Below are 141,219 nucleotides of genomic sequence, written 5' to 3' on the forward strand. Positions count from 1 at the left end.
GGCGCATCCCAAGCAGATAGATATGTCGGTGACTTTATCCTTTTTATTTAAAGGTGCTATCACCTGAAAATTCTTTCTAAAGTTACTTCCTCTGTTTCAATTGCAGAAAAACTATGGTTGCCATGTTTTTTCACATTAGATGTCCACTCCGAAAATATTGTTGCCAACGATGCGTTTAGTATTCATCAATGATTTCTTCTATTCAACTCTCTCTGATATATGTGCAGCCGGGTTAAAACGACATGAAGCTCGGTGCAATTGCGTAGACGACTGTGCTCAGTGGAGGTAGATGGGACCCTCGCATGCTGCAGTCCATTGGTGGAGATCAGTAAGAGTCACAGCTGGATTGCAACTGAGAGGTGTGTGCCCTACTGTGCGCTTAGGCTACTGCACCAGAATTCAGGTCTTTTTAATCTGACTGTAACAACATAAAACTCTAACGAGAACAAAGAAATGTGGTAATGTAAGTAACGGTTCGTATATAGTGAATAGTGATGCCCTCACCTCGTCTCCCAAGAAATCTTGTATGTGCGATATTCATTGGAACAATTGCTGTCTTCGTTCGAGGCCAGGAAGAAGAAGGATGGGTTCCTTTCAATGGATATCTATATGGGGTGAGAATAAGTTTTGAATTCTGTTTACTATTTTAAGGCAGCATTCCACGAATCTGGGATGGTACGGATTTCAGGTGGAGTATCCGTATAGGGGGTCGTAGATTATGGAGACCTGGGTGGTTCCGCTCTGCTCTCCCTGAATCACTGCAAGCAGCTGGTCTATGAATGCTGTTTTGTACGATGCCTTCTATGGTAGCGTCCCCTACTGCCTATCGGGGCAGTCCGAATTGATTTTCGACGAGTCGCAGGGTAGAGGCGGCGCAAGGGGTGGAGCGTTGCAATAGATGGCGTCATACAAAACAGTATTCTGAAGGCGGCTGTTTTCAATGATGCAGGAAGAGATGAGCGGAACCACCCCCGTCTCCATAATCTACAACCCTGTATACGGATACTCCACCTGAAATCCGCACCACCTCGGATTCGTGGTTACAGTCGGATCAAAACGACATGAAGCACGGACAGTTGCGTTAGCGGCTGCGCTTGAAACGGTACGGTGGAGACAGCGGTTGGAATCGAGGAGGCACCATGGCGAAGTGCAGATATGGATGAGTCCTTACAGGATCTCAACTGCTGTGCTCCACAGTGCCGTTTCGTGCCCAGCCGCCCACGCAACTGTCTGTTCTTCATGTCGTTTTGACGCAACTATATTCTCATCACAGCATCGACACAAAAAAGTAGATGTGAGGTTGTGCATTACGCGGACATTAAAAGCCATTCAAAGCTGCTTTTGAAAAGTAAGAAGAGATATGTAGGATCTGTAACATTGGCTGTTTAGGCGCAACATGTAATCCACAATTCGTGGATTTCGAAGAAAGGATCTTAACTTATTGTCTTTCTTTTTCCAACTCGCTAAAGATGTAGGCATTAGTTGGTTGGTCATCAAGTTCGAAAATTGGTCGCAATGTAGAGAAAATTGAGGCATTTTATTCAGATCTTCCGCAATAAAAGCGTAGAGGAGAAAATCAAGAATGTGTAAGAGGATAAAAGTATGTCCACAATGCAAATTATGCTCATCACATTTCAAACAGATTGTTATTATTTCCAATTCTAACGGTTTTTGAAATTATACACATTGGTGAAACTAAAGAAAAAGCATGTTGTTTAAACTAACATTCAACTATTTCAGTTCTTCGACTATCAAGCTACATTCTCTGAAGCTGAAGACATTTGTGTTCATTACGGAGGTCATTTGGTTTCGATACACAGCGACGAGGAAAATGAATTCGTACACTGTATGTGTTGTTCTCTTTCATACAAAATGCAATAGCCTTTGATACTTTGCAAATCCGCACAAATGACAACAATTTGCTCCAATATTTTCAAATCGGGGGACACGTTTGATTGTTATTTCTAGTAGTGGCCCTGCTTACGCTAAACACAATCAGGCATCCGACTGTACGCTCTGAAACGTACGGGTTATGCATATAAGTAGTAGTCACGGCTGCATCATTGCAAACAGCCACCTTCAGAATGCTGTTTTGTATGACGCCATCTATTGCAACACTCCACTCCTTGCGCCACCTCCGCCCTGAGATTCGTCGAAAATCAATTCGGACTGCCCCGGTAGGCAGTAAGGGACGCTACGTGTGCAAGGGTGGCACGCTACAACAGAAGGCATACGTACAAAACAGCATTCAGGGGCCGACTGCAGTGTTTCAAGGAGAGATGAGCGGAACCACCCTGGTCTTCATAATCTACGACCCCTTATACGGATACTCCACCTGGAATCCATACCACTCCAGATTCGTGGTATGCTGTCTTTAAAGGCGCGTGCTATAGAGTGTGGTTCGCTATTACGGTTTTTTGGTGGCGTAACCGCTAGTATCGTCCACGAGTGCGGCAGACAACGCTCTCATTTCACGTTCTTTGCACCTATCTCTGTCTTCATTGACATAATAAATATTACCCTGAACCGTCTCGGTCTGTCCTATTGCTTGCTTGCTTACTTGCTTGCTTGACTCCCGTTGATCTTCGAACTGATCGAGCGGGCGCCAGTAATTCTTCCATTTGTCCCGATCGCGTGCCAGAGTCGCTCAGTGGTTCCTCCTTTCGCGTGGGACACGAAGAACATCATAATTTTTTTTTGAAGGACTTCGTGAAGAAATCTGACCAACGGTCTTCGTGTATTGCGCTTAATTTCGCGGGGAACCCAGTCGCTCACGGCTCTGGTCCAACGGTTGTCGTTAAAGCGCATCACGTGTCCCGCCCACCCTATTTTACTTTCCTTGGCAAACGCGGCATTGTCTCTAATCTTGGATCGCTGACGTAGGAGAGAACTTCAAATCCCGTCCCTCACTTGCGTGAAACGAGATACTCCTAGCATCACTCTCTCAACTGCGCGTTCAGTGACGCTCACCACGTTTTCTTCCTGCTTGCAAAATGCCCAGGTTTCCAAAGTATAGATCAAAGCAGGAAGTACGGTGGTGTTGAAGAGGTGAGCACGGAGCCGGGTGTTCCTGGTCTTCTTTACCACATCCTCGATGCTCTTATACGCTCTCCAAGCCGCTCGTCTCCTCCTGCCCAGCTCGAAGGTCAGGTCGTTCATCGTGTTAAACTCCCGATCCAGATAAACGTAGCTGGTGCACTAGGATATGTTAGTTCCGTCGAACGTGAATGGGGGATCCGAGACCCAGCCGTTGCGCATGAACATCGTCTTTGGTAGATCCAGCTGAAGATCGATGCATCCATATGATTCGTCGAATTCGTTCCGCTTGGCTGAGACTAGGTGTTATCAGTACGATGTCATCAGCAAAGCGCAAATGGTATAGCTGCCGAACATCAATCTTCAATCCCATGTCATCCCATTCCAACTTTCGCGTTGCGTTCTCGAGGGTGGCTGTGAATAATTTAGGTGGGGTTGCATCACCCTGTCGGAGCCCCCTCTTCACGTGAATGATGATATTCTTGTAGAATGGCGAAATTCCGGTCGTGAAGTTACTGTACAACTCTCGAAGTACCTTTATGTACTGAGTAGGGACGCTTTGGTTGTCCAAGGCTTCCACGACTGCTTCCGTCACAACTGAGTCGAAGGCCTTGTTCAAGTCGATGAAGGTGAGACAGAGCGGCTTACTTTTTTTTTACTTTTATTATTACTTTTATTTTACTTTTATTTTTATTTCACTTTCATTATACTTTTATTTTTACTTCTTTTACTTCACTTTTATTTTTTTAATTACTTTTTTTTTGTACTCTCGTGATACCTCGATGAGTTTCGAAGCAGTGTGAATGTGGTCAATCGTGCTGAATCCTTTTCGAAACCCTGCTTGCTCGCATGGCTGTTCTACCTTTTCAGTCCATTAAGAATCACTCTTGTAAAGAGGTTGTAGATGACGGACAGTAAGCAGAGTGGGCGATAGTTGCCGATGTCATGTGGATCTCCCTTTTTATAAAACAACACGGTCTTGCTGGTCCCCCACTGTTTAGGAACCTTGCATTCCGACAGAACCTGTAAAGAGCCTCGCCAGGTTGTTGACGAGTACTGGTGGAAGGTTCTTAAGGTGTTCTGGTTTTATTCTGTCGGGACTGGGTGCCGTACGATTTCTTATCGACATGATAGCATGTCGCATTTTGGACTGAAGAACCTCTGGAACGACATGTCCATCTTCCCTCAGATGGTGAGGAGGCAAGTGGACATGGCTGTCGAAGAAATCAGAGTAGAAGTCGTAGATAATTTTCTCCATCCCCCTTCTCGATGCAATTGTTGTTACGGGCACCGGAGAGCAGTCGTCCTCGTCTTGCGATTGGTGAAGTCTCAACAGGCATAGCGGATGCTTTTCCCGCCTCTGCAGCTTCAGCCAGCACTTCTTCTCTCTTTAAGGCCTCTCCTTGTGAAGGAAAATCTTCCTTGGAGGAGGCGATGATCCGACCCCGTATAGAACTTTGGTACAACAGCGACGTCCGCCAGGCAGAACCTTTTATTGACGACGACGTGGTCTGTTTCATTACGGTACCCTCCACCGAGTGACTCCCACGTCCAGCGTAGAGAGGAGGGCTTCTGGAATTGCGAGTTCCCTTGGATGATCTTAGTCGTCATGATGAATCCGGAGAACCTCTCCCCCTGTTCATTCCATTTTAGGCCGTGGGTCCCGATGTGAAGTTCCTCAAGCGTTTTTCTTAGGCCAACTTTGGCGTTGAAATCGCCATTATGACCTTGTAGAAGGCATGATCTTCTTGATAGAACGTCTCCAGGTCTATATAGAAAGCTTTGACTTCTTCTTCGCAGCTTGATGTTGGAGCGTAAGCGACGAAGATAGTCAAAACTGGCGTTTGACCACATCTTCTCACCCGCAGACGTCCGAAGTTCGGGTCGTAAGTTGTTCGAAAGAGAGTCGATATTCTTTGCCATACTCGTGCTGACGGGGGAGCCACCTCCACCAACACCTTTACTGTCCTATGTTCCTGAGAACAGTTCTTCTCCAGTTTCATATACGGCGTTGAGAGGGTGACGTCGTCTTGTCTCGGTCAGTTCTATGATGTCGTACTTAATCTTCTTGGCTTCAGATCTTCGATGGCCGCTTCCGATGCAAGTGTACGTGCGTTATAAGTACAGATCGTCATCCTAGTCCTTTCCCGTTTCGGTAGCTCATATGACTCCTGCAACCTCGTCCTTTCTGGCGCTACCGTACCAGGCTTTCCTTTGAAATCAGGAGACTCTTTTCTATTACTGTGACATGCAAAAAAAATTATAAAACCCATGGGCAGGTTGCAAGCCTCTAATCCCATGAGTTTTTGGGAGAACTTGCGTTCTCGCAGAGTGAACTTGTGGAGCTTTTTTTGTTGGAGGCGACTCCAAACCGCCTCCCTTGCAACTCCAAGTCACTTTATTGTAGGCTTTTGGCCCGACCGACGTGCGGGATACAAGGATACCATGAGTCAGTCCTGACTCTGCAGAGACAGGAAGTCTATCCCCTGAATCCTTCAGCGTCTCTGGGGAAGCACAAAAAACCTCGCTTTTGGTCTGCGATTAGCCAGCTATGCGCCACCCTGGACGAGCAACGACTCGCGAACCGGCGTCATAAGCTCGTGCGGACGAATGAATGAGTGGGCAGAGCGTTGTCCGCCGAACGCAGACAACTAATGGGAGGTGTTAAATGGGATCCTGTTACTGTTTTTCTGTTCTTTAATGTCTATTTAAAAGTAAGATTTGCAAAAAATGAAGACGGAAATTTTTCGGAGATGCTTCCTTCATCGATCCATTACAAGAGAGTCACAGATAAAAACGCAATAGACTGAAGAGACGGAAGAAGGAACGCAAGAAGTATGGTGGAAAGACTGAAAGAAAATAATGTGAGGCAGAAAAGGAACAGTTCCCTAATAAGTGGAGCCGTTTTGGTGGCATAAATATTCCATCGTCCATCGGTCAAAAGAAACAAACGAGCAATGCCTCTAGGATTCCAAAAAATAACGAAACGAGAAACGAAAAAGTAATAAAAAGTAAGCTAATAATAACAGAGTCGTAAATTCGTCTGCTTCCATTCTAGCTGTTTCTAAAACATATAAAGATCACATGCTCCCTCGCAACGAGGTCACTGTGTCGATCTTGCTGATGCCTTTTTCTTAAAATATTTAATCGATACACTTATTGTTGACCAACTCTATGTTTGATGTGATAAAGTAATCGAAGATGACTTATAACACAGCTAAAACTGGTCTATAATTTATCCATCTACATACTAATTTTCGAAGCTTTAAGCTTCACTTTTTATTTATTTTCATTTATTTAATTTTCAAAACAGTCAATTTTATTTATCATTCATCTAGAAGAAAATCAATACGAAATTAGTTAATATTTGAAGCGATGACAAATCCACTAAAAGCATCCAATATTTGCGAGAGGGTCTGGATTGGCGCGAAGAGAAAATCAAGAAATTCCAACAAATGGACATGGACCGACGGCAGCGCATTCGACTATTCGAACTGGCATAAAGGGGAACCGAATAACTCCAGAGGCAACGAGGGTTGCGTAGAGGTTTGTAGAGTTACAGAATCGAAGTAGTTTTGTTTTCGTTGAATGTTTATTCGATCAATTCGTACAAGAAGAGTCCGTTAATTTACGTGTACAAAGCGGAAAAACCGTGATTTCCATGCGGTTCAATTCACTAAAAAATTTGTTGCACTGCAATCTTTTCAGGACATCTATTTTTATGTGTTATTATAGCAGGTCAAAACGACGTGAGGCACGTACGCAATTGCGTACGCGGCTTCTCTCGAGGCACTTCGGTAGAGCTTAGCGGTTAGGAGCATGGTGAAACAATTGCTGGCACCACCCATCGCTGCAGTTTGCGACGCTCCCAACTCGGTCCCAACTGCTGCCTCCACCGCGCCGTTTCGAGCGCGTACGCAAATGCACCGCAACTACACTCGTGACTCGTATCGTTTTGACCGGACTACACGTTGTGATAACTTCGTAAGGGACCATTCCGGCTGCGATCAATTCCTTTTTTGATTTTTTTGACTTTAAAAATTTGATTTCGTAATAAACAGATCCCGACTGGAGATTATATTAGTCATATATTGCGAAGTTTTTTTTCCCCGGTGCAACATTCTTTTTTTTTATTTTACGGTAGAGAATGGAATTTATTGTGAACTAAGTATTACTGATAATGAGTAGCATTCATAGGTAGATTTAGTCGTAGAATGTATGACGTTTTTCGAGAACCAATGTGTGAATAAAAAAGCTCTGTAGTTTAATTTTCAGTTCTTTATCGAGAAAACCAGTGGATTTCCCGAAAAATCTTGGAACGACATTCCATGCGGTAGATATTTGTTCTATTTCATTTGTAAAATACCTGCTTAATCCAATAAAAGACCCATTCTCTTAGAAGTGTTAACAATCATATGTCAAAGAGACTAATACGTCTATTTCTTAGGGATTTGCAAGCAATTTATTCCGTCCCCTCATGGAAAGCAATATCGATTTGTTGCAGGTCACAATTTCTTGAATACAGATCAAACTTACTTTATTCTGTGCACATCGAGATTTGATCGCCTCTCCCCTTAGGCGAAATCACTCACGTCTGAGATGGCACGGCCTAGAGTACTTAAAGGCAGCATACCACGAATCTGGGGTGGTACGGATTTCAGGTGGAGTATCCGTATAGGGCTCGTGGATTATGGAGACCGGCGTGGTTCCGCTGATCTCTCCCTGAATCACTGCAAGCAGCCGGCCCCTGAATGCTGTTTTGTACGATGCCTTCTCTTGCAGTACGCCACCATTGCACTCGTAGCGTCCCCTACTGCCTATCGGGGCAGTCCGAATTGATTTTCGACGAATCACAGGGTGGAGGCGGCGCAAGGGGTGGAGCGTTGCAATAGATGGCGTCGTAGAAAACAGCGTTTTGGAGGCGGCTGTTTGCAGTGATGTAGGGAGAGATGAGCGGAACCATCCCGGTCTCCATAATCTCCGACCCCGTATACGGATACTCCATCTGAAAACCGCACCACCTCAGATTCATGATATGCTGCCTTTAAAGGCATCGCATCACGAAATTGAGGTTGGGATCTCGCCACGAATAGATCGAAGTGGGGCGTTGTTTGCGAATGTGAGTATCATCAAGTTTAATTCCCTTTAGTCTAAGATAAAGGTTTGTAAAGTAGCCTTCTGTGATAACGTCTACAGGATGTAACGTACCACATGACGGAAAGCGGACGACTTCGCCGCCGATCACCTTACACAATCCAGTTTATCCAATTAATGCTTTTGAGTTTGATCCCATGCTTGTTTTGAAAAGGCTTTTTCTTTTTGAAAAGTGTCCTATTCAACCGTTTAAAGGTAGCGTATCACAAAATAGTACGTATAGTATACTGTAGTATATTGACCTAGTACGGAAATCGGTGGGAAGTCGTAGAGTTCGGGTTGTAGATTACGGCATTCAGCGTGGCCTCGCTCAACTCCCCTTAGTCGTCCCATATAACGGCGTGGGAACGGCGTTTCTTCCTCCGAGATACGTTAGAACGCGCATCCTTGTACACGCTCCGATCCTCTGAGCAGCCTATTCATCTGTTTAACTTTAATAAGCTGGTGAGAACGTATAATTGATCTTTGACCGATCGCTCGTAAACGCGGCGCGTCCAACTCCAGGGATAATGCGTTCCAACTTACCTCGTAGGAGAGAAGACGGTCTTTCACGTCATTTTTAACGACGATTAGGGGAAGTTGAGTGTAGACACGTTGGGTTCCGTGATCTACTACCCGGACTCCAGGGGTTCCCTCGGTCATTCGGTACTACGTCAATTTCGTGGCACGCTGTGTATCAAAGTGAAAATAATATAATCGCACCAACAATCCAGACAAGATTTACTGTTCCGCCGATCGCCGAGTAACATCCACTACAACGAAGGGACGTAGCGCGGAGGATCGACGCCGTGGTAACTTACGGTCCAAGAAATATTATCGATCGGAGATCACGAATTTGCAGTCCTCAAGGGAAATTCTCAATCCCTTGTGTTTCTGAGCACTCTATAATTATGTATCATGTTCAGAACGATATGAAACTCGGTGCAGTTGCGTAAGCGGCTGTGGTCGAAGCGGCGGGGAGAAGCGTAGCGGTTAGGATTCGGAGGGGATCCTTGCTAGCACCATTTATCGCTGCAGTTCACAATGGTCCCACCCCGATCCCAATTGCTAGTCTCATCCCGCTTGGAGCGCAACCTCTTACGCAACTGCACCGAGCCAACGCACATGTATTACTCATCATACATTTATTTCAGTACGTTAAAATAAAAATAAATTCTGACATCACTCGTTCTCCGGAATTTTTAATTAGAAAGTGTGGGATTTTGCACTCCTTTACGGGAATACGGGAGAATTAACAAAACTTAAATTGTTTACGCACAATTTACGGCGGAATGTTTTGCCTTCCGCCAGCCTTGACTTTGATGACAGCACAATAGTCGTGAAGGATTGACGACGACGTCGAAAAAGAAAAAAAGACACGGGATCGACTTGTCCGAAGTGATATATCTTTATACCAACACTTTTTGCTTCACTATAAACAAACGTATATAAACATTGACTTTATACAAACAATCTTTATTCATAGCAGAACAAATACGTACAAGTGTACAGCGCGTAAACACATTGCTTTCTAGCGATGAATAACTGGTATAGATCGAATGAATATAAAACGAATGAACGAAAAATGAACGATGCAACAACGGAGGAGGAGGAGGAGAAGAAGGACGAGGAGGGGTACGCACGATGGTTCAGAAACATCATGATCATTTTCACCTAGAAACATGGGAGGTAGGCTAATCGGACTATCGGAAGTGAGGCGGGAATACGGTAGGACACGACTGGTACCCGGACACGGCTGATTTAAAAACATATACGAACGAATATAGAAAATAAGCTACCACATACTCACGCGGTTGATCTCACACGGGGGTGGGCGGGGCCATTTAGCACATTCTAGGAGGGCGAACGTGGAGGTAGTCGATAAAGAAGAAGCAGAGGAGGAGGGACACGCGGTGGTTGACATCAGAAACGGGCGCTGAAGATCTATGAACAACGAGGAGTTCATTCGCCTTCTGTCTGGTTACGACCCACAAGGCTACAGTTCTTAGCATGTGATGATAATAAGTAAGTAGTATTCGATAAAATCATCACCTTTAGCAGCCCAAAAGCAGAAATTATCTGGAGAAATGATCCTTGTAGCCGGATCTATATGAACATTAGAATTCTGTATTTGAACGAAATTTCCTTAAGAAAAGCGTGGCTGGAGTTATTATAGTAGTTCTCGACCATGGAATGTAATCCAAAAAAAAATTGAAAAAAAAACTGGCTGATTAACTGTTACCCAGAATAAGTGGTTCATTACTGTAGCATCGTTTCTAAGAGGAGATGTACTAGAAAAAATCCTTGATGAGTGTTCCACTACGATACCTAGATCTGCCGTTTTATTGAAGTTTCCATTTTCTCTGAAAACGTTCTGAAAAATCTCTCTCTATCTGAAAAACTGAAAACTGAAAACGAAAGAAAAATTTTCTCGGATTTTCCTCTCCCACTCAGATTCAGTAGCGAAATTCGAGTGCAGCGAGAGTGAGTTTAATATCTCCTTACCGCTGAATAATAGCACTACTTAATCTCCCGAGGAGGTTCATCCGAGCACGAAAGTATCATCACATGAATCACCCGAACTCCCTACTGCATCAAAACAGGCCTTAACGAAGAAGCTGAAATTGTTAAGTATAAAACTGCTCCTAGATGGGATGGGATAAATTGTACAAAGTTGATGTAAGAGGCGACACGCTTACTGTTTCTCACCGGAACGTGCGATCCACCAGCGCTCGCTGGCCCGCACCTCCAGCCCTACTTTCTCAACCCCCACTTTGGACGCCGTTCGTATTTTCACAATGTTTTCAACCGGCAGCCAGCCAGCCGGCCACGAGTTGTTTTGCAGTAGACATAGATAGACACGACTGCAAGTGCCACACGTTGGTACGCAGCGGCAGATAGGCAGTCGTGAACGAGTACGCGATGACTGGAGACGCAGACGCGAGTCGGACCGTTTCCGGGACATTCAGGCGCCTAGACACATATACACACTCACACACACGCACACACACACACACACATACACACAACACTACTAGAGGATGAGTAGCCGTACTAGTCGCTAAGCTAACGGCGAACTCATTGCGGAGACGATCGCTACGCTCGATCAACCCGGTGTCCAGGAGAAAAAATTTGATCTACTCAACAAATTCAACAATCAAACAGAATTTTCGCCATCAAAACGCAATGTCTAGGAAGTGTCTAGTTTCATGTATGGGTGGCGTTACAAATGGTACATAGCTGTGGTTTAGATGGGTGATTCCGACCATTTCCTAATGAGATTAGCGTTGTGCTAAGAAAAACAAGCACATTACTATACGGTTACGAATTTGTAGGACGAACTGTGGTTTAAAAAAAAGAAACGGCAGAATCAGACTACGGCCGTTCGAATCGACAGCTCTTTGATTCTTCTGATACCGTGATAATTCTTCGAACCGCACGCTGAACATGTGATCAGCTCGTGAACGATACTGTAGTTTCCCTGAAATGGTAACGATTAATTGATGTACAGCTAGAATCAGATGAATATTTGAGTACTGTTGCTGAACGGACAACGAGCCGATAGCCGTTCCCCATATCGTTCCTTTACAGTACTACAACGCTTGATCGGATTCATGGTAACGACGACGACGAGCTGTTTATACAACAAAGCATGCATAATCATTCGGCGTTATGGAAATAAGATATTGGATATGTATTCTTACGGCGGACGGTTACGCAACGTAAACAAAATATTCATGAATTCTACAGATTACAACTCCTTTAACAGATAGATAGATTTCTCCTCTCCTTACTAAAAAATTACTTTAATAAATAATTCTAAACTACTTTAATAAAATTAAAATTTGAACTACTTCGAGTGATTGATTTGTTGATTTGTTTATCTATTATTGATTTTCACGTGCCGCCTAACATACAGGATGCGGCGCGGGAACCACGTGTTTTTGAAATGGCTATTAGTACAGGAGGAGAGTGAGGCCACGCTACAATCCATTCCCCGTCTCATAGCGACGTTCTCTTCTTCTCATGGAGCTGTGGACATAGAAGAACGCGTTTTCGGGTAGGGTTGTTTAATTGGAAGAGGTGAGTCGGCAACGGCGGTTTAGTGTGAATTCCTCCGGAGATTCAGGATAAACGATAAATGCAAACGATAGAGACTGACGTTAATCACTCTTCTTGGGATACGCCGACGCGTTCACTTCAATTCAGAATCGCTTGCGGTTTGTGAACGCCCAAACAATGACCAAACCAAGGACTAGCCGATGTATCAAGCCAGTACTTTTCTCCTCCCAGACTAGTCTGATACCTCTATCGACCCCGGAGAGATGAAAGCTTTGGTTGGCACGGAGACAGAATCGAACCATTGATCGATCGTGCAGACAAAGCAGCAGAATCTTTTACCTGCTGCGCTACATTTGTGCTCGGAGGTCCAATATTCATCGAAATTACTCTGTCCTCGTGCGTGACACAATCTTAAATTGGGTTTGTATCTCAGAACAGGAGGTTCTATAATTTAGGAAAAAAAATCGTTAATTTTTGCTTTAAACAAAATCTACTGACAAATTGACGTGGGTAAAAACATAGCATTTCAAAATAATCGTGAAAGAAAATGATTAATGATCGAAAAATGAATTATGAACGGAAAATCTCTTGGTCCTTCACTTGAACTTCGCAGTAACGCTTTCAATATACTGTGCGCACTGCGGAGAACATTAAAAAGGCCAGAGAAACGTTACTGCGAAGTTCAAGTGAAGGACCAAGTGATTTTCCGATCATAATCCATTTTTCGATCGTTAATCATTTCCTTTCATGCTTGTTATGAAATGTTGTGTTCTTACCTATGTTAATTTGTCAATAGATTTTGTTTAAAGCAAAAACTAAGGATTTTGTCATTATTTCAAAAATTCCTGGTTCCAGTGCGCTCAACCCTACCTGTGCAAAATCAATACCGCACTAATTATGCTACTATAGGGTGGATGCTATTGAAATCATCCTTAACTCGAATAGCAGTTAATTTAAATGAGAAATGGAGGTTGAATCTTCTCCATTTAGAAGTTTAGAGGCGTAAATGACATTTCAAATTCGGGAAATTATCCTAAACAAAGCTAGAAATTATGATCAATGAACTTTTGAATAAAATTCATTCTTGATTTTCAAAGTAATTAGTTGAACACAAGAAATTATATAGTATGCTTCGGCGAAAAAAAAAAACTAATTGATTACTCGATTAATGGAATGAATAATATTGAATCATATAGGAATTCGAAAATTCGCAAAAAAAAAAAACGCCCATCACAGTAGCCGTTAGAATATTGAATAACTGGGAATTTTTCGCTGATTTGCTGATTTCCACGTATGCATCAAAACGGAATGAGCAAAGTAAAGAATTTGCTAGTTAAAATGCAATAATTCGAAAAAAAAATCTAGAATCCTTATTATTCGAAATCTAAGTTATTTGAAAAGGGAGAAGAAAACAAACAATTTGTTATATGGACTATCTGGAAAAAAATTTGATTCGTTCTGACAAATTTGTTTCATGGAAACTCTTAAGAACCTTTGGGAAGGAAAAACTGACTATTATTTCTCGAAAGGAAAGCAATTTCTAAACTGATGACAAAGATATTCATTTTTCTGGCATGAAGTTCGAGAAAACCGGAGACAAGACAATTCTAATTTGTACTTGTGATTGTATTGCTCAATATTTGATTTCATACAAAATTTTTCTTTCATTTTTCTTTTATTTCATTCATAGAAGCTAAGGCAAGGGCTTTTTTTTAAAGGAAAGGAGGAAAATGCTCCAGAATTCCTTTACATCAATATTTTGCTTCTAGTTCAGCGGACCAACCCCTTCGTATATGAACATTTTCCAGACATCCTAACCCCTCAACCAACTCTAATGTGATGTTTGTCAAAAACTGTTCTCCATTCTGCAGTCATTTACGACCGTTCAATATGTTCCCCGGTTCTTTGTGCATGAATTGGTAAATAAATGCGAAAACGACCTGCGAACCGACGCTCCCCCGTTCCAACAGTAATTCATTCCCCTTCACGAGCAAGAACACATTCTCAAGGACAGATTTGATGTCTGTAGCAGCAACGACTGGCCTGAACCAAATAATGGAAAACTATACCATTATCTCACATTCACAATCTGCATCATGATATTTTCTGGAACGAGCAGTGGACTACGGCATACGGTACATGTCGGAGGACAACATTTCCCAGCGGATACTGAAATATACGTTACGAAAAAGAGAAGAAAGTAGAAAAAATGTAAGGAACTGAAATAGATGTTGACATCGAGAACAGAATTACAAATTTGCCATGTAATACAATCATATAATTATTATTTGTTTGTGAAATGTGCACCACTAGTGAAATTTGGATTATACTATAAAATTGGGACCAATTCTTTGCTTTTTCACAAATCTGTGAAAATTTTAATATTTTACATAGTAATGAAAAAATTAATAACAAATATTGATTAAAAAAAAATTCTACCATCTTTACTGTTACCTTCAGCAACCAACAAGTAACGTGAAAATCAAAAATAGGAGGGAAAGGCACGAAATAGTGGAAAGAAAATTAATAACTATTAAGAAAAATGAAGAAATCTACCATCAACGATCAAGCGATGTGCGAATAGCTTCGCATAGAAACGTGATTGATTGGATTTTTCCAAAGTTTCCTTTTTCTCAATGAAAAATGGATTATCGCTAAATAAATATAATAAATAAGTAGATAAATAAATTATCAAATACATTTTGAATTGAAAATAATTTCAAAAATTTGAAATTTTGGATCCGAAAATTAGAATAACAATTTAATTTGGAAATTTTAACTTAAGGAACTTAAGGAAAACTTAAGGAAAACCACTTAAGGAATCGAGGTAACCAGATTTGTTCAAGATTTAGTCAACTACAAATGTATTACAATGTACTCAATCCTACCGTCGACCCGTAGACCACAAGAATGTTCCACTCATGTATAAATTACCAAAATTACTCGTTTTGGGATGGGGGATGTTCCGTCCAAGATGTTGTTCCGCGTAAACAGCTCGACGATCACCGACTAACTTTTTCCCCTTTATGGATGGATGCGACCAAATCGCAACAGGTCTCGAGGGTCTCGTTTGTTTTTCGCAACAATTCGGGAAATGGCGGCAATCACAGTAAAGGAAAGGCGTTCCGCGCAAAAGAGTTTTTCTTGTATCTAAGTAAAAACCGTCTGTACTATACAGTAAAGTGGGAATGAGTAACATTGGAGGATGCCATTTTCCCACCGCAAATGTTACGCTGACAAACGAATTCACATTTTCTCATCTATTTTCTTCAAATAACTTGAAGTTTAATTTGTGCAGTGATATAATACTTCAATACTTGAAACACTCTAAAATAAGCCAACAACTGCCTTTTAATCTGCGCCCAAAAAAATCGAAAATAATTCTAAAAATCACAATTTTTTGCTGTCTGTTGGTCTTACTTTTTTTTTGACCGATGAAAAAAAAACAGAAAGTACCGGGAATAATCTCTTTTTTTACTGGAAACCGCCACTGCTCCAAGAGTGTCATTTGAGAACTTGCGATACTTTATAAAGATCAGAAAATGCGGTCAGATACAAAATTTAACGCTATAAACTGATTGTTCCAAAATAACCCCAAACATTCGAAAACTCTTGTTGTACGTTTAATTCTTCATTCTAAGAAAAAATATAGTTCAGCGAAATTTCGTCTAAAAATCAGACCTTCGCATTACGCTAGACACTATTGGTAGTTGGTACACAGAAGTTATATTTTTCATATTCATATTTTTCTCCATAACTTCATCTACGAAAATTGAAGCAATGGGGGGTTACGTAAAAAAAAATTTAAATCTTTTAGTAAAATCTTAATGATAACGAAGGATTCTGGACATACTTCAAAGACCAAAGCTTATCTTCTAGGAATAAAAATCCTAATTTGAATAAAAGCAAAGAATAGAAGTATCAGAAGATCAGAACTACAAAAAAAAATTAAGAACGAGAATTGTTGCAAAACATTTGACTTACCAATATCATAGTAGTACAAAGTACCAAGTACAATTGACTTGCCGTTGAACCATCCATCTAAAATCTATAAATAAATTCCGATCACCAATGTATGCGCATAAATCATGAAGAAAAGGAATCTGATGCGAGAAAACATGGCGCTGAGGCAGCGGCAGCTTGTACTTTAGCATAGGGAGCATGTACGAGTCGTCAGAGATGTAATCACACGTAAATGATGAGATCTATTTCTGATACACGTACCTCTGCCGCAGTTATTGCATCGCCAATCCGACCACAAACAACTTGCGCACAATTGTTGCAGGTAGTTTCGTTTTCCGTCGTACATGACCTAAACAATAGTTGCTAACTCTTGGAAATGATCACAAAAGCTCTTTTTCCTGAAGGTCCTCTACCTGACGATGTCCATACTTTTTAAAAAAGAAAAAAAAAACAGAGGTTAGAAAAACAGCAGAGCCGATCCGGTTTTTATTTTCCGATCCTCACAACCTCAAATTTAGAGAAGAGGAGCAAAAGGCTTTAAGTGCGTAAGCTATGACCGTGTGAACCTCATCTGAGCGCTTATGGCACGAAGTCCCAAAGGTGCCAAAACTTTGTGTCAACTTGACAAACCTCCGTGGGTGGTCCAAAATGACATACTGGTGAGAGGAAGAAAACGCCATCAACAAGAGGATATCGATCGTACACCTAAAATACCATTATACTTATCCAGAACTATATGATTATATTCTTCCTTTTTTCTTTTCATCACCTATTTATTATATTTATATATTATTAAATTCATTTTATTGTTTTGCACTCGCCCTGCCCACATCGTTTTCAGCACACCACTGAACGTATAGTAATAAATAGATAGATAAATAAATAAATAAATATGAAACAACGTGCTAAATACGCAAATTCCACAGATTCTTTGATGAAAAATTAACAGTAAACTGTTGATTGTTACAGTAATTACATATTATGTATTTATGCGATTCGGTGCTTCATAATAAAATATTTTTAATCATCAAAATTTCAACTATTTACTATTCACAGACTTTCAAGAGTAATTTTTCTCAAGCTTGAATAAACTGAATGGAAACTTTTTTTCCATGGAAAATGCATTTCCATGAAAAAAAAGTTCTCGATGTGCATCACATGAATAGATGAAAAAAATGTCCTTTAGAGAAAGCGAAAATGTTGACGTCAATCAGCGATTTACGAACGAACGAACTACGACCGGCAGCATAGTGAAATGAAATGTAACAAAGAAAAAGAGGAGATAATGTAGTCATTCCATTGAAATTTAATCTGTTAGAATAAGTATCTTAGATAATTCCAGCCCCTTTTCCCACGTCTAAGTGATAACAGCTATCACATTGTGGAAATCCTTCTAAATCCTTAGTAACATAAACAACCAGGATAGGGAGTCTAATCTATGCAAGTTTCAGACGATGTGGAGCTCTATGGTACCAATCCTACAACTAAACCTCCAATTTTCCAACTGATATTCACTTCACTTCATACATAAATTAATTTCTTTTCTTTTGGAAATTAAATCCTTAATAGGAAAAAAAACTCACCACCATGTCTCGACGACATCCTACACACGGCACGGTACGTTGATTATGTGCTCCAAGCGTCTTCAGAAGGCATAAACGAACATCGTCACCACCTTGGGGACAATCGTCTTCCATCTATAAGTACGTACAGTTACCTTAGGTAGAAGAAGGTTTAATTCACAAATCCACAAATCACAATATTTCTTCTTCCCATTACCAAGTAATCTAAAAATAAATTTCTAACATTCATATTGATTTTGCACGGCAAGAAACCCCGAACAAGGAACAATGAATTCCTCGTAATTTCGCGTACGCTACGCGTTTCCCCACAGAGGCAAATGTACTATGTATGCACTAAAGTTGCACTACAAACATTTACGTAGCACATTCGTAGGCTTCGCTTAAGAAAAAAAAAGAAGAAGAACCCATTGCTAGGAAGGCGAAGATTTTGATCGACACGGCTGTGAACGATGTTTTCGAAAACATCATACGATCAATGAATGAGTGCAGAAATGAACAAACATCACTCAAATCGCTAATAACTATTAAAAAAAGTGTATAGATATTGATGGTTTTTACTTTGAATAAATTCATTTGTTATTAACTTTTAGTTTTTAAGATTTGAGTTGTTACTTCTAAAGTTAGAGGCTTCAAATCTCGATCATTTTCAAACTAACTTAATAATAACTTCATTTACAATCGTTCGAACCGTTCTGTGCAGTGCTTGTCGTTGTGAAATGCCAGTAAATCCTAACAAAATTCGCTTACCACGCTACAACACTCGTTTACGTTAGAGTTAATTCAAAGCTATAGGTAAACACTACTGATCAAAGACGCTGAATCTATTCTGAATCAGTTTGAATCTGAATTCATTCAAATTCAAAGATTCAGGATCACTATGGAAGAGTTCTTCAAAAAAGAACATTTGTAGCCCGTCCAGATTTTTTTGGTTCTCATTCCTGCTACTTAGGTACGTAAAGGAGGTACACGGGAACGTTTCAACGTTGGTTTCTCTTCATTGATAGGGAACCATGAGAAGCGCTAATCGAAGGGATAAAAAACAACAAAAAACCATTCCATTCGACCACTGATGAGATGAGTCACTTTGTCTCATAATGTCTCTCATATCTCATATCATTAATGCTCTCCAAGAGGTTCGATTGGAGCGCGCCAGTCGTGTGCGGCCCCCCATCTTCCCGGCCGTTTTTTCGGAAATAAAAAAAAAAAGAAAAAAAAACCCCCCCCCCCCCCCCCCCCCCCCCCTCTAACAAAAAATAACCCAAAAAAACCCCCCCCCCAAATTTTTTAATTTTTTTTTTTTTTTAATCCACCTTAGCCTCTAATTCATGGATTTGTTCGGAGGTTCTTTTTCGACTTCCAATTCCCAACGGGGTCTTTAAGACCTTGGAACGAGGACTCGGCCGAATTTAGAGGAGAAACTCTTGAACTCGTTGAACTCGTTGAAGTAATATCTTACTCGTTGCGAATGCTTCATCTTATGGATAATTGTTTTTTGGTGATCCCTTTATGACTTAATTAGAATTTTCTTCCTAGTGCACTTGGAAAAGTTAAGCAGCACAACTGATCTGAAATGGAAAAACCACGAACGTAGCATATTATCCCAATGTAGTTTCTTAGTAAAGATAAGGAACGGATAAGGTGCTCATCCACCTCATGCTTCTAATTTTTTAATTTCTCTGCCAGATCTCCTCATGAAATCCTTCGAGGAAAAGCCATGGTGCTCTTCGAGTACATCGCGAGAAGAGAAGCCACAGTGCAATCTTTGGGTGCGATCGGGACGAATGGAAATATTCCTGGTGCCCGCTCGAGCAAATCGATGAACAACGGGAGCACAGATGATACAGGTGTGAAAATGAACTAATCTGCCTGGAATGCACTAATTTTATTTCAGGATCGCTTCATGCTTACGAAGACACAAAAATTGTGTGTGTGGGAATCATATAGTGACTGGCGGGACCCAAACATTGTACATGACCATGTATTCATCATCACAGACAAGTCTGGTAATAATTCATTGACTCAGGTTGGATGAAATATTTTGTTGGTTCAGAGTATTTCGAACAATCGATGGTGTAGTCGACGGCAGCCAATCTCCTACCACTGTGAGACCCTTGGATATATTGATAGAATCTTTTTTGTATGGCCGTGAGTCCATGGGCTAGAGGTATTCCAGGAAAAACTTTGCAGCGAACAGTGTGTGTCTGCAACGCTTCTGATTGTACGCAGCGCAATGTTTACACATTTGATCGCGTAGGCTAAAAAGTTCGGGAAGAAGTGTAGAGTTCGGGTTGCAGATTATGGAAATGAGTGTAGTCCCATTCAATTCAATCTACTCAAAAAAAAATCGTCGCCCCCCAAAAAAAAAGGTGATGGGACCGTTCTAGTTCCTCCTAAGTACATTAGAATGACTCCCCTGCTACACGTTCCAGTCCCCTTAGCGACTTATTTATTGATTTCACTTGAATAGTCTGGTGAGGAGACCTTATCGATTGTCGACCGCTCGCTCGCGAACGCGGTGCGTGCACATGGATGGCACGTTGTAACTGATTTCGAAGGAATTAACGCCTCTTTTAACGATTAGGAGAGGATATGCTGAGTCACGCTCGTTTTCGCAATGTACAACCCGGACTATACATTTTCATTTTCAGTTCCCTTACCACGTGAATTTCATGATACGCTGCCTTTAACAAGGTGTCAAATGGTTAACATAGCTTCTCCCTCATGAAGCATGAACGATTTCTTTTCCCAAATGTTATTCTTCCATATCTAATACGAAGAAAGTTATTTTATCACGCTCCTTGGATACCTCGCCAACTATTATTGTCACCAGATGTGTTCAGTCGGTTGAATCCGATCTGCACCCCCCGATTTTAGCAACACAAAGGAAAGAGATAGCGGGTGTCAAACAGAGGAAGAACATGTGCTGCGGTGAACGGGAACACGCTCATTGAGAGTTTAGCGTTTTAGGGACACCGTCCAGTCCCACGAATTATTTCAATATTTTATCAGAAATAGAGAGCTCCAACTCCAAATGACAGCTATCAACCTTAGATAAACATTTGAACAATTCATCTAATTCTACGTTCATAATAACTATTACACATTTATTAAAACCATATTCTAGAGCTATATTTGTAACCAGATGAAATATTTGAAATTAGAAATCATTTGCTTTCAAATGATTTCTAATTTCAAATAAAAATAAAAATTCAATTTTATTTGAGATTTCATTTCGTCGTATTCCAACGATTCCGACGGTCTCCAGCGGATTAATCCGTCAGAGACGTCAGGATTTTGGGACACAAGTAGTTAGTAGCGGTGTTGTAGGTAAGTCTTTAAGAGAACAAACTGTGGTTTCCTATGATATCTTTCAATAAATAAGCTATTTTACGGACATGGTATAAATGCAACCAACTTCTAAAGTAGGGTGAGACATGTATCTTTAAGAACCACATAACCTTAGCACAAGAGTTACGCACATGGAACTGCGTCATTTATATCAAATGAAACAAATTCTTTCCAGTACTTTCTTCATGTCCACTGCCAAAAATGGATAATGTTTACTGATAATTATGTAAATAAATCTATAATGTTAACTAATAATGTGTTTTCGACTTTTCTTTTTTGAAATTTATTGTAAAAATCGGCTGCAATAGCTTAAAGGCATCACTCCACGAATCTGAGATGGTACGGATTTCAAGTGGAGTATTCTTATAAGGGATAGTCGATTATGGAGAGGGGGGTAAGTCCGTCCATTTCTTCCTATTTGCCGTAAAAAACGGCCCGGGAGATACGGCTTCAGGCGTTCTGGCGCACTATTTTCTACAGGGAGTTCGACTGGAGCGCGCCAGCCTTGTGCGGCGCCGCATCTTCCGGACCGTTTTTTACTGCAATTTGGAAGAAATAGACGGAATCACCCTCCTATCCATAATCTACTATCTCTTATAGGAATATTCCACCGGAAATCTGCACCACCTCAGATTCGTGCGGTGATGCCTTTAAGTGTCCACAGGTAGATCGGCCAGTTAAGAATAAACTAAACCTCCGTTTTTTTCCACCGCTTTTCTACAAAAGACGTAATTGCGCCGCGGTATTACGAATTTCGTATGGTAAAATGACGTCGTTTATATTTATTCTCAGTCAATTGTACTTACACTTAATTATCCTACTTCTCAATAACTTTCTAGCATCTCATAGCGGATCTTCTGATTCTGGATCTGTAAAATGAAGGCAGTTTTGATCGAAAAGAATTTTGTATTGACATACGTAGAGAAGTCATTATTTTTCAGTGTTTCTAATGACAGAATTCCATATAACTGTACGAAAATTGAACATTCATTAAAAATTTACGCCTGTTCGTGTTCGAAAAACAACCCCATCCCCTCTCTCTCTCTCTCTCTCTTCGTACAACTTAATTAATTTTCTTGTTTTTGATTTTAGAACGCTTAAGATGAATAGTGTCAATTAAGAAAAGTACATTTGCGTTGACATTCACGCATTTTCTGATTTCCAGGTATTAGAATAATAATTAGGTAACAGTGCAGAATCCGTTTTTTTTTCTCTCAATATCACATTTAGAATAATCCGTCTAACAACGTTTTTACTTCTTGCAGATTGTTAGGAAGGAATATTAGCATTGACGCAAGTATATGTTTCTTTTTCTCTTATCGTTAGTACAATCAAGAGGAGGTTACAGATTTTGTAAAATTTTGAAAAATTTATAGATTTTGTAAAAATGGCCAAAACATCTATTTGGGGGAGCTGGTGATGCCATTAAAACGTTTCAAAGGTTGTAAAAATCAAGTGATTAGCTATGATAAAAGTAATGACGAAATAGAAATTGAAATATAAAATGGAAACTGTGCAAAAATTGTAGGAAACTTCAAAAACTTGTGGATTTCAGGGACATTTCCCAATGCAAAACCAGCAACGAACACTCCTGTCCTTGTGTTTTAATTAAACGCACTGGAAAAAAACTTCCTACGTTAGATTCTTTCTATTGACAGACGGCGTTCCCGACATAATCTGCGCGTTGAAAGAAATTTTAATTAAGTAGTGAAGAGGTCACCAGAAAACAATCATCCTGAAAACCGAGGGTATTCCGCAAAAGGGTTAAGGTACAACTTATACGGATTTCTCCTCGAAATTCTGCCGAAATCTCATTCCCGGGTCTTAAATACTCCGTTGGGAAGTGGAAATCAGTGAAAAAGGAAGTGGATCATAAAATAGAAATCGATTTTGATCATAAATATTCAAAAGGCCATAGTTTACACAGCAAAACAATTTTTATAGCCATAAGGTGTAGAGCAAGAGTGACGGGAAGGACCGTGAAGCGTATTTCATCATTTGGATGTAAAGAGTAGCTTCGGTGAGGAAAACACTAACTTCAGATGCATTTGATATACAGGAGAGTCATAACGACATGAAGCACGATGCAGTTACGTGAGCGGATGCGTTGGAAGTTTCTTAGGTGGAGCTTAGCGGTTGGAGTCGTGGTGGGACTGTTGTCAGCATCATTCTTCGCTTCAGGTCGCGATGGTCCCGCCACGACCCCAACCGCTACGCTCCACCGCGTCGCTTCGAGTGCAGCCGCCTACGCGATTGTGTTTCATCTCGTTTCATCCACTCACTTCCCGACGCTCTAACTTACTTTTTTCTCTAAGTAACTTTAGTTTACATCTCATAGATCCTCTAAGACTAATGCTTAGGCCATGGGGCCTCGACTGATTTGATTATTTACTTCGAGAAATAAGGACGCCACTGAGTGCTCCCCCCTCCCATCCTCTAACTACATTTTACCCTCTGATTTTGGGGTTTGTAGAGATGTTCATGTCTTCGACCCCATCCTTGAAACGTACGTATATTCCGTATCCCTCTTCCTCAAAGAAAGAACCCAACGCTGAGAAGTTATTTGAATGCTCATTTCAGGATAGAAAAAAAGGTGCGAGAAAAAAGATTATAATGTTCAATAAGGAAAGAAAAAACGCAAAATGGTGCTAGAGTACTTTCCTACTCGTAACAAAAGAAGACTAATGAGATATGTATATGAAGAATGACGAAAAAAAGCTAGCCTTTCCGAAGAGGAAAAGAAATAGACTGATCAACTCAATCAGCTGGAGCCATGTTAACAGTGATGGTAAAGGCAGAAGCGCAGGAGTTCCGCTCAGAGTTAGGATACGGTACTTCGCCAAAATCGAAGAAACGCTTATGTCGTTGAAAAAGCACGACTTAAACGTAACCGAAAGTTTTAAAACAATCTTTTAGGGAGCCACTGTTCATTTCCTTCAACTTTACATCTCCTAAACAATGGATGTGTACTCCTCTAACAAGCACATCGGTAACAGCAGTTTTTTTTATTGATTTTCTTGGCCACAGCTCAAGCAAATCAATAAAAAAGGCTATGTATTCAATATGCAGGGACAGTCGAACATGGACAATACTTCGGTTTTGTTCTTGCTTTGGTGTTATCACCTTAACAGAGCAGAAGTGCAAGATTTATCATTTTGAATTCGATTCTGGATGTTCTATCCGTGTCGATTTTGAGAAAATTCTACACTTATTTACGGTAACACTGCACAAGAAGTGCCTAGTTCAATATTTTAAAAGCAGCCTATCACGATGGTGGTTGGCAAACTACAGGGAAAACACAGAGTTCCGGGTACAGATTACGAGTACGAGCATGGTCCCACTAAATTCCGGCTAATTTTCCTGAAGTTAATCCTCTTCGTAGGAACAGCGTTCGTTCTTATGAAGAGCGTTAAGATGCGTCACCCTTGTACACGTTCCGGTCACCTCAGCAGCCTATTCATTTGTCATACTTGGATAATAAAAAAGGATAAAGTGTCTGACGTTAAAGGCATCACCCCACGAATCTGAGGTGGTGCAGATTTCAGGTGGAGTATTCGTATACGGGATGGGAGACTACGGAGAGGGGGGTGATTCCGTCCATTTCTTCCTAATTGCCGTAAAAAACGGCCCGGAAGAAACGGCTTCATTCGTCTTGGCGCACCATTTTGTACAAAAGGTTCGATTGGAGCGCGCCAGTCTTGTGCGGCGCCGCATCTTCCGGGCCGTTTTTTACGGCAATTAGCAAGAAATGGACGGAATCACCTCCCTCTCCGTAGTCTCCCATGCCGTATACGAATACTCCACCTGAAATCTGCACCACCTCAGATTCGTGGGATGATGCCTTTAATCAATCCGCTTGGGATGCGCCACCACGTTCACTTCAATTCGGAATCGTTTGAGGTTTACGAACGTGTAACTTGAATATACCACCTGCGGGGGATAGCCGTATCAAGTCAGTGTTTTTGTCCTCACAGACAAGTCGGATACGAATTTACCGACGCCGAAGGAATGAAAGGCTTGGTGAGCACTAGGGCGGATTCGAGCTTCCGATCAATCGTGCAGGCAGCGGAAGCTCTAACCGACTGCGCTACACCCGCCCATTTACTTCGATAAGCAGGTGAAAAGACTTTATTTATTCTCAATCACTCGCTCGTGGACGCGGCGAGTGCACAAGGGTGGAGCTTTTTCACATACTTCGTAGGAACAAACGCAATTTACCATCTAGTTTTTCAGGACGTTCAAGAGAAATAAGCGGGACCACGGTCATACTCGTAATCTACACCCCAAACTCTGTGTCTTCCCACAGATTCCCAATTACGACAGTTTCGCAATACGCTGCTTTCAATTCTTTAGAGCAACAGTGGATTCGCATCACGCTTGAGGAAGTTCAGGAACGGAAGTCCTGACAGAATTCATTCTACGAATTCCTGTTGACTAAGGCAAATATTCTCAACACATATCGCGAGTAAAAGGTAAAAATTGAGGTTACGATCCTTGAACAACGTAATTAAACGCAAAAAGGCTGCATAGTTGTTGAGCGAGTTTCAGCGCGACACAGTAACCTCATTACGGGGAGATCCCTCGTTCGAGGATGTATGCAAAACAATCGAATGCGTTCCGGCCGAAACGAAAAACAACATGCAAAACAACGCTGCAGCGAGCGACATGACTGGCGGCGATGGGTCCTTGTAGGTGAGTATATATATGTGAGGTGCAGGCGAGATAGCACTGAGTCAGTCACAACGGTTTGTTTTGACGAACTCTCGCTCGATCAATACGAGGCAAGAATACACTACGATACTCATACCTTGATATGGATTCCGTTGAATTTCGACAATGGAATAATGGAGAGTAGGTTGTCGAAATTCTCTCTCCGTGCGAACACCGATCCATTCACTCGTACCTAAAACTGTGAAAATTGAGAATAATTTCTCATTGAAGAAATCCCTGATGAGCAAGGACTAGGCGAACTTATTGCTCTGTGAGAAAACTGTGGAATTCGATCGAGAAAACAATTCCACTCTGACAGCTGTCCTGATTGAAAATGTGGCCTGTTCAGAGATGACGATGTGATGTGAGCATGATGTTATTTATTAACTGCACATGAGCAAAAAACTGTCAACACCTAGGATGTTTCCAATATGTTGTTAAGTTGAAGAATTTCACGGAAAAACTGGACACTGTTCCAGAAGGTCTAAATAACTCAAATTAGCGAAAAAAAGAAAAGAAAAAACGAACAAAAACAAATAAATGAACACATCAAACCATGATAATTATAATTACAAGTTTTTTAAAATGTTTTTTTTTTGCTTCTCACAGAATTTTTCGATGATAAATGAGCGAAATCGTAGAATTGCCTTTCTTAAAAAGGAGAATTTACCAAGGTTACATGTGAACAGATAAAAATTGAGCTGAAAAGGCATGTCTATAGAAAGTTTTAAGAAATAATTCCGCATATATGTAAGTGCAGGACTTTCATCGTCTCTATGCGTAACTACTGCGTATGCAAATATGATAATCTTAGGTAACAATATAGTATTCAAATGGTGTTATTAGTGCAATCTGGATATAACCAATTGATGAAAGGGATACAAGTGAAGCGACGCTTTGCCCGGTGAATTTTGAACCTTCAAAGTGCACGCTTAACAACTTCTACAGATCATAGCTTGACGAAGAAATGTAAGTGTTTTCATGAATCTAGCAATTTTATGCTTTCACTTCTACGACTCCTAAACATCTGAATTTTTTCAATAAGACAGATTTCGTTGTGCAGAATAACAGTGAAAGGAAACAGAATAGAATGTCGTCACCAAAACGAAAACAGAATTTCAAGAGAAGAGTTTAAATGGGAGCTCGACTAAGTCTATCCGTTGCTTAAAACAAAATTATGATAATAAAGTTTCCTGTTTTCCTAAATAAGCTAATTTTAAACTGTACTATTGTAATGAATTAAGTATTCATCATCAGTACTGATCACTACTATATCATTATAAATTAAAGAAAGAAAAACAAAATAAAATAAATAATAAAATAATTATTAAAAAAGCACCTAACGTTTCTGGTACTTTAAATTTTTCAGGGTGAGTTAGTATGGAAAAAATCTTAGCAGGACATGGTAAAAAAAAAAAGAATATCGATTTTCAAAAACATTGGATACACAGAAAATTCCCTAAGATTCTGCGGATGAGCAATGAAAATTTGATGAGACTGAAATCGCTTCCAAGATGATGTTAAAGTGACTAATAGAGATCAGTGCTTAGACATTGGGATATCCTGAGAAGCATTAAATACTCAAGGATTATTAGTGCATCAGAGAGAATATCATTCATTCGCGGTAACTCACAAAATTACGCTTAAAATAGCGGTTGAGATCGTTCTTCAGGGGTAACCTTTCCGGTGGAAACAAATTCTTTCCACACCATCCAGAAAAGATTCTTTTCCGCTGCTCACCTGTTCATCCTCGAAAAACCAATGCTTATCGACATTACTACGAAGCAGATCCGGTTGTATACAACATCTCAACTCGCCGCCACCTGTGTCCTTACGTCCCCATCGCTTCCCGTCACTACGTGATGAACCGGAGCGTCGGCGAAACTCATCCGAATCTGAACGGTTGAGATTAGTTTTGCTTTCCATTACATGTGCACAGCAACAAATCTTTCACATCACATCCTACTTTGAGTGTGGACTGAAGAAAGGACTTGAAGATTATTAGGATATCCCGAAATCAAACAACCGTGAGAGAGCATCTCCTTTCCACAACTCTCAGGAAATTTATAGCGAGACTTCCTAGTTTTTGTTCTTGCGCAAAGAGTGCGACTCGTCCAATACGATGCGTTGAACACGTCTTTTCCTACAGCGAAAAGGCAGCACAACCGCACCGCAGTGAACGCATCGCACAAGCGTTTGCGACTATAAATTTGGAATCATCTCGGCACTGAAGCACATATACTTCTAACCTGTTGCTGAAAAAAAAAACCCTCAGCAGCCAATGAAAACGAAGAACATGAGTGTTCTGATTTAATTACTAGTATTTAATTAATTTAATTTTTCAATTTAGACGATCGATACCAATTTTGGCTACAGCTCAAGGAAATCGTTTTAAAAACTACGTTTCAACATGCCGAGATTCAAAGACAGTCGAACATGGGCAATACTAGTATTTACTTTATTATTCACTTTATTTGGGTTCTTTCGACTTCATTCTTCTTTTTTTCTCCCTTCTCTTCTTTCGGACAGCTTTTCCGTTGCATCACTCCACAATTCCCTTTTTAATTTCGAAAATTTTTTAAAAATAAATTATGCAAACACCATTTTAGATATGCAATGTATTCTCGATTCGTGTCGGTAGCGTCGCAGGAAACTCACATTTACTTGGATTGCAGTCATACTGTCAGTTATTTCTGCAAAACACAAAAAAAAATGTTCGCAACGTAAATCCTCAGAAAAAACGATGGGCTTAGTGATAAATAACAATAGATAAGTGGATTTATTTTGCTGTTTTTGCAACACTGCTGCAAAAAAAAAGCGGAATTCCATTACACGAATTTTTTTCTGTTATTTCAGTTCCTTTGATAACTTTCCAACAACCTCAAAGGCATAGTACGCTACGTTTTGATCTTTAAAAAAAAAGTCAGTTCCCTCACTGTCTTCGTTTTTTTATTCTAAAACATATGCTGGAAGGCGTATGGTTAATAAACATACTAATATTTAGATGTATTTCCACGTTACCTACATCCTAATGCATTTTGAATTCAAAAAAATAATAAAATAAAAATAAACAATAATAGGAATAGTAGTCGAAAATATTTTAAAAAATTGTTCTGAGATAATGGAACGAAGAAAAAAAAGCGTCCCGTTTATCAATCTGTACATATTGTCAGCGATTTTTACGTGAGTAACAGAATTATTTACCTCTCCCCCATTTTCTTTTGCGTTCCAGCGAATCACTGAGGAGTTACTGCAGTGCTGTTCCGCTACTTCAACTCGCTTTACTCTTTTTTCCTCCACCCCGACCCCTCAGTTTGCCGCGAATGAGAACCGAGTGGGGGAGTGCGCGCTGCATGGAACGTGAGCTTGTAGGCGGTGCGATGTGGTGCTGGAGTGAAAAACAAACCGATTTCTGCAGTATTCCCTCTTCCTCGTTTCATTCCTCCCGTCCCTCCTATGCCGTCCTGTCCGTCCCCGTATGCATTGAAATAACAACATACGATACTCCGGGCAACGGAAAACATGTTGATGACGATGAATAATGTGGCCGATCGTCAACGATTATGTGCTGCTGCTTTAGTGAACGTGTAAAACATAATGAAATTAACGGAAATAATGAAGTTTCTCATCAAGTAATGTCCAAAAAAAAAAAAACGAAAACATTGAGTTACAAAACTGCTTCATGTTTCGGGTCTCACAACAAAAAAGCAACGGTTCCTCTCATATCGAATTTAACAAATTCTACGGCGAAGGCTAAACTAGGTTCGTAGTTTTTTATGGGAATATCTTCATAGTTTTCTTTTTTGGAATACGACGTAAGATAGCGCTAAAAAGGACAAATATAAAACCATTGGAGTTATTTTGGAATGGCTAATCGCTGTGTTTCATTATTTATTTATTTATTTTTATTTATTCACATACACCAGTGGTACATAAAAAAGAAAAAGAAAATATACTTTGTCTGAGTCAGAACATCTAAAAAATAATATTTCTTAATATTAAGTTTAACTTCGACTAACCTAATGAGCTAAAAGCTTTTCTTTACTTCGAAACGGTGGATTTTTTATTGTGCAACAACTAAATCCAACAACTCAAGCTACAACTACTTCCACTACTGCAACTGTAGCAGCGAAACAACAGAAAACGATCGATGAACAAAAGAAGTACACATTCCGAAACATAACGCATTTGTCTGTGGAAATGCGTGCATAATGGATTGGCTGTAGAATTAATAATTTATCTTATTTCCACATGATTCCAAACTAATAATGTGTTTTCATCAATGGTTTAAAGTAAATTGCGGTTAAGCCGAAATTTTAGGACATTTGGTGCATTTGCACCATCGAGCTGATGTGTACGGTTACGCTAACCAAGAAACGTTTCGATATTGATCGAAAGTGACAACATCACTGGATTGGATGGGCTGACTTAATTTATGCATTGACACCGCTATACTTGTTTGAATACAGTAAAAATCAAATTTAGATATGCAAAAAAATCTGAACTATGGAGTAGTCGAATGTCTATGGTGCCGATTATTCTATCACCACTGGTGATATTCTTTTTTTTTTCTTCTTTTCAAATATTGATCAGTTCCCTGCTTAAGATAGCAAACCAGTCTATTCAACTATAACTAACTGTGCAAATGAAAAAAGCTTCAACCGTGGGTTTGACCCGGAGGATCCTCATTAAACTAAGGATCTAATCAATAGGAGGATGTCGAAAAAAGAACCTTGGAACTACTAAAACTTTCGTAGAAGTTTGGCGAGATTCAAATACTTTGCTGACTATTCAAACAGTGCAATCAACCAACAAAACAGAGTAGTCCTCTCTTATTCTGGAAAATTCCAAGGGACAAAAAAGAAGAAATCCTTTGTGTTAGTGCGGATCATTGATTGACATGAGTCACCGACGTTAATGTCTTCTTCAAAATTTCATCGTCTCAAAATCCTCAGAAATGATTTCGCGCCACTCTGAATTCACGTTCATTAAACGTGCTGACACCTCGTGCATCATTTCCGTTACCCACCAGTTCGCCTTCACATCCCTCCAGTGCCTTTGTTGTTTTCGCTGCAACTCTACTCTCTATACTTTTGACATTGAAAAAGAAGCACTTCACTACGGTACAAATACTTTCCCAAGGCTGCATAGTACAATCGTTCGATAGTCGATTTAATTTCATGTCACGTGTTGTGGTTACCTCGTTCATCCTAACAACGTCAACAACAAAATTCGCGGAACTGTAGTTTTTCTGGCGACATGCATCCATTCTGTTCCCCAAAACCACAAATCTTCAATGTTTACTGCTTTCGCTGGTCTTTTTTTAAGCTGAATAACACCAGTAGAAAATCTCCAAGGAATCGACACAGCGTGAGACATCAAATCCCTGCTCATGAGCGTATTTATCAATGAAAAACTTGTAGCAGCAGAAAAGTCAGAGATCCGTAGCGTGTTTTCCAGTTGCTATGAACGAACGGCGATAGAATGATGGGGCAAAGCCGAAAACAAGCCCATAAGAATGGCGGCCAAGCGACACACATCGCCGCTGCTCCTCAACAATTTCTGCCTGGGACCTCCATTCGCAAGAAATCAAGCACCAGAGGCTGATTTTCGAAACGTCTGTTGAAAGAATTGCTGTGGATGGAAATGATATCGAAGAAATCTGTACAGGAAATAGTTTACAATCGAAGAAAAAAGATCTAAGACAGTCTTTTTTTAATGAATTTTCAATTGTAATCTTTTTTTTTTAATTTCCTAGCCGGACTCGGACACCGCAAAAATGTCTATATTTCATTTTAAATCCATTGCATTCACAAAATATCACTAATAGTTTGCTACAACAATCATTTCCATTTCTAATTTGTTGCTTCTGAGAGGACGCAACTTTTCTGGACACGCCTTCCTAACTCACAACCGTATCACCGGTGGCTCTGGCTAGTATGAACCATTAGTTCGCCGATAGTACAATAACACACGTGTAGCATGACATTTTACGAAACATTTCATCTCAAAATATTAATGTTTCTCACTACCGAACACATAGAAACGTGCGATGGTCGTACCAGCATGCATTCCACCAATCGCTACGATCGATACGAAAAAGGGTGACACTAACGGGTGCATGACCGCTTTTCAATTTTTCACTGAAACAACAGAACGAAAACATCTTTAATCTTCTTACCCCGTTTAATTTCGATCCAATCTTCATAAGTGTGTGAGTTTCAACTCACTACGACAAAGTTTTCCATTCCAGATATTCCAGGTATGACTAAGTTCACGTTAAAACGTTTTCCAATCCCGAATCAACCACGGGTAAGACTTATCATGGGATGCTGATCCTGCCGCACTTCACAGCAAGAACAATAGGTGAAACGGTTATTTCGTGCCGAACAACGATCGCAAAAGAAGAAAGTTCGAGACGGTAAGAAACTCCAACAACTGAGAAACGAAGAAGAAGAAAAACGCTCACTTCGACTAAAGACAATTCGCATCGCTCCGGCATTCAGATGGATCTGTAACAAAGGGCAGTTCGATAACGAAAGCAAAAGCAAACTACTGTGTAGTACTGTTACAGTGTAGTTCATGTAATTACAAGAAAAAAAAAAAGAGTGAAACGGTACTGCATTGAGACCGAACGCCGCATAACTCGACGAACAAGCTGTGTGGAAAGATTCGGGGAAAAAAAAGCAAGCAGTCATTGATGTGGGAGCGGTGAGATCAATAGAGCCGGGTGCACATGGGAAGCTGTTCGGCTTACAGTTTTTGCCCACACTAGGGTCCGGAATCGATTCGGTCTGCAAGTGTGTCTGCAACCGCAATATGTGCTGGTGCATGTGAGACTATTGTCTGGAGATCGAAAGTTCAAAACAAGTATGGTAGCTGTGCGGTGACCAACCACTTCTCGCACATCCCAATCATACAATAACAAGAAAAATATCATCATGAAAATGGAGAAAGATAGGAGATAGACGGATAAGTAACCAATGTCAGCAATAGGTACACGAAAAAAAACTGTCCTGTAGAAGTGTAAACTGTAGATATTGTCATGTCCTCGTCAACAGCTACAACTAATTGCACAAATGACAAAAGCTCAAACTGTGGGTTTGGTCCGGAGGATCTCCATCAAACTAAGGAATGAATCCACAGTACATGAATTTTCCAGGAAAAAGTGCTTAATAAAATCGGCTATCCAGAAGTTTTCATTTCTATTCAGATAATATGTAGGCAAAAAACAAGAAACGTCAAACCTAAGAAACCATAGCGAACATTTGGTTTGAAGCCATTCATGGTTGGAAACCCTTAGGTACCCAAAAAAAATCATATTATATTTTAATGCTACTAATCTGGAACCCCTTATTTATATGGTCAGCGCCAAATTTGTCCCATCGTTTTTTTCTTCGTGTAACGGCGATGCGCCTCTACACGACACATTCGGCGGCGCCGACTATAGGCGCAAAAGCTGAAGCAGCTGAATAAGCGGCATATCACATCCACAGGAGATTTGTCAGGAATCTAATCCGAAACAATCGCATTCGTTTTGATCCTTCCGTTTGTTTTTTTTTAACTTTAACAATAACTTTAACAGTAACTTTCTATAAACGAGCTTGTCAACATAAATTGCAAACAGCTGGCAGTGCTGTGAAGTTCCTAGAAGTTTTTGGAGAGGAAATAATTGAAAAAAAAAACGAGGTCCGGTCCTGTAATTGGAAATTTTGTTCCATCGGGTGTGCTACCAATCAAATCTACGGTAAAAGTCAGAGAAAGTAAATGTTTGTTTGAAATAAACGCTAATTTTATGTTCTGCTAATCAACAATCCACATGAACAGTTGCAAGGGAAAAATGTAGTTAGGGGGAGGGGGGAACACTCAGTGGCGCCCTTATCTCCCGACGCTCTAACTTACTTTTTCTCTTAGTAACTTTAGTTTACAAGTCATAGAACATCAAAGACTAATGCTTAGGTCTTAGGGCTCCGACTGATTTGATTATTTACTTCGAGAAGCAAGGGCGAAAAAGCAGTGTAAGATGACAGCAAGTTCTACATAGGAATGACTGATATGAAATCAGGAAATTGAGACAGGAAACTATCTGAAAGATTTGTAAATCAAAAGATGAGTTTAAAAAAAGTGCCACCCATTGCCCCCCCTCCCCTCCCAAGTACATTTTACCCCAGTTCGAAGTAGTAAACATGTGGACACCCACAATGTCGCGTCCATCGTGAAAATCTTCTTCTTTCAAGCGTTTTCTATACCCGCAACGTATAGTGCCTGCCAAGAGTTCCTCTAGATAAAACGAAACGAAACAAGCATCATCAATACAAGTTTAGGTTAGAATTGTTGCGAATAACCAACAAGTCAAAATCAATCGAAAGTTCTTTCGAACAAAACAAACAGTTGTTGAAGTAAACAAATAGTGTAAGTAAACTAATCACTTTTTTTGACAAAAACACTATGCCTGAACGAATCCCTTCTGTGCTTCTTCATAGAGACGTAAGTGAACAATTCTTCACTTACAATAATACTAAATACGGTAACGCACAAAAACTATGCCTAAGATACTACAGAACACCTGGAACTCCATTTTTCCGAACATTTTAAAACCGACTAAGAATCATATTTATCACAGGCCACAAAGAAAAAAACAAGCCCATCCGAAGTGTCTTCAAGGTGTGTTTCGACATTCGCTCATGTTTTTCAGTCACGTGCGCAGCAATCAATCGACCAAATGACAGTAACCTGCTGTCATTAAGAATCGAGAATAATTAGGACTAGAAGCTGTGGAAATTCAGCCGTTATTAGCGTCAAAATGTTAATTGAACCGTAGATAACCTAAAAAACATTAGTGCATCCATTGATTCAGCGTTAAAAAGTAACTTCCTGATTAAATAATACGTATGATAAGAGTGCAATATAAAAGCATTAGCAGTTGAAATTTCAAGGAAAAAGTTATCAAAACAGTTCTTCCGACAAATTGTTACATTTTCGAACAAATCAGTGGTTATTGACTATTATTTAAATCATCGAAAATCTTTTAAATCAACAATAAAACAGAATGAAATTAAATGAAGGATCAATTAAAGGTGAGCGACAAGAAGCGACACCGACACGAACTCAAAACAGGGGTCAAGGCAACTTTGTTTTGAAAAAAAAATGAAATCGAATCATGCAATGTCGAGAGAACGCGATAACAATAATTTCGATTATTTACGATTTTTTCTCACGATTGTGATTCACGGATTCGTGAATTCGTTCCAAAGAAAACACACCCACAACCTGATCTGGAGCTTCAGCTCTCTGCTGCTACCGAAGGAAAAGGAATAGAAATCCACTCGGCTCCACTTACCACAAGACTTTTTTCTGTCACGAAATACAGAGCCGCAGTCTATCATCGTCGCGTTTAGCAGCACATCGAGAGAGTCGAGTCGTCAACAACCATAGGGGGCGGGGCGGACTGCAGCCAGTGACGGAGGCGGGACCGAAAAGTGCACATCGCGTAGCGCGCGCTTGAAATCACGCACAACTGCACACATTTAGAGCGCTGGGGTGCGTCTCGATCTGTGGCACGTGTGCTGCACGTGTCCTCGTCGCTGCTCATTGGTGATCAAATTGGTGTATGGACGGCGCCTACAGTAACCACCAGTTCTGCATGATGACAGATCTATTGGGTGCGCGCCTGTGAAGTATGCATGAATGAATTCGATTAAATCATCACTCGATCAAATCAAGTCTCTTTTTCCACCCGGGACCATATCAGTTTCGCTTTGTTTTTCTGCATTTTTTCCCGGCGAAAGTTGAGATCTTCGTAACGTTAGGTAATTTTCATTAATCGATCTTATACGCCCAGGGGAAAAGTTTTTACCCTTGATGTATCTTTCCGATCAACGTAATTCCCTGCACGAATCGATGTTGGACGATCTGTCGATTTCTCGAATGTACAAAAATGGATGGATTGCGACTTTCAGGACGCACATATGACCAGTACAGTATTTAAGAAAAGAGCCCCTGTTCGACGATCTGTCGAATTTTTTGTGCAAAACCGAATGTGTTGAGGGCTGTAGCATGCACATATGACAAAAATACAGTAATTAAAAGAAACATTTATCTCTACAGTACGAAATTATGATGTATTACAGCGATTAGTAGTTATTACACAGTACAGGGACCAAAAACAAGCCACTGCCGAAGTATACGGTACTAAAATCGGCGATGATTTCCGATGTTGAGTTCTTTTTACTGGGTGAGCGGGCTCCCAGACGTAGTTTTCAGGAATAACAACGGAAAACGAAACAACAACAGAACCCAGCAAAGCCTGGAATCAGAGGATTCGGAAGCTACAGAGGTGTCACAATGACGCTTGACGATGCTATTCCTTACATCCACTTTGTTGATTAAACGAAAAATGCAGTTCATCATCCGTAAAGTTATGGAGGTTACTTTCTCGGGTAATATCACTACTAATCCATGAATGAATGATTGCTGGATTCGTAGGACGTGTCTCAGTGTTTTTTTTTTTTGTTGCCATTGGAAAGAAGCCGCGTGCCGCATCTACCTTAACACTTTCCTTTGTAAAGAGGAAGAAAAGAGTTAATCACATGGAGCCCAATCACTCATAGACCCGTGTTCTGATAGGTCCACAATCTTTTAGCCTTCCTTTAACTTTCGCTTCCCTCAAATTTCGTTTTTACAAAGCTACGTGCAATTAAACACATGAAGTATGTTCAGCATTCAAATTTGAACAAATAGCGGATTTTTCCAAATAAAAAAAAAATAAACAGCAAATAATCCGTATTACAAACATCTCAAACATGCCAAACAGCAATTGTATTAAGCAATTCGTATTACAATCATCTAGCGGGAACATTCAACATTTTATTTTAAATATGGTTGCCTATATGGTTAAGGGACACAAATTTCCGAAGAAAAAAATGCTGTAACACAGTGGAATGAAATAAAACAAACCTTATATGAAACATCAACTTTCCTCCAACCAGAAATGATTCTTTATGCCTTCCAATTCTTTTCGGGTCTCTGTCTCCACAAAATACTAATAGGAAAACAATCGCAATTTCACTTTTTTCGAAAAAAAAAAACAAAATAAATAGAAACACAGCAAAACACTAGCAATGACAGCTGGATAGCACTTGTTGAATTCTGCCGGAACCTGAGGAAGAATTCAAGTCATCAGAATGTATAGTCGGGTCAAAACGACATGAACCACGGACAGTTGCGTAAGCAGCTGCCGGCTCGAAGCGGTGCGGTGGAGTGTAGCGGTTGAAATCGAGGTGGGAACGTGGCGAATTGAAGAGACGGGTGGCGGTAGCTAGGATCCTTACGCGACCGCTACGCTCCACTGCGCCGCTCGAGCGCAGCCGCTTACGCAACTGTCCGTCCTTCATGTCGTTTCGACCCGACTATAGCATGAGACGCGCAAAAGTCGCAAATACTCATATGGCTTTGCGTAATCTCACAAAGCAAAACAAAGCCGCTGTCTCTATTTGTAATTCAAAGGTGTTTTTTTTTTATTTATTTTACTTTTTTCTTTGGAATTTATATCCACGCTGTGGACAGAAACCTAGAAAGAAATACATCGGCTTTTCTCTTTTCTATTTCTCTTTCCAGGGAAACTGCGTGCTTGTTGGTGCATCTTCACTTATCCTATGGTTATTTATCTTCCAATTTTCCTGGATTAAGGATAAGTGACTTACGTACTTTGATTCGATAGAAAAGACTCGCTAGATTTTGAAGATCACAAAAGATCAAAAATGCTATAAGCCTAATTTCTTCAACTTCCTTCTTCGCTTTACAGTGAATAAAAAAAAAGGAAAGGATTTAAGCGAAATGCGCGATCAATTGTGGCAAACGAAGAAGCAGTGTTTGTCAAACAGAGAAAGGAGATACGCTGCCATAAACGCGTCGCACTCACTCGGCTGAACATTTTTGGTACCAACTATATCTTCGATGAGTTTGACTAGTTTCAGCGGAGTATACCCACATTTTCCAGTGTAATTATCTATAGAACCTCCATATCCTGTTCAGAGCGTGATCTGTTTGTCTCTTAATTGTGTACATGTTGTCCGAGAAAGAGGAAATACACTGAAAATACCGATAGCCAAAAAAAATTCGAATCATTTATCACTTGCCAATGGGGCCGAGAACAAATTACAGTTAAATGGAAATCGAAAAAAAAAAACCCTCTCGAGTCGAGAAAATCGACTTCGAAATACTTTTAGCAGAAGCATATCAAGAAGATCAGAAATAATCATTTGATCATTCCAAATCCAATCAATTCCTTAACTATCTCATGAAAACAATTACTTAGCGTATTCATTAAAAGAAGGCACATGTCTCTAGTTCCCGCAATTTCACGGACCTACAGAAATTATGCTCGTGAATCACTTCGAATTCTTTCTCAAAGATCTTTTCTTTTTTCTATTTCTACCCCAGCGCGGATGCATTTCTAATTTTGTCAATTTCACTGAATTTCATAAAACTGAGTGAGTTTTTACTATATACTTTGTCATACTTGTTTTTAACATTATTACTTATTACATATTTTATTGTATACATATATTGATTCTGTTAAAGTATGCTTATCTATTTGCTATGAACCATTTGTTCTGATTTCTTTTTGATTTTGAAAGTACTGGAATTGTTTAACAGTTCAACCATTCGAAAATCCTGTAGTACCATGAAATTTCTAGAACTATAACATAACACTAATCATTTTTGCAATGAAATAAGTCGGTAAGTAGGGGTAGATTGTACTTTCTACAGGGGTGGATAGCCTTTTTATCGTCCAGTAATTTCCGTCCAGTACCGGTGAAACTGAATAATTTCGAGTATCAGCGCGGCGAATGCACTCAATGACGTCAACATCAAAAAGACGATAGCTTCTTTTATGTTGACGTCATTGAGAAACATCGAAGACGTGGCAGCAGCATTAAAATCTCCTCGATGGCGAGCGAGGAAAGAAATCTCGAGAAGAAACTGTTCATTCCAATATATATTCAACCTTAATGCTATAAACGTGTTCAAATGTAGCATCTGTATTAAATAATCCGTAGTGAAATAGCGTAATCCATTATTCTTACGGTTTGCTAAGGGTATAGCACGGTCAAAACGACATCAAGCACGTTGGAATTATACACAGCGTACATAAACATACATAATTACACATACATAAAAAAACGGTTAGAATCGAGGTGGGACCACGGTGAACGGTGCTGGTAAGGGTCCCCACTTAAGCTTAACCGCTACGCTCCACCGCACCGCTTCGGGCGCTGCCGTTTACGCAACTATACTGTGCTTCATGTCGTTTTGTACCTACTGTAATACGAGAGACCAGAACTACTAACACAAATTACGCTTACCCTGATCTAATTGCATCATAGAGGCATAGGATCACTTCACTGTACATCCCCACCAAGCAACTTTCCCATACGACACTTTATGCCCACCATTCATTACTCCTAATACATGTGTACATATACAGTATGTTACTGTACACATACAGTAATAATAGTATAGTATATAACACGTACGTAACATCACATATACTGACACAAACAAGGGTCGTGTGGCGAGATTTCAACTCGCTCATGTAGCTAAAACTGATGTACACTGTCCGAATTCAAAAACAGAAAAGGGTTTCGATTTTTTGCGCCTTGGTTATTTCGAATGAGAGCTTTGAGAAAAAAAACTGGCTGGGCAAACAATGTCTGCAAGACGAAAATTGCTTGCAACTGTCTTACCCACTTGAGGACAGCGCAGCTCACCAGTGAACCGCGCTATTTTTTTCATCGCGTGCGACAACGTAGGTCACCGGTGTTCCGCACAATTTGCAACAGTTTTTTTCTTAAATGATTTCTTGTTTTTAAAGATTTTTTGCTCTTAATGAGACCATTACTATTTAATATTATTTCCTTCAAATGTAGCTCATAGAAGTCGATTGGAAACAAGACGTTAACTTCTATGAAATGTTCTTCGGCGGCGACCTTGAAGGCAACTTTTAAGCGGAAATTTGATGTTCTATTCTCACAAATATTAAATACGGATCAGCACGATGGATGAGCGTATTTGTTACTATTATGTAAGCGAAGGCGTTCGAAGTAGCGCGATGGAGGGTACAGTCGAGGTGAGACGTTCGCCAACTTCATTTGGATTGCAGAAATGAGTGGAGCTAGCAAGGGTCCCTCTTCGAACGCATCCGCTTACGCAACTGCACCGAGCTTCAGGTGACTTTCGATTCAACTATACAGTAGCAGCAAATCTGATGTTGAACGTACGGGATGAAAAGACGGCAAAACTTCTCCAGATTACTATTTTTTTAAACTGAGAAAGCTGACGTTGGTCAAAGTTCATGTTCAACTCAAGTGTGAAACCATTCTAGCACTGATTGACTTCACACGATGATTTTGTAGGTAGAAAGTGTTGAATATTTTCGTCTAAAGAGGATCTAAGAGCAGTTAATTCCCCGATTTCTTTACTCGGAATCCTGGGAATCTGCTCACAACTCGATATTCCCAGCTTTTTTTTTTAAAGCCTAGACTGCCAGCGTTAAACTGCCGACATTATGCTTATCGCTTGTTTTTTTTTCAATCTTGCTTTAATAAAGAAAATGCGGCCAGTACGAGTTCTGTTCAATAAAGTTCATTTAATCTTGAATCTTTAATCTAGCCTTGGAACTACAGTTTTCCCTTTTAAAATCCCATCAACTAATTCGATACCAAGTAATCACAGTACGTTTATCGGAAAGAAATCATAGGACTGTACATCACTTCACAAAGCCTCACTCCCTTTATATATCACAGTTGTTAAGTTATTTTGTACATATGACCATACTACACAACAAATGAATGAAGAAAAAAATCTTGGAATACATCAGCGAAAACCTTCAATGTTATGAATACATACACTGGCGCTCATTCTGAGGAATTAAGCAAATCCTGTATCTCCGCTTCCCATTGCTCGTCGGACTTCTCGTTTTTCGATGCAACCAATTCGTACTCATTCAAGTCAGAGAGAATTTCTCGTTCCCAGTCATCATCTGGAAACATCCTTGTAACTATAGGAAGAAAATAACGAGAGAAGCAAACCCAACGCATATGGTAGGGTCAAAACGAAATGAAGCACAGCGCAGATGCGTAAGCGGCTGCTGTCGGAGCAGTGCAATGGAGAAAGCGCTTGGAATCGAGGTAGAACCATTCCCAACTGCAGCGAAGAATTTTGGTAGCAAGTGTTCTTTCTCAATTCTAACCGCTACCTCCACCGTACCGCTTCGGGCGCAACCGCTTACCCAGCTGTACTGTGCTTCATGTCATTTTGACCCTATTGTATCAATTAGGCAACATCCACTTAATTATTACTAGAGCACTACTACTTCTCAGACCGTTACTTCGTCAAAATCTACTCCATAAATAGCAAATTTCAACTGAATAGAAGATTTAGTGAAGGTAAGCTGAAAAAAATGACTAGAATATTGGTTTGAATAAATCCACTGGATAAGGTTTCAATTTGTGAAACGAAAAGTGTAACGCTGGTCAGCCACACGTTTAATTGAGTGAAAATAAATAATAATACTTCAATATAATAGAGCTGATGCATCAGGAGGTCCAAAGAACTAGAACTGTATGTATTCGATTAAAAATCAAGCCAAAGACAAATATATATAAAGAGATGCTTAACAGAAACTTACACAGATGTGTGGATGAACTTGTGTACTCTCAAACCGCTTAAGTTCTCTCATAAATTATTAATCCTAGCACGTCATGAAAGAAGCTACGAGCCAGTGAAAACATTGACTCTATCTAGTGCCAGGAATGACAAAAAGGATCGAAAATGAAAGCAACAGCTATGCTTTTTAACACTGGAAATAAAGAAAAAGTGGATTTTTTAAAATAGAATTTAAGGTATGCTAACTAATTTCCTTCCCCACCATCACCAAAGTTTCTTCTTTAGAATGTCTTTAGCAATCCCTAACTAAAGCACTCGCAATCTTTCCCAACACGCTTAAATTGGCTGACGTTGTGCGTACGCGGCGGACGCGGGCTGTGGTACCGCCCACGCGTCGCATTACTCTGGTTGAATCGGTTCAATGGTGGCTGTAATACTTTCTGCGTTCGTTATTCTCCCTTCTCATACCAAATATGTGTCGTGCATAAATATCACAAAGATTATTGAAATGAATAGAAATCCCAGCAGTTTTTGTAAATTCAAACGCTCCAAAGTTAGCTGTCGACTGCAAATCCATATCCATAATAAAACTCACCCGTTTGTGGGCTCTGTATGTCCTCCTTTGTTGCTTTAACATCTGAAGAACTAACATCTGTACTGCTTGCAGTTGCCACTGGTTGCTCAACCTTAAAATTTTGGATCTTCGCATTTTCCGTAGAGTAATTTATTATTTTGACTCTGTTAATTCGTATACATAGCTTTTCTAATATTTGTGTTGCATTCCTACGATCACATCTTTTGGAAGAGAATAGCTTACTACATTTGCAATTGTGCTAATGACATATCGGCTACGTTTAGTCAAAAATCTTCAAAACGAACACAGACACTCCATTTTGCTTGTTTCCTAGTTAGTACTACGATACTAGGCATGAATACCTTTGTTCCATCGGGGGGACCCTTCTATTATTTCTTCTCTGCCACCTTTCTCCTAGTCATTTTGTCCTCGTATTCATTTACATCTCCTGTTGTCATTTTTTTCAAACGTTATAATGTTCTCAGACGAGAAGACCCTGAGAAAGTCATTGAATTGGGGACCACTCTAATTTCTCTTGGATTATTCTGTGTGCTTTCGTTAGCCTAAAAGTTGCATACAATTGTTAACTATTACGTGACTAACAGGCAGATGAGGTATGGGTGTGCGTGAGTCAGCTATTCCTCTCATATAAGCAAAGCTCGCTACGTTAAGAGAAAATGATACAAAAGACATAAATTGTTTTCTAGACACTAGAAATAAAGAATTGGTAGAAATTTTCATAACACCAGTTCACTGCTGCGTAAACTAATTTTTGGATATGATTACTTGTTATTAAGAAATCCACGCTACATCTGAACGCACTATTACTACTGCCAAACTGTTGCATGTTGCTAGGATATATTATGGAATAAATATAAACGCATCCAAAATATTATAGAATAAATATAAATGCAAATAATAATAAATAAATAAATAAACAATAAAACAATAATAATAATGATAATAATAATAATAATAAATACACAACCAAAACAGCAAGCCCATAAAAAGAACAAAACGGAACAAAAAGTAAAAATGTATTCTATCACCTCTGAAGAAGATGGTTTCTCAGGCGGTACCGGTGTGGTCTTCCTAACACATGTCTGCCCATCTGAGGCATTAGCAATAATCGACTGTCTGATGAGAGATACGCGATAGAAGTAATTATGCCAGAATTTCTCCTCGTTCAGTCTAAAAACGAGCTACAGCACTAGATCGATGACAACAACTGAAAAAATGAAATTCCCTTACTGTTTCGGTACAAGCTCAAAGCGGACACGGCTGAGATTAGGATCGACGTCGATGAGCCGTTTCGCCATGGCCTGCATTGCTGCTTCGTCAAATCCACATTCACCAGGTGATTCACGAATAAAGTTGTGTGGATCCTGAAGGATGAGCAAAGGTAGATATGTGCAGCATTTAAGAGTGTAGACTGTGAATAAAGTAAAAGAAAAACAACATTTTCTAGTACAAGAAGGGCCAAACTGAGTTTTAAAAAAATATATGATTATCTTAACTCATACTACTGTATTTTCTTGTTCCTCATATGCTAAAAAAAGCTACAAGAAATGAAAACAATCCTCTTTCGCATTTCAAATAAACGTATTTGTTCACAACCATCCATTTTTATGATGAAAAATTAAAGGATTCGTGATGCGTCTAGATAGATCTTACAGCGTACAACTGCAGCGCACCGACAAGATGAATCTACTCCTTTTAACACCTTGAATACGCACAGTTCGTACCCTACCCTTCACCTCAGATAGTGATCAAAAAAGTGTCAATAGGCAAGTGTGGACACTAGTTTTTTCTAGAGCAAAAACAGCGCATTGTACAGTCTTGTCGAAACGGCATGAAGTTCGCTGCAGTTGCGTACGCGAGTGCGCTGGAAAAGCTGCTGTGGAGTAGCAAACTTTATAGTGGTCGTTTTCAGCAGTTCTAATCTGGAGATAAAACCCACATGAAGTAGAAAAAACTGTAAACACAGTAATTACCAAAGACAATGCTAAAATCTTTTTCTTCGCAAACTCCCGATCAGGTAGCCCGTCCCACGGCTCTACAACATCTGGAAGTCGGTTGGCAGCTAATTCGGCTGTAAAGGCTTCTTGTTCACGGTCCAGTTCTCCAATGAGCGTCTGTGAATGAATATTTTTACAAACTAGGTCTACTATCACAGTCTACAGGCTACGGATCAAAGCACTTACATTTTCAACTACAGCATTCTTCACTGCAACGATACTTTTGCTTGCTTTTTCCGTTGTATCCTTTGCATAAACCAGCAGCTTGGCTAGAAATATGCCCAACAATAGTATCCGCCAATAACTCGAAAACAAACAGTAGACGTCTTACCTGCGAGCGCTCTTCCTTTCTGTTGAATATCTTCTATCGAAACTTTTTCTTCCTGAACATTGCGCTCACCACTACCCTCATGCTTTTCTTTCTCGGAAGTGCTACCTAGCTGCTGAAACATTACTTACATCGTCCTACAAACGCATAAGAAAAAAGACTATAAATCAAAACAATGGTTTCCGAAAAACTTGGACTTTCTAGTTCACCTACCAAGTATCGGTTCTAAAGAGCATTAACAACTTTTGACGAAGAAACAGCAACCGATGTACCCTTGTCACTAAAAAATGAAACTAAACCTCATCTGTCGCTTCTTTGCCATTAGCGTTCTCTTCTAGTGATGCATCGATAGATGCCGCTGCTTCATTGAATCGTCTTTTGATGTCGTTCAATAGCCATGCCATATTTCTATAACTAAAAAATCAAAACTTCCAATACGCAAACATAATATCGGGGAGCAGACTGAGGAAGGCGAAGCACAATCTGAAAAAAAAGTAGAAAAATCCCGAGGAAACGGAACTACACATTTACTTCTCTCAACACTTAACCGTTTAATCAGTTCATCGCATTGAAAACGTAATAAATCAAGACAAATGCACTATAATCAGAAATGAATTATCACAATTTCACCATCATAAAAGAAGGGGAGTTGAAAATGGAAGTAACGTGAGTCGAACAATGATCTAGAAAACCGTAGATTATGGCGTGATCCTGGGTTACAATGAGTACACAAGAACAACAATACCATAACTCTGTAGCTCGATTACACACAGGGTAATTCAATGACTGAAGATATCATGTTGAAAAAAAAAAACAATTCAATGATTACAAAATCAGGAACGTCACGAGAGAAACAATTACAAGGCACTTCTAGAACCGCTAAGACTAGCTCTAAACGGTCAGTTAGATCATTGAAAAGATGCAACAACTTCGCATACTTGGTCTGTTGAAGGGTACTGTGAGCACTCATTCAACGATAAAAATACACTGGCCAAACCTTGTGCAATAAATGAGCGTACTATATGGACTGCCTGGAAGAGTCCAGGACAGAAGAGATGGTAGGAAATGTGCTTATTTCAAAATTTCTATATTCAGGAAAAGATTCACAACCTATTAACTCGCAAAAATGGCGACATCTTTTCTGTAAGCGCATAAACTACGCAATGCTACCACCCGTGGCTCCAAATGAGGCACAGTGGTTAACAACGCTCCTCCTCGGAATAACACATCTGCCCAGGCTACGAGCTGATCTAAAATATCCATAACACTTCATATTGCAGAACACGATTTGCCTACTTTCATGGTTAGTATGTTTTTACGTTTTATTTAGAAACGGAACGACGGTAAAACTGACCTGTTGCCTCAGGAACTTGCGATAGTAACTCCCGTAAGTAATCGATGAGATACTCAAGTATAGATGCGTTTATCGATGGCAGCGATGAAATTATCTTCCAAAGACTGAAATATTCCGCAACTGAGCACAACTGTTTCAAAAAGCATACATCTTGGATACTGATACTCAAACCATAGCAAATGAAGGAGAAATGAAGATGCTGTTCCAAAACGAAGTCAACATTTCTTTCAATTTAATCATTTCCTATTCCAATACTATAACATTTGAACACAAGAAAATACAGAACTAGAAGATATTAAAATTAAAACATAGGTGTGGGTAGGATTGCAAAAATCATGGGATTTATCTTGGATGGGTCTGCGAAGAAGGTTTCAATATGATAAAGTAGGGGAAGTAGCGTCAACCGACAAATAGATGAATGAAAGTAAAATAACGTTAAATATTTAAAAATGGATATGTAAAAATTGTGATCAAGGTGGAGAATGAAAAACAAGCCAGACATAAACTTTAATCAGATTCAAAAAATTATATATTATTGGATTACGTTGGCTTTAGCGAGTTCCACACAATACTGGTCTAGTAAGACGGATGTAGAGCAATGCTAAGAGATTCCGCTGGCTTCGCAACCAAGACTTTCACCACGTTGAGGTCGATAAATTGGTACCAGACTTGTTTGCGAGGATAAAAGCACTGCATTGGTACAACGGCCGGACTAGTTTGACCGTTCCGTAGGCCGCATCCACGTTCATAAATCTTCAACTATTTTTAATTAGTGCTGAACGCGTTGGCACATCCCAAAGGGATTAAAGGAGGCATACCACGAATCTGGAGTGGTACGGATTTAAGGTGGAGTATCCGTATACGAGGTCGTAGATCATGGATACCGGGGTGGTTCCGCTCATCTCTCCCTACATCACTGCAAACACCCGCCTCCAGAATGCTGTTTTCACCGACGCCTTCTATTGCAGCGCACCACCCTTGCACGCTTAGCGTCCCTTACTGCCTATCGGAGCTATACTGATTTCCGACGAATCGGAAGGCAGAGGCGGCGCAAGGGGTGGAGCGTTGCAATGGATGGCGTCGTACAAAACAGCATTTTGGAAGCGGCTGCTTACAGTGATGCAAGGAGAGATGAGCGGAACCACCCCCGTCTCCATAGTCTACGACCGCGTATACGGATACTCCACCTGAAATCCGCACCACCTCGGATTCGTGGTATATTGCCTTCAATTGACACCAGCATCTTATTCTTGATCTTCTTTACTACTCCAAACGGAGTGGAAATCTGTCTCCTCGAATTACTGCTTGTTGTCAATTTGTTAATTCATTTCTCATGTCTCTGTAATCCTACCAATGAAAGTTTTCAAATGTGCTGATCGAGGGTTGCGCTGTTTGGCTATTGTTCTACACAAAACAAAATTCCTAATAATTTTCCAAAGGTTATTTTTGGTACAGCGAGAAACTGCTACCTTTCTTCTCAGCGTCCTGATCAAATCGATGACAATCAATCTATCCAAAAACTTCTGTTGACGATAATTTAATTAAATTTCACAAGGAAACCAACATATAAGAGCTCAGTTTTTTGACCAAACGATGAGTGACAAATCGGTGTCGGCTCGTTCGCTTTCGGATACCAAACTTCAAGGAGTAATGATTTGTGTCCACAATCGGGAGAATATGCAGAAAACACTGTCTCTGTGCTCTCTGACTCTATGCTTCCAAACATTGGATTATAAATGTTGAGGATGTTGAGGGAAACACTAAGAAAGGAATAGGGATAGATATTTCCCAGTATGAACGCAATGTTAAAGGCAGCGTCTGCGAGAATTCTCGACAATGAGGTCCCTCCACCTAGAAATATGGCCAGAGACACAGTTCACATACATGAACATTACTGCGAAAATGCACAATTTTGTTAAAAATCTTGGGATCTAAGAAGTAAAGAGTACTTAGTGCCGCTGGACTCCAGAAATCGCGTTCTTTTAAATTTTCCTCATTTAGAGTTCGAGCGCGATTCTATTGCGACAGTAGTGAAATCCGTTTCTATTATGTACCTTTGAAGAGTTCAAAAATTTTCTCGACCGCTGCTTTCAAACGAAACGTAAAACGAAAGAAACTGTTTCTACTATCCGGTATTCTCGAAATTGACTCCGAAGAGGGAAATTATTCAGATTGATCCATCCTTTTTATGGTAAAGTTTTATGAACGAGTATGTGGCCTAAATAATGACTTCTGAGGGTTTGTTGATGTATAAAACTAGTTCTTTTGACCTAGCAGACAAATCTGTTATTACCAGTTTACTGACGACGGAGGGACGAAATACCTGGTTAGTTTTGGCTTCGAATCATTGACTACCTTGAAGCAGTGAAGTTCATTTATCACTGCACTACACTTTCCGTCAGATAACCACGCTATATTTTAAAGAAAAACTATCATCGCTAACTGTCATGAGTTTTCTGAACAGTCATATGAAAATCTGATGAGTTTTAGAAAGAAAAGAAAACACATTTAAAAATAGAGCTATGAAGATTAGAAATAATAGAAATAGAAAACTCACGCAGTGGCATCGCTACTCGCCACCCTCACTTCGCGTTGCACACTGAATGGTATTAAAGGCTCTGAAAATAGTTTAAATAGAATAGAAATTCCGAACAAAGACAACAAAAAAACCAAAAAGTAGGGAAATAAAAGATTACGCTCACCTTTGAGGGTATCGAAAAGTCTCAACAAGGCACTATAGAGAGCCAGTGCAGATACATGAAGTCTAGCTGAACAATTCATAAGTTTTATTTTGATTTATAAAAAAAAAAGCTGAATTCTTTGATTAAAAAACAACATCCGTAGCACGGTAAAATAACTAAGAAAGCAAAACTGACAGATTCCAAAGAGCAGCAGGCAACATAAAGATGTGTTAAAACTATCTCATCAAGAAACTAAACCACGTTTATATATTTTGACATTTGTGTCAGCGAGAAGCGCTACTTTCATTATGGGATTTTTGATTAGGTAAACGTCCAGCGTACTGGTCCAAAATGTGAAGGACAAAGAAGACCTGTCCTTATCAATCACATTTCATAAAATATTTCCTTTATCACAAATGTCTTCTTCTTTTGCCCGTTAATGGAAGCTCAGTAGCAAATTATGGGGGAGGTCAAGGAAAGAAAGTTGGCACAACTGCGGAACTACAATAATACTCTAGATGATCGGCACGAAACAGACACTGTCATTGCCCGTGAATTATCAAATCTTTTGAACACAATTATTTAGTGAAGTAGAACTTAATGAAAGAGGGTCAAAACAAAAGGAAACACCGACGTTCCACACAAAACACGAATCGTGTTCCTTGATAACTTCTTTAAAACAAGTATGTAGCAGCCGTCAATTGTGTTCAACCTGTTCAGCTGGGGAAACAGGAGTGAGGAAAACGTCTGCAGCAACGGACGATAATTCTCTTCTTGACACGCACACTTCTACTTCACTCTGCTTTACCTCTACTTAATGTGAATTGCGCTCACCAGTTGAACACATTCGACATTGGCTATCGCTTTGACTGACTTATACTAATTTACTGAACGACATCACTAGTACTATTGCTATAGTCGGATGAAAACGACATGAGACACGGTGCAGTTGCGTAAGCCGCTGTGCTCCAAGCGACGCGATCGCAGTGCTCGCATGGGTCCCAACTCGATTGCTACGATTGACTGCTACGCTCCACCGCACCGCTTCGAGCGCGGCTGCTTACGCAACATCCAACGTACTTCATGTCGTTTTGACTCTACTATACATGTTGTTGCATGCTTCTCCATCTGGATAAATAGTAGGGATGGGTGTTTTTATATCTCCAGGCTTCCTATTGCAGATTTCCTTTCCATAGCAGCATTTCTTAATCTTTTCTCGTCTTGGAACAAAAGTTACCAATTTAGAGATTCAAACGGGTAGACTGTTGTGTACCATCGAGTTGTCCTCGAGAGGATGAACACACACTGATTAAGCGTTTTTATTCAATCAAAGATTTCTCTATTTGAGTGCTGTATAAATACATTTTTTGTCATATACTGTTCATCATGCAGCAGGTTTTAAATTGTGTATTTACGTCTTTCGTTTACAATGTCTGCCAATCTATCTAGCCACTCGGAAAAACACTTTTCAGTAGCAAAACCACGACCATGTCTCAAACGAGTGTTTCTAGCAAAAAAAAAAGTAGACCTTCGCTAATCCGAGTAACAGCCATGATTTCAAACCTGTCACTAATAGCAGACTGATTAATAATTGTGGCGTTGCCACTCTTCATCGTCAGTGTCAGACATGCAGGAAAGATAAGACCGATTAAGAATGCTAACACTTGCAACCATTTCCAATTTTGTACAACTGATAAAACTTATAGCTTACTTAGGTCCTTCGGAAAGTCGTTCTCTAATGCATTACGAACTGATATAAATGTAGAGTTGTCAACAATATCATTAAGATCCAGCTTATCATTTCCCAATCGTTGTAAAGCAGAAACCAGTCTGAACACCTGAAATTCCCGACATTTCTCACTAGACAAGATTCTAATAATATTCTATTCTAATAATGATAAATGAAATGAACATCACAATCACCCTTGAATTCAAACAAAACTCACCTCGCGAGGTATATTTGGAGGACAATACTCTTCCTCGTCTTCCAGACCATCACCCTAAAATAAAAGCATATGATAAAATGGTAACAGACACTGTTCTGGGTAATTTTCGATACAGGGCTCTTAACGTCTTCATTCTGAGCCCTTAAAGGCAGCATACCACGAAACTGAGGTGATGCGGATTTCAGGTGGAGTATTTGTACACGAGATAGTAGATTATGGAGAGGGGTGTGATTCCGTCCATTTCTTCCTAATTGTCGTAAAAAACGGCCCGGAAGATGCGCGCGTGCACAAGGCTGGCGCGCTCCAGTCGAACTCCTTGTGGAAAATAGTGCGCCGGAACGCTCGAAGCTGTATCTTCCGAGCCGTTTTCTACGGCAATTAGGAAGAAATGGACGGAATCACCCTTCTCTCAATAATCTACGATCCCGTATACGAATACTCCACCGAAAATCCGTACCACTCCAGATTCGTGGGGTGATGCCTTTAAGGTTTTAACGCAAAACACAACAGTCTCACAATCAAGACGTTAATAAAAATAAAAACCTACAAAATCAATTAGATTCTTCTCTGGGTCCCGTTTTCGCTTCATCAGATGTTCCAGTGACACTCCAAAACACCTTCACAAAAAATATTACTAAGATAAAATAAAAAAAGTGAGATTACGCTTAACTGATCCTTGAAAGCGTCTGTTACCTTGGATAATACTGTGCGGTTACAGGGATGAAATAATCACGTCCATGTTCTAGATTCATGACTAAGATATCTTGCATCTTCGTATCTTTCAACTCCCAAGAGATTTCTTTATCAATGACAACAGTAAGTGAGATCTGAAGCGCAACTTTCATAGTGGATAAGAGAAAATCTCAGACATGAACTTCAATACCTGCGTGGATTGTCCAACCGGAATGACATAGTGCGGTGGTGTGATCTGAAGCCATTTAGCGCATATTCCACGTTCAGGACGTACTATGAATTTGAAACGAACAGTAGATTTCCCCGTATTCTTGATAGTTATCAAACGAGTACGTGGCTCCAGGAAACGAACCTCGCCAAAATCAACCTAAATCAAAGAAACAACATATTCTGGCACACTGATGAGGAGCAGCTTCTCAATAATAGGAAATTATACATATGGAAGACAGCTAGATGCAGAATTGATTGATTGATCGATTGACTAAGAAAGAAAAGTAAAAAGCTGATATCAAATTAGACAAGTGTGGTTTGCTCAATGCAATTATGAGCTACTATTCAGCGAAAAGGAAGCATTTGGTGGATGCAACTTCAGAAAATATTAATAATACATAAAGAAAAAGATACGGCACCTCGGTCAAACTCAGTGATACTTGAGGTAAAAGTTCATTGGCTCGTCGATCCGCTTCCCTTATTGCCTCATCATACAATTTATCAGCTTTCACCTTAAAACGAGAATTAAACAGTTGCTGAAAGAAATATACTTTCTCTAGACACATAGTATACCTGATCTATGCTTCGCACAGTCAATGCAAAACATGCCCGCACAGGTTTGTGATCGCTGATTGAAATCTGTTCTACGCTCTCAAAACGCTGAAGGTTCAATCGTGTATCGGGATCTCGTGTCCACCACAGGATACGATCGCACCAAGCAGGAACACGAGCCTACAGCATTACACTTATTTTTGCTCTATCTTTTTTCTATGATAATACAAATCAAGCTCAAAGGCACCAAATACAGCACATACAGCATGTATGTCAAAATTGGCGATTTTGCTATCTCTCCACACATAGATAGAGGGTCTGACTGTAGCTTACGATTGTTAGCCTTCAGTTTCGCCTTCTAATCCAAAAAAAAAGTGAGAAACATCCTTGTTTACGCCGGATGCCCCTACAATGAAACCTCTTACGCCATAGAACGTGAGCAATTCCGTCGTAGTAGAAACTACTGCAAAACTAAAGCTAACACAAATAAGTGGCAGAAGCTCCCCAACCTGTACAATCGCAAACGCATAGCCGCAAATGTTCTGTTATCCTTAGTCAGCTGCAGGATTTGGGGCACCGATGCAAGCAATGCTGTTCACGTGCCCGTTTTCTGATAACTATTGGGAATTGAGTGTAACAACGCTCATATTCGTGAACTACATCCCCACCCTATCTATTGATGATGAGATACAAACATTGTCAATTTCGTGGTAAACTGCTTTTAATGCTGACCTACCTTTTCACTTGAATCCCAGTTAGATGTCCCAGCGTCATACTTATAGGTTGGACGGAAAGGAAGCACCTCCGGCTCTTGGAACCCGACAAATACTTGACCAATCGACTGTTGCTCTCGAAGCTGCCAACAATCAACTACTATGTGTATAAAACTACTAGATTAAACGTTGAAGCACAGCAGAAGCGGTACCTGGTCATATTTGAACAACACTGAGAATTCCGAACAAGACGCAATTTGTCGGACCTGAAATAGAAAAGTGAAGCTGGAAGACGGAAGAACAATGACTAGTGATAGGAAGAAAATAAAGAATAAAACGAAAGCTCTCGACCAATTTCCGACCATTCAGGGTAAGTTTCATCCATTGGAACTGGTGGAAGCAATTGTAGACTGAACAATTATGAATAAAATGCATCCCAAAACGTCACGTCTAAGCCAGAAATGCGTATCAAGAGTTGGACATATTTTCAAAAATAAGTTCCGGTCACCGTTTTAAGCATTTGAAAAACAAAGTTTTAGAAACCTTAAATTTCTCCATTCGACTTCTGTAAGCGCAATAGCAGCGCACTGCGCAATTTGAGGAATTCAATCAAGTAAGAATAAGGAAAAGAATATACTTTTCAGGTTATCGTCGTAAGACTTCGTTACCCAAAAAAAAGACTGTTTTCTCATACACTAGAACAAATACATACATATGTTGTGACTGCAACTATTGCTTGTATTTTTGCGAGTTACCGTCGTCTTCTATAGTTAATATACTGCTGTAAACGTGGCCAATTCATTAATGTCAACATGGTTGGGACTAATAAAATACAGATTTGGGTACAAAGGCTAAGAGATACTACACAAAGAACAAAAACCCATTGAATGTTGGATAAATTGATTGCCAAAGTGATTGTGATGGTCTAGTTATAAGTGTGTGCATGGTACAATAAAAATCGAAAGAAAGAGGAATTACATCTCATTTTACTTGAAATTTTTTAGCACGCAATTACCCAGAAGGTTTACTTTGAATAAAAGAACTTTACAAGCAATTACACGCCACAATAACTGTTTGGTATGAACCGAGAGCAAAAGGAGTTCCAAATTTCAAAAAAAGGCGTTTTTCGACGCAAGGAAGGTAAAAGTATTTTAAAAAAAGTAGAGTCAAAACGACATGAAGCACGGTGCAGTTTCGTAAGCGGTTGCGCTCGGAGCGGGGTGGTAGAGATAGCGGTTGGAATGGAGATGGATCATTGCGAACTGCAGCAATGAACCACGTAGCAGGGGTCCTCAGTCGATTCTAACCGCTACGTATCACCGCACCGCTTCGAGCGCAACCGCTTACGCAAATGCGTCGTGCTTCATGTTGTTTTGACCCGACTATAGGAGAGCATGAAATGGTATACACTCCTAGACAGATCACATAGATCTCGAGAACAAATCTCAGAAATTAATCATGTCCTAACACTGCTAAAACGATTTCTTCTGCACTATCACTTCAAAGCTCACAACACCTAATTTTATGCTCAAATAATAAAAGTAATAAGAGCAAAGGCTCAGCATTAAGAAGCGCCGAAGACTAATGAGTCTTATTTCAAGTATACAGCAAATGTAGGAAAAAATCAAATACATACGAAATAGTTCGACCTTTTATACTGAAACCTAACCTGATCCCCGTTCCAGCCGGAATTCTCGACCTTCAGTCGGTAATTGAGATCGCCAAACCAGAACACTACATCATGATCATATATTGACAGTCCATCGTTAAACGCCAACTGTGAAATATCCCTAAAAATTCTATGTAAGAGTTACTTGATTTTGAAACTAAAAATTCTACTTTATTTGTTCACATAACTAAAGTCTTGGTTTCGTCGATCTAATTCGCTAGTACCAGCTGCCAAATGACAGTTCACAAAGCACACAAGTGTGTCGTTGAGATGCAATGATATCGCCGTTCCTCCCTAAAAATTATTTGAGACGAATCAAATGTAAAGAATCGAAGACAAGTAGTAACATCAGCACTGCCCTCTTCCTATCTTTGCTAAGTTTGTATTGTCTCACACGCACGATAATTACTATTGTAAGAGAAAAAAACTGTTGTTGCAGCTTCTCTTCCTTTCAAACAACTTGGGAACATTTACAGATATATATGCACAAAGAATGCGAGTAAGAAAACAAGTAGAACATAGTAACATTGGAGAACAAGACTAGCCTTATTTCCTAACTTGTTGACAAGCATGGAGATCCCTGTAGCTATGTACGCAGCATTAATTTTTGACACCTTAACCGAAGAGACACGAGACTGGAAAAGTACAACGAATATCCCAATCAGTCGCATGCTAGATACCTAAAAAAAACTTTCTCATATAATAATTGAATAACATAAAGGTTAGAAACGCAAAGAATAACGAAACGTCATAATTCCAACTAAAGGTCCGAAAATTGAAGAACGCAGACATACCACTTTATAGTTTTTCCCTCCACCTGGTAGCGATGTCAATATGCATTCCATCCATTCTTCCATCTTCCTCGGATTATCGATTATATACGTCCCAACGGAAAGGTCCATTTCTTGCAAACTACATAAGCGAATAGTAATTGATACAAAGAATGAAACTAAACGAAAAATTAATGACAACATTCTTACCCAACAGCATAGAAGTCGGAAACATTTCCGTCAGGAAACCATCCCCGTAGCACACTTGGTGGGCTTTTTCCGTTCACATTAAAAGAAGTCACACAAATAGAAACGTCCGAAAACTTGCAGTACCTTAAAATTCAAAGGCTGAAGGAAAAAAGTTTAGCTTTTTTTACAACGCACTATTTCGTGGTCTTGCCTATTTAATACCAAAATGATCAGAGAAAAAACTTGCTGCTGTACTTTTCTGGAGCAAACATGCTTATAGAGGTGTAGCTTGCTTTCATTCCACTCAGTATTTTTTTGGTTTAAACTCACGCCCAGTGTACAAGGGTGATGAACTTGTTCAGCACTCCAGTCCAGACTAATGAGGAAAGGGAGTGTGATCACTTACTTGTACATAGAATGCGTTACGCTAGAATTTTGGAGGTCTTTTTTGTTAAATCAAGGATTCCAACTGCAACGCCATCGGACTGACCAAGGCAAGAAGACTGCCCATCATGATATTGATGAAGAACTGTTGTTTCGAATATCCTCAAAACATGCGACAAAAAAGGGAATTGGCGTCCTAGCAAACAAAAGTGTAGACTTAAACTCTGATTATTTCGAGAATCTGTTGGCCCGATTGGGAAGTCTATGAGATCTAGATCTAGCTCCGACAATCCTTGTTACTCAAGTTCCAACATCAAACTACGATGAAGAGGAAGTCGAAACATTCCACACAAATTCGAGAAGCTCTACAGCGAAAATCTCAATCTTAAACTCTGCCTCACAGTCTGCCAAGTCAATGCTGGTGATTTCACCGTTAAGAGTGAGGGGGACCGCCTAAATTTATTTTACGACGCTTAGGCAGTGAAACGAACCGAAAAAAAAGAGACTTTCTGAGTTTATCCTACGAGGTAAGACAGTGCATGGAAACTCACAACATCAACCCCCATCCCACTCTATGCCAGATAGGTTTCTTTTTCCTTTTTTTTGCTGAAGCAGTTACATCATTTTCAATCACATGTTTTGCTTACTTAATGCCGCTGTTATCCACAAGTTCTTTACTTGATAAACGACCGTTTCATTCGCAAAAGATTTTTCCCTTTGCAGAAACGAGAGAAAGTCGTAGAGTTTACAAGACGAAGTCCCAAAGTCATCACTAAAGCCAGTGTGTCACGAAATTGACGATGCTGGGATCTCTCACGAGGTCATCCATGATCATCCTCATGAACAACCACGTTCATTTGTCTCCTTACAATCTGAGGAAAGATGAATATGTTGTCTCAGAGACCTTCCTTCCTGAAGTTCATGATACCGCCATGCCTGTGAAGCAAGCTGTACTGGAACTACGATCCAAATGACGTTCGAAACTATCACCAAGTCCCTTTATCCCTGCAATGCACAACATCTTCAAACAAGTGCTCCTTAACTGGACTGGAAGACCATTCGATGATAAAAAAGGGAGCGAACAAGCAGCGTTTCTCGAGAAGGATTCAGCATGGCTGACCGTAAACACACATCAAAGCACATGACAGCAAAAGATGGTATTAATCCTATCTATTACCTCCGGCACGAATAAAGTGCAGACAAAGTGCGCCTCAACGACAACACCTTTAAAGAAGCCATAGGAGTCGAGTTTCAACGAAATAGAGCACACGCAGAAGGAGGGACTCAATACTCAGAAGTCTTAACGATATTCTTGAAAAAAAAAAAAACATTATTTCACATAACTCAAGATAATTAGTCCACCAATCATGTCAGGAAGCTCCTTATACGGACCGTTCGCGTTACATCGTTCACCAAGTAATTGATTATGAAATGCGTGAAACTAACCATTTCGACTAATATTGTATAACAGGGTCGAGTAGTTGCGCACTAACTTCTACAAAACTCAACTTCAGCCACAAAAGCTTGCTAAGATGGTAACGCTTGAATATCAAAATGCACCTATGCACTTCACCCCACTGCACCGAAAAAAGGAACGTTTCGTGAATTCCATTAAAAACTCGCAGAAAACAAGGTGAGTTGCGAGAAAAAGAGCAACACTCTTCTATGAAATTCAGTTAAAGTCCAGTGGATGTCTAATCCAACAAACAAAAACAACAACAGAGATGAAAGTGTTCGGCATATCAAGTGAATATAACTGGTTACATGGAAGGTGAACAGGTTTGACCAGACTACATTATACTACACTGCACTGAAGTGTTTTGCATCCACTGCTGCAATTAGATTCGTTCGCTGCTAGTCGCAATAATTCACTAGGGTCACTCCAACCACCTCACTAGGGTTTTAAGCAAATCACCTAACGATGAGACGCATTTTACGTACAACTAGTTTTCTGAATACTGAGTATACCTACCATAACTCTGAAAGAGTTGTATTCCGTCTTCCAAATATACGCACAGATTAATGTCCAATATGATAGATGGACATGTAGATGGTTGATGATCGGATTCAGACCAAGCGTTCAGAGAAATTACAAGTAACTATCGTTCCTCTTGTTTTTCTTTTTTGTTAAAAATCGAATAAGTGATGTGTAGTGATATGTTAAGTCTATCCCACTAATATTATCTGCATTCATTTTCCTCAATTCTTCCAAGTTTCTAGCTCAATTGTAAGCAAAATATAGATCGATAGATGCAGCGCAACACAATATTTGCATCCATCGACAACGACTACCATTAAAATCTCACTTTTGCTGCCATCCTCGCATAACTTCGTCAACCATCGGATCTCGGCCAGGCACATAACCAGCTCGTCGCCCACCGGCGCCTGTGTAGAACGTCATGCTCTGGCTTTACCCACCAATCTACATAAGAGGTGGAAATCCCCAAAATAATCAATCATCCACTCCAAGAGGCGACATCAACCAAAATAAAACTCAATTGTCTATGAATATCCTCGAAGAAAAAGAAAAGTAAGACTTTCAGAAATCTACCGGTTTCTTATATGTTTTTGTTCTGTGTAATGCAATAACAATTTATTAAACTAATTGAAGCAGTACAAACTATGCTCAATCAACAGACTGCCTGAATATTATAACGAGACCAACTGAGACAAACGACAATCGAACATTGAAAAATAACAAAGAGTTGGGGGAGTAACGAATGAGTACCTGCGAAATTACCACAACACGGCAGGGCGAAAAGAATTCAGCTAAGTCGAAACGTGATTGTAGAATGACGAAACAAAACAACAAATGAGAATATTAAAAGAAATGTAAATTACTGAAAATTGCTGCACACGCCCTTTTCAGTACCTTCCAAAATCGGGAAAAAGCTCCACGTAGCGCGGTCCTGAATCAATAAAACTAGAATGGAAGAATACAAATAGAGAGAGGCACGTGGTCATGTTACCGCCAGTTGCGTTGTCGCATGATCGGCAAGAGCTTTCTACATAATATTAAAAATACACACCCATATATTGCTTGTCCTTCAGGAGAGCGTCATCATAGTCCTTTCGGCTCGAAAATTCAACACGAGCTTCTCCAGATGGTCGCCCACTTGCTTCATGTATTATTTCAACATGTGCTGGACGAATGGGATTGAAGAACTGCAAAATGTTGCTTTCAAGAAAGGAACGAAAATTATGTGTAAGAATTCTAATTTAATCTACAAGCCATAATAAGCGAACCTCTAGATTTTAGAAAGACTGAAAGACGCTAGAAAGAAACGAGGATCTTTTTATTATTGCAATAAGTGCATCCGAACCACCTACAACCACTGTTTGCGAAGGAGAAGACGTAGATCATGGCTTATACAGCAACGTTGTCAATCCTAACATAAAAACGTTTTCGTTTTCACTCGAGAAACAAATAGAAATAACGGGGATTTCGTTTTTTCCTTGTTTCATTGCCTCGCCATTTTTCCATCAAGAAGCCTCCGACACAAAATAACCATGAATTCAACATAACAGAAAACTTCAGACTAGCCTCACAGGATTCGAACTAGGGTCAAACAAAATCAAGCACAAGCAGCCAATTACCATTCATCTCCGTGATGCCCACCACAATCGACACCAAAATTATTGAGGGACGCGCGCACCTGTTAGCGCCAATGTAATACATCATAAATAGACACACTTAAACAACCGCAGGTAACAATGACACTTTAGAGCTGGTATACTCCCCGCCGTCCTTTCCTACATAAATATTTTCCTTCTCAGTTATCCTTACTAGAACAGAATCATTCAATAAAAATGTGCTTGACCCTAGTTCGAATCTTCATGATTTTCTTGTTCAATGGTATGTGCAAAAGTCCTTTATTCTTTTTTCAACGCAATGACCATTATTGAAAAGTATCCGAACCAAATTATAAGAACCACAACATGCCAACTCACGTCGTAGATGTCCGCCTCGATAGCACGGAAGGGCACCCCTCTCATTTTGAGTGTGTACCTCTGCCCAGGTCGTTCACGTCCACGAGGTGGAGCGGCAGCTGACCCTCGGGAATCTTCGTGATCTCGCCACTGGTCACGTACACGAATCGGTCCGCCGCCACCGCTGCCTCCATAGCCATACTCGTGCCAGGAATCGCCAAATCCTGCCGCCGCTCCAGTGGGTGCACGATCTTCACGCCATGAATCCGATGGCCCGCGACTGAAGCCTTCAAAGGGATCCACTCTTCGAGCAAACAAATCTTCTGGTCTTCGAGAACCACGAATATACGGATCGTCGTTCTGCGCAGCGCGCCCATATGGGTCCGACGCAGAAACAGACCTGCCATACGGGTCCGTGTGACTTGCTCTCCCGTACGGATCTGCATAGGAAGATCCACGAGGTGAAGGTGGAAGGCGGGATTCGGCTCCAGCCCATGCTGATGAACTGTAGCCACCCGAAAAAGGATCAGCCATCGGTGTCCCTCCATAACCACCACGACTATCTTCCCATGGACCAACTGCCGCAGGACGATCACCACCTCCTGGACGCCCGAATGCCCCGAAGCCACCAAATGATTCTTCATATCCGCCACGAGCCATACCACCGTATCCGCCGCCTCCCCCAGTACCGCGCGGCACACGCAGGCGGTACTCATCACAGAACTGCACCATCTCGCCGTATGAAGCAGCAAACACTTCGATGTATCTGAAAGCCACGTTTATCCTGTTGAATTTAATCCAGAAACTTTGAAAACCGATACTCAATTATGTTTCGTACAAAGAATGCATTAGCAAACAACAGTAACCTTTCCCAAATTATCTTGAAACGGGTAGGAAGAATGCCCTAGCCTCATGATGATACGACTACACTTATGTGATTAAAAACTCTGAGACCTTTCGTCTACCCATGTCCACCTCGCTACAGTGATTATTTTCTACTTTTATATATTTGCAGACATTATGAGAGCTTTCATTCCCCAAAATTTAGGCCTAATCCAAACTCTTGAAGAAATAATTCCACACCCAGGAAAAATTTGACAATGCCTTGTCGTAACGAATACCCCAGGTATAACGAATTTACTGCACCTAATAGGTGAGCTAGAGCAGGAACCAAATCGGATGGATGCAGCAACACAAGCCAATACTTTACCGAAAAGAGGACCTAGTAGATCAAGCGCAGGCGATTCCCCAAATATTAACAATTATCAAGCCACCCACTCGTACCGATAAGTAATCTAAACCGAATGCTACAGCGTTTCACCGAAAGCAAACCTTTTTGAAAAATAGAGTTACTGAAGCAACCAAAAATATTAGGAACTGAGATGTTAGGTGCTCAGAAAAAGCATAAGTGCATCTGTATAGATTCAGGACGTACCGGTGCTGCATGTTCTTCATGTGTCTCATGAGCGCTCGATCTGCTGTTTCTTGATCAACAAAAACAACATATGCTTCCCCATTAGTTTTGGCAGCAGTACGATCATCTGGTAGGAGAATGCCTTCCTGAAACAAATTGTTCTAACATGATCTCATCAAAAAGCGGTTTTAAAAGTTATTGGACGTTTAATTATGAGGGTTGAATAACCAGCCAAGCGCAGAGGCGCGAGACCGCGCCATTTTGAACTCTGCAGTCTAAGCAAAACTTCAGAGGAAAGAAGAACCTACTAACCGGTACAATGTTTAGAGGAGCAAAGAAGTCGTATACATCCCTTTCACGTGCACCGTAAGGTAGTCCGCGCAAACGTACAACCCCTTCACCATATGGGGCTGGCATCAACATAGTCATCCGGGACGAACCACGACCATAATCATAGTCACGTTCACGACGATCACGGTAGCTACTTCCCCTAGCAATGAATAACAAATAGAACCCAAGATGAATTTTAACAAAACGAAATATCAAACTAGAACTAGATTTTTGAGCGTTGCGAATACCTTTCACGATCGCGTCCACTGGCACCCCCACGACCGCTGGGGCTATCTTGATCTGCAGGCATCACTTCAATGTAGCTAAATAAGTAGTCGCTTTGAAACGTTCTCTAACGCCCCTAAGACATTCTATAGTATCGATTCTCTCGTTAAAAAGGGATACAGTGATGTTTCATAAACATATTATGAACAAAGTGGATAAACTAAGGTAGAAAGTGGGGACTAGAACAGCGAAGGGAACTAGATAGTTGGACGATAAGCAAATAGTGCCAATATGCTATATAATAAAGTACTATACATTATGGTATTTATTTTGTTTGCTCATGTTCCTAGAAACACTTTCACAGGTCGAGCTTCAGACCGTTTTTACCCGACTATAACACTAAATACTGTTCTAAAGCTTCTGTAGTGTAAGTACCCGTACTTTGTTAGTTCTAAAGCCATGCACCACCTTTCCCATCTTAGTTTGTTTTACAAGTTCCTGTGGTACTGACCGATGTCCCATGTGTTCTCTATCCTTTTTAAGTGCCCTTTTGTAATCGTCCTCATTGCTATAATGCACAAAAGCATCACCAGCTGCTTTACCATCTCGCATAATGATGTTCACTTTGCTGATGCCGTTATCTGCAAAATTTGATGAAAATCTATCGGATAGGATGAAATTTCTGCGTTGACAACAAGTGAACTCACCACCCAAAAACTTGCGGAGACTATTCTCATCGCATGAGTAGGGTAGTCCTCTGCACTTGATGACAAGGTCTTTCACCATTATCTGGAAACTAATATTTACTTCTATCTAAGAACACCACCAAAACACAGAAGCCAACGATCGAAAAAGTGTTCAAAAGCAGAACAAATCAACTGTAATTCTATCTGTTCTAGTTTCTTCATGAGCAGTCCGATTAAAATATGACTCCCAGTGAATCTGATACCGGTACTGCGCTAGAATTTATATGCCTTACATTGGTTTTAAAATGTCCCCACAGTCGAAACCAATCACGTTCAACCGGCTGACGCAACGCATACGCGACGAAGGCTGGCAGTGCTGCTTCAACGAGCCAATCAACACAGTCTAAGTATACTAGAGATCGGGGGAGGGGAAAATGTAGTTGGGGGGAGCAGGCACTCAGTGGCTCCCTTATTTCTGAAAGCTCTATCTAACTTTTTTCACTTAGTAACTTTATCTTACATTTCAAAGATCCTCTAAGACAAATAGGTTAGGTCTAAGGGTCCCGATTGATTCAGTTATTTACTTCCAGAAGTGAGGGTTCCACTGAGTGGCCATCCCCAACTACATCTTACCTTAGGCGGGCTCTTCAGAAAGTTAGGGTACCACTGTTTGTCTTGGTCGGTCGATGGTGGCATCGTATCCGTTTGATTGTACACGTTTGAAAGCGACTGCACTTTTATTTACTTATTTAAAAACACCCATAGATGTGCCATAAAACAACAACAAGTAGGAACAGAGTTCACTAGCATTTCGCATAAGTTTTATACAGCTAAGTTGGCCCTTGTTAGCAAATTGTGTGGCGAAAAGTCATTCTCTTGCTATAGAAGGTGGGCAATACTCAGGCGAGATCTTTCTGCCAAGCCCAGAACGCTATGCTCGATTTATAGTAGGGTCAGAACGACATGAAGCACGTACGCAATTGCGTACGTGGCTTCTCTCGAGGCGCTTTGGTGGAGGGTAGCCGCTAAGAGGTGGAATCCTTGGTGGCACCTCCCATCGCTGCAGTTTGCGACATTCCCACCTCGGTTCCAACGGCTGCCTCCACCGCGCCGTTTCGAGCGCCTACGCAAATGCACCACACTTGTGATTAATGTCGTTTTGACCCGACTATATGTGTTAGAAACTGGAGGTATGCTATGCTAGCATCGAATCCGTGAAGTACTATTCCATACGTTTTTGTTACGATTGAGTTAAAAACAATGCGTACGATACGCAACTTTTCAAAATACAACGCTCGCATAAGTTGATAAGCATGGGAAGGTCAGTGTCTTGTAGAGGTGCGAATGAAAATCCCGCCTTCTAGTTACTACTCAACGTCATCTACCTTAAATCGGATGAGTAGATAGCATGTTTCGAGTATTTTATTCAAGGGGAACAAAAAAAGTAGAAATTAATAGAAATTGGTTGGCCAGAAACTGGTAATCTACGTTCCAAGTGAAGTACACGAAGCATTCCTAGCCATCACTTCATAGAACGCTTTCTCTTCGAAGCGTCGGCGGTACTTCGAAAACAATAGAAAACATCGGTGCCACCTGGCATATACGGAAGAACCAGTTCTAATGGAAGAAATGAAGGAGAATGAACGAACAGTTCCAACTGCTAAGCAAGTGTTCCTCTTTTCCAGAGATAAGGGGTTGTGATAAGGAAAAACGTGGAAACGGTGCATAAACAACGCGTAGAGAAAAAAAAACGACGCGACCGAAACCAGAACCACCGCACAAGATGTGACATTGTGGACGAAGGTCATCCGAGGCTGCAGCGGCACCGCGACGGATCGATGTGCAGCGTGCGTGGCAACCCGTCCTGCTGCGAACGCGCTGCAGCGCAAAATCGATACGGGGGCCCAGCGTGGTGACCTGGCGTAGTCATATAAAAGCAGGGGACGAAATTTTCCTGCTACTGCTGTTCGTCTCACAATATGTCTGGACGCGGTAAGGGAGGCAAAGGACTCGGCAAAGGTGGCGCTAAGCGTCATAGAAAAGTACTTCGCGACAATATTCAAGGTATTACGAAACCTGCTATTCGTCGTCTAGCAAGACGTGGTGGAGTGAAACGTATTTCTGGCCTCATCTACGAGGAAACTCGTGGAGTACTGAAAGTGTTCCTCGAGAACGTTATTCGTGATGCTGTCACCTATTGTGAACATGCTAAACGTAAGACTGTTACGGCTATGGATGTCGTCTACGCGCTGAAGCGTCAAGGTCGTACACTCTACGGATTTGGAGGATAAACTGATCTATTTTGAACGTGTCTGTACAACATTTTTCTTCCTTATTTTTTTTTTGTTTTCTTGTACTGTTCTCATTTCCACTTCACAGTATCTCATTCGCCCAATAAATTATTATAAAAAAAGGAGTTTTGCAAACACGAATTCCCTAGGATGGTCGTTGAGGTGTTTCCTAGACTTCGACAGTGTTGTCGGGTGAAAACGGGCTAAGACGTCCAGTGGACACGAATCGATCGGAAAACGACCAGGCTAGAGGGGTGAGCGTTCTCTTGTCGGGTTTCCTTGAAAACGAAGGGAGGGTGGTGGAATCAAGTACACTAGCTGAATGACGTAGCGTTGATGTTTTGCACAAAACTAGCCTCAAACGTATACAGCACAACGCTTCCAAACTAGTTCACATAGCATACGTAAGATTACGAGCATTCGCCTATGAAGTGGTCTGAAACTACTTTTAGACTTCGCTAAGCAGTTAGACTCCTATATCCAAGGTTCTAGATAACAGTATCAAGATCTTCCGACACGTACAAAGTCATAGTCATCGTATTGAGTCCTTAGAGTTTATCAGAGTGACAGGTTGTGGAAAAAACGAATCAAGAATGCTCATAAAGTTTCCAATCTACCCACTAACTACCACACAATCTTTTGATTTTAAACCAGAGGTGTTTTCGTGTTGATTTCACAAATCGATACACTTATGATTTATTCGGCAGATTATATGCGACATCGCCGACAAAAATACATCACTGGACAATAAATACAGGGTTATGAGACCAATAAAAGTGGATCACTTGCTTGATGTGTACTTGGTAACTGCCTTAGTACCTTCGGATACAGCATGTTTAGCCAATTCTCCAGGTAGGATAAGTCGAACGGCGGTTTGGATCTCACGCGATGAAATTGTGGACCTCTTGTTGTACTGAGCGAGTCGAGATGCTTCAGCAGCAATACGTTCAAATACGTCGTTGACGAATGAATTCATAATAGACATAGCTTTAGAAGAGACGCCAGTATCGGGGTGAACTTGCTTCAGTACACGGTAAATATAGACAGAATAGCTCTCCTTTCGGCGATGCTTCTTCTTCTTGTCACTGCTACGACTAGCCTTCTGGCTTTTAGCAGCTTTTTTAGCACCTTTAGCAGACGGCTTTGGAGGCATAATGGACGAGGAGAGCACGTTAATGCAAGTGAGTAACACAGCTATATGTTTGACGAGCGCGGACTATGCCCCGCCCACTCGGTAGGTGGAGCAAACCAACATCGCCGCGCTACGTATAACACATTCTGGTCTTCGCCCGCTATCGTCTGTTTCGTCTATAATGTCTGGTCGTGGTAAAGGAGGCAAAGCTAAATCCGGTGGAAAAGCTAAGTCTCGTTCGGCTCGTGCCGGTCTGCAATTTCCCGTCGGTCGTCTTCACCGTATGCTTCGCAAGGGCAACTATGCAGCTCGCATCGGTGGAGGTGCTCCCGTCTATCTAGCTGCTGTACTCGAGTATTTGGCTGCTGAAGTGCTTGAATTGGCTGGAAATGCTGCTCGTGACAACAAGAAGACTCGAATCAATCCTCGACATCTACAGCTGGCGGTACGCAATGACGAAGAGTTGAACAAGTTGCTTTCTGGTGTCACCATTGCTCAAGGTGGAGTGCTGCCGAACATCCAGGCTGTGTTGCTTCCGAAGAAGAGTGCCGGTGAGAAAGAGTGATCTCTGTTTGTGTTATTGTCCTTGTAAGGGCCTTGTGTATTTCTGTATGTATTCCCGTGTAATTTATATCGAATAAATTGTGTGTTGTAAACTTTGTTGTTTTTCTTCCGAAGGAGAACGTAACTGTCTTTTTTGGTGTGATTCTTAGAAGATCTGCACCGGGTTCCTATTACTAACAGTCTATACGTTTGAGTTACAGATATAACTGTTGACAGCCAGTCTTATCGTCCATGTATGGTGGTCGTAAAGAGTAATTTGCTTTGGTGTAGGGTATGATACTATAGTTTAGAAATTTTAATGAGTTGTCGCTCATCAACATGATTTCCAAAATCAAGTGGAATTATGGAAGTCGTTCATTTCTCAGGAGAGTACTACTTGCACCGTATTCATGCCATTTGCATCAGGTTACCGTGTAATCTCTAAATCACTGTTTTTCTTCTGAATTACAAGTTTTTTAAATTCATTTCTAACATCTTGTGTCTTGTTTATTTTCACACAAAAGAAGGATATGACATTGAACAGCTTCCTAACTACAATGTGACGGTCGTGCGCTATGTGCGTTACGGTTTCGTCCATAAACTGCGTACTCGTCGAAGTATCGGTGCCTGTGTCGTTCTGCGGCTTGTCTTCATTTCTTGAAACCCGCCTTAGTAGCGTGTTCTTCAGCTTTAGAGGTAGTTATGGACGTTTAATGCGGCGGTTCACCAGCACCGCTAGTCGATGAGGCTGGTTCGTTTCTTTTCGTGTTCAGAGTTCTTACGTGGTGTAGTCAGAACGATATCGAGGCTTGGTAGGACAGAGGATGAGTTTGATGGGATATGCATCAAAAACCTTGAGCCATTTTCATTAAGAAAATCCATTTAAGAGGAGGTTATCGAAACGTTAGATCATAAATGAAGTTTCACCGGAATCTCTTTGGGAAAGCAAAAGAACATAAATCTAGATCTTTTGTCAGTCACTTCGTAAGTAATCTGATCAGCTGAAAAAAAAAAAAAAACTGGACGTCACTCATGATGAAATAGCGGAGAGCAAAGTATTGGTACTGCTGGTCAATCTAGAATGACCCTAAGGGTCTTGATCACTTGAATTATGTTGATTTGAGGTTGCTACTGAACACTAAGATCACTAAGCACGATCGACATTTCCTCGACAATAAATAAGACCGCCTACGCGCCTGATTGTGACTAAGCAGATTTCAACGTGCATTTCAACCAAACGAACTGCAATTTTATTCGATCTTTTGGGTAATCACTATCATATATCACTCTTAGTTCACTTCTTTCCCACTCGAATGACACCTTGGTTTCTTGAAAAGGGAAAAGTTGCAAAAGTCATCATAGCAAAAGGTTGGGATTGGTGTAGATTTCTGAATTGCTCACGTAACCGCGTAAATATGCAGAGTCTGGCGAAGGATTCGATTCGTGTTGGTTGAACATACAGCTGTCGTGCCATCTCACCAACATACTCGTCACCACAACTCCTGCAAGAAATCAGGTAGATCACAGCAAATCTCAAACAGTCTCCTGCTCTACGTGTGGGACAAATATTACAATTTCGTGTTGTACAGATGGTGCTGTACAAGCGATTCCAAACTAGCTGACATTTTAAGTAGTTCGGTGCTATTTCCACAAACGAAACGGAGCTGATCTAAGTCTGTCCTCCTCAGACACCGCCTAGTCGCAGTGCTTATTTCATCGGAGATGTAAGGGAACCAGAAAGGTATCTGTGGTGGGGGTTTTCAGCTGGCGTACTCGTTCACTTCGGTTCACTGAGCAGAGAGAAAATGAACCAAGATGCTCTTGTTACTAGGCCTACGATACCAATTCGTTTGGCACGTATCGTTCCAGATGCTAACCTGGACGTTTAAAAAAGGAAGACAATTGCCTTGGGGTTTCTCTCTAGTGGATCATATATGTTCGGACTGTCGGTTTAAAGGCATCAACCCACGAATCTGAGGTGGTAGGGATTTGGTAGTAGGGGTAGGGGGTGTGGAATTCGTATACGGGATCGTAGATGATGGGCAGAATCCCGTCCATTTCTTCCTAATTGCCGTAAAAAACAGCCCGGACGATATGGCTTCGAGCGATTCGGCGCGCTATTTTCTACAAGGAGTCCGATTAGAGCGCGCCAGCAGTGTGAACACGCCGCATCTTCCGGGCCGTTTTTTACGGCAATTAGGAAGAAATGGACGGAATCACTCCCCTTTCCATAATCTACTGTCTCGAATAAGAATACTCCACCTGAAATCCGTACCAGCTCAGATTCGTGGGGTGATGCCTTTAACAAGTCAGAACATTTTTACATCTCTGCTTGGGTGTCGTTCGAAGTTCAAGGACAGGTGATTCAATTTTGGCCATAAAGGAAATTACTAAGGTGGCAGCCACTCTCTGCCCCAGAGCCAAATCTCTAAGTCGTGCAAAGTAATTTCCGGACCATCCGATGATATTGCAGTCGACGCACTTCTTGAAAAGAACCATCAATTGTGAGATTGGGAATCCATAAAAATGATAGTTCTTATATTTTCTTTCAGCAGTTCGAACATAGTCCGTATCACAGAGTCATTAGACACAATCATGTAGAGCGCTTCGACGTCTAATGATTCCATGACACAGTCTCGTGTTACGTGTGCTGCGTGCAGGTGGTCTAGGAACACACGGGTGTCTTTTAGATGGGCAGGTATATGGCTCAATACTTGCGCAAATATTGTGTTTAGGAACCACCTTATCCTATCCGTAGGACTTCCTGCACCACTAATTATAGGTCTCACTTTGAATGCAGCAGGGCCAGTGGAGGCCAGATCGTTCATGGACTTGAGGTTAGTGCGTCTTGATAAGGAAATAGAGCACTGGACAGGTCAGTGTTGAGGTGAGCAATGGAAGAGGAAGGAAACTCAGCGGATTTCGCTATCCTAACCCATTCATCGTTTACGAAATGTCACTTTTTCATGAAACAACTAAAGGAGGATAAACGATATAATGAGGCATCTTGCAAGTGTCTTTCTGTTATTGCAACATCCAGCTGGTGTGGGATGACCACAAACTCCACACTGAGTCATTCGCTCTCGTGATCGATCAGTCAACGGTCCCTGCTAGGCGTCTCCGATCCAAAGTGAGCAGTCGCCACGTCAGTGCTTGAAAAAGTAGGGTCAGAGTTTGTCTGTTTAGTTGTGGAGATAATTGATCGTTTAGATTGTGAATTGAATTGACCATTTCAGACTTTGAAGAAGGCGATGAAACGTCACAAAATTATATAAGTACCTCATGTACAACTTATTAAACGACATCTTACTATGCTGAGTTCTATTGAAAGTCAAATTTTTCGATAACAGTGTTGCTGCTCAGATGTATGACCAAAAAAGGATGTACTGGGAGAAGGAGAAAAAAAGGATAAGAAAAAGGCAGTAAGCAATACGACTAAAGGAGAAAGAACGTTCTACATCAGATTCAACGAAGATCCATGGAGGTTCAGCTATTTCACATCAAAGTCAAAAAATACTGCCCATTAGCTTACCGACACCAGCGTGGAAAGAGGCTCCCGGTGATACTCGAAATTTCTTGCAGGACCTGAGCATGGAGTCCACAGAAGGTTCTCGAGAGTAAAGCGGTCGTGTATCGCGAAAGCGATGTTACCGATGGTCCTAAGTAGAACCACAGTAGGTCCTGCAGAGCGATAGACTCTTTCTCGTATCCTTCATATTTACTATCCTAGGACTTCATCCGCTGTAATTTTGCTCGAGCATAGGTGTTTGCGATGTAGATCATGTGAAATTCACTGAACATTAGAATCCCATTCAATCATTGACCCACTCCTCTATGGTTATGTACGGACCATGTGCATGCTAGGTCCTAAACGGAACAATTCTCAAGATTTTATCAGACTTCATCTAAAAGATGGGTTAGGTGAAAAATAACATACATATGATGTCGTGACACTATTTCGGCAGGATACAATAGTCACCGTCTAATTTTTCCCTGCGCAGTCAGATTTGGACACCGTAGCTTATTCTCAATAGCGACGTAATTGGGCACTGTAGTAGAAAACTTGTTTTGGTGTAATACGAAATTCCCTCAAAATATGCAGGTTTAACGCTAGGATGTGCGTTTAATTCTGTTATTTGTTACGGCGCAGAGCTTCAAAGAGAACTCTGACCATGTAACGTTCACGACTAAGACAGCTTAGAGTGGTGTCAAAACGAACCTCGGTGTAGTTGTGTAGGCTGGGCTCGAAGCGGCGCGGTGGAGCTAACGGCAGCATACCACGAATCTGAGGTGGTGCGGATTTCAGGTGGAGTATTCGTATTCGGGATAGTAGATAACGGACAGGGGTGTGATTCCGTCCATTTCTTCCTAATTGCCGTAAAAAACGGTCCGGAAGACGCGGCGCCGTATGGGCTGGCGCGCTCCAATCGAACTCCTTGTAGAAAGTAGTGCGCCGGGACATCCGAAGTCTTATCTTCCGGGCCTTTTTTTTACTGCAATTAAGAAGAAATGGACGGAATCACCCCCTCTCCTTGATCTACGACCCCGTATACGAACACTCCACCGGAAATCCATACCACTCTAGATTCGTGGGATGATACCTTTAATGGTTAGCATCGGGATAGGACCATCGGGAGTTGCAACGATGTGTTGTGCTAGGACGAGCCCCCTCTCGGCCCCAACCGCTACGCTCTACCGCATCGCTACGTGAGCAGCCGCTTACATAAATGCACCGAGCTTCATGTCGTTTTGACCCGACTATACGCATATTTACATAGTACATAAAGGGTGCAAATGCTCACAACAGAAGGTCAATTCGCCACAGAACACTAGACGTGAGCAGGAACCTCTGCATTTCGTGTAGAAGAGGGTCCCAGTATCTAGCAAATCACTTATTAGAATTAGCAGTCAAAGGCTCCGTCTATTTTGATAACTCTTTCCTTCTAAGGAGCTTGGCACAAATATTTATTACTATTTATTACTTTGTTAGACCGAGAGCGATTTATTAGAGCTGCTTGAATTCAATGAGCCGAAAACAGTTCCCTTAATACTCAGCACATTTTTAGACGAGAAAAAAAGAATAGAACGGTATTACATCAAAGAAACATCAAAAACATATCAGCAGGGATTTGGCGAAAGCAAAAGAACACAGAACATGCCGATTGATAAAATCCATACTAACAAAAAAGAAACAAACAAGCAAACAACCATAAAAAATTAGCTAATGAAATGAAAGATAAAGTACTTCACTGTGAAAATCTATTTTTAAAATACTATTGGGTTCGTTTATAGGTGTCTAAAGGTCGAATTGAGCTCCTAATGCTTCTGATTCTTAGATCTGTTATGGCTGTTATGTGCTTTCGTTGTGATATATAGTAGGGTCAAAACGACATGAAACACGTACGCAATTGCGTACACGGCTTCTTTCGAGGCGCTTCGGTGGGACGTAGCGGCTAGGAGGGTGGTGAAATCCTTGCTGGCTTCACCCTTCGCTGCAATTGGCGACGGGCCCACCTCGGTTCCAACTGCTGCCTCCACAGCGCCGTTTCGAGCGCGTACGCAAATGCACATCAACTACACTCGTGTTTCTTTTTTTTTTGACCCGACTTTATTTTTTTTTTTTTTTTTTAAAGGCATCACCCCACGAATCTGAGGTGGTGCGGATTTCAGGTGGAGTATTCGTATACGGCATAGTAAATTATGGAGAGGAGGGTGATTCCGTCCATTTCCTCCTAATCGGTTCGGTCTCGGGCGTTCCGGCGTGCTATTTTCTGCAAGAAGTTCGATTGGAGCGCGCCAGCCTTGTGCACGCGCCGCATCTTCCGGGCCGTTTTTTTTTCACAGCATGCCATGGGGTGATGCCTTTAAAGCTTTCACTTTTGAAATTTTGAGAACCTCCAGATACATCAGGATTATTTGTGGACAGCACTCGTAAAGTTACACTTTTGTAAAACAGTTATCTCGTAAAAAACGGGTGAATATATTGAATATTTCCGACGTCTTCGTCTTGTTATATGGGTTCCATGCTTGCGGAAAATGTTTTAGGTCCAGCATAACAGAAAATTTGGATTTGAAGACCTACTAGAAATGTGGGGTCATTGGAGTAAGTACTGCGGAACTTTGGAAAATTCGTGCATTTACATTCAAATAACAGAGGTCATTTACTGCACATCCCGGGTATAGGTAAATATAGTAGAGTCAAAACGACATGAAGCATGGTACGGTTGCGTAGGCGGTTGCGCTAGGCGCGACGTGGCGGAGATGGCGGTTGGAATCGAGATGGGGGACCAAAAGGAACTACTGCAATGAACTAGGTGATAGCAGGGTCCCAACCGCTGCGCACCATCGCATCGCTTCGAGCGTTGAGCGCAACCGCCTACGCAAGTGCTTACTATGCTCCATGCCGTTTTATCCGATTATACTTAGGAAAACAGGCTAACACATACACATTACAGTTATATTGAAACTGGTTATCTACATCTTCCCAAAGTCTTTCATCCCAAAGTCCTCCTTCCCAAAGTCCCCAAAGTGATGATCTTCTCAAAGTCTTTCAAAGAGAATTCATCCTGATTGTTATCCCAGTAGAAACTTGGGTGACTCTCGCACCGATGCGATGGAGACAAATGGAACTGTTACTAGTGCTCAAATCCACGAACATCCACGAATCCATCACAAACCCATGAACAACGAGGTGTGATCTGCAGAGTGGCTGAAAAGAATGATCCACTTTTTCAGACGAATAGTTTGAAAAGGTTAACGTGGGTTGGCGGCGTTCTGAAGGTTGAAGGAAGGCCTCTATGTACTCTGCTCAATCCTCCCCTTCCCCTCATCGAGCTACCATTATGCACCTTGTCGACGAAAGACCGTACCATGATGAGATCGGTCGACTGCTCAAGATAAATCCAGATTTTTTTTTCCGAAGATTGCGATCGTGAAAAAGATGAGCGCTAGAGGAATGTGAATACCTCGGCTACACAGAAAACCACAAAGAAGGACGTCGTAGTAAAATAATGAAACCAGGATGAACCAGACGACAGTTGATCTCGGAATCTCTACGAAAATAGAGAATGAAAATATGAATAAAGCGTGGGACCTGGGAGTACACAGCTAACACCTTCACAGAGAGCGGAACCCTACGAGAAAGAAGAGACTGAATAAGCTGAATAAGGCTAGAAGTTACTGTCTGCGATCCACTCGCCCCTCTTCTCGATCCTATTCACCGGCGAGAAGATTTTCACTGCTGAAATCGCCCAAAACTTCCATTAAAGATAAAGATTATTAAAGTCATCCAGAAAACCCTGCACTCAGACGCGGACTCTGTTTTTATGTCGGGATGAAGTGGCTCACATAGGAGGGTCCCGCGATGCTCATCGAGATGAAGATCAACTATAGTCGAGTCAAAACTACATGAAACTCGGTGCAGTAGCGTATCGAGGTAGGACCTTCGCGAAGTGCAGCGGTGAGTGGTGCTAGCAATGGTGCCCCCCCCCCCCTCCCCCTCCAATACCAGGATCCTAGGCGCTGCGCTAGACCTCCTCCACCGCTTCAGAAGATGCACTTGCGTGCTGCAGTAGGCTTTGGCTGTTCCTAACGGTTCAAAGTCGAGCACCACCGACAAGAACTTCCCCTGGGTTCTGCGGTAAGGACCATTTAAATCCCTTATTTAAATCCGTTGGGCTATTCTATGTGGAAATCTCTCCATTAGTGAGTCTCTTTCTCTTCTTACTAAAATTTGAAAGCGCTGTCTAAGCTCTTTCAGCGAGAGTAGAGGAAAACTTGCGGAAATATATGCAGCCTATGGACCAGTTTGCTACCAAGCATATCGAAGGATGCATCAAAACCAGATAAGACCATCTCAAACAGTATTTTGATTTAATTTCGGCTAAATTTGATATATTCATACGAAGCAGCTGTCGAGAACTACTTTTTAGCTGTAATCTAACCAGGATACAACCAGTGACTGAAAACGAAGTAAAGTCCCACCGCGTAGACGTTTTCTGTGAACCAGCGAGGGCGAAAAGCATCCTAACACATGTGGACTTTTCTGTCCCTCCATAAATGTCTGTAATATGGAATTTAGAAATTTGTCGTTAACGGCAAATTCTTCATTCCAGCCCCAAAGCCGTCGGAGCTTTGATAGAGTGAGTTGGAATGGGAATGTTCTCGAAAGAAGAGGAAGGCAATACTACGGCTTAATGGTCTATGCTGAAGAGATTCTATTCGATGAGTAGTTATGGGCTGAAGCGTAGCGCAATTGCGTAGGCGTGCGTAAGCGGCGCGGTGAAGATAGCGGTTGGAATCGGGGTGGGTGAATAGTTGGTTAGTTCCACTCATCCCGGCAGTCAGAGTGAGCATAGCGATGCGTCCTACCTGCTACCGTAATCGTTAGTTCAACTGCTTCGTTTCGAGCGCAACCGACTACGCTACGATTAGTTTTCAGGTCATATTGACCCAACAATAACGTTGCAAAACGTTCTAGTCTACCGTATGAGACAATTGTACGTACTGATATCCGACCGCATCGTATTAACACCTTCTGCAAAACAACCATCTTATCATTTCAAATGTCCTCTCTACAAGTTGTCATTTTTACCTATTTACGTATCTATTTTATATTTATCTATTTTATTTACCTGTTTATTTATTCACTTATTTTTCACACTATTTATTTTGGTTCACTTCGTGATATTTTTTCACTAACAATGCACAGAGCAAATTTGTTTCTATTTTGGTGTATAGGGGTAGAATTTTTTTTGTCATAGAAAGTTCCTGTGTTATATGAAAACCTGAAAATAAGGTCCACTTAAGTCAAATGTAAAGAAAAAAAAAACGTTCGGCAAATTATTTAAAGTTTTTGTGAAAAATGTTAGGTTAAATATTCTACTTTTTGCTTTCATGAGTATTCATAATCAGAGGTTCATGCACATCGCATGATTTGTGCAGGAAATTAACTGCTTAGGCGTGACCATAATCTCTTCACATTGTTCCTTCACTGGGATCACTGAGTTTGAAGTAAGTCCGAGTTGATTCCGATGTTTATGTTACTGTATGTGGATGCTGCCTCAGTCACATTACCTCCACATCTCTTTCCGTCATAATGGACGAATAAAAAAAACAAATATTTTAGAAGTTACATCTACAACAGAGAGCGGATTAGCTGTACCAAAACAGCGAAAATTATTGACATAGACGTTTGATTCACTTCTAACCGCGATTGTTCCTTTACTATACCAATTCTCAAAGTTGTGTCACCATTTCCAAGTCATTCCGAAAAGGAAAAGTCCTCGAAACTGTCCCAAAAGATAAAGGATGAGGTGTCCGGCGTTAATCGATCCGCTTGGGATGCGCCTACGCGTTCGACTTCAGTACAGAATCGCATATGGTTTGCGAACTCGTGTCTGGAATATACAATGACTACTTTTCGGAGTTAGCTTATTCAGTGTTTTTATCGTTCCAGACAAGTCTAGTATCAATTCATCGACTGCGGAGGGATGGAGGATTTGGTTGGCACTGGGGCGGTCTCGAACCACCGACCGACGGTGCAGTCACAGCAGAAGCTCTTACCGATTGTACCATACTCGCCCCAAATTGTCATAATGCACATATTTCATAAATAACCAGTTTTTTTTTGTTATTTGTATTTGATATTTTATCAAAGTACATATGAGTGACACCTCAACATTTCTTTGAGTTTTTAGTAGGTATTTCTTTAATTCCACTTATTTTATGTCCAGAACTGCCTCAATGTCGACTGTCAGAGACATGGTCCATCTCCGCACATTTTCCGGCCAAGAGAATGGTAAGAAACGGAAAATAATGTTGTAATAAAGGTGAAGCTTTCCCAAACTAATTATTTATGAATTTTTATATCGCTTTGCTTGGAATATAGCCAGGATTGGTATCGAACTTCCTTAATTAACAAGCAGCAAACGTTTCAGCACTACCGCCTTCGTCAGAGCGTGGAAAAATCAAAGCCATCAGTGACTTCTCCTCTCCAGCGCCTCATAACCTCACAGAAAGCATTCGTACGATAGGAAAACTCAAAGAACAACACATCAGCCAGTCCTTACACCTCAATTGCTGAATCTGGTGACTTAACAATGACAAGTAGAGTAATTTATAGGTTTTTGATTGATTACAATTTTGGACACTTTGTAAAAACACATGCTATCCTTCTGCCGATGCTTTCTTATTTTAGAAAAAGTGATTTGAATTAAATTTCACCTTCAATTTCAATTCGTCTCATTCAATCATTTTCATTTTCATTTCATTCCATTTCATTTCGTTTCTTTTTTTTAGAGAAATATGTATTTATTTAGAAAGGGATTTATAAGATAAACTTCCCAACTATGTGTGATACGTTGTACAGAAATCCTCTTTATTGCTATAAAATAGGGATGAAATTAATTAACAGAACGAAAGACCTGTATTTCTTTTGCATCATCCTAATACTTTTCCTTGATTTTTTTTTTACACTTATACCTGTGCTACAATTCTACTTTTATTTTGACATGATTTGCCCTAATTAAGGCCAATGTTTGATTGCGCTACTCATCTCACAATAGGTATCTTGCAGAGGCAGGATAGTTATCTGATCCTAAGGTACGATATTCTCTTCTACTTGCAACTGTGAGACCCAACAGTACACGATAAAAGATAAAATGTCTAGCGTCAATCAATCCGCTTGGGATCCGTCCCCACGTTCACTTCAATTCAGAATCGTTTGAGGTTTACGAACGTGTAACTGGCCCCCACAATGACTTGCGGTGGCTAGCCGATGTGTCAAGTCAGTGTTCTTATCTTCCTAGACAAGTCTGGAACCAATTTATCGACCCCGGAGGGGTGAAAGGATTGGTTGGCCCTGGGGCGGATTCGAACCTCCGATCGATCGTGCAGTCAGCGGAACCTTTTACCGACTGCGCTACATCTCAACAGTAAACTTCGGATTTTCTTCGTTGGCCGGATAAGGCGTATGATCGGATAAATCATGTTCAATTTCACCCTTCCACTCTTCGAAGAGAGCGAATCCCCCGAAATGTTAGTCGTGCCTAATTATAACAAATTCCGGCTCGTGTCCGGCAATCAATTTAAGAAAACAAGTACTGTACCACTATCGTGCTGAGATTTATTGAAAGTCCTACATAGAGGATTTTTGAAAGATTTCTCAAGCGGAACGGACTCTCACGGGTGGAGTCCAGCCATGCCTACTTCTGAACTACCCGTTTGCTGTTCTCATGACCCTTTGGTTAGTGTGTACTTCTGAATAAGGACTTCCTGGATGGAATGAGCGATGTGAGAAGCTCGTCGGTGGCGGCGAAGACGAGGCGAGCCGGCGAGCTGCAACGTCCGCTGGTGCTGACGGAGGGGGATAAGGAGAAGGAGGGAGGGAGGAAGGGGGGAGCACAGAGCGCAGAACGGCGGGGGTATGCGCTGAGGCGGGCTGGCGGGCGGGCGGGCGGACTGACGGCGACAGCAGCAGCAGCAGCAGTGGTTCGCCGCCCGCCGCGCTCGAATTATCGGAAATCCATCGCTCGTGTGTGCGGCACGCTGTCGTCCTTCGTCATCGTGTATGAGCTGCACAATTCCATTGGCTAAGGTGAGCAAATTCTTGGAGTCGGACTACGTTCACGAGCTGTTCCAGCTCATCAGAATGATCGTACGTAGGATCTCGAAGCGACTACAGTAAAAGATTTATTGATCCGGCTACGTAAATAGACAAGTTTGCAATAGCGGGCTGGCTCACCTCGCGTTGTTGCGCGTTGATCCTCTCGCAGCGATGAACCAACGAACTCGAGCTGTTCGTGGTTCACCTAATCGAGGGTCGATCTAAGATCGTTAAGGATGTGCTTTTTTTCCTGACAGATTTTGTGATGTGAAAACTCGAAGACTTTTCCAGAATTCGGTAACAGATCCTGGTATCTCATTTATGGCAAATTCAGTTTTCTACTGTTGGTTTCGGTTCACTTTCACTGCAAGGGAAAAAATGATAAAAACGGTTGCTAATATTTCCCCTAGTATTTTCTTCTCTGTACTAATTTTTGTAAATTGCAAAAATAACACTGGTCCATAAAACAGCTAACTTTCTTAGATCTCTTTAAATAGTCAACTTTTAGCATTCAGTCTTTCAATTTCAACAATATTTCCGTTGCGAGAAAATATGTTTCAAATTAGACACTCTGACAAACAAAACATACTTTTGATAAACAATTTCCAGCCAGTTTTTTTTTTTCGATTTTCCATTGAATTCTATCCTGGATTTTTTTCCTGGAAAAAAAATTTCATACTGTCGTGATAAAATCTACTAAAATCCGGTTTTGAGATCATCAGTGAATTATTTTTAAGATTATTTTAAAATGGTGAATTTTAAAGTAGGAAAAGAGTTGTCGAGAAAAGAATTTAAAAAAATAAATAAATGAAGCACGGTAATTAATGAGAAAATAAAATGGGAACAAGTGTGTTTTGATGAGGAATTTGTTGCCCGATATCAAGTTTCTAAAATATTTTCAATAATTTTCAATATAATATTTTTCGCTCAAATCATTTTGAATTCTGGAATTTTGGATGGATTTATCTCTTGATTAAATGTTTTAACTGCTAAGAGTTGCTATCATTCCCTCAGGTAGAACAACTTGTGGGGCCATTTTAAATTAAATTGATTTCAAATAAATAAATAAAATAAATAATGAGAAAGAATAAAAGGATGAGAAGCGAAATAAAATAACAAATGAATAAACAAAATAGATTAGTTGATTCTAAATAATTTCTCCGTCAAAAGTTCTTTTTTCTTTTTTTTTTTCTTTTTTTTATTTGGATGAACTAAACGAAACCTCTTAACAATACGCGAATATGGAAAAGTTAAGAAAAATTGTATTTTTCTAAGATCTTTAGGGTAAAATAATCATTAAATCCTAACTTTTTTCCAGTTGGACACTCTAAGCCGTCGCCTACAAGAAAGCGTACAACTCCGTACACACAAATATTTCCGTGTTGCCGTACCACAAGCGCTTACCGGGCAGTCATTGGTTGCCCTCGTCGGAGAGAAGGTGTGTGTGTGCTGCTATTGTGCTGTCATTGTGTTGTTGTCATTCTTCGATTCGTCAATGTTTTTTTTTCTTTGTCCGTGATAGTTTTGAGATGTTATTAACTGTTGTTCCCGTTCGTTTCGTTACGTGCGCACCATCACCGTCACATCAATCATTATCCGAAACGAAATTCACATGACATCTCGAAGATTGGTTTTTTTTTGCGGAAATTTCCGAACAGGATTTCCCTGGTTTTCCTATTCGTCACTGTTCAAATTTATTGATTTTTTTCGCGAGAGGTTCGACTTTTGAATTTAAAAAGCCATTTTCAGGGTTACGCTGAAGATGAGGCGGAAGCTGTGCATTTAGCCACCCTACTACTCCAACACGGTTATCTATTCCCGGTTATTGAACCTGCATTGACCGTACGTGATGATGGTACACTTTATCGATTACAACGACCGTATTTTTGGCCATCACATGCAACACAAACGGACAATGTAGAGTACGGTACGGTCTACTACATATATTACTGTATTTTGGTGTCGATTTTATTGATTACTATGTGGATAGCAAGAAATTTGGTTCGAGCGTTTCTTTACTTCGAAATTCTATGCTTTGCATTCTTTAAAATTCAAATCTTCTCAAAAAAATTCTTCAAAAAAATCAAAACCAGAAACTTTAGAAAAGTGAAAATTTATCTTCACTAACTAATTTTATTTTTTTCTTACTCAACGTACAGAAAAAGGCGTTTTGCTGAGTGCTGACGGATGCTAACCTTTACTTTTTTCTTTCGATTTGCAGTCATTCGAGCTTTTTCTGGATACCTGCTGGTTTTTTTTTACATATAGTATTGAGAATAGGTGATCTGTGATGGTATCTGTTGCTCAGACACTCGCTATCTTCCATAACCTCCCCTACTTTCACAATTTCAGTATGTCTAGAAATCATACCGTAAGCGAACCTCACTTTAATTCCTCAATTCTCCTCATTTTTCCATTCTGTCCATTCTTTTTCTATCCTTTTATTCATCATCCATTCACTCATTCATCAATTTCTGCTAAAAATGCAAGCGAACGGCTGCAAACGTACAATAGCCGTTGCGGGAAAAAGAAAGAAATCAATGGATTTATAGAGTTTTTTTCGGGAAAAGCATTGATGATAAACATTTGAAAACGTCCTGAGATCTTCCTAACCTGGATTAGTTGAATTGTTTGACTGATTCACATAATATTTCAACTTTTTCTCATAGATATTTTGATAAAGAGCTGCATATGCGAAGGATTCTTCAGGAGTTCTTAATTTACATTCTTTTCTAAATTTTGCTTTTAATATTGGTGTTAAAATATCCGCTTAAAAAAATGGAAAAACAGTCAGATGCTAAATATGCAGCGTTTTATAAGGGAACTTCTTACAGAGCTTTTCAAAAATTTATCTAAAATTCAAGTTATTCACTTAAATTGTGTAATTTGGTCTTTTAAATAATCTAATAATATTGCAAATATTTTTTCAATTTTAAACGATGAATTGAATTTTGATGATTTTTACAAACTCTTACTTAGAGATGAGCCTAAACCACGCAGTAGCTGTTTTTTTTTCAAATAGGACTTTAATTCGGAATTTTCTGCCAAGTTCCCCCCCCCCCCCCGTAAATCAATTATTTCCTCCTCGCCCAGCCTCCTCCTACTGTCTTCATTCACAAATATGTTGTCCTTCGAGATCGAGACCGTCGCTCGGATTCGTGGAGAGTCGAGTTCAACTCGGTCTCAACTGCCCGTGTTGCTCGTCCGAATGCGGTGGTGGTCTGCTTGTTAGCGGCATCCCACTAGAGCCGACCTGATCAATAGTGTCTGCCAGCATCCAGGCGGACGGGCCCCTCCCGTCCCAGTAGGCTGCTGCCCCCAGCAAAGTCGGTGGTCAGTCAGCAGCCAGCGTCAGCTTTCGGAGCGTGTTTAATTTACACAAACACGCCATTGAGGTCTAATATGGGACCCAAAGGAACCTAAAGTCATGAAAATATCACGTGTATCAGTGAATAGAGGGCGGGTATGGAGCAATTGGTAAGAGGTTCGGCTGCGTGACTGCACAATCGATCGGAGGTTCGAATCCGCCCTAGTGCAAAATCAAGCCTTCCATCGCTCCTGGGTCGATAATTTACCATCGGACTTGTCTGGGAGGATAAATAGGGATATTTGATACATCAGGTAGCCACGGAATTCATTGTATAGGCTTGGCCCAACGTTCGTGAACTTCAACCGATTCTGAATTGAAGCGGACGCCTTGGCGGATCCCAGGCGGATCGATTAGCGCCAAAAATCGCCCTTTATCTTTATCAGTGAAGGGAAATTGTAAGCACAGCTTGGTAATAAGTGGTTAGAAATTTTGAGGAATATTCTTGCATGTTCTTTTTAAGCTCACCATTTTTACCACCAATAAATATTTGCTAAAGGAAGAGAGGTACGCAGTCTGAACACTTTTCATTTTTTTGAATGTCTAAAGCTCTGGAGAAGTTTTTTTCTAAAAAAATTATCTCTTCCACCATCATTTCCAATCGTAGCTCTAAGTTTTCGTATTTTCTGGAAAAAAAAAATCAGTCTATCGCGTTGCTAATCTGTAGTCGAATTCGTATTCAAACTTGTAATATTTTTTTGCTTGTAAAAAAGTTTTCCAGAAGCCCGCTACAAAATACAGACCTCAATTTTATCGCTCTAATTACAAATTCTTAGGACCCCTTCTTCGAATCTATAGTCCACCTTTATTTTTATTAAGTTAATCAAAAATCTTGGTGAACTAAGTCAAGAAGCTGTGTTTTAAAATCTTGGTGAACTAAGTCAAGAAGCAGTGTTTTCTAGGTGTTCAAAATACAACAAAGTTTTTTTCCAATGCGCCTGAAAAACTCAAAATCACAACTTTTGTCCCAAAAAAATGAATGAACCAAATGAAATCCACATGGAACTCGGCTCACTGTATCTAGGGTAGTTCCAAAAAATTTACCCTCAAAAAACATCCGAAAAGCGAAGAGAAAATGTATTATGACTGAATATAAAAGCTCCATTATAGTTAGAAATTGTCCGCTTTTCTAAATTTCTGTTGCCTTTATGGCATTTTTTAGCATATGAATGTGGATTTTTGTTTTTATTAGTGCTTTAAACGTTTAAAGTGGTCTTCTCGCAAAAAAAAAAAACATTTTGTCATCGACGTTTTAAAAAAAACGTAAAATCTGCTACGTGATTTAGCGGACCAAAACCTTTTCCCTTTATTTTTTTTTATCTGGTCTCATTTGATTTTTCTTTGTTCTCCATCGGCAATATTAATGACTACTATTAAATCCTATTTTTTCCCGTAATGAATACTACATTCACTTTGTCCACCGTTTCCTACAAAATAATTATGAAGAGGAAGGGTCTAGCGCAGTTGGTGAGAAGTCCTGCTGTGACTGCACGATCGATCGATGGTTCGGAATCGCCCCGGTGCCAACCAAACCCCTTAAGAAGTTATTAAATTGGTACCAGACTTGTCTGGGAGGATAAAAACACTGACTTGACAAATCGTCTGGCTCCCGCAGGTCATTGTATAGGACAGTTACGTTCGTTCATAAACCTCAAATGAATATGAATTGAGGTGAACGTGGGGGTGTATCCCAAGCGGATTGATTAACGCCGGACACTTTATCCACACACACACACACATTTTCCAGGAGTGCAATGTTTGTCTTCGCGGATACTCCTTCACCTCCACGAATATTTCGTGTTGCTTCCCCTAGCGTACGATTGTGCCATCAAGAGGATTTTTACAAATTTTTACAAATTGCTGACAGCATTTTCCAAAGGTTGAAAAATCGTTATCCCCCGAACGCATGTTATTATGCTTGCGATGGACCCACGGTCATTTTTCGCGCGATGGGACCTCTACTTAACTCCGCCGTTAGGATGGTGGACCACCCATTAGTTGCTCTAGAATGATACGGTCATCCAGGAGCGTCAGAACCAACGACACATTCCGATCGCAACCGTTTACTCCATATTACTTAAGTATGAGTAAAGTCGCTCTGATCAAACTATTCATGAATTTGTGGTTAGAACTTAAAAACCAGGGTTACATCTATGGAAAAACTTAATATCTGCTATCCTGTAATACTAACATATGTCCTGAATTAAAATTTGAAAAATCTTCTTCTTTTTATTCCTTTAGTCTATATATCTGGCCAAGATATTTTTTTACTTTCAAAGAACTAATGAATGAACTTTCAAAAAAGAAAAAGATTTTTGAATTGAAATCTAAGGAGATAGGACTAGTAAAGGTACTTCTACTTGTAATGAACCTGTTTACAAGGATTTTTGAGATCCATAAGAAAAGCAAGAGATCCATTGAAAAAAAGCACATCTAGATTAGGCCAGCCTAGACATCGAAAGAAACAAAAAAATTGTGGCTCAAGGTGAGATATTCGAACAGTATCAATAATTCAAATTATAAAAAATATATAAGATAACAATTAATGTGATATAACAACAATATACGTACATATTAAAAAATATACAGGTGATAATATATGGATAATAATTTGAAAATTTCAAATGAAGTATAATTTCAAATGAAGTACAAGAGAAAATTTGATAACTAAAAAATAATTATGAAAATACATAGTCAGGATGAGAACCAAAAGTTCCTCTCCAAAAGTTCAACCGAAATTCTCAAAAGCTACCGAATTTTCACCGTAAAAGAAAAAAAAAGCCACACTAATTATTTTCCATTGTTCTACGTGCACAAATGCGTTAACATTACCACTGTTAAAGTCATAGATATTGATTAATTGATTCCATCTTTAGCTATCTACCTCAACAAACGCTTACTCAGGAACGAACAGAAGCACGGGCTAGAAGAAGATGAAGCCGAATCATATAACAGGTATGTATTACTGGAATAACTATGCAGGAAAAAAAAACGAAATTTCGGAATCTGGATCGATTTCAGATTCGCCGAATTATTAGGCCATATGTGGGGATTTATAACGCAACAAGCCGAAATGCAACTGAAACAACAGAAGGAGAAGAAAAAAGCTGATAAGGTTAGCTTTTTTTCTCTTTTTTCTTGGAAATTTTCAAAGAAATTTTTTTTTGTCAAAAAGTGCATAAACAAAGAAACCATGGCAGCTATTGAACGCTAAAAGATAGGATAGAAGAATTAAATTTGAAAAGAAATTGAGAAGACGGAACTGTATGGAGTTCCCGATGATTTTGTGGGATTTCCGATTGTAATTCAGTCATGAATAAATGGATGGATGGATGAATGAATGAATGAATGAATGAATGAATGAATGAATGAATGTAATAGAATTATGGCGATATATATATATATAAACTTGACAAAATTGAAGTTTGTTTACGATAGAATCTCACTTTTAGTGAAATCTATCATTAATAAAATCTATGAAGTGAAATGAAAAAATCGTGTTGACGGGAAATAAAAAAAAAGAATAGTAAAATTAGAATTTCAAAAAAGTAAAAAAAAAAAATGGAAGAAAACTAAAATAACCACCTGAGCTGTTTTACTAGTTATTGTCGCCTTAGATCAAATAACTTCTGATGTTTTTGTTTTCAGGTAGTTTATGACTCTGAAGAGCGAGCATTCTGGAGATTACGACGGCCATGTCATCCGGATTTTCTTGAACAACATGTACAAAAGGTTGTTGTTGACATTTAAATGTATTGTGTTATTCGTTATCCTCAGTCAACACGACGATTTCTATTATTTTATTTCCTTTGTTCACCTACTATCATACCCTATTCATATTAATTGTTATGTTCGGCGTTTATTGTCTCATACTCATCAAAAACATTTTTTTCACTTCGGGAAATGTTAAGCAACTTGCGATTGAGGCATGAGTACGCAAACAATAAGGAATTTCCTTCATAGAGATCAATTTTTTAAAATTTTTCTAATATAAATCAAAGAAGTTAACCATGAGGATCAGGACCCGGTGTTTAGGTTGATCGAAGGCTACGAAAAGCTACTCCGCAGGTCTACCGTAATCTTGTGGAACGACTTAAGTTCTCCTTGAAAACTAAACCATGGTTAAAAGCGTTGAAAGCATCAGACACGTAAGTAGGATCAACTTCAGGATTTCAAATGATTTCAGATGTATCCCATTGTAAATCGTCAAATTCCAGCATGGTACAATGGGTAGACGAACGGGTAGACTACGATCCATTCCTCACCGTCCCGCAACCGTCAAATCCATGGATCACAGACGACACAAATTTGTGGACGTTGAACACCGACACGTAAGTAAAAGTTACTAATTGCTGAACAATTTGACTACTATTAAAATACTATTAGAGGTAATAGAAATACATAGAACAATCGTAAAAACGTAAGAAAACGGACTAACTATCACTTTCTTGGCCTTGAGCTTAAACAGACTTAAAAGTGACTTTCCGAGAAATTTTCGCGACCGGGATCTCATCGGTTTTCAAATTAAAGCGTAACAATAGGAGATATCAGGTTGAAAATCCACAGAAGTGTAGGAATTTGAGGAAACGGGAGGGCTTAGGCCATCGCGTCCGCGCAACGTCTGCGAGAACAAATCCGACAAAATACAGTCAGGTCAAAACCATCTGACTTGTCGTGCTACTGCGTAGGCGGTTCCGCTTCTGGCGCGACTCCCCATAGCTCCTATTAGGTGGCGAACCTGAGCGGTGGTACACTCGGGTTAAAACGACCCGAAGCTCGGTGTAGTTGCGTGAGCGGCTGGGCCCGAAGCGGAACGGTGAAGCGTATCGGTTAGGATCGAAGAGGGACCTTTGCTAGTACTATTAATTCCCGATGGTCTGCATTTCCCGATGGTCCCACCTCGATCCCAACCGCTACCCCCACCATCTCACTTTAAGCGGAACCACATAAACACTAACAACACAAGACAGATAGTCTTGAGTAGACTGTAACTTGAAGTCCTCCTCCGCTTCGGGCCCAGGCGAGTTGAAGTGAGGAAGATTTTCTGTGAACACTTCCTTAAAGGAAGTTGCCAACTTTTTATTAAAGGATTATATTGCTTCTGATCCATGCAAATGCTCCAATGTTGTGATTCCGCGTAAGAAACATTTCCGGACGTGTCTTCGTAGACGTCGTGTCCTCAGTCGTCGGAGTTACGGCCCGGCGTGTGATACTGTTTCAAATCCAAGGGTTTTTTCTCCTGGTGTGAATGGCAGAAAGGAAAACCGAATACTTTCATCGTGATATTTATGTAGTAAGCTAAGATCCCTATAAAAAAAGACTACCATCTCAAGTGACAATTCTGTGGCACCTGAGATTGGAAAAATATTTTTCTACATTGAGATAAGTAAGGTATACGTGGACACATTCTATCAAAAACCTTATGGCTCCTTTCCTGATCCATAGCTGATGAATGCTGAGGTCCTCAATTTTCAATATACGTGTTCATAGTTAATTCTATTAGAGTTTTTCCGCTCTGCTCTTGGACGTCACGAGGTGAAATCTGGATTTTCTACCTCAGTATTTCAGGGTCGAAGTGCCGACAGAAAGACGAGTGAAACGATGGGGATTATCGGTACAGGAACTAGTCAAGGATCCCATAGGACGACAAGTAATACATTACTTCCTTCAGGGCAATATCTCTTGGATCGATCGATTGATAAGTGAAAATCTCCGTATTTAGGTGCTCGAAACGTTCCTTGAATCTGAATTCTCCTCGGAGAATATTCGATTCTGGATCGCTATACAAGACTTGAAATATTCTCCAAACGATCAGATAGATCATAAAACGGAACGTATCTACGAGGAGTTTTTAGCACCTGGAGCACCGGCACAGGTACTTTTCATTTGGACTAACAATGTAGTCCTACAGCTAAGGAGCGCCACCGTCAGGTCAACGTCGACTCTCGGACACTGGATCAAACATTGGATTGCCTACAAAAAGCCACAACTGCTTCTACACGACGTCATGCGTTCACACATTCGGAAGAGCACGTCTTCACTCTTATGGCCAAAGACTCTTATCCACGATTTGTTCGTTCGCAGATCTATAAGGTAAGCGAGGATTCTCCAGGAATAGAGTGTTGAAATTGTACTGTTTTTCTCTTCATCCTTAATAAGCACTTTTATGTGAATTCGCTTATAGGGTGTGTTATCTGCCGCTCAACAACAAGGATCCAGACGATTGGGATGGCGAAATTTCATTTTTAACATGGGAGCAGCGAAAAAACCGCAGTGTAAACCGGCGAAAAAGGACGAGTTACACTCGCAAAATTTGCCGAAGCAGCTTAGTTCGGATTCACTGCCGGTCCGTGCAGCACATGCCGTTAGGTGAGTTCAGAACGCGTTCAACTTTCGTCTTCAGACATTCATTTTGGGAAAATCCAACGGAATAAGTTTATTGCTATTAATGATGCATTGAAGGCATCACTCCACGAATCTGACGTGGTATGGATTTCCGATGGCTAAAGACTATATGGGGTTGCAGAAATGGGTTGGGTCGCGCTCATTTCTTCCTAATCGCCGCAAAAAAAAAACAGCCCGGAAGATGCGGCGCGTATACAAGGCTGGCGCGCTCCAATCGAACTCGTCGTAGAAGACAGCTCCCCGGAACGCTCCACGCCTCATCTTCCGGCCCGTTTTTTTTTACGGCGATTAGGAAGAAATGAGCGGGATCCCACCCGTTTCTGCAACCTACGACCCCGTGTAGTCCTTGGCCATCGGAAATCCATGCCACGTCAGATTCGTGATATGCTTCCTTCAAGTTTTACGTTGCAATGTGTTGCCAACCTGGAATAAGCAAATTTTTCTACTGTAATGATCAGCTCAATTATTGAAACTTTATGTACTAACGAAATCATTCGCAATTTCAAAATCAGTGAAACACACTAATGAAGTGGTATTTACAAAAAAAAAACTATCAACAATGTTCCAGTAAAGTACTCAAAGATTGTGGATCTAGTTTATGTTTTATTTTTCAAAGAGATATTACATGATATAATGTGAAACTATAAGCTTTTCTTCTATGATTGGAAGCAAGTCAGTCAAAACTCTAATCAGATCTACAGGCATAACGTGCGCCGGAAATTTTCATAAATAGAATGCATTTTGATTATTTATGCTTTACATCATGTTGACCAACTCTATGGCGAAACCGAGACCTTTGCATATAACAAATTAAACAAGTTATATAACAAATTGCTAAATAACAATTTTTTAAACGTATCAAAAAAATATACAAATTTCAGGCCGGAAGCTTCGGCGGATTGACCGCCTTCTCTTATTGGCCAATTCGGAACACGAGGCGAATGATGGCGATTTGGACGATCGAGTTGTCGACGAGTCGGGTACGATTGTTCGTTCCGAGCGCCTTTCCATCTACAAAAATCGTCCGCGCTCCAACGTTCGTCATTTCGAACTGTCCGGAGGCAGGATCTCGTGCGATCACAGCCTGTTTTCGAGAGACTTTCTCGGCAGGACCTTCAAGTGCGAGGTCCAGGTCGACTGGATCACGTGGGGTACTTCGTCCAAGTACAACACGATCTGTTCTTACAAGGTAACGAACAACGCGACCACGAAGAGTAGCACGGACGTCAGTTGCTGGACTACAGATCCCTGTGACCGGTTGTACGACAACGCGGGCGAACTCCTGTTCGCGTACGTCGTACGCTGCGGCAGCGTTCAGCGCTCTAGTTTCGTCAAAATTGACACGTCCAGTGAGGTCGTAGGTGCGCTCCAACAGTTCCCAATCGATTATTCCTGATTGTGGTCCTGGCGTCAGTACACCATACCTAAAAATAAGGACTAACAGCTCGTCATTAACACAACTCAATCTCTCATCATCACGCCTCGTTTGTTCCAAAAATGCGCCGCCTTTCTTTATGTTGATCTGGTACAGGACGTGATAAAAATGAAAATTTCGCCAACTACAAAAATTCATGTATTTATTTTGTGCAAGCAAAAAAACAACGGAAAGAAAATTTCGGCTTTTCAAGCGAAAAAAGCAAAGAAAATCGGAATACGGAAACAAATTTATCAGGGGACCAGCAGACAATCGCTTCTGAAAGCAATGTAGAACAATAGTCAGTCCTCTAAAGTATGTGTTTTTCTCCAATTATCAGCAAATCCCAAAATTTTGCATTTCTCTCAGGATAATTGCTTTGAATAATCTTAAAAAAAAACACTTCCGATTTTCGATGCATTACGTAAATTATTCACAAAAAGAGGAAATATTAATCAGAACTAGGCGGTGATTATATGATTTTCAATTTTTTTTTTTTTGAACTTGTTTCACATCTATGTATGCCTTTTTGCAACTAACTATCCCGAGTGGGGAGCGAAAAGAAAGAATTCTCTCTGATTGTAAAAAGTTCATTTATCAGTAAGAACCTATCACTGGTTTTTCATCAGCCAAAAAGAGCGCTATCACTTGAGGTAAATAATGGATACGGAAACGCACACATAGAAAAATCAAATTGTCACGTCTTTTATCTATGTGATCGATAGACCACTTTAGACATAATGAAAAAGTATAATAGCAGCTGCAAAACACTGCCATATACAGAAAAAAAATGTTATTAAATTGTAAAATTCCTACTTTACCGGGTCGAGATTTCTGCTGTATCCTGCTAGCACCAGCGTAGGGAATCTCAAGCAGAATTCTCAGGCTAACGTCATCACATCGCTCTATGATCATCGTCATTGTCATTGCGTTGTTTTGACGTCATCGTCGCGCGAGTCAAAAGATACTCCCCCTTCTCCATACGTAAACAGTCATAAAAACGGCCCGCAAAGCTATTTTTTTTCTTCTTCTTCTTTTTGTTTGTTAACCTTCGTAATTGCTCAATTTTCTTGTCGGTATGAAGTCAGCACGTCATTTCACGGTTGTTGATGTTTTTGTAAATGAATATTCAAGAGAATATCTTGTTTGTGAAACATAAACTTACGAGTTCAAAATGTGCCAATGGTCCAATAGAGATTGTGGAGTCCGAGCAGAATGGAAATCTTCCGGATATTTCTTTATCAATTCTTCCATCATCGCTCGGTCAGGACAAGAGTTATTCCCTATGTCCAAACTTCTAAGAAGTTCTTCTTCTCTAACAGTAAATGCAGTTCGAGACTAAAAATTCAAAAAATTAAAACATACAAGAGTTCAAAAACAAGAACATAAAAGGAAAATGTCTACACGAAGACGTGACGTGTCTCGGAGACTTTCCATTCGTTTACATTTATAATAACACTTCTTTTGATTTCAAATTCAATTCCCACACTTAGTTGTCTTTTTTTTCCCGAAACACCGTTTTCGCCCGCTCTGACTACATCTTTTATCACCTCTGCTGAATAACGGTGACGGCATCTTCTTTCCTTCTTCATTATACTTCCTGTTTACTTCCTTTTTCTTATACTTTTTTCTGCGCGCTGTGTTTCCTTTCACCCCCCCCCCCTTAGTCTTCTCCCCTCAGTTCCAACATCCAGGGATTTAAACTCAGTTTTTCATTGTCTGAGTGAAAATCAAATTATTAGGCTGTCTCCATATCACAAGGGATGGATTTTCACCATACATCTTGCATATTTTACATGTCAGATACACAAACATGCATTCTTATTCAAATTTATTCACATTTTAAGAAAGAGATTCCGAAAACGTACCAGGACGAAGATGAGGGAACTTACTTGGATCCTCAAAATTTCTTCTACAGGCAATTCGTTCATACGTTTTTTCGCTTGTCTGGACAGTGTGTCATCGTACATTAATTGATACCACCTAGCATATGAGAATTGGAGATTAGTAGTGAAGGTGGCGTTTAATGAAATTTAAAAAAAACAGTACTTACCTCTCTTCTATGTCTTCCATAGAATATGGTCGACTGAATTTGATGCTACCGTATGCAGCTCGTAAATCATGCACCTGTGTGAGATCAGTCATCTACGTCTGTCTGGACAGAAAATAAGAAAAAGTGAACGTACATGTGTCACAGCCGTAACCAACGCGACGTCATCCGCTGCAGTCCATCGCCGCAACTCGGCTGAAGTCATGCCATCCGCTGCCTCGGTAGCAGCTACTAGCTCCTTAAAAATACGACGTTTTAGAAAATTGATGGAGATGTGAAATGAAAAAAAAAACCTACTTTGCATCTAAGGTCCTTATTCGCAATTCTCGTTTCTCGACGCTTCTTTTCAAGTCTTGCAGATTCTTCTTCTTCTTCGACCGTTTGACGATCTTCTAAATTATGTGTTGGCCTTCTTCGCAATGAGTGAGCGTGTTTCTGCGATGCTGTTGCCGAACATGAAGGATCCACCTAGAACAACAATGTTACCGTTGCCCCTAGACGAAGATAGATTTTTGGGGAATAAAAACACATTTAAAGTACAATTAATATATCGTATCATTGTGAGGAAGTTTCAAAAAAAATTTCCCAGCCGCTGATGGAACAAAAAAATCGAACAAAGAATTCGGCTGTCAATCTATAAAATACCTTCGAACTGTCCTCCCCTTTGCCCACCGGCTGAGGTTGCACGAACACATTCTTTTCTTCATTTGTACCGTTAGAAGGTGTTTCGTTCGATGAGAAATGTGATTTTGAGGTGATATTATCAGAAGAATTCACTGAGGGAGAGTGCATTGATCGTTCCGCGCTAGTTCGTTTCTGAAACATGAAGAAAACCAGTAGAGGAAGGAGAAATCGATGGCTCATTATCAATAAATTACACACTGATCGATAAACACCTGCAAACGTACGCACCTATCTGTGGATTTTATATTGTAAATTATTTGATAAGATTCGACATCCTTTTTGCTATTAAACAACAGAAATCCTATCACGACAAATTTTAAACGCTGGAACATCTCTCTAAGGACTTTGTAAAATCTTGTAAACAAATGATGAGCATGCCAGTGCTAATAAATATATCATGAATCATCGATCACGATCACGTAGTGGATTCCTTATCAAGAACAAACCAATTTACGTTGTTGAGGTATACCACCTGTGAGGCATGTCATCGATTGCTAACGTTATTTACTAGCTCGTAGCTTCAAACTTTCAAACTTTGAACTAAAACCGCTCAAAAATCATGCAATTGTTCTTCAACACACCTAACCTAAAGTTGTGGATTCAGAAAACAAGAAACTTCCAGAATGAAGTGTTAGAGGGCGCATCGATGGGAGGAAAGCTAAACAACGTCGATGCAACAGCTGGTTCACAATCGATGAAACCTTGCTGCACATAAAAGAGCACCATTGACAAGACAACACTTTAAAAAGTTAAGGCGATTTCATCCTTATTCACTTAGTGAGAAACGTTGATTTGTAAATGAGTGCCGTAGTGAAAAGTGAGCAAAACAGCAGTTTGAAGCAACAAAACAGTTCTGTATAAGCTACAAGACAAACATTTCTTTCCGAATCGACTCTGAAATGAATTAATGAGTAGAGCTTCCAAAAAGCATATAGTATGATTGCTTGCATATAGTATGATTTGATAGAAGTACGAGTAATCAGAAATGAAAATCGGAAATTCCTGTCGTCTTAATTTCAGCTTCCGAGAAAAGAGACATAGATCTCTGAAGTTAGAACTACGGTTAATTTTCAAGAAAAAAAAAAACGAAAAATGGGTGTTAAAAAAGATGTCAAAATGTACGTAGAACCTAACTTTCAATGGATTAAACAATTTAGAGTTAACTTTGTGTAGTAGTACCTTTCATATGCCAAGCAAAGACGTGCAAAATACAAGAGTCCAGGAAACTTGTAGTCTAGAGATTGCATAGCTGAGAATTTGCATGTGCAAACATTTGAAATGTTGTAACCTGAGTTTCGCACTGTTCATAAAAATACGCAGCAACGGGGAATGAAGAGCAACAAACAAGATCCTGCTAGGGACCACAAGTCGGCTTCCTTACGCTTTTTCCTGGCCATAGATGCGATTGTCGGAGCCAGTGCTCTGACCCCCTTCACCTTTGAACGGTTGGGGAATGTACCTCCTTCACTTTTAAACAATTGGTGAAATTACACCTTTCACTTTTGAATGGTTGGCGAAAGGACCCCTTCACTTGAGCTGCACCCCATGAGCTAAACGCACTTCACCTGAGGAGGTTCCAACTTCTCCTCATCGCACCTATGTTCCTGACACTGAACAGCAATACGGAAAAAATCAGGTTATTCTAATTGAGTTAATATTTCAGTATTTTTTGTGGGGCCAGTTATTTTTTCTCTGTAACAACGAAAATGTTATCAGACATCAATAAAACATGCCCCTCGTGTCCAAGAAAAACCAGACATTTTTATCGGCAATTTCAAAAAAGCTCCAGAAAAAATCGCGCTCCTACAAGAAGACGAAAGGGAAAAGCAGGGCATATTTTATTCAGGAAAGACGAAACAAACGTTGAAGAAAGGAGAAAAAGTATAGTGATGCGAAATAAGCAAGAAAAGGGTGACTGGAAAAAAATTGGTGGGACTACTCCGATTAGAACTTTCTTCAGCGCGTAACTACTATATTTATAAAGAAACCCCCAAAGTTAGCAACGATATAGGCAAGACAGTAATTTAAAACAATCTAAGTTGAGCTTTTCCAACATGAACATCAGAGCTCCGCATGGAGACAATTTACGACTATCGCCTTCAACTAGTCACAAATTTAGCTACGGTTAGGCCTTATTTTACGACAGGAATAGGATCAGCTGAATGACAATCACTATAACATGAAGTGAAGAAAGATTCGATCACCTGTAGTATCCTCCGAACTACGCTTCAATATAAAAAGATAAAGGAGCAAAATTTTCAAAGTCTTAAGTATATGCAGAGTTGTCAAAAAATGGTAAAATAAGAACAAAATTTCTTCGAGAGTTTGAACTTAAACTGTGTTATGATCATACACAACTTACTCTTGGAGATAACAATTTCGCAACTCCACTATCGACCAACTCATCGTCGAATTTTGGTCTCTTGATGTCACGAGTAGACCTACGTCTTCGTTTTTCCGATCCATCATCCTGGTCGCTGAATAATGCAGTTTAACAACTATAAAGAACAAAAAAAAACACGATAATAAAAACGTACCTAACGGAAGAAGCAGCTTCGGACGCTGCTCGTGCTCGAAATGAATCAGTAGCGGGAGAAATTTGCGGCTCTGCACTTCTCTCTTTCATATGGTCATCTTTTTCTTGAGGAATCACGATAGTGGGTTGCTCTACAATTTCCATTGGAGTAGCGACGTCGGACGATATCGCTCCCTGATTGCTAGTGAGCATAACTGGAGCATTTGCTGCTGTTGACGGCTCTGATTCGTTAACACGTTCGTTCGTAGGATCATTCATTGCGAACCGAACTCTTAAGAAGGACTTTGATCCGATCAAATCAATCAATCCGAACATTATTTGCAGATAAAGTTATAATTGGGTTAAAACGACATGAAACGCTGACGATTGCGTGAGTGGTAGCGCTCCAAAAGGAGAGGTGGAGCGTAGCGGTTGGGGTCGTGTAAGGATTCCTACTACAGCCACCCATCTCTGCAGTTCGCCATGGTCTCACCTCGATTCCAACCGCTATACCCACCGCACCGCTTCGAGCGCAGCCGCTTGCACAACTGTCCGTGCTCCCTGTCGTTTTGACTCGACTATACTACGAAACCACCGATAGTTTGAAGAAAGAAAAAAAAAGACGTTGCTAAAACGCCAAATATGAGTCGCTGCATTTCTCCTACGACAACAACTAGACTACAAAAGAAAAATGCTTTGCAAAAATGTTTACGCACCGGAAGAACCAAGTAAAGGATGAATTCAGTTTAATCCTTGTAAATCTTTAATCCCCAAGCACTGGAAGCGTCATATTGAATGAAGAATAATACAATAATAATGATATACACTACAATACAGTAATACAGAACAATCGAGTATATGAAGAATGCAAGAGCAAGAGAAGACATTTAGAAAAACTACATATAGCCGAGTCAAAACGACTTGGAGCACGGTGCAGTTGCGTAAGCGGTTGCGCTCGAAGCGACGGGGTTGAGCCCGCCGCTTCGATGTGAGCGATTCGGACCGCAGAGATGAGTGAACCCAGTGGAGGTCCCACCTCGATCGAAGCCGCTGGGTTCACCGCGCCGCTTCGAACGTTTAAGCTCAGCTTTAAAAGTAATAACTGCGAAAACATGTCCTGCTGCGTTCAGACACGTTGATCGTGATGACACACAACCAAACGAGTGCGGTGACGTAGTAAAACGTGTAAACAAAAAAGTACAAAGATTCTGGAAAGATGCTTCAATTTACGTTTTCGATCGGTGCCGAATATGTTCAAGCGAGCGAGCGCGATGCGTCTGGCGTAACGCATGGTCCTCCTCAGAAACAGAGTATGCTCAATATTTTTCTAATTTTCATTGTGCCCCGACCTTGTTGAACTATTCCAAACCCAAAGCGTCTCCACCACAACCACTTTTTTATCTATCTATATATATATATATATATATATATATATATTCTATACCTATTTATCTCCAAAGTTACACCCTTTATCTTTTTGTGAGCAGTTTCAGTGGATTTTCAGAGGTTTCAAGGCATCTTGGAATCTCATCCACAAATCAGATATACAATGGAAAGAAAGCTGGAACGAAATATTTTCGCACTACAAATATTTAAACGTGAACGTTCAGAAACAGCTTCAGTTTCGTCGAGGCACTTTCAAATTCAGTAACTGCAGACGAATTCTTCTTCTGAAGGATTGCACTGAAGTCCCATGTGATTATTATTTATTCGATTTTTCCTTCACCAAAATCTCAATTCAAGTTTCATCTCAAATTCGCAAGAGTACAACAAAAAGGGCCCTCAACTTCATTCACATCTGAAGATTGTCTTGGTCGACGTAACTGTCGCAGCAATAAAATCAGCAAGAGATCGTAGTTCCCCTATGGATTTGAAGGAAGAGCAACACAACATGCTATGAAACACTCGGTAAGAAGCTCAAACACTAAAATCAACGAAGTCTCCATCAAAATTATGAATGGAATAAAAAAATCTAAGCAGGGAATTGAAATGATGTTATGTTAAAGACGTAAAAAGAAACAATAATTAAAAATCAGTTAAAACCAACCAAAATTCATGTGGAATAGCTCCTGCTCTACGGGGACAACATGTCCCACCGCGAATTGACACAATATACAGTAATCAGCCGTCTCTGTACCGCGCGTCGAACGATTCCCAACCTGTCTAGGCGTACGAGGCATCTTGCTCAAAAATTCGTCCCTGTACTGCTTGAAGGCTCTTCCCAGCCACCGCCTACAGGAAAATGATGTCCAAGAGGCTAGTTTCTGCTCTCAGCAACACTGTTAAGGTGAGCATGACGATATGATTGATTTATGTTGGGCTTGTGCAACTTCCATGGAGCTGGGGACGTGTTTTTACGTACATTCCATCTATTATTTACATTAGAACGTGTTTTTTGGTGCCTTTGTGTTGCTAATGTTGGTTTTTTGGACGTAGCTGCGAGATTCTGCGCTAAAGATAAGGATGGTTACGTAATTTTGCATCTCAGCATCTCCAAAATAACGAATTTTTCTTAAGCATTTTGGAATTCCTGTTGAATTAATGTCTAGAATTTCACCAAAAGGAGTGTGAGATTTGTTTCTAGAAAACAATCATACATTTCGATCAGGAACTTCCATAAACTTCAGGGTGAAGAAATCCTTGGACACTGTAGAGTCAATAAACGCTCTGTCTAGATATCGTGTTGAATTTTCAAAGGTTCATTAACGTTAAGGTTAACGTTAACATTAAGGTGTCCCAGAATGCAGGAATTGCCACCACTGCCCGCAGTATGGCTGTTGGTGGATCAGAGGTCTCAAAGATTCTTGAGGAACGCATCCTTGGTCAGGAAGGCGGAATTAAACTCGAGGAGACCGGAAAAGTAAGCGTTTTTCATAGTTTTCCGACTAGATACCACTAGTTTTGGTTAATTCTGTTCTCTTTTGCATGTTGTTTTCATTTTATATAAGTTAATTTATGTTCTTAGGTGCTTTCCATCGGAGACGGTATCGCCCGTGTTTACGGTTTGAAAAACATCCAAGCAGAGGAAATGGTTGAGTTCGACTCTGGAATCAAGGTACAACATTTCTTCCTTAGTGGCTTTTTTATCCAATTTATTTTTTTAAAAGTATCCGTCCTTTCAAGGGAATGGCTCTCAACTTGGAGCCCGACAATGTTGGAGTTGTCGTGTTCGGTAACGACAAAGTCATTCGTGAAGGAGACATTGTAAAGCGAACCGGAGCCATTGTCGACGTCCCTGTTGGTGAAGCACTTCTTGGACGTGTAGTTGATGCACTGGGAACTCCCATCGATGGAAAGGGACCCATCAACTGCAAAACTCGCTCACGTGTGGAAGTCAAAGCCCCCGGCATTATCCCTCGCTTGTCTGTACGTGAACCTATGCTTACTGGTGTGAAGGCCGTCGACTCACTTGTGCCAATCGGTCGTGGACAGCGTGAACTGATCATCGGTGATCGTCAGACTGGGTTAGGAAATTGTTTAAGATTTTTGAAACCTATCCCTTATAATCAATGCTTAGTGATAGTTTACGTGACGCTCCCACACTCCATTGATTATTTACTTATAACGAGCAGAAACGTGGCACAAAACACTTGTAGCAATTATTACTCATGTGGAGAAGTTTTTTTTTCAGAAATTCCCGGGTACCGTATTGAGGAAACAATCTAAGAATTTGTCCAAACTATCGCTTTGCATTTGAATATACTTAATGATTCAGAATACACTGTTTAGAAATACGAAACATTTTCACTTCATTTTGCATCGTCTTGGAAAGCTGCAACTCAACTGCTGACGATTTTACTACTTTGCTGTTGAAGTATTGAAGTTGACATTGCATCCACTATATTCCGATGTTTTATTTTCACGGAAATCTTTTTAGCTGTTTCATCTTTATTTCTCTCAAATTCTAGCCAATTGAGGAATATGGTTGATTCAAACGTGTAAATGCTAACGCAATAATAACTGCTAACTTCATTAGCAAATCTAGAATGCTAAATCTGGTTTTCTAGATTTAGTCAACAACTTATAGAAATTGCGCGATGCTCTCTATTAAAATCTCTAATGTACAGTCGCCTACTAATCACTAGAGCATTTTTTTTCCCTGCTGGCGATGTTTCGATTGTGATCATGTAAAGTCAGAAAAACATTTTCACATTTCATATTTGTCTCTGCAGCATTAATTGCAGCCTGAGCACAACTGCTTCTCCATGATCTTTCATATAAACATCTTACCTTGATCATTATTTTGACCCAGACATTTTTGCCAACATCACATTTTGTTGTGCGAAATCTCCCCTGTCTCTTTGCCACGTCTTGACTCATTAAGAACTTAAACAAAGAAAAGAGTTGCACAACTTATTTCGAGAATAATTTCCTAACTTACTTATTCCACTACTTATTTCATAGGTGATGATACCGGTGATGTTTTTTTCAAAAGATTTTGGACTATTCTGAACTAAATTTATCAACTGAAAGTTCGAGGTATTCCCTGACTTACTTCTTCTAAAAATCGTGGCTTGAAGCATTTTTTTTTATCATTAAATCATTATTTTTAGCTATGTATTAAATCATATTTTCGTTTTTAGAAAGACTGCTATTGCAATCGATACTATCATCAACCAAGCTCGATTCAACAGCGGTACTGACGAGAAGAAGAAGCTGTACTGTATATACGTCGCCATTGGTCAGAAGAGATCTACCGTTGCTCAGATTGTCAAGCGTCTCACTGATTCCGGAGCTATGAAGTATACCATCGTCGTGTCTGCTACCGCTTCTGATGCCGCTCCACTTCAATTTTTGGCTCCCTATTCTGGTTGTGCCATGGGAGAGTTCTTCCGTGACAACGGCAAGCATGCACTCATCATCTATGACGATCTTTCCAAACAGGCTGTCGCTTACCGTCAGATGTCGCTGCTTCTTCGTCGTCCTCCTGGTCGTGAGGCTTACCCTGGTGATGTCTTCTACCTCCACTCTCGTCTTCTCGAACGTGCCGCTAAGATGAATGATTCTCTTGGTGGTGGATCCCTAACTGCTCTCCCTGTAATCGAAACTCAAGCTGGTGATGTGTCCGCGTACATCCCCACAAATGTGATTTCTATTACTGATGGACAGATCTTCCTGGAGACTGAGTTGTTCTACAAAGGAGTCCGACCAGCTATTAACGTCGGTCTCTCTGTGTCTCGTGTAGGTTCTGCAGCGCAGACCAAAGCTATGAAGCAAGTGGCCGGATCTATGAAGCTCGAGCTCGCCCAATATCGTGAGGTGAGCTATTTCTTTGCTTGTTATAGATTATTTTATCTTCATTCTCAGAACAAATATTTTGTGAGGTTCTCACATTATCCATCACATTTTCGTAGGTTTTATGGTATTCAATATGAACATTTAGAAAAAATCTTTTTGAGAGGTAGCAACCTAAAAAAAGGTTGTCTGCAACTTCTCATAATCAGTTTTAGTTCTGGAAATCTTGTACATTTATAAACATGTTGCTTAGAACTTATCTTGAACTTATTTTTTTATGGCGGGCATCTATTCGCACTTACTTTCCCTAATAATGTTTAAGGTCGCTGCATTCGCGCAATTCGGTTCCGATCTCGATGCTGCCACCCAACAGTTGTTGAACCGAGGAGTCCGTCTAACTGAGCTTCTCAAACAAGGGCAGTACGTACCAATGGCTATTGAAGAGCAGGTATGGTTCCGGTTTCTTACTTGCCTGATCTTTGCGTCATTGAAGAACAGTGTCCTGTACCCCATTTATTTCTTTTTTTTAGGTTGCCGTTATCTACGCTGGAGTTAAAGGACATCTCGATAAGGTTGACCCATCTGTGATCACTAGATTTGAGAAGGAGTTCCTTGCTCACATTCGCTCAACACAACAAGAGTTGCTGAAAACCATCCACACAGAGGGACAGATCACACCTGCGACCGATGCTAAGTTGAAGGAGGTGGTTACGAATTTCTTGGCCACGTTTAAGGCATAGGTGCTGTATTAAAGCGTAGTGTTGAGTTCTTGTTATAGATTACGAGAGATAAAGTAATTATTAAAGGCTGCCTCTCTGACTATTGTTTGTATGGTTGTTTTGTGGCTAGGAAACTCTTAATTTTTTTTTCTCAATTCTTCAATAGACGTTGAAAAATTAGAAGTTACACATGTGTAGTGCAGATGAATAAATGCTGAGGAAGTGAAAAATTGTTAACAGTTGGTGATATGAACTACTGTAGAAGTTTTCGCAGTATGCACTAAGTTGCAATATCAAATCAAACTACTAGCGTTCATTACACTCGGTTGTAAGAAAGTAATGTTTATTAGCTCTCCTAACAGCAGCGTATCACGAAATTGAAAGTGTAATGATCTATCCACTGAAAGATAGATGGGTGTAGTCTACGAATGTGAGCGTGATTACGCTCATTTCTCGCTGTTAATACATAAAGGCAGCTTTGTTCGTCCTCATCTTCCTCACAGATAAAAGTTGTCACTCGAGCAGTAGCATCCAATTCAAAGAAACAGCAGAAATTCCTCCAGCTACTAATCTGGAGGGGCATTGCGGATTGCCATCGTTCTACTAACCGGAAATAGTTGCGCCATTGGAGATATGGGTGCTACCAAAAGACCTTTTTCTGGATTTAGGGGGAATTGAGAGTGAACTCGCGCCTAGTTGTTAACCACACCTCTACTGTTAACCATTTGCTTGGAGAACAATATCGTCAGTTTCGTCATAAAGGCTGCGTACCACAATATTTTCGATGCTTGCATCTCCCGTGGACATTTGGGTTTGGGGTATTAGTGTTCGAGGCATGGCCACAGCCAGTCTCCTCTTTTCTTCCTGAAAATGGTGCGAGAAATGGCCTTAGCACCTATGAGATACGCCAGAACGTGCCGTCCTTGTTGCTCTAGCTTTGGCTCTTTTAGCAGAAATTGGGCATCGCCACGTGTACGCTCGTAATCCACACCCCGAACTCTGTTTTGTCTGCGAAAGATTCAAACATCGAAAATCTCATGATGCGCTGCCTTTAAGCTATGTGCGGCAAATTTGAGGTTGTGAAAATAGCCAAGATTTTTGTTTTGAAAAAAACACTTTGGTGTGAATTGCTAGGAAATTGGCTGTCCTGAGCTGATGGCTAGTCTAGAGGCATACGCTCACTTTTCACTTAGTATATGATGTCGAAATAGCTTGAGCATGGAATGGCTAAGTGGTGGAATCACATATTTCATACATATCTGTGAAGAAGGAGACGTTCTGCTACCTGGAACTGACTATCACCACAATCTCTACTTCCATAGAAAAAGTTCATATTTACCAAATGCTACAAATTGATCGTAACCTAACCATGTGAAATTCTTAGAGGTAAAGCGTTTGAGTGCATGTATACACATTGGATCATATGTGGTGTAATGTAGAGAAGAAGTGAACATTTGTTGACAAGTTCTCGAAGGTTAGCCGAAGCTTTTGCTGATACGTTCCTAGGTGCCAAAGAGCTGGCGCTGGTACCTGACCCTCTGACCATAATTTACAGTCTAGGCACATTTCAATCGATACTGGAGCATTTTAATACAGGCGATCCCGAAATGCATTGGTCTAACTTGTGTAGTTGCACTACGCATCTCACTTCGTGTTTCATTCTTGTTTTCTTTTTTCCGCTGGAAATCCATAGAGTGACCATTGACGTGTGAGGTCAGTTGCTTCTACACAGAGCTGTTTGGCTGCCTAATTTTGTAAGAATTTAAAAATCTTGATAACATTCTCCTATAGAAGTATCCAATTTTTTTGGGTTTCTGATCCGAATTTCGGACAAATGGGACTTTATTTTGCAGGTGAGGACAATATCTGAAGTAATCTGCTCTAGCGATTCAAGATCATAGTCGTGGCCAACGGCAGTGCAAGCAGGAAAAACAACATCAGCATCCAGCAAAAGCTTTGGTGCTAAGGGCAAACAGTTAGGAAAAGATGATAACATGCTGCAGAAAGAAACATGATGTGGAATGTTGTCTACCAGTTTACCAAGGCTGCCATGAGATATTCGCATTGAAGATAGTGAGGATTACCTACATAGTACAACGTTTAACATGATTAATATCAATGGATTTGAGCCTTATCGAGTGTCTTCTCCTTCTTATATCTCATCAACAAGAATAATGTAAAAATAGCAGCTATCAGTGTTGACCCGGTTCCCATGGTGGTGAGGATGGCGGCAGTATGTGAACTTACGCACACTGCTTCACTATGTAATCCACGGATTATGGCAGGATTAAGCTGAAGACGTGCTGGTTGTGGGTTGACGTCCTGAAATGAAATCCGAAGATAATTCCTTGACTAAGGTAGTGTTCTATATGTTCCATTTATAGTCGAGTTAAAGCGACATGAAGCTCAGTGCAGTTGCGTAAGCGGCTGCGCTCAAAGCGGCGCGGTGGAATCGAGCTGGGACCATAGCAAACTGCAGGAATGATGCTAGCAAAGGTCCTCCTTCGCTCCAAACTACCGCTCCGCTTCAACGCAGCAGCTTACGCAACTGCACCGTGCTTCATGCCGTTTTGACGCTACTATACTTCTGCCACAACACGCTCATTATAACTAAAAGTTCACTTCGCCGGATGGTGTCTCTTCCAAATCGAGGACGGTAATTTTCTGAGCCGACAAATCCATTGTGTTGTCCAGATGGACCCATGAAGAACGTGTGCTGTTATGTATTTCTGATGTTGATCGAACAAGACGGAAATGTTGGGTGACTGGTCCACATCTGGGTGGCTGAAACACAACAATACGATTGAAATTATGCAAAATTAAAACAATAAGGATCATTATCCTATTTGTTAGAATTTCTTATCATATTATGAAAATAATTTGATCTCAAATCTAAAAGATACCGTTTTTCCTTCACACATCCCTTCAGAGATCATGCATGTGCTAACTGCGCATTGAAAGTACGTCGTGATCTGAAAGGCAATGCAATTCCAAAGTGATAACATTCAAATCACTATTGCGGTGCTTCCGCAGCTGTTCGCTTACCTTGTCGGCAAATTTGAACACATTCACTTGTGCAAATGCAAGATTGTTCTCTTTGTTGTAGGTCAAATCAGGTACAATGACTGGATCAATAGCGCATCTAAAATATGAGACGTATTACCATACGCATAGCTGTGCGAGTTCTTATGAACTTTTACTTCCTTTCAAAAGTCAATAAAGAAAAAAAAATTAAATTCCCGTGATTAAGTCTCAAAGACCGTTCAATAAGAGCGACATACCTAACGCAGCTTTTCTTATTAAACGTTCACTTCCATTAAACGCTTCTACAGTACCATATGATCTTTAGTCTAGAAATTACTGCACAAGGATACTACAAAAGAGTCAAAACGACGTGAAACTGCGACGTGCGGTTGCGTAAGTGGCTGCGCTCGAAGCGCTGCGGGTGAGCGTAACAGTTAGGATCGAGAAGGAGACTGCTGCTAGCATCATTCGTAGCTGCAGTTCGCGATGGTCCCATCTTGGTTCCAACCGCTACGCTTCACCGCGCCGCTTCGAGCGCAGCCTCTTACGCAAGTGTCCGTGCTTCATGTCGTTTTGACCCAACTATATCAATAATTTATATCGATATTAAACGCAATACGGGATGACTGCTGACCCCATGATCGGACTTCCCCGCAAAGTCCTTCAATCGGATGCTCTTCGTGTCCCGCGCGAAAGGAGAATTCACTGGGTGACTCTGGGACGCGAGTGGGACAAATTTAAGTATTATTGGCGCAGTGCCGAACAAGTAAACAAGCAACGTGAGTCAAAGTGATCAATATGACTAACGAAACATTGCTACTATGCAATATTTTACCACCAAAGACTATATTTAAAGGCATCACCCCACGAATCTGAGGTGGTACGGATTTCAGGTGTAGTACTCGTATACGGGATGGGAGACTACGGAAAGGGGGGTGATTCCGTCCATTTCTTCCTAATTGCCGTAAAAAACGGCCCGGAAGATATGGCTTCAGGCGTTTTGGCGCACTATTTTGTACACGGAGTTCGACTGGAGCGCGCCAGTCTTGTGCAGCGCCGCATCTTCCGAGCCGTTTTTTACGGCAATTAGGAAGAAACGGACGGAATCACCCCCCTTTCCGTAGTCTCCCATCCCGTATACGAATACTACACCTGAAATCCGTACCACCTCAGATTCGTGGGGTGATGTCTTTAACGTGGGCGCTTACCCGTGCTCATCGAGGAAAGGCTTCCGATCCTGGCCATTGCTGTCATCGACAAAACAACTGTGCACCAACATTGAGAACATGTCTAGAAATAGAACCTTGGCGGTTGGCGAACTTTTGCATTTCGACTCAGGAACGAACTCACCGCTCTCACACTGCCATACGTGAAACACTGGTTCGCCGACTTGTGCGAATTGTACGATCGGTCCAGTGATGGACTCTCGACGGACCGAATAGGTACATAAGGGCATTCTAGCCGTATCGATCAGATCCGTTGTTGGCAGCGCACTGAAACCGTCCAAATATGTAAAATTTAATGATCTTTTATCTGGATATGGTAGGTAATACTCGGAAAATCCTCCCATGGTGAATCTTTGAACTATGGATGGCATAGAATTGGGGAACTTTTAGTGATTAGAAAGAAATCTACCATGTAAACTATCACAGATTTTGCTTTTATTTTTGTCTTTTTTAACCTTTTGAAATTCCTTAGAAAAAAGCACTGTAAAACACAAGACACACTCTTCCAAAAAAAAAAAAATCCTACTCGAGAAAGGTCATATAGGCTTCCGACTATACCCAGGGGTATAGTTGGCTGCAAACGATCTGAAGCCTGTTGGAATTGCGTAAGCCCTGCGCGAAGTTTTACGTCGCTATATGACTGTGCTCTAAACGACTCAATGTAGCTAATGCTTGGGTGATCGAGATGAGATACTGAGTAGCTCCTCTGATCTCTGCTGACCAAGTGGTCCCAACTTAATTTTAGCCACTATAGTAGGTTCAAAACGACATGAAGCACGGTGCAGTTGCGCAAGCGGTTGCGCTCGAAGCGGCGCGGTGGAGCGTAGCGGTTAGAATCGAGTGGGGACTCTTACCAACAGTATCCATCGCTGTGGTCCCACGTCGATTCCAACCGCCTACCTTCACCGCGCCGCTGCGATCGCAGCCACTTACGCAACTGAACCGTGCTTCGTGCCGTTTTGGCCCATCGTAGCTTCGCAGCGTCGCTTCGAGCAGAGCCGTCCACACAGCTACGCTATGATTTAGGTAGGTGGTTCTGATCCGACTCTAATATTCTGTTTGTTTTAAGTTCCTAGTACTACTGCGATAGTACTTCTAACGTTTATTTAACCATCCATGAAAAGAACACTTTGTAGTTGGGGTTGTCACACAAAAAAATAATCTTGAAGAATTATTGAAAGAATTTTATCTCGCCGTGATACAGCGGCGATTACGTGTAACTCAAGGAAAATCAGCGTTGACACCACGTGGATGTAACGAGGGTTGGTCAGAATCCTCTACAAACATTCAATTAATTTGTGCTTCCTGACTTGAAAACCTCACGTTACATCAGACATGACCGGATGAGTTTAACCATACACGTGTTATGCGTTTTGATTAAAGACGAGAAAATTGAGAGTGTGTCAAACAGAGAAAGGGTCAGTATTGCGCATCAAAATAGCCGGTTGTACAAAATAATTTTTTTTTGAAAAAAATCGCTAAAGATACCGTACACCTCATGCTCATCACTTACCTGACATCGAATCTGCTGGTGACGACCTTATCAGCTTCCATATAGAAGCATGTGCATCGATAGGCTTTATCCACTTTGGTGATGAATGTTGAATGGAAGGAAATAATAATAGTGATAGATTGTTCCACTCCTCGTTGCTCTGGTCCCAGCTGGAAATCGATTGATTTACTGTATGATTGTATGTTGCAGGTGATTCATTAGTTTCTTTTCAAATGTTTCAACTGAAAATCACTTGCATTCACCTCACTTTTTTCTCTATTCAGTCGTGATTGTGAACGCTATAAGGGTCATATGCGATCGAGAGAGAGAATCCTCAAACGTTTTTAGGGTCATTGCGAATGCGAGGGAAATGCATACTTGAGAGTGGAGCGATTCAAGGCCGTGCTCCCTTCTCGAATCTGAGCTCGTACCTGCGCTGACCAGCTATCGGTGTTCGTATCATTGTTTTTCAAATGTGATTTTAGTTTATTACAAGTATTACTATTAGTTTACTGACCTCTTAACGTTGCCGTTTTGAGTTCACCGCTATGAGTTACACCTACACGCCTACACAGAATGATTTTTGGTCTCAAAACGAGGACATCGAGCACCTATCTCTTTCTTTTAATAAGTCAAAGCGAGAAAAAAAAAACGGTCCTGCAGAGATATTTCGTATATTTGTTGTGGTTTATACAATTTCATTCCTAATAATCGTAAAATGAAATCGTAGTTTATGAAAATGAAAATGAAATGAATGAAATAATCGTATGAAATGGTGCAGAAAACAATGAAAGGTAAGAAGACGTTTCATGCTCCTCAAGAATTTTGGGTAAAATGATGAAAGACTGCATTTCATGAAATTGACGGTGTTAAAATCTCTGCTGGCAAATATAGAGTTCAGGATGTTGATTACGAGTATGAACATGGTCCCACCGAATCCCCCGTAATCGTTCTAGGAAACGTCTTGGGAACGGCGTTTGTTCCAACAAAGTACATGAGAACGCGCCGCGTTCACGTGCGAGCGACTAGAAATCAATGAAGTCCGCTCTGCAGCCTATTCAAGTAAAACCAATAGATCGACCAATAGAATAGACGGAAATCGGAGCATGTACAAGGAAGCGCGTTCTAACGTGCTTCGTAGGAAGAAACGCTGTTCCCACGCCACTTTCCAGGACGATAGGGGGAATATTCCGTAATCTACATCCCGCACTCTATATTTACCCTCAGAGATCCGAACATCATTAGTTTCGCGATACACAGCCCTTAAAGGTCTGCTTCGCAAAATTTTTCGCTTTCGGATTTGAATAAAAGATGTCCTTCTCATAAACGCAACAATTAAGCGAGGTCTCTCAGCCACATTCAATTTGTGCTTTCAAAGATTGCGTGGTCATCAAGAAGGAAAGACATGATCCTATAAATACAGCAAAAAATCAAAGATTTGTAGAATCTAGAAAAATTTTCCAGGAAATTCCCAAATCTATGCGTAGTCGGAAATGTCGTTCGGTACATTTACTTGTATTCGCACTTTAAAGAAATACCAATGCTAACGTTTTAGAAATGATAAATGAATTCGAATTAAAAAACAATGGGAAAAGTGATGAATGGCTGATTTGGATGATTAGATGAAAAAGGAGGAGGAGGGAAATTTACCTCACATTACACAGTATTCACTTCTTTTGCAGTTTATGCAGTAGTAAGTTTTTTTTTCTAAAGTTGTTCACAATTTTACATTCATTTTGCCAAAAGTTAGATTTCGAACCATTATAAGCATGTCTTACGAGTTATCATCATTTACGATGCTTCTACGAGAAAATTAGAAAGTTTTAAATGTCTAGGTTTTTTTTTTAGAAATTTACGTTATGTTATATTAATTAGAGAAAAAAAACGTAAAAAAATCCATGTACCATCCTGGTCCTCCGCATATTACATGCGCCATTTTCCAAATCGAATGATACTTCCGTATTGGTATTGCTGAGGTAGCTATTCACACACGAGTCCTGATATCCATAGAATTTAAATGACATTACCGTAATCTTCAAAGGTGTACTGTACAAAGCTCACTTTATCGACCATGCCTTTCACAAAAATTCTTCCTTGGAATGGTCGTTGTGTCTTGAAAGTCAACCGCACTCGATCCTCCATACAATTGACCTCAGGCAACCCTTATATTGCGTACATGTATTGAAATCATCGTGAAATACCAAAGAAATATTTCTAGACACATACCAGTAACACCATTATCAAGCACGGGCGGTGAAGTGACACCCCACGCGGATACTGTAGCGACGAGTACAAATATAGCAAAGTGGAAGCGCATCACACTATTCACCGTACCTTTACTAACTATGGATGATGACCACTTTAATAGTCTTCAATCGCCACGCCCCTCTGGGGAAGTGTCAACGAATGAGGATGTTGCTGATGGGCGTGGCCGTGAAGACACCAATTGAAGAGCAGGTGTATGGGGATCCAAAAAAGAGAATGTGGGTCTAGGTAGTGTAGCGGTTCTTAGGTTTCTGCACGAAAGTAAGCCAGATTCCTCAACGGTGAAGGTCATAACGTACAAAGGAGAGGTACATCGAGGCTTCACTACGAAATGAATGAGGCGTTACACCCGCGACTTTTTGTAGAACGTGTACATGGCCTTTGTGCTCCCACTGGTCCTAGCTAGATAAATTTCTATTCTGTTGGTAAATAGTCAATGTGATTTTTTTGCAAACAACACCTTCCAGGCGCAAACCTCGTCATACTGGATGGTACAAATGTGTGCGAATTTATGTTCTTCTCAGAGATCAAACATCGTCGTTGTTGATTGGTTTGAGAAGAATATTGAGGTAAGAGGTAAGAGGAAATTATAAAAATTGTATGTAATTCAATAATTAATTGAATAATAACGATAACTTAGGAATAACATTATTTAATATAGTATAATGATGATATAAAAAGTCTAACGAATAAGGATAAAGTCTCTCCACTTGGGATTCGCCAACCCGTTTGAATGCAATTCAGGATCGTTTGAGGATGCAGTAAAATATAAAAACTACCTTTCGTAAAACTCTTCAGTGTTATTAAGGTCCAAAATAGGATAGTGCGTCCAGACATTGGAAACACAAATTTTTCTAACTTATATTAATTACAAGTGAATAACTATTTCCGAATATTAGTCATGAGTGGGACTAGCCTTCTATAATGATTGCGGGGGTCAGCTGATGAATTATGCCAATATTTTTATCCTCCCAGACAAGTTCTGTACGAATTTATCGACCCAGGATGGATGAAGGCCTTGGTTGGCACCAGGCCGGTTTCGAACCTCCGATTGATCGATCGTGCTGTCCCTCTTACCGACTGCGCAACCCACTCATAACTAATATTAGGAAATAGTTATTCACTTGTAATTTATATAACTTCGAAAAATTTGTGTTTCCAATGTCTGGACGCACTATCCTATTTTGGACCTTGATAACACTGAAGAGTTTTACGAAGGGTAGTTTTTATATTTTACTGCATCCTAAGAAGAGCTTCAGAACTCAAATTTTTCAAATTTCTAAAAAATATTTGGGGTCTTCAATAGAAATTTAGAATTTAGAAATAGTGATATAAAACCAGTGATTCGTGTAGATAAAACATAAAAAAAGAAAATAAAAAAATAAAGAAAATAAAATAAATAACAGAAAATCAATAGTGACGCTGGTTGAAATGAATGTCTCTAACAGTCTGTCATGACGAGTTGCTGAAAGACTCTAGGTCAAAAAATGAACAATAAAAGATTAGCTCGGATCAGAGATTTTTGTTTGAGCGCTATCGCTAACAACTGCTGAGTACATCTCTACCTGTCAGGATACCACATGTGTCATGGAAGTAAGAAAGCAAACGGATTGTGAGAAATGTTTTCATTGTGAGGGTCTGAGTCGACGGAATTTGTGCCATTTTCTTTGCTCGCTACTTCGTTTAGTAAAGGCAGACGTAACGCATGTTTTCCGCCTATTAACCTTGGAAATTATGAATTGAGAATTGATCGATTAATTGATAAAAATTATTGATTGAGAGTGAGGAGAAGAATTAATTATGAGTGAGATGAAGAGTTTCAATGCCTCAAGACTTATCACTCAGCGAGGAATATTTGTTTTATTTGCTGTTATTGTTTATTTGTTTGTATTTGTTTTAGATATGACCTAAACATGGATGAAAAAAAAAGTGTTTTTCAAATGCACATAATTTGGTTGCGACATAACTCGAGCGCTCTGTGCGGGATCCGGATGTTCCATGTTGCGTTGGGGACTTTGTGGTCCCGATGAAAAGCAAAGAAAAAATAAATAAACAAACAAACATGTAGAAAATACTAGTTTTCCTCATTCGGAAATCCTATTTCATCTCGTGTTATTCAAGTTTAAATTATTCAGGGAAACTATCATGATAGACTTGTTCAAAAAAAAAAAATAAAATCCTACTCATAAAAGTGAAATGGAATTCTACGAAGTCTACGAAATTGTGTTACCATACACTGTGATGTTGTATTGTATGCTTTTATTCTTACAAGATCACCTCAATCAATCACTCCTGAAACATATTACACATGCTTTTTTTTCTACGCAAAAAAAAACGATTTAAATGATTATGACAGTAGTTTATTCATGTTTTGAAAAGAAAGAAAACCACGGTAACATTAGGTGCGTCAACTCGAAATGTTTGAAAAATATGACAAAAGTAGAAATTGACTGAATAGAAGAGAGAGGCAAAAAAAAGTAAAAAGTAAAATAGTAAAAAGTAAAAAAAGTGAAAAGTTTAAACTATGTAATGCGTTAGAGTCCCCGTACGAATTAAATAGAACCATTGAATCATTGACTTTCGTGGTAAGGAGCATAAAATTGTCCTTAGAGATACTCAGTCCTAGAAAAAATTACTAATAAAAAAAATGTGGTCTTAGCATAACATTCTTGCTTAGAAGATGCCCAATAAATCATTAGAATCATTTAGTAAATATTTTCAGAGTCCATCCGTTAACACCGTAAAAATGATACCCGCTCTGATTATTTTGTTCACGGGTTCTTTTCAAATTTTTTAGCATTGAAAAGGTTACATTTTTCTTCGTTCCAGTACTTCATAGGAATAAAAAAAAACAGCGATATGATGAGGAAATGCGATCTTCACTTTCCTCTAGTGGTGCGATCACTTTTGAGGAACATCCCTAAAGGGTCTTTTTTTCGACGTCGAAAAGTTTGAAACTCTTTTATTGTTACCTGAAACGTACTCGTACGGGAAATGAGAAATGTTTGTTTGCCTACCTCTTCGCTGACCTCGGTTTCACCTCGTACATGGGTCCGATATGAACGTTTCATGAGGAAAAATTTTTGCGGAATTGGGACCGTACTAGGTCTTATCTGCTTGGAATTTTTCTTTCAATTTCCTGTTTGTGATTTGATTGTAAGAGACTGCTACTTATACATGGCGAATATATTCCAAAAAATAAAAAGAAAAGAAAAGAAAAGAAAAGAAGGGATTTTATTTTTCGAGCATCGTCTTGAGGAAAAGATTGATCCTCGAAAGAATTCTAGCAATTGCTGGATGAGGTCATTGATAAATAAGTAACATGTAGTTGTTTTGAACAGAATACTTTCCAAGTAGAGCTCATTTTCGACTATCCCTGGATCTTGAATGTTGAATACGTAGCTTTTGATTGAATTACTCGAGCTGTAGCCAAGATTGGTATTGATCTTTCTTTATTAATGAAGAGGTGTAGTGATGGGACCCTTACCATTCATCTCTGTCGATGATCACAGGCACCATTGTGGAAGAAATATGTTTGTTTTTTTAAAACTTATATTGCATTTTTCGAATATTACACTATGTTTCTTTTTCTTGTTTTCTTTTTCTTCTTCTTCTTGTAAATTTTCTTCTCACGGGACCTCTTTCTTAAAGACTGTGTAAGAGCCACGGGCTGTGTTTATGCTGCTAGTACTAGTAGAGAATTTTCACATTGCGATAACACTATAGGTAAAGAAATCAACTCCTAAAAAAATCGATAGCATTGGATTGGATGTGTAATGACGGCTAAAACCGAAATAAGGCAACTAAATCACTGGATTTTTTTTCTTCCTGGATGACTTCCTCGTAGAAGAACTTTCTTCTTCGTGAGATTGACCGTGATTGTGTGTTTTCCCAGTACTTTTTCATCAATGTTTAGCAAGTACAAAAACAACGCTATAAGTAACGTATTCTACTTCAGTTTTTTTTTCTGGAAGCAAAGAACGACTGGAAATATTCAGTCATCTAAAAACTCCATTCGATTCAATTTCCTTTCCGGATCGGTAACAACCGTTCCCATTTATCTTACCAAGATGTGAAGTAACTGCAATTGCATCCATAAATATCTATGTGCTCTGATACGAATCAAAACGGCCCTTCTATCAGTTCCTCGGGAAAATCAATGAGAAACTGGTCTTTTTTTGGTTTTTTTCCTTGGCTTTTATTATTTTATTATTCTTTTATTTTCTATTACTTTATTACGGGTTTTATTACTTTTATTTTTTCCTGGCTCGGGTTTTTATTTTATGGGTATTTATTTACTTATTTATTTATTTATTTATTTATTACACTCAATGGCGTTCCAAAAGGATGAGGCACGGATGAATACGAATAAGCAACAGAAATTCCAGCATCAAGAATAAAATAAATTCCACATATGATGTTAAAATTGGCTCTGTTATCAACCTTTGCTCTTCTGTTCATCGCTGTCCACTTACAGAAATCCAGAAAAATTTTATCTTCTAAGTATGTAGGCTAATGTACTGTCCATGCGGAGAAATAGTAGTGTCTATGTGAGCCCTTAGAAGGGCAATAGTCTCGCATCCGATGGCCTTCTACCATTTGTGTACTTAGCGCCGGTAACCAAGGTTGTGCATCCTTCCATTCTGTGTAGTTCAACTTCACTCATTGAGGTTAAGAGGCATGCAAGGAAATATGTATTGCACTGGGTTGCCACTGCCGACAACAAAGCGACATTAAACCCGGGGATGAATGCGAATTAATGCCAAACAGGATGTGTTTCTGCTGAGAAAAGTGCCGATAAAGTGCAGAATTCCCGAAGTTGAAAAGAAAACAACAACAACAACAACAACAACAAATTCAAACAATCACACTTTTCGAATTGTTTCGTTTCCAGTTTTAAAAATCAATTCAGCGAAGTCTAACGTTATCATTTGAATCAAAGCGTACTCTGTTTATTTTTGCATTTCTTTTTTTATATTTCTTCTATGACTATTTTGTCCTTCTGTTCTATCCCTTCCTTCCTCTCTAGTTTTTTTCTTCATAGATTTCTTATTTCTATATCTCTTTTGCTTAAGAATATCGATCAAATCAATTGTGTTTCGGATCACAACACTCAAATTAAACACAATTAATTAACTACCGTTATAATATATTATAATATAATATAATATATTATATTATATTAATAGTAATACGCTTTGCTTTCCCAACTGCTGGATGGCACAGAGGAGCGATTTCGTGGTTTTTTCGGAACTGAGTAACACTCAGTCACTTAGTGAGTGGATATCCTGTGAAACAATTTGTCAAAGAACTAGTATAATAGTTGTTAAGAAAAGTGAAATGATTGAGTTTTGAGGAATGATTCGTGACCGTGTTTTTTTCGAGGTTAAAAATGCGCATAGAAATAAAAAGTATTTGCAGGATGTTATACAGGTTTTAAAAGAAAATTTCTCTCTATATATCTTTTAATCTTTCTTTTTTTGAGCCTAGACGTTTCCGCACTGCAATTATCAAATCTTATTTATTCTTATTTTCTAGATAATTAAATGAAGTGTCAGATGACAAAATGGGACATTTTCCACGTTATTTACTTTTGCATTTATTCTTTATTATTTGATTTATTATTTACAAAGATTTTTTATTTTCTTTATTATTTACATATCATACTTACATACATATATATTTATTAAATACATTTATTTTCATCTTTATTTATTCATTCACGCAGATGTCGTTGAAACTGTGAGTTGTCTCGTGTACGGACCAGGAATAATGCTTGGAAATACCACCGGCGGTGTGTTTTCGCTCAGCAGAAAGCGGAATGCTGACCTCAAATGCGGATTACACAGAGAAGATCAACTGCTATCTCTTAGAAGAAAAATAGTTTTTTTTCCAACTTTTTCACAAAAAAGCTTATACAGATTAATGAGTAGTGTACTTTCTATTTTTGTTCCTATAGCCGTTCCAAACGTCTACCAGCCATCATTTTTTAATAAGTTTTTCGAGATTTCTTATAGTATTCACTGTGTTTTCCTTCAAATTTTTCATGTTTTTTTCCCCTCTCTTGAGGTTGTCATGGCTTCCACATATGTCACGATCACACTGGAGGGTGTGAGGGTAGAGTCCTTGAGATTGCTGCTAGGGTCTCACCACGAATAATAATAGGGATGTTCATAATCCACTAATATTAGCTTGACCCATGTTTCGCAAGATGACGCACTGTTCTCGGTAGTAATCCAAAAACACCGTGGTTGTCCCCATTTCTCCAACGATGCAACTTATTACGGATAGTACGACGATGACAATCCATAACGTGTCTGAAATTGTGCAGATAGGAGAGCTTCTCCTGCTCGCTTGAGTTAAATTACTGCAGAAGTTGGGCGAAAATGAAACTCCTTGGAGTTCTATCGTGTAACAAGTTGCATTGTAAGGAGTACTGGCACACCAGGGGCAATTTCTCACACCTTTTTTTTTGGCATACTGGGCATAATTGAGCAGATCAGCATGATAATAATCGTGATTCACACCTATGACCCTATGTATTCGTATGTTCTTCGGCAGAAAACGAAGAAGTGTAGTAAAATTATTCCGAGATAGACAGTGTTGGAGAGATCCCAGCACCTGAAACTATTTATGTCAAAAAAAGCTGCCAAAAATACTCGATTTTGTCCACTTGGTAGCTCATTATGAAGGCATGAAGAAAACAGTTAATTAGTCTGCCCCGCCTTTTTCGTTTTCAAAGAACATACGCATAAATATTACATACTATGATGGTTTCTTTGTTGCTTTCCCCTTTCTTTCATACACCAATAGGAAATCGCAAAAATATTCTCCAGTTATAAGCTAGTTTAGTTAAGTTTATGTTAATTATAATTAACAGAGACGAGCGAGTCTAGCGCAGTCGGTGTGAGGTCCGACTGTGACCGCATAATCGTTTGATGGTTCGAAACTGCCCTAGTGTCTAGTGTTTCATGTCTCCGGGATCAATAAATTGGCACCAGACTTGTTTGGGAAAATAAAAACACTGGTTTGATATAATTGGGTAAAAACGACATGAAGCACGGTGTAGTCGCGTAAGCGGCTGTGCTCGGAGCGGCGTGGTGGAGCCAGCACTTGGAATCAAGGTGTGGAACCGAACTGCACCAATGAGTGACGCTGGCAAAGGTCCCCTTCGATTCTACACCACTGCACCGCTTCGAGCGCTGTCGCTTACGCAACTGCACCGCGTTTCATGTCGTTTTGATGCGGCTCCAAATCAGCTAAGCCTCAGGTCATTATAAAAGCGTTCGTAATGCGTCCGATTCCGAATCGAAATGAACAAGCTGCAGCATCTCAAGCGGATTACGTAGCGCCATACATTTTGGACTTTTTATTACAAGAACTTGCATCGACAAAGTAAAAAAAAAAATTACTTGTCATCTCAAAATTCACGAACATCTGTCTGCTATAAAAACTAGACCGGTAGACGACGAATCAGCTGATCAGAAATGAAATAGTACGAAATACTTCTAAGAAATCTCCGCGTACTTCCCTGAAACAACAAAAAAACGTGTTCCGTAAAACACTTCAGAGATCATAAGGGCTCATTCGGCCCATAGAAAAACCGTTCTTGTCCTGTCGATGTTCTTCACCAAACGATTCTTTTCAGATTCCCTATCTACCTAGTTCCATGTTACAATTTAGCGTGATTTGTTAATGATAGTAGTCTCAAAATCTGTGAAAAGATGGAATGAGGGAGAAATAGACGTGAGCGGTTTTAAAAGTACAAGAACTAAAGTTTGTCCTGGTTCAGCTATTAAAATATCCTTTTCAACTATATCAAACATATCTTATCCTTCTTTGACAAAAAAAAATACTACACGATGAAATCACAAATGCAATTGACGGAATTGAAACATGGAACTAGGTAGATGGGGTACCTGAAAAGAATCGTTTGGTGAAGGACATCGACAGGACAAGAACGGTTTTTCTATGGACCGAATGAGCTCTTATGATCTCAAGAAGTGTTTTACGGAATATGTTTTTTTGTTGTTGTTTCAAGGAAGTATGCGGGAATTTCTTAAAAGTACTTCGTACTATTTCATTTCTGATCAGCTGATTCGTCATCTACCGGTCTAGTTTTTATAGTAGACGGATGTTCGTGAATTTTGAGATGACAAGTAATTTTTTTTTGCTTTATCGATGCAAGTTCTTGTAATAAAAAGTCCAAAATGTATGGCGCTTAGTAATCTGCTTGAGATGCTGCAGCTTGTTCATTTCGATGAAATAACAATTGCAATTTTTTCAATATAGAATATTTTATTCCTTGTAACTACATATCTCTTCCAGCGCAGGAAAATGTCGTCGAACGTTCATTGATCGAACACATCACTGCAGTAGGAGTAAAGAGCCTGAAACGATTAGATTTACTTTGAATATGGATTTGATAAAGGGAGAATAACTACAAAAACAAAGAAAAATAGCTGTTTTTTTTTATTTTTTTCTCAAAAAGCTGGTAAGAAAAAAAATTTCGGATTCCTTAACAGCTAGCGGTTTTCTGTAATAATAAAGGCTGCACAACTGATATTAGGATGAATTAACGAATTAAAACAAAACGTAAGTAATAATTAATTTATTAATTAATTAACATAAAGGGAGCACCACTCAATAAACTCGCCGACTAGAGGGGAGACGACGATTAGACACGAGCTCACGGAAGCAGGAAAAAACTTTAAAAAATGATAAAATTATCGAAAAAATGCAGTTACAGTAACCAGAGTATATAAGTGTCCGACACAAAAAAAAGAAAGAACACAAATCTTTTTTTTTTTGTTTTCTTCTTCGCTAGCTCCACTCTGCCCTTTATCATTAGGTCTAGGTATCGATCGATTCGTGAAGATGATATCTGTCAGTTTAACCTAACGAGAGCTCTAAAAAATTGCTGCCTTCCTGAGTTATCATCTGCTACAAATTAACAAGACTAATTCGCAGAATCGACTACATGATTGTGTCCTAAGGACTAATAAAATAAAGAATACAGATAGGAATAAAATAAGGATAAAATTCTATAAGAGTGAAGTGATAGCTACGTATTCACGATGCACTAGATGTTACGTAAAGGATAAAGGATAAAGTTTCTGGGGTTAATCAATCCGCTTGGGATGCGCCCCCACGTTCACTCCACTTCAGAATCGTTTGAGGTTCACGAACGTGTAACTGGCCCAAACAATGACTTGCGGGGGCTAGCCGATGGGTCAAGACAGTGTTTTTATCCTCCCAGACAAGTCTGGCACCAATTTATCGACCCCGGAGGGATGAAAGGCTTGGTGAGCACCAGGGCGGATTCGAACCTCCTATCGATCGTGCAGGAAGCGGAACCTCTAACCGCTACACTACACAAAGCCCATATTGACGCTACATAGATATTTTTTAAACAAATTTTGGCATATTATTTTTCCTATTATTACGAATCTTGGCCGAGCTGTGTATTTTCGCCATATTTTACTGTTTTATTTCTGGAAAGGGAAGAAAGAGTGTGTCAAGCTTGTGAAACTAGTGAAACTTAACTAAAAAACTAAACTAAACTAAAAAAGAACTAGTGAACTAAATTTGTCGCCATCGGTTCTCAGCCAATTGTTGGTCGTTTCATTTTTTAGTGGAAAAAGTTAGGATCGACATACCGAACATGTTTGCTGAGCTTCTGCGCCGAGTTTTGGAGAAATGACAAATTGGAACACGAAGATGATGACCTCGGGCATAACAGTGCACTAAAAATTCCCACTATATGGAATGTCTCGTTTGTTGGACAAATTTGAAGTTTTTCTCTAATAATTTAAATAAATAACAATGAAACCAAAGTCTTATCACCTGGAGATCTCCAAGCGCAGGAACCAGAAGATGCAGAAGAGCAGGTAAATTTATGGCGACACAAACATCCTGAGCTGCTACACCGATCGCTAAAAAACAATTTTTGATATGCATCAGTAAGGATCAGCCGAGGAGCAATACTAGTGTACCATTAAGGATCGTCTTGGAGGTATTTGTCTGGCCACCGGCTATGGCAGTGTCAAGAAACTGCAAGAACGAGTAGCATAGTTGACAGTTTAGAAATTGCCCATTTGTATAGAGTTTTGATAATTCGAAATTTCCCAATGCTGAAGATGATCCGTCTGAAAAATTATCAAAATTAGATCCCGTTACCTAGCGTAACAATAGTGAAACATGTTCAGTCGATCTGCCGCAACGCACGCTTTTCTGCTAGACATGCATGCGCAAGTTCTCTCTCGTTCTAACCTGCTCCAATCGAACGTGCACCACGCCTACCGTATTCAACACAATCGGCACCGACTGCAGTCGTTCGGGCACCTTTTTATCGAAAATAAATGACACTTAAAGGCAACATACCATACTAGGCATTCTGACGTGGTGAGGGAATCCACGGCAAAAGGTAGGAATGGAGTTGTAGATTGCGGGACCAGGGGTAGTTCCGCTCACCTCTCCCTAATCGTCTTAAAAAGCGGCGTGGGAACTGCTTTAGTTCCTACGAGGAACGTAGGAACGCTCCTCTATGTATACGTTCTGGTCCCCTCAACAACTTATTCGTTGGTTTCACTTGAATAGGCACTCGAGGAGAGCTCACTGGTCTTCGGCCGCTGCGCAGCTGGATGCGGCGCGTGTAAGAGTGGCGCGTTGCAACTGAAATCGTCGTGAAAAACGGAGTCTTTCACACTGTTTTTTTTTTACCACGATTAGGGAGAGAGCGGAACCACCCCCGATCCCGCAATCTACGACTTCATATAAAGTTGTCATTCGGAAATACATAACACGTCAGATTCGTGGAGTGCCTTTAAGAAGGACAGCCCTGTTTTTTTCCTGTTCTGAGTCATTATAGTAGTCATATCTAAAACTTACTTTGAGCTTAATGTAGAACTGAAGTCATTTTGAATTCCTTATAAAAAGCAAACCAGTGGACGGATTTGCAGTAAAAAGTGAGTTCACCCGAGGTGATAGAGCGCAATTCAAATTCCTTTCTATCGCAGAAAATATCGACAGTTGATAAAACCACAAAATCAATTATTAGGTAAGCTGACCGAAATTATGCCTTTAACAATCGTCTGACTTCTTGAGCCGCACAGAATTAAAGTGCACGAGTAACGGCACAAAGATAGTCGGAGCGAAACGACACTAAACATGGTGCAATTGCGTAAGCGACTGAAGCAGAACGGTGGAGCCAACTACACAGATTAGTGGAGCTAGCGAGGGTCCCATTTTGATTGCAATCGTTAGTGTAGTAGGGTCACCAGGAGCATGGTGCAGTTGCGTAAGTGGCTACGCTCGAAGCGGCGCCTTGGAGTATCGCGGTCAGGATCGAGCGGGGATCCCTGCTAGGGATCCTTTGATGCAGTTCGCGATGATCCCACCTCGATTTCAACCGCTTTCTCCACCGTGGCTCTTCGAACGCAATCGCCTACATAACTGCACCAAGCTCCATGCCGACCTCACAATATCTGTTCGTGGACTAGAATTTCTTCTGCACGGACCATTAATTATGGTGGTCCCTACTATAGTCGGGTCAAAACGACATGAAACACGGACATTTGCGCAAGCGGGCGCGCTCAAAGCGGAGCGGTGGAGCGTAGCGGTTGGGATCGTGTAAGGATCCACGCTACCGCCACCCACCTTTGCAGTTCGCCATGGTCCCATCTCGATTACAACCGCTGTTTCCACTGCACTGCTTCCGAGCGCGGCCGCTTGTGCAGCGGTCCGTGCTTCATGTCGTTTTGACCCAACTATGCATCACTGCTTCTTCCGTCGCTTACACAACTGCATCCTTCTTCAAGTGGATGTTCTTGGTTCTTCAAGTGACTCGACTATATCTTACTACTGCTAGTTCTTGTCTTAGAAATATAATAGTTACGTTTCTATCTATATCCAACCATTAAATGAAGTACACGGAAGAAAATATGGAAAAAAATCATATCAATTGAGTAGGAGACAGGTGAATGCGAGCTAGCCACATGTGTGGGATCTTTCCTGGGTTGTACTAGAGTTATAGTCGGGTCAAAATGACATGAATCACGAGTGTAGCTGCGGTGCGTTTGCGTACGCGCTCGAAACGGCGCGGTGGAGGCAGCAGTTGGAACGTTGGAGTTGGTAGGACTGTCGCAAATTGCAGCGATGGCTGGTGCCAGCAAGGGTTTCACCACGCTCCTAGCCACTACGTTCCACCGAAGCGCTTCGAGAGAAGCCTCGTACGCAATTGCGTACGTGCCTCATGTCGTTTTGACCCTACTGTAGGTGTGTCATCACATACCTACATCGCAGCGGTTTTGAGGATCAAACGCTGAGGCCAAAGCACGAATGATATCCTTGATTGTTGCGCTGATCTGGAAAAAAAAACGTTGAATATTCTTATTTTTGGCACCACCTCACTTTAATGCTAGTGAAAATTCTGTTGTGCCAAAGTAAGCTAATCAATTATATACCAGCAGAATGTTGTCACGTTGTTGCTCGAGACATTTCCTTTCATCGTTGCAAATTTTCTTAGTCTCCTCTTGAATAGCGATCAGAAATTTCGACTGAAATTAGCAAGTGGTATAGTCGGATCAAAACGACATCAAGTGCGGTGCAATTGCGTATCGAACCGGTGCGGTTAAAGGCATCACCCCCGAATCTGAGGTGCGGATTCCAGGTGTATTATTCGCATACGGGATCGTAGATTAGGGAGAGGGGGGTGACTCCGTCCATTTCCTCCTAATTGCCGTAAAAAACGGCCCGGAAGATACGGCTTCGAGCGTTCCGGCGCGCTATTTTCTACAACGAGTCCGATTGGAGCGCTCCAGCCGTGTGCACACGCCGCATCTTCCGGGCTGTTTTTTACGCCAATTAGCAAGAAATGGACGGAATCGCCCACCTCTCCATGATCTACGATCCCGTGTACGAGTATTCCACTTGAAATCCGTACCACTTCAGATTCGTGGGGTGATGCCTTTAACGTAGTAGTAGATCAGAGGTGCTAGCAAGGGTCCCGCCTCGATCCTAACCGCTGCCCGCCATCGCACTACTTCGAGCACAGCCCCGCTACGCAACTGTTTTGACGTGACTATATTTATGAGAACAGATAATGTGCCCAACAATGTTTCGTCTGGTGCAACTAGGTGAGTGTGATGGCGCAACGCACCCACCTTCTCCTTTGCATACGTCCCCTCTCCCATTTGTCGTGCTTCTTCGATTATTCCAGAACACAGAGAAGATGCATGACAAGGAGAGAAAGAGCGCATATTGCGGCAGGTGCGTCGCGTTCACTCAGCTGAACACATCTTTAGGCGACTATAAACGGAACAAGCGTGAATGAACCTAACTTCAAAATCATGAAAACAAAACCGGATACAGGGAATTTTAGGAAAAGATATAACTTTGTAGAAATGAAATCCAAATGATTACCATATGTTCGCTCAAAGTGAGAATCATACCGCATCCCGTAGTATTCGTCTCCAGCGTCTCGCAGATTTTTCGACAATCGGAAGCTGGACTCTAAACGACAAGGAAAGAGATAACCTCGGATGTGTCCGGAGGGACGATCTGACAACCTCAACAATTTTCTTCTCCCATCGTCTAACCATTATCAAGGCGTCTGCTCGAAACACACTGGGAAGTATTGGAATTTTTGATACCACCTGAAGAACTCCGAAATTTTACGATGTTTAGACAGACAGTAGGCATTAGTGTCTATTTGTTAGAGTATTAGAAATCAGTTCTAAGCGACTCCCACTGTAACCATCTAATTCTTTAGGGTTAAAGATTTGTTGCAATTCCTAAAAAATATTGAAAATTAAAAAGTCCGATATGTGCATATATATATATATATATATATATATATATTCTGATCAAAATACTTTGATTTACGATGCAACACTCAAACGACTTGAAGCACGGTGTACGCGGCTGCGTTTGATGCGTTGCGGTGGAGATAGCCCCCGCTAAAAAAATAGTAGGGTGAACGAGTACGCTAGAAAAAGAAGAATAAGTGAAGGACTACAAGAAATATCCTATTTTTTTTAAATTACCGTTTCCATGAGGTCAGGATGCTGCTTCACAGCTTCCTCTAGATGACATGTGGTACAGTCGTTGAACAACGTTTGACCATATTTCACGATATCTTCATTAAAGAATTGAGCAGAACAGGTTACTGTAATGAAAAATGATTCTTAATCATATAGTATAACCCAGAAGTGTTTCAGCTTCATGAAAAAAAAGAAAAAAAAACGAAATCTTAAACCTGTCAAAAGAAGGCCAAATAATAGTCGACGCATTTCGAACTAACTTGCCTTATCACTTCGTTTTTATTCGTTATCGCTTGCTGCAAAGCGAGCGCTAGGAGTTCATTTTTGCGGCTGTATACTGCACAACAGAAGCCCTGAACGACTTTCGTCCGGACAACGTGTTATAAAGAGAGACTTTTGTTTTACTCCAATCACTAGAAAATCGATAAAGAATAAACTTTCGGTGATTTTTGTTTGGTGATTCATGTTCTATGGCACTGATATTCTGGTGGACGGGTGCAGATACTCGAGAAAGCTCAACAGTCATTTCTTTGTATTGTACTCACCTTTTTTGGTCTTAGTCGGGCTTGCCCACGACTTGCTCAGCCGGTGCAACGACGGATGTGTCGCCGCTGGTCTGTTTTCCTAAGCACATTGCGTTTACTGCCGCTTGTAGGAGGGAGCGAGAGTAATGGGTGACTGATGAAAACCTTGTATTTTGTATATCTCCGCACGCTTTTTAGCCGTTAAAGGCATCACCCCACGAATCTGAGGTGGTACGAATTTCAGATGGAGTGTTCTTATACGGGATAGTAGATTATGGAGGGTGATTCCGTCCATTTCTTCCTAACTGCCGTGAAAAACGGCCCGAAAGATACGGCGCCGCGCAAGGCTGGAGCGCTCCAATCGGACTCGTTGTAGAAGATAGCGCGCCAGAACGCCCGAAGCCGTATCTTCCAGGCCGTTTTTACGCCAATTAGTAAGAAACGAAATCACGACCCACTCCATAATCTATTATCCCGTATACGAATACTCCATCTGAGATTCGTGGGGTGATGATTTAATCTACCTATGGACCTTACATCCGTAAACTTTCATCACCACTCTCTTGTTTGTTATGTTCTGTCCCTTGTCAGCCATTCGAGACCTGTACGTATCCGTGGTTGTTGTTCGTTGTGTCCTAGTGAACTACGATTCAGCGCGGTAGCACGTGCTCTGACAAACTTTCCCAAGCTGAGAAAGAGTTCCACGCCTCTGACATTACCACTTCTTGGAATAAGAAGCTTAGCTAAGCGTAAACCACTGTTAAGATTCACCATTGTCTTGACAAAATGATGCAAGTTGGTTTCCTGATCCACATAGGTTGGTGACGATCTGCAGTGAAAGTTAACTGGGCTACTTAATTAATACGGGGAAAAGCCCACCTGCCGCTCCAGCATGCACATTTCCTCGTTACCCTACACAGTGTACCTTCTCAGACATCGGTATGGCGACTGGTGAGAGGCGATCAAATCTCAGGTTGCTCAGGACGTGTTCGGTTCTGGACGAAGGCACGTGCGCGACTCGCCGTGGAGACTGTCTCAGGTTTTTTTGTTACAGCTCTGGTACAGTATTCATAGACGCGGACCTACGTGGCATTTTCGGCAGAGCGTATCAAATTCTACGTGATTGCTTCCCAAGAGACAAAGAGTGGACGGAGCGACGTGTGACATATCACTGACTCATCATTCGCGGATAGAAGATTCCCGTCACGGAATTTAGGTGGCTTTGGTTTTGTTGGGCACCCATCTGTCGCCCATCTTGTCGATTCTCATGAGATTTTGTCACCACTCCTTCGTCTGCGTCTTCTGCTCCAAAAATTCATTCTGCTATTTACCGAGCAAATGAGTCTGAATTGAACGTGCTTTACAAGGAGCAGGGAAAAGTGATCCGCAACAGGAGGTCCAATCTAGAAACTCGATGTTAGATACTCCAAAACAAGGAAACGCCACAGGAGACAAATACAGGATCGGAAGTTTTGAAGTGGGGACTGAAAACGGCAACCGTCTCGCTGGTTTGTCCGGTTCCCCTTTTCTGGGTCTCTCTTCATGAAGAAAACTTTTTGGGGGGAATTCCCCAAAAAAAACACCCCCCCCCCCTTCCCCCCCAAAAACCCCCAACCGGGGGGGGTTTCTTGGTTTTTTTTTTTTTTTTAATACCCCCCCCCTCCAGAAAAAAAAAAAAAACAAAAAAAAAAAAAAAAAAAAAAAACTAAAAAAAAAAAAAAAAAAAAAAAAAAAAAAAAAAAAAAAAAAAAAAAAAAAAAACCCCAAAAAAAAAAAAAACCAAACCTAGACTACGAAGTGCTGCTAAGAAGATGCGAGTCTGTGCTTAACGTGCCTCGAAGACGCGCAGGACAATACTTGCATTCCGAATTCCGAAAACCACCACAACACTGTTGGAAATAAGGACTTTGAAGCTTGACCTGGATGCATAGCACATTGAGCGGTTAGTAACAAACATTAGCTGCAGGAAAACTTTGCAGGAGGGAAAAGAAATACAGGCAGAAGAAGATTCTGGAAGCAGCACAAAGAAGAACGAGTCTAAAGAAGTGTCGCAAGGATCTCCGCGAATATAATATTCCGCTAGCAGCCTTGCTGAGCGAAGACGGGACTCGCACGTCTTCTCGTCGTGAGATGGAAATCATTACGGAGAGGTTCTGCTCGAACCTTTTCCGTTCATCAACTCCTGTGTCAAGCCCGATCATCCCCACTGATGAAGCTCCACCACGGATTCTCCCTTCGGAAGTACGAGTCGCTACCAAGATCATGAAACTTGGCACAGCCCCCGGACCTGATTCTATATCAGCAGACTTTCTTCGGGCTCGTCTTCATCCGCTTCATGGAATTGTAGCAGCGCGCATGACTTCCTGTCTTCAGAGAGAAAGAATCCCAGACCAGTGGAAGACCTCGCGAACCGTTCTTATCCATAAGAAAGGTTACCGAGAGGACCTTCGGAACTACCGTCTGATATGCTGAGCGCCTTGTACAATCTATCCACCAAAATCATACCCATGCGTATGTTTAGGACACTGGATGAAGCTGATGAAGCCCGACCTCAAGAACAGACTGGATTCCTTCAGCTTTTCAGTTGAATAAACCATATTCTGACGGTGTCGAAGGTAATTGAAGTTTACCGAGGATATCAGCTGCCTCTTGTTTTAACCTCCTTTGACTTTGGGTAAGCTTTCGACAGCTTAGAAACGAGTGCAGTAGTGTCGATCAAAGTGTGACCCATTGACAGTACCAAGTATGGCTGCTTACTCGTTGTTCTAAGCCTTTTTCGATGCGTTCACCCGCAATCTAAAGGTTGGTTTTGCTCGTTTCTTTCGCGTACATCGAATTTATGGATGATTCTCGAGAGCTGCCGGACCTGGTGCCCAATAAAATTGTTCCAGCAGGTTAAATGAAAAAAAAATGTGCCTTGGTTGGATACATTGCTATGCAACAAAGATTTGTCTGCGAACACTCGCATAATGCAGCGTAAATGCTTTGCAACTCGTTTTAGCACTGGAGATGTTTTTGTAACAAACAGTTGGGTCCTTTAGGGATGTGTCGTTGCAAAGAGCCAAATAATACTGGATAGCATGACTCGAAAAAGAATTCGTCGATGGTTTCGTTTCCATCGTACTTCCTAAGGACAGATCTACTGGATATGAATTCACAACGCGTCGCCCGCACTCCTGTGAACTGTGCTGGGAGCCCTGAGATTTATGGCGACTTCTTGTGTGTGGTGTCCGTGGCCTGCCACGCGACGGCGTCCTTCGAATCTCAATTTTCTAACGAGATGTTATGTGTGTTTCTGGTTTCCTGTTTACTTATCCAGCTCTGTAATGGAACTTATGGTCGTCACAACAACTTATCTTTGCAGATTTCTTGTTTCTCTTAGATATTTGTTGTTGATCTGTCTTTGTTCTGCGTACTCTTATTCCTAGTCATTGCGTGGCACTTTGGTTCGCACTTCTTCGCTATCGAAAATCCATTCATGCTTCATACTTCCAGGAAGAGCAGCCGAACCTCGTTCTCATCTTGTGCCCAGCAAGCTATAAGCACAGTAAACTTATTTGTTTGGTCGATGAGCAGTCGTTTCGAATTTTAAGCGATCTTAACGTATATCCAGCTGTGAACGAATATGCATCTGTACAATCTTACTCTCCAAGGGCAAACGGCTATTAATCAAGCAGTTCACGGGAATTTCTCGGGAACACCGAAAGCACAGGTTTTACATTGCTCTTTTATGTTTCCGTTCATTCTACTTTCTTCCTAGAATTTACGGAAAATTCGTTATTTTTAAAGGAAATTTGTGTGGGACGTGGATCAACGTTGCAATTACTCTTCTGTGACCCAACTACAGGAAAAATCAAGGTGTGTTTTGTGCTGTTCACAATAATCTTTTCTTTTACTATTGTTACTTTGTTAATAAAATATTAGTTTGTTTGAGACCGGAACAAATGATCTCAGGCATTAAGAAGTATGTAGAGGTTACTAGGGCAGTAAGACTTGCTTCTAAATGCTCATTCGCTGGACGACTGAAGCTCCTAGTAAGGAGCTGTAGTGAAAAGAGTTTGATTTTAACTATTCTCAGCTTGGAATTTAGTGTCTGTGCTCTATTTCATTAGTATTAGATGAGTCGAATACAAAAGAAAAGAGAAGGTCATTTGAAACTTTTTTCGAAAAGATTTGTTTTAATAAAGATTTATTCGTTTATTGTTTCATTGAAGGTGTATGATTCTTTTTTTTCCTTTACGTTAAAGCTCTGCAATAAAGTACTGCTATAATTTTTTTTGGGGGAGCTTGTAATTAACAACTTTAGGTCCTATGCAGTCATGAAGTATTTGGAATTGTACGATCCTTGATGCCGTTTCGTCTAACTGGAGGCACAAAAGGTGACTTTCTCAAAGAATATGTTTACTAAATTTTATCGCCTGCTAGAAGATGATATTAAAGTTTCTTCTATGTTTCGTTTATTATCAAAATTGTTGTATACCATCATTTCTATTTAGATTATATTGCCATTGGATCTGACTCAGGACGTATTGTTATATTGGAATACTCTACCGAAAAGAACTCTTTCGTTCGAGTTCATCAGGTAGAATTTCTCACTTCTCGTAGTCCTATGATTGATCATTGCTTGTTAAGGAAACATTTGGGAAGACTGGATGCCGCCGAATCGTCCCCGGGCATTATTTAGCAGTTGATCCGAAAGGGCGAGCAATCATGATCGGTTGGAGTGTGAATTCGCAACTTTCTAACCTATCTCAAGCTTTTCTTTTTGTAATTTTAGGAGCTGTCGAACGTCAGAAGTTAGTGTACATCATGAATCGTGATGCGGAAGCGCGTTTGACAATTTCTTCTCCTCTGGAGGCTCACAAGCAATACACGCTTTGCTATGGCATGGTCGGAATCGATGTCGGATTTGAAAATCCAACCTTTGCTTGCCTTGAATATGATTATGAGGTGATTGTGATTCCTGTTTTCTTCCGTCCTTATCACATCTAAATGAATTCACTTTGCAACTTAAGGATGCAGAACACGACCCAACTGGGGAAGCACTACAGACGACCAAACAGACGCTGACTTTCTACGAGCTTGATCTGGGTCTTAATCACGTAGTCAGAAAGTATGCTGAGCCTCTGGACGACAAAGCTACGATGATTATTGCAGGTATACATCTTACTAGCTATGTTTTACTCGGATCTTGTAAATTGTTTAATTTATAGTTCCTGGAGGGAATGAAGGGCCATCCGGGGTTATTCTTTGTTGCGAGAACTATTTGATATATAAAAACTTGGGAGAGCAACCAGACATTAGATGTCCCATTCCGCGACGCAGGGTAAGGTTACACTGCTGTTTTTTTTTAACGAAATGAAATTCTGAAATATTTTCTTCAGAATGATCTCGATGATCCTGATCGTTCACTTATGATCATATGTGCCGCTACACATAAAACAAAACTTATGTATTTCTTCCTTCTGCAGACCGAACAAGGAGATCTTTTCAAGGTATGACCATGTGTTTTTTTTTAAATCACAATTAAAATCTCACGATGTCTTTGAGTTTTGCTTGTTTTTAATTTTTTTCCCGTATTCATTCTATGGGGGTACTAAACAGTTTTTATCTCGGTGAAGCTCTAGATTCTAGAGATATGTTTCTATTTACTTTTTTTTTTCTTTTTCTGTTTTTTTTTCTAGAGATAGAATTAGATTTGGAAGTGTTTAATCGCTGGTCACAATACAGCGGGACACCACTGAGACCCTGCACACCAATAACGTCAGAACTACGTATTTGTCATAACTTTTCTATAGGCTGGAATTTTCCACTTTCCACTATTCTTTTTATCTAGCTACTACTTCTCGAGATTATGCATTCATTAACTTGTTACCTTGTTTTTTTTTTTTTGTTATAATTGAGCACTCATGTTAAGGTTACCTTGGAAACCGACGAAGATTTGGTGACAGAGATGAAGGTCAAATATTTCGATACTGTACCGGCTGCGAACGCTATGTGCATCCTCAAAACCGGATTTTTATTTGTCGCTAGTGAATTTGGAGATCAGTGAGTTTCTATTGAAGTTAATCTACGGGCTCGTAGTAATACTGTTAAATGTGAAGAACGAATAATGTAGTACGCACATATTGTAATTTTTCCACGTTTGAGTTGTTAATGAATAACTAAGACTACATGGTCAGTTATCCTTTCAAGGAATGAAGCGCTTTCGGTCCCACTATATACAAAGCGCAGAATTGCGACGCGCGACGCAAATTTGCACAAACAGCGAACAAGAGGCCTTCAAACCTGGATACTTGAACTGACCCACTGCAGAGCCTACTAGGTTGTCGTTGACGGCCACAGGATTACATTACTTAGGGGAAATTTCGAGCTTAAGGTGTGATAAGATTTGTGACAGAACATTTGAATGAGTTGACGAATTAAAGTGTTAAAGAATGTTGAGGGTTTTGTTGTGAGCGGCGATGAGGATCGAGGCGAAGCGGGAAACATTTGGAAAATCTTAAGCAATGGTTGTGTTTTTCTTTTTGTGCCTTATAGAAATTTACGGGACCTTACCTTCAGAGGAAACCGAAGATGCTGACTACTAAGATGTGTAGGTCGTAGACGATTTTCTTCAGCAATAATAGATTTAATGATTTTTGTTCTGCGCTCGTTGCAAAACCTACCAATTAGGGTTTGCATATGGTTATTATTATGATGATCGGCATGTCGTAGAAGGTGCGGGTTCAGGTAGTCATCGACATTATAGGTTTTGACCTATTTTCGTTTTATAAACGGTGGAAGCTTGATAGCCAAAGCTTTTTTTATAAACTGGACACAATTTCTACATGTGTTGGGAAACTTTCGTACTTTCTTTAGGTTATCTACAGATTTCCATGATAGTCCATGATAGAGAGAGGTAATAATGGACAATCACTTTTTTCTTGTACACATTATAGTTAGACAGCAGGAACACTGGTCAGATCTTCTGAGAAGTAGATGATTCTTGCTATTAGAAACTGACACAATCCTCTCTTTGTATAGGAAACATCTTGTTATTTAGGACTTCTGAGTAAAGCTGTACAGTAATTATATTAATTTCAGTCATCTCTATCAAATCGCCAATTTGGGAGATGATCCGGAAGAGCCCGAGTTCTCTTCAAAGATGCATTTGGACGAAGGCGAGACCTTCTTCTATGGCATTCGTGAGTTGAAAAGTTTGGTCCCTATCGACCGTATCGAAAGTCTGTGCCCGTTGACGGATGCATATGTAAGTGGTAACGTCTTTTGATCAACGCGGTTACTTTTTGTAATGTTAGCTTTCAAGATAGGAGATTTGGCACGTGAGGATGCACCTCAAATATATGCGTTAGTGGGTCGTGGTGCACGATCTACTCTTCGGGTTCTCAGGAATGGTCTAGAGGTTAGTTTCTTTTGCTTCTGAAGCTCTCCAAAGTACCTATTCACTTTTGATAGGTGTCGGAAATGGCCGTATCTGAACTTCCTGGTAACCCGAATGCGGTATGGACTGTGAAAAAGAACATAGATGGTTCAGAGAAAATTTACTTCAACTTTCCATCAATTTTTCTGGAAATATTACTTGTCCGTTTTAGATAAGCACGATGCATACATTGTTGTATCTTTCGTAAATGCAACACTTGTGTTGGCGATTGGTGAAACTGTCGAAGAGGCGAATGATTCTGGTTTTATGGCCACAACTCCTACGCTTGGTTGTGGAATCATTGGTGACGATGCATTACTTCAGGTTGGTTTTTGACTACTTTGAATTCCCCTGTCGGGTTTGGTGTATTACTATCCTTTTTCATTTTGTCTCACTCTACTATACACAGATTTACCCGGAGGGTATTCGGCATATCCGTTCGGATCGTCGTGTGAATGAATGGAAGACCCCAGGAAAACGACAGATTGTGAAGTGTGCGATGAACCGGTTAGGTTTTTCCACTCATAGACTTCTTTATGCCCTAATGAAAATCTAGCAATATTTTACTAGACTTCTTCTTTCTTCATCTTTCATATCTTTCTTCACTTTACTTCTTCTTTCATATTTCATTCTAATTTTAAATACATCAGTTAAATGATTAGTGTTTTGAAGTGTTTCTTCTTCTTGTAAACTAGTCCTTTCATAGATTTAGTCGTTCACGTTCCTAGGCTTGGAATTTTTCTGTTTGATCAGTTTGCCTTTTCTGTACATGACCTTCGTGCAATTCTTTCAATCTTCGAGATGTTTCGCTTCAAAATGTCAAAACCAACCACTTGTTGTGATTAATTCTACAGCTTGATAATCATGGATGCGATAGTCGGACCCGGTGCTCTGACCCCGTTCACTTTTGAACGGTTGGGGAAGGGGCCTTCTTCACTTTTAAACGGTTGGCAAAATTACCCCCTTCACTTTTGGGCGGTTGGCGAAAGGACCCCTTTCACTTGCGCTGCACCCCATGAGCCAAACCCCCTTCACCTGAGGAGGGTCCGGCTTCTCCCTATCGCACCTATATTGATAATATTTCAAGCTTTGTGGTCGCTTAGACACAAGATAGATTAAATTCGTTTGTCATTTAGAGCGTTTTAGTTAGAGTATGTGGTACATCAATCTTTTTCATCAGAGATATCAGAGAAATGCAAGAACCCGTCGAGGTCAAATTATGTCGTATATTTACTTTTTCTGCTATTTAAAGTTTAAAGTTTTGGATATTAAAAAGAAAAACAATCAAGTTTTCCTTATTTTTCTCTCGTTTTTCTTTTTTATGTCAAGTTTTTTTTTTAACATTTCGCACCCTTCTTGTGGTACACATTGTGGTCACATAATTTTACATAATTGGCTTTTATTCTGCTCAAATTATCACTCCTTATTTAGACGACAAGTTGCTGTTGCTTTAGCTGGTGGTGAACTCGTGTATTTCGAGCTTGATCCCGTAAGTTTTGAAATCACATTAATAAAGAGCCAGTAATACAAGTCATAGCTGCTTTTAGACTGGTCAGCTGAATGAGTTCACTGAGCGGACTTCATGGCCACATGAGGTATTGTGTATGAGTTTAAGTGAAATTCCTGAAGGAGAACTTCGTTCACGCTTCCTCACTGTTGGAATTGCCGACAGTACTGTACGAGTGATTTCGCTGGATCCCCAGGACACCCTCAGTCCTCTAAGGTATAGCGGTGATAAATTCACTATTGTATTGGCATGAGAACAAGACTTTCAAAAATACTAATCACTCCTTCATCTTCAGTATGCAAGCTCTTCCATCTCCACCGGAGTCGCTCCTTCTTCTTGAAACAACCAGTGAAGATGGTAAAGGACAATCGACTATCCATCTTAACATCGGTCTTCAGGTACTTAATGGACGTCTCTTTTTCTCGTATCGTTTACAATCAGTATTTTGTAGAAGGTTCTGGTCATCCAGCTCCTTTACTTCCCTTCTTGCTCTGTGTTTTCTTTTTTGATGAACTTTTTGGTTTTGACTCATTGCTTTAATTCTTTGTCTTGATATGTAGTATTTTCCCCACTACTAAGTCTTTTCCCTCGAGAAGATTTCATCTCATGTAAAATTTTTGCAGAACGGATGTCTTTTGCGAACGACTGTTGATAATGTTACTGGAGATATGATGGACACTAGGACAAGATATCTGGGAACCAGGCCAGTGAGGGTGTTCCGCGTGCGCAGCCAAAACAAGGATGCTGTGAGTTTACTGGGCTTTGTTCTAAGTTTATAGCCTGATTCAATCATTAACGTCAATTATTAAAGGTTCTCTGCACTTCTTCGCGATCTTGGCTCTTGTATCACTATCAAAATCGTTTCCATCTCACTCCACTCAGTTACGTAACATTGGAGTCGGCTTCAAGTTTCAGCTCAGAACAATGTCTGGAAGGAATCGTCGCAATTGCTGAAAATACTTTGAGGTAATGATGTTAAATAACACACTAGCACTGCATTACGCACAAACTCTGTTTTCAGGATCATGGCAGTAGAAAAGCTTGGCGCATCATTCAATCATATCACCTATCCTCTGAAGTTCACACCTCGACGAATGATCGTTCACCCATTAGCGACTTCAATTATGATCATTGAAACTGACCATGCAGCGTACACGACAATTACTCTGGACAAAAAACGAAACGATATGGCCGATGTGAGTTCTTCATGCTTTTGAAAGTTCTTGTGTATGCATATATAACTTTTTACTTACACAAGGTACAAGTAGTTCTCACGACACTTCTACGTTATGCCAATTTCTTACCAGGTGTAAACTCTTTTACATCTGAATCTTCAAAAATCAGATGAATCGGATCTAGGACGATGCTATTAGTTCTCCAAGAGTTTGATATAGGGATAATGCACGTGGTGGATTGAAGACTGAATTCGTTTGAGTCGCAACTTTTATGATAGTAGGAGAAGGAGGATTTGTCCTCTTCCGTGCTACACACGAAAAACACTGTAATTAGGAAATAAATTTGTAGTAGGGTTGTAGCATATGAAATTAGAAATGTATCCTCAACACAGCGCACTATGGCTCATTTTAAGTGGGCGTAATTGGAGTCGGGTACGATTGAAGGATTCAGGAACCCAGACATCCGTTTCATTCTGTGTAGGTTTAGTTTCACCTTATTGCACCTATATTAGGCGCCGTGATTTACCGACTCGGTAGAGTTGTGGATTTAGATCTACGATCTCGGATTACGGTAATAAAACTGAAAGATGTGGTAGTGAGAGTTTATAAGATGTGTATGAAGACAGTCCTACAACAGAATTGGTCTAGTTCTTTTCTTAAGAGAGACTTTCTACTCTCCTAAGAATAGAACTATATGTTCGTTAGAGAAAATTCTTGGTAAATTCAGTAGAAATATGCCATCATGGAGTTGAGATTGCTTGTATTCTGAATTTCTGCTAGTGTTAAGTGTGCTTGATGAAATATTTGCACATTTGAGACCAGGAGGTAAATAATAGATATTCACTTTTGAATAATTTTTGTTGACTAAAAAAATCTAATCATTTTAAAGAGGATATGTGTTTTGGAGTCAGTTTTGAATAATAAAGAAATTTCGTTTTCAGAGATAGTTGAATAAAACTATTGAGAAAAAAAGACCTTCTGATAATTTTTTTTTATTTTCATAGTTTATTATTATTATTATTATTAATTTATTTTTTTTAAAATAAACATTGAGTGCTTTTCGACGTTTATCTTAAGAAACACCATAAATTATTCTGATTGAATAAAGCTTTCAGGATATTGTTCGTCTTGCTACTGATATGGAAGAAGTAGAATTAGCGAAAGAAATTGCCGATGTTCTTCGAAATAATAGACCAGATGAGACCGTGTACGGAGCAGCTAAGGCTGCTACAGGTAAACTTGCTTTCCTATTATACCATAAACTACTACGTATCTGTTGAGTTCTGAGCCCTTTCACCCACCAAAATCAACTTTTTTTAGGTAAATGGGCGTCCGTTGTACGTCTTCTGAATGTGAAAAGCGGCGAGGTTCTATCACTCTTCGAACTTCCTCAGGATGAAGCTGCGAAATGGTAAGATGTCACACAAAGAATGTCCCTTTTATTATACAAACATTGGACGTCCTTAAACCGGAAAGCCACATTTATTTCTCTTTTTTTTTCGTGTGTCCTTGCGATAGGTGAGAAGAATCCAGTACATAGTAACATCGAGAGGAGATAGTTATGGACAACTGTTTTTTATTTTAGAAAAAAACGTTGTAAAATTGGAAACTGTACCTCAACATGCACTTTGGTTTTGTTTGCTGAATGTGTTGATAATTGTTTAATTGTTGCAGCATCGCTCTTGTGCAATTCGCAAGTCATCAAGATACCTTGATGGTCCTTGTAGGTTGCACTATTGCTCAAAAATTGAGTCAGGTAATTTTTTGTTTCATTTTTATCCGAGTAACATGATCTTCACTTTCTTCCAAGGTTGCTAAAAGTACCCGTGGTTGCATTTACACGTTCCTTCTGACAGCTGCAGGAGACCGTTTTGAACTTATTCATCGCACAGATACGCCATACGTGAGGATTCTCCTAAAGCGTTTATAAACTATAGAAGAGGAATGTTTTGTAGAAAAAATACCGCAGATTGTTTTAGCCTGTCAACGCGATCCATGATTTCCGCGGTTCAGCTCTTGTGGGAATGTCTAATCATCTGCGCCTCTATGAATTCGGAAAGAAAAAGTTACTTGCCAAATGCGAGAATAAAGTGAGTATTCTAATTTCTTCTGTTCTTTTACCTACTACTCATTTACGCGTTCTGCACAGTTATTCCAAAGTAAGGACCCTTTTACTCAAAGTAGTATTTCTAAGCTAATGCTATTTTGACAACGCTACCGCATTGATGTTGCACTCTTTTTTTTGCTTGTTCCATATTAGCTTATTAGCTCTTGCTGTTGTTAGACATCATTACTTTCTCCACACATGGGTTCCAAGAACGCTCATTCATCCAAAATAGAATAGCCTCCCCACACTGCTCTATTCGACATAATCACTTTCTTTGAATTCTTGATAAACAAACTAAACTAACTAAATCCTAGACGATCTCACTATCTTCTCTATTTTGTTAAGCATCAAATTTCATGCTACCTTTCTTGAGATTACCGTAATACAAAGGATAATGTTGTGTGAGAAATTGAGTGGTGTAAGGTTACCGCTAAGGTAAATGCAATTCTTTCTGCTTTTTATCTCTGCACTTAAAGCTTTGCTGCAGTGGTAGCATTTGTACGTACTTTGGATTACGGTTATTCATTTTCTGATATGCTGAGTGTAGTTGGGATAAAAAAAGTAAGAAGTAAAAGGAAGTAATTCCATATAGACAATGTTTTATCTGTGGTCATTGAAGTCCATAATTTTGTTGAAGATTACGAGTTCCCTGTCTGATATTATTTTTTGGCCAGAAAGTACGCAAGTTTTGTTACATACCTTAAGGGAATTTATAAATTACGATTTTGTACGTCTTTCAAATTAATTTCCTTTCCAAATAAGATTTTGAAGATTCCATCAAAACATAGAATAATGCTGTATTGAAGCCGTCGGCACGCACTTTTGAGCTCAATTGTTGATTTAGGTGGAACATCTGAACAAACAATAGGAAAAGTGCAGGCTTGTACATATTTGAATTTCAAAACATGACTTGATGTAGATTCTTGAAAGTAGAGGTAAATTTGAGATAGACATATTTGCTATACTGGCAAATGAAAACAGGTGAATTTTGTCAGAAAATCAATCAGTGAAATCTTTTCTATTTGCTAATATTTTAGCGTTCTGCCTTTCCATTCTTTTTTTTTGTAGTTTTACTTTTGGTAACTAAGTTTACATACTTTTATACACTAAGTTCAGTATGCCAATCTTTAAATGGAGTTTTATTTTGAAAAAGTGCTCACATTTTGCCGAAGATGCTGTGGTGAGGTTGTTAGGAAGGCAAATACAGAATGATTTTTGTCTTCGGTTTGCTTTACAATGCACGTGAAGTGATCTAGTACCACTTATATCACAGCAATAATCATTTGATCATCATCTTTCGAAAAATATGTTGTTCTGAAATCGTATTTTCAGTCATAAAGGATAAAATTACTGGCGTATGAATCCACTTTGAATGCACCAACACGTTTTAGTGCAATTCGTAATCGCTGAAATTTTTTGGAATGCATGTTGGCCCATATAATAACTTGCGGGGGCTAGCCGATGTGTTAAGTCAGTGTTTTTATCCTCTCAGACTAGTGTAGTACCAATTTATCGACCTCGGAGGGATGAAAGGCAGTTTCGAACCATCGACCGCGTAAATACAGCGGACCTGAACCACACTCACCCTATTTTCACTTTTTTTCAGTCATATAGAGGTGCTACTTTGCCGTTAATTTTGAGATTTGATGGAGGTTGATTTTTTATATTCATAAGGGCAGGTGAGCCATGTTCATTATAGCCTCTTCTTGAATAACTTTTATTCAAAGGACAAAATATTCAATAAAGAAGGAAAATATGAACACGTGAATGAACACTACCAAACAACACGCCTGTGATGTTAGCATTGGACCCGTCTTTAATTTATATACTTTAGCTTTTTGATTCATACCAAAAAAGAAGAGATTTAGAAAAAAAAAACACAGATATACTTGTAGTAAGCAATGAGATGAAATCTTTGGCAGCAGTACCGGTGTGTATGTCAGATCATTTCGGTTCTCCTACTTGCTAACTGACGGCATGTTCGTGTTCCCAGCGTACATTTGTGGTGGAGAAGAGGCTGTACGATAGTTCTTATTGACTCCAGAACGGACGTTTGAGTTGTACGAGTTGTTCGTGTACTAAAAGAAGGTGTGAGATAGTATATGTAGAGAAATTAGACGAGCCACCATATATTCGATATTAGCCTGAGTATATTCACTTAGAGGATGCGAAATTTATTCATTAGTAGTATCTGTATGAAGCGGAAATGATGCAGCCAAATTTATGTTGCTCAAGCAATCAATCAGGAAGTAGATTTTATTTCTTGTCATGTTTCGTTTGAAAAAAAAATCGCTATTTGCTCACCTTGTTAGTGGTCGGATGATTCAGATGATGACATGTGAGCAGTCGTTTGAAGCATGTGCGAAACTCTCGATTGAACACAGTGTAAATCACAGGATTCAACGCTGAGTTCAGGTAGCCAAGCCAAAATAGCACCGACCATATGACGTCATTTGTTTGTAATTCGAGACCATACAACAATGAGAATCCAAGCCAACAGAAAATGAAACAACCCGTCACGATTGCGACTGTTTTTGCCGCCTTAATCTCTAAGGACAGTCGTTTCTCATATGCACAGCCGCTCTTCTTCGCATGCCCTCTTTGCATTAATTTTCGCAACGGATTGTTTCGAAGTTTTGCTCGCAAAGGTATCTTTGGTGTCGGCATATCACAGTTTGCTTCCGGCTCAAGATGGGCAGCCTTCTGCTTTGTTGGCGACCTGTGAAAGAGATTTTCATTGATGGATTCTATGGAAAGGGAAGAACAGTCTTGTCTCACCCGGCAGAATCTTCTGAGGCGGTACTGGCTTTCTCCGTAGTCATTTTTGTTGGAACTGGCGACTTATCACGTGATACTCTTCTATTCGGTGATGTAGGATGTTGAACGGAAACTTGTCCCTCGCCATCATGTCTGATCGTTGGAAGGGAAGCGTTGCTTTCTCTTTGCGAATTCGTTGCACCACTACCGTTATGCGCGTTACTGAAATATGCTCAATTTAATGGTGAAAAATATTCTAACATTAACATTAATAATCTAACATTAATCTCAATCTAACATTAATATTCTAACATGTAACATTGAACTTGTGAAACTTACGTCACTCTCGATGAAAGATGTGGTGGACGAATATTAGTGACTGATGATCCACGATGCACTCGCAACATCGGCAAGGATTCCTTCGCCAACACATTAGGATGGTTGATCAAGTAGCTTTTCGTGTTCTTATTGGCATTCGCCGTCACTTGCATCATCCCAGAATAAATACTCTTAGTTGCTGCTCGTGCGGCGATGTAGATACGGAAATACACAAATATCACGATAACCATAGGCACATAAAAGCTGCTCGAAGCACTAAAGGTTATGTAGGCGCGACCAGCATTAGCGGGTGTGCATTTACACGGCTCCTGATTCACATCCTTTATAGAAGATGCGAGGAAAAAGCTTGGGCTACAGATTATAAATGATCCAATCCACACAATCGCAACGGTACATCGAGCTCGGAATTTCGTCACTAGCATAGGATAATTCAATGGTTTGATTATTGCTATGTATCGATCAATAGATATGGCGACAAGGTTATAGATCGATGCTGTGCACATCCAAATATCCATTGTTAGCCAGATTGTGCACCATGTCTCTCCGAAGATCCAGTAACCATTTAGAACTTCGTTCGCAATACTGAATGGCAGAATAACTGTCCCTACCTGAAAACGAAATTATAATAGTATTTTATTTGTAGTTAACGAAATTGTTCTAAAAATATGGGATGGAAATATCGTGAACGATTTAAAAAGTGAGATGGAAGTAAGAAATTCGAGTATTAAATGGGTTTAATGGGCCTGTTGGATCTTTTTCGTATTTCTATGTTTGCGGATTTTCTTTTTGTTCCTGGAATTTATCCACGTTTAATGGGGGATAATATTCTAAGCTGCTGAACTCACCAAAAGATCGGCCACTCCTAGTGAAAGAATAAGCAGGCCGGTAGCCGAACGTAGTCGTCTTCGTAAAAGAACAGCGGCAATAACGAGAGCATTTCCAAGTACCACGACTACCACCAATACAGTCAACACAGAAATAATTGAGAAAATTCGAAAGAATTTGGCATGATGTGGGTTGCGTGACCATTCGTAAAATGTGCATGTATAGTTATGCACCGGGTCGGCAATCATTTTCAACTCTATATGTTGAAAAAACTGCTGCAGAAAATGCTTAGCTCATTTTCTGGAATTGTAAAAGTATATCTTCACAATTGTAATACGTCACATAAATTCTCCGTACATACAATGAAACAATTCATGGTTGGAGAAAAGTATTAGGTGAGATGAATTCCCCGAATGTGCTAATTTAAAGGACAAAAATACGCGGAAATCGTCGATTGCAAAAGTGATGACTGTGTAAGGATAACTTTTATATGTGTGCAGACGACAGCGGCTTTTTTTTTTACCGCGAAGAGGATGTGTAAAGCATCCTTTTTTTCGCGTCAACTTGCTGTCGAATTTTTCAGTATTCGATTGATTGACGTGAATGTTACAATATGATTATCCATCGCTGAGAATTGACCATCCACCATACACTATCTGACTAGTAATTAGTTGGTGTAGTTTAGAAATCAGTTACCGTAGTCCCCCGTTCTAGAGTGAACTGCTTCCCCAGCCCCTCTGCAAAGTCAGGGGAGCAGCGCGATCTATTCAAATACAACTTGCTATGATTTTATAGCTGGAGACCGGAGAAACACCTGTTTAGCAGGTGTTTGAGGTGAATAAAAAATGAGTGCATTAATTGAAATCAGGGTAATAAACATAAATAACACTGCTTTAACGCGTTTAATTACACAAAATGAACGTAAACGTCGAGGAAAGTTATAGTTGAAATACACTTGCAGAGAAGAGTTGCGGAGCCATCACTTTGTGGGCGTGCCGTTTCAAAAGTGGGGAAAAAAACACGCAAAGGGAGCTTGTGTTTAAGCAAGCAAAGGGCTTACAGCTGACATCAGTAAATATTTTGTTTTACGGAAAAGTTGTTGAATAGTTGCAAAATTGTTGTTAAAAAATAATTGGCAATGCTAACTAATCATTAAGGATTAGTTAATAAGGTTATTCTTGATATTCTCATGGGTGTTAATCATCAAATTTATGGGATTTGAGTGTAGTTCTCGAACTCGAACTCGAAGAGATGACATGATAAATGAAAGATTTGACAACACTTATAGTCCGGAATTCTGTTCATTCCGTACTTCCTCAAATTGCAAATTTATTCTGACCTACCCAGCTACTCGCTTTACTCGACAGCAACTTTTTTTCGTTGTGATTACTGCGAAATTCAAATTTTGCTTCGTAAGGTGGTGGCCCTTCAGATTAGGGGTCAAAACATGAGGAATTCCCTGAATTTTAAACTTTTCGAACAAAAAGAAAGTCAACTTCATCTAAATCTAATCAAATCAGCACTCAGTGGTGTGAATAATAGAAAAATTTAAGGTGCCGAAGTCTTTCACCGACGAAGATGAAACAGGGTGTACTTTCGCTACTTTATTCGTCATTATAAGTAGAGCTAAGTGCTCATTAAAGTATTTTCTTTCAAGTGGAAATTTTTCATCGAGTGATTTTTCCATGGCTGACCTTTTACCTATAATATCTGATGGTCGTTCCTTTTGTAGGAATTCCGCTTTAGAAGTTTGTTTCTGGTTCAAGAAAAACGATAGTTTTTTTTGCCATCTCCAGGAAATTTTGCTGTAAAATTGATTGGCCGAGATCAATTAATTGATTTCAAGCGCCGTATCAACTTATACTCTTGAATTTTCCTGTATTGTTTTCATATAGCTCAAGAAATGTGGATGAACAAGAGGAAGAAAGTGATATCAACCTAAAAAAAAGGACGCTGTTTGTTCACGAAATGTCATTCATCCATTGCTTGACTTCACGAATAGCTGTAAAACGATTAGTAGCCGCGCATAATTACGTGCTGTCATCCGACAACAATACGTAAGAGTTTGCGTAGTTGTATACTTGTATGTATATGTGAGCTCGCCGTCAACGTCCCCAATAACTGCCAATGTTGACTATTCATAAAGGATTCGTTAGTTATTTACCGTAGGCTGCTGGATAAACGTGAAAAACGAGAAAAAGTATGATTGAATGCGAATAACGGAGTGGTAATTTCAGAACTTCCCCGTGCAAATCACCGCCATTCAATCGACAGGGCAACGTATTATCGTAACAGATTCACAAGAATCCGTACACTTTGTACGGTACAGAAAAGCTGTACGAGAAGTTCCCTTATTTGACCGGTTTCTTAAGGTGCTTTAGAA

The 141,219-nt window shown here is 40.3% G+C and overlaps 19 protein-coding genes across 31 annotated transcripts in view; 11 read left to right on the forward strand and 8 right to left on the reverse strand.

The window, feature by feature from the left end:
- Positions 1 to 494: 494 nt before the first annotated feature.
- On the forward strand, positions 495 to 7,410 carry RB195_007266 (uncharacterized protein; the record flags this gene model as incomplete). Its single annotated transcript, XM_064180812.1, has 4 exons — positions 495 to 614; positions 1,741 to 1,846; positions 6,410 to 6,582; positions 7,312 to 7,410. The coding sequence occupies 4 exons, from the start codon at positions 495 to 497 to the stop codon at positions 7,408 to 7,410; spliced, it is 498 nt and encodes a 165-aa protein (XP_064037653.1).
- A 2,235-nt stretch (positions 7,411 to 9,645) lies between these two features.
- On the reverse strand, positions 9,646 to 35,221 carry RB195_007267 (uncharacterized protein; the record flags this gene model as incomplete). 5 transcript variants are annotated; one of them, XM_064180816.1, is made up of 14 exons in its annotated part: positions 9,646 to 9,843; positions 9,980 to 10,113; positions 10,222 to 10,314; positions 10,412 to 10,445; positions 11,549 to 11,650; positions 14,301 to 14,320; positions 14,371 to 14,400; positions 16,216 to 16,272; positions 16,456 to 16,543; positions 16,825 to 16,899; positions 17,778 to 17,891; positions 25,933 to 26,028; positions 27,576 to 27,730; positions 35,176 to 35,221. In XM_064180816.1, 14 exons carry the CDS (start codon positions 35,219 to 35,221, stop codon positions 9,646 to 9,648), a joined length of 1,242 nt encoding a protein of 413 aa, XP_064037654.1. The 5 variants fall into 5 exon arrangements, with proteins under 5 accessions (XP_064037654.1, XP_064037655.1, XP_064037656.1 ...); XM_064180815.1 differs by having other exon boundaries at positions 14,312 to 14,400; XM_064180814.1 differs by lacking the exon at positions 35,176 to 35,221 and adding an exon at positions 32,305 to 32,326 and having other exon boundaries at positions 14,312 to 14,400.
- Positions 35,222 to 40,753: 5,532 nt separating this feature from the next.
- On the reverse strand, positions 40,754 to 57,986 carry RB195_007268 (uncharacterized protein; the record flags this gene model as incomplete). Of its 3 annotated transcripts, XM_064180819.1 has the most annotated exons (29): positions 40,754 to 40,878; positions 42,100 to 42,190; positions 43,128 to 43,269; positions 43,330 to 43,463; positions 44,073 to 44,213; positions 44,283 to 44,365; positions 44,428 to 44,539; positions 44,724 to 44,838; positions 45,422 to 45,455; positions 45,535 to 45,565; positions 45,598 to 45,674; positions 45,779 to 45,882; positions 48,336 to 48,396; positions 48,481 to 48,546; positions 50,171 to 50,297; positions 50,406 to 50,459; positions 50,953 to 51,022; positions 51,099 to 51,232; positions 51,289 to 51,465; positions 51,728 to 51,820; positions 51,882 to 52,040; positions 52,597 to 52,716; positions 52,786 to 52,839; positions 54,243 to 54,350; positions 54,426 to 54,536; positions 54,788 to 54,922; positions 55,037 to 55,154; positions 55,223 to 55,345; positions 57,892 to 57,986. In XM_064180819.1, the coding sequence occupies 29 exons, from the start codon at positions 57,984 to 57,986 to the stop codon at positions 40,754 to 40,756; spliced, it is 2,994 nt and encodes a 997-aa protein (XP_064037659.1). The 3 variants fall into 3 exon arrangements, with proteins under 3 accessions (XP_064037659.1, XP_064037660.1, XP_013301442.2); XM_013445988.2 differs by lacking the exons at positions 40,754 to 40,878; positions 42,100 to 42,190; positions 43,128 to 43,269; ... (5 more) ...; positions 45,422 to 45,455; positions 54,426 to 54,536 and having other exon boundaries at positions 45,538 to 45,674; positions 54,243 to 54,363; positions 54,801 to 54,922; XM_064180818.1 differs by lacking the exons at positions 45,422 to 45,455; positions 45,535 to 45,565; positions 45,598 to 45,674; ... (16 more) ...; positions 55,223 to 55,345; positions 57,892 to 57,986 and having other exon boundaries at positions 44,724 to 44,828.
- Positions 57,987 to 58,450: 464 nt separating this feature from the next.
- On the reverse strand, positions 58,451 to 62,866 carry RB195_007269 (uncharacterized protein; the record flags this gene model as incomplete). 2 transcript variants are annotated; one of them, XM_064180820.1, is made up of 9 exons in its annotated part: positions 58,451 to 58,494; positions 58,615 to 58,750; positions 59,537 to 60,281; positions 60,951 to 61,075; positions 61,242 to 61,419; positions 61,508 to 61,582; positions 61,996 to 62,125; positions 62,192 to 62,273; positions 62,804 to 62,866. In XM_064180820.1, the coding sequence occupies 9 exons, from the start codon at positions 62,864 to 62,866 to the stop codon at positions 58,451 to 58,453; spliced, it is 1,578 nt and encodes a 525-aa protein (XP_064037661.1). The 2 variants fall into 2 exon arrangements, with proteins under 2 accessions (XP_064037661.1, XP_064037662.1); XM_064180821.1 differs by lacking the exon at positions 62,804 to 62,866 and having other exon boundaries at positions 62,192 to 62,270.
- Positions 62,867 to 64,149: 1,283 nt separating this feature from the next.
- RB195_007270 (uncharacterized protein) lies at positions 64,150 to 64,461 on the forward strand (the record flags this gene model as incomplete). The annotated part of the gene is made up of 1 exon (XM_013445987.2): positions 64,150 to 64,461. The coding sequence occupies one exon, from the start codon at positions 64,150 to 64,152 to the stop codon at positions 64,459 to 64,461; it is 312 nt and encodes a 103-aa protein (XP_013301441.1).
- A 781-nt stretch (positions 64,462 to 65,242) lies between these two features.
- RB195_007271 (uncharacterized protein) lies at positions 65,243 to 65,614 on the reverse strand (the record flags this gene model as incomplete). Its single annotated transcript, XM_013445986.1, has 1 exon — positions 65,243 to 65,614. The coding sequence occupies one exon, from the start codon at positions 65,612 to 65,614 to the stop codon at positions 65,243 to 65,245; it is 372 nt and encodes a 123-aa protein (XP_013301440.1).
- A 160-nt stretch (positions 65,615 to 65,774) lies between these two features.
- On the forward strand, positions 65,775 to 66,158 carry RB195_007272 (uncharacterized protein; the record flags this gene model as incomplete). The annotated part of the gene is made up of 1 exon (XM_013445985.2): positions 65,775 to 66,158. The coding sequence occupies one exon, from the start codon at positions 65,775 to 65,777 to the stop codon at positions 66,156 to 66,158; it is 384 nt and encodes a 127-aa protein (XP_013301439.1).
- Positions 66,159 to 67,449: 1,291 nt separating this feature from the next.
- RB195_007273 (uncharacterized protein) lies at positions 67,450 to 75,749 on the forward strand (the record flags this gene model as incomplete). Its single annotated transcript, XM_064180823.1, has 3 exons — positions 67,450 to 67,504; positions 67,558 to 67,652; positions 75,594 to 75,749. The coding sequence occupies 3 exons, from the start codon at positions 67,450 to 67,452 to the stop codon at positions 75,747 to 75,749; spliced, it is 306 nt and encodes a 101-aa protein (XP_064037663.1).
- A 131-nt stretch (positions 75,750 to 75,880) lies between these two features.
- RB195_007274 (uncharacterized protein) lies at positions 75,881 to 76,220 on the forward strand (the record flags this gene model as incomplete). The annotated part of the gene is made up of 2 exons (XM_064180824.1): positions 75,881 to 75,935; positions 76,075 to 76,220. The coding sequence occupies 2 exons, from the start codon at positions 75,881 to 75,883 to the stop codon at positions 76,218 to 76,220; spliced, it is 201 nt and encodes a 66-aa protein (XP_064037664.1).
- A 1,199-nt stretch (positions 76,221 to 77,419) lies between these two features.
- Positions 77,420 to 77,731, forward strand: RB195_007275 (uncharacterized protein; the record flags this gene model as incomplete). The annotated part of the gene is made up of 1 exon (XM_064180825.1): positions 77,420 to 77,731. One exon carries the CDS (start codon positions 77,420 to 77,422, stop codon positions 77,729 to 77,731), a length of 312 nt encoding a protein of 103 aa, XP_064037665.1.
- RB195_007276 (uncharacterized protein) lies at positions 77,706 to 88,416 on the forward strand (the record flags this gene model as incomplete). Of its 2 annotated transcripts, none has more annotated exons than XM_064180826.1 (13): positions 77,706 to 77,792; positions 79,060 to 79,179; positions 79,491 to 79,668; positions 83,985 to 84,063; positions 84,130 to 84,223; positions 84,757 to 84,840; positions 85,144 to 85,256; positions 85,326 to 85,439; positions 86,677 to 86,758; positions 86,831 to 86,983; positions 87,040 to 87,201; positions 87,293 to 87,477; positions 88,395 to 88,416. In XM_064180826.1, the coding sequence occupies 13 exons, from the start codon at positions 77,706 to 77,708 to the stop codon at positions 88,414 to 88,416; spliced, it is 1,473 nt and encodes a 490-aa protein (XP_064037666.1). The 2 variants fall into 2 exon arrangements, with proteins under 2 accessions (XP_064037666.1, XP_064037667.1); XM_064180827.1 differs by having other exon boundaries at positions 77,706 to 77,732.
- A 10-nt stretch (positions 88,417 to 88,426) lies between these two features.
- On the reverse strand, positions 88,427 to 95,063 carry RB195_007277 (uncharacterized protein; the record flags this gene model as incomplete). Of its 2 annotated transcripts, XM_064180829.1 has the most annotated exons (11): positions 88,427 to 88,937; positions 90,093 to 90,265; positions 90,820 to 90,910; positions 90,981 to 91,054; positions 91,114 to 91,215; positions 91,275 to 91,445; positions 91,623 to 91,793; positions 94,024 to 94,138; positions 94,199 to 94,468; positions 94,893 to 94,928; positions 95,002 to 95,063. In XM_064180829.1, 11 exons carry the CDS (start codon positions 95,061 to 95,063, stop codon positions 88,427 to 88,429), a joined length of 1,776 nt encoding a protein of 591 aa, XP_064037668.1. The 2 variants fall into 2 exon arrangements, with proteins under 2 accessions (XP_064037668.1, XP_064037669.1); XM_064180828.1 differs by lacking the exons at positions 94,893 to 94,928; positions 95,002 to 95,063 and having other exon boundaries at positions 94,199 to 94,512.
- A 1,355-nt stretch (positions 95,064 to 96,418) lies between these two features.
- Positions 96,419 to 100,151, forward strand: RB195_007278 (uncharacterized protein; the record flags this gene model as incomplete). The annotated part of the gene is made up of 7 exons (XM_013445981.2): positions 96,419 to 96,463; positions 96,908 to 97,036; positions 97,142 to 97,231; positions 97,300 to 97,640; positions 98,760 to 99,435; positions 99,734 to 99,859; positions 99,942 to 100,151. 7 exons carry the CDS (start codon positions 96,419 to 96,421, stop codon positions 100,149 to 100,151), a joined length of 1,617 nt encoding a protein of 538 aa, XP_013301435.2.
- A 696-nt stretch (positions 100,152 to 100,847) lies between these two features.
- On the reverse strand, positions 100,848 to 108,189 carry RB195_007279 (uncharacterized protein; the record flags this gene model as incomplete). 2 transcript variants are annotated; one of them, XM_064180830.1, is made up of 11 exons in its annotated part: positions 100,848 to 100,994; positions 102,378 to 102,452; positions 102,753 to 102,914; positions 103,034 to 103,102; positions 103,176 to 103,272; positions 104,363 to 104,444; positions 104,505 to 104,647; positions 105,894 to 106,042; positions 107,777 to 107,869; positions 107,934 to 108,034; positions 108,099 to 108,189. In XM_064180830.1, the coding sequence occupies 11 exons, from the start codon at positions 108,187 to 108,189 to the stop codon at positions 100,848 to 100,850; spliced, it is 1,209 nt and encodes a 402-aa protein (XP_064037670.1). The 2 variants fall into 2 exon arrangements, with proteins under 2 accessions (XP_064037670.1, XP_013301434.2); XM_013445980.2 differs by lacking the exon at positions 100,848 to 100,994 and having other exon boundaries at positions 102,246 to 102,452.
- An 8,299-nt stretch (positions 108,190 to 116,488) lies between these two features.
- RB195_007280 (uncharacterized protein) lies at positions 116,489 to 122,428 on the reverse strand (the record flags this gene model as incomplete). The annotated part of the gene is made up of 10 exons (XM_013445979.2): positions 116,489 to 116,527; positions 117,797 to 117,883; positions 117,984 to 118,072; positions 118,133 to 118,285; positions 120,430 to 120,502; positions 120,602 to 120,694; positions 121,560 to 121,649; positions 121,706 to 121,792; positions 122,183 to 122,304; positions 122,395 to 122,428. 10 exons carry the CDS (start codon positions 122,426 to 122,428, stop codon positions 116,489 to 116,491), a joined length of 867 nt encoding a protein of 288 aa, XP_013301433.2.
- A 1,216-nt stretch (positions 122,429 to 123,644) lies between these two features.
- On the forward strand, positions 123,645 to 125,175 carry RB195_007281 (uncharacterized protein; the record flags this gene model as incomplete). The annotated part of the gene is made up of 2 exons (XM_064180832.1): positions 123,645 to 123,742; positions 124,683 to 125,175. 2 exons carry the CDS (start codon positions 123,645 to 123,647, stop codon positions 125,173 to 125,175), a joined length of 591 nt encoding a protein of 196 aa, XP_064037671.1.
- RB195_007282 (uncharacterized protein) lies at positions 124,834 to 125,175 on the forward strand (the record flags this gene model as incomplete). Its single annotated transcript, XM_064180833.1, has 1 exon — positions 124,834 to 125,175. The coding sequence occupies one exon, from the start codon at positions 124,834 to 124,836 to the stop codon at positions 125,173 to 125,175; it is 342 nt and encodes a 113-aa protein (XP_064037672.1).
- Positions 125,176 to 126,328: 1,153 nt separating this feature from the next.
- Positions 126,329 to 141,219, forward strand: part of RB195_007283 (uncharacterized protein) — a gene marked incomplete at both ends in the record, with an annotated part of 37,963 nt that continues 23,072 nt past the window's right edge. The window contains 27 exons of one of the 3 annotated variants that reach the window (XM_064180834.1): positions 126,329 to 126,415; positions 126,493 to 126,561; positions 127,010 to 127,082; positions 127,200 to 127,285; positions 127,336 to 127,420; positions 127,481 to 127,653; positions 127,719 to 127,860; positions 127,917 to 128,029; positions 128,088 to 128,198; positions 128,621 to 128,751; positions 129,790 to 129,955; positions 130,013 to 130,108; positions 130,162 to 130,234; positions 130,299 to 130,450; positions 130,536 to 130,633; positions 131,558 to 131,615; positions 131,674 to 131,849; positions 131,929 to 132,031; positions 132,257 to 132,379; positions 132,445 to 132,599; positions 132,655 to 132,829; positions 133,924 to 134,041; positions 134,129 to 134,219; positions 134,483 to 134,564; positions 134,619 to 134,711; positions 134,788 to 134,898; positions 141,074 to 141,172. In XM_064180834.1, coding sequence (XP_064037673.1) covers positions 126,329 to 126,415; positions 126,493 to 126,561; positions 127,010 to 127,082; positions 127,200 to 127,285; positions 127,336 to 127,420; positions 127,481 to 127,653; positions 127,719 to 127,860; positions 127,917 to 128,029; positions 128,088 to 128,198; positions 128,621 to 128,751; positions 129,790 to 129,955; positions 130,013 to 130,108; positions 130,162 to 130,234; positions 130,299 to 130,450; positions 130,536 to 130,633; positions 131,558 to 131,615; positions 131,674 to 131,849; positions 131,929 to 132,031; positions 132,257 to 132,379; positions 132,445 to 132,599; positions 132,655 to 132,829; positions 133,924 to 134,041; positions 134,129 to 134,219; positions 134,483 to 134,564; positions 134,619 to 134,711; positions 134,788 to 134,898; positions 141,074 to 141,172 — 3,039 coding nt within the window. Of the gene's footprint in view, positions 126,416 to 126,492; positions 126,562 to 127,009; positions 127,083 to 127,199; positions 127,286 to 127,335; positions 127,421 to 127,480; positions 127,654 to 127,718; positions 127,861 to 127,916; positions 128,030 to 128,087; positions 128,199 to 128,620; positions 128,752 to 129,789; positions 129,956 to 130,012; positions 130,109 to 130,161; positions 130,235 to 130,298; positions 130,451 to 130,535; positions 130,634 to 131,557; positions 131,616 to 131,673; positions 131,850 to 131,928; positions 132,032 to 132,256; positions 132,380 to 132,444; positions 132,600 to 132,654; positions 132,830 to 133,923; positions 134,042 to 134,128; positions 134,220 to 134,482; positions 134,565 to 134,618; positions 134,712 to 134,787; positions 134,899 to 135,759; positions 135,784 to 140,521; positions 140,585 to 141,073; positions 141,173 to 141,219 lie in introns of those variants that run through there. The other 2 variants (XM_013445978.2, XM_013445975.2) reach the window with 2 other exon arrangements.
- Positions 136,874 to 139,084, reverse strand: RB195_007284 (uncharacterized protein; the record flags this gene model as incomplete). The annotated part of the gene is made up of 5 exons (XM_013445977.2): positions 136,874 to 136,993; positions 137,220 to 137,634; positions 137,694 to 137,894; positions 138,012 to 138,619; positions 138,857 to 139,084. The coding sequence occupies 5 exons, from the start codon at positions 139,082 to 139,084 to the stop codon at positions 136,874 to 136,876; spliced, it is 1,572 nt and encodes a 523-aa protein (XP_013301431.2).

This window comes from Necator americanus, chromosome I (genome assembly GCF_031761385.1).
Source record: "Necator americanus strain Aroian chromosome I, whole genome shotgun sequence".
NCBI classification, from domain to species: domain Eukaryota; kingdom Metazoa; phylum Nematoda; class Chromadorea; order Rhabditida; family Ancylostomatidae; genus Necator; species Necator americanus.